Raw genomic sequence first — 137,785 nt, 5'->3', positions numbered from 1 at the left:
AGTCACTGTGTACATACATGACATTACTTATCTTGTACTGATCCTGAGTTACATCCTGTATTATACCCCAGAGCTGCACTCACTATTCTGCTGCTGGTGCAGTCACTGTGTACATACATGACATTACTTATCCTGTACTGATCCTGAGTTACATCCTGTATTATACCCCAGAGCTGTTCTCACTATTCTGCTGCTGGTGCAGTCACTGTGTACATACATGACATTACTTATCCTGTACTAATCCTGAGTTACATCCTGTATTATACTCCAGAGCTGCACTCACTATTCTGCTGCTGGTGCAGTCACTGTGTACATACATGACATTACTTATCCTGTACTGATCCTGAGTTACATCCTGTATTATACCCCAGAGCTGTTCTCACTATTCTGCTGCTGGTGCAGTCACTGTGTACATACATGACATTACTTATCCTGTACTGATCCTGAGTTACATCCTGTATTATACCCCAGAGCTGCACTCACTATTCTGCTACTGGTGCAGTCACTGTGTACATACATGACATTACTTATCCTGTACTGATCCTGAGTTACATCCTGTATTATACCCCAGAGCTGCACTCACTATTCTGCTGCTGGTGCAGTCACTGTGTACATACATGACATTACTTATCCTGTACTGATCCTGAGTTACATCCTGTATTATACCCAGAGCTGCACTCACTATTCTGCTGCTGGTGCAGTCACTGTGTACATACATGACATTACTTATCCTGTACTGATCCTGAGTTACATCCTGTATTATACTCCAGAGCTGCACTCACTAATCTGCTGCTGGTGCAGTCACTGTGTACATACATGACATTACTTATCCTGTACTGATCCTGAGTTACATCCTTTATTATACCCCAGAGCTGCACTCACTATTCTGCTGCTGGTGCAGTCACTGTGTACATACATGGCATTACTTATCCTGTACTGATCCTGAGTTACATCCTGTATTATACCCCAGAGCTGCACTCACTATTCCGCTGCTAGTGCAGTCACTGTGTACATACATGACATTACTTATCCTGTACTGATCCTGAGTTACATCCTGTATTATACTCCAGAGCTGCACTCACTAATCTGCTGCTGGTGCAGTCACTGTGTACATACATGACATTACTTATCCTGTACTGATCCTGAGTTACATCCTGTATTATACTCCAGAGCTGCACTCACTATTCTGCTGCTGGTGCAGTCACTGTGTACATACATGACATTACTTATCCTGGACTGATCCTGAGTTACATCCTGTATTACTATGACTGGGCATAGCCTACCTACATTCTGGTCCCTATAATGCAGTTATAAAGGGATGATGGCAGAGGGGCTCTCTTACATACAGCGTATTCTCATGTACACCACTAGCTGCACTGTAAGCGCCGCCGCTGAATTGGAAAATGCTAATTATTTTAAATGAAATGTAAAAACTCTCTGCGGATCAGGACATTTGTGCAAGGTTAATACATTCTTTATTGAGAACAAGAGTCATCCTCATTACATGGGAAGTGATCACTGAGCTGTCAATTCTCAGTCTGGAGGATACACTCCTGCGCTGGCAGAATCTCGCTGATTGTAAAAACGCTGAATTTTACAAGTTTTATTTAATAACACCTGTAATGAACCCAGGTCTGTGAACTGAAGCGCCAGAAATGGAGTCACCACGAGGCGAGCAAAGAAATTAACTGGAAATTTCAGTCTCTGGCTTGTCCAGTGAAAGGACATCTACCACCAGAATGAAGGTTTGTATGCAAATGAGCCTGAGGGGCTCCAGGCTCCATTAACACTTATGAAACCTGGAGCCCCTCAGGCTCGTTTGCATACAGACCTTCATCCTGGTGGTAGATGCCCTTTAAGTATTTGCCCCAGCTTTGTCTCGTTAGGATGATACCTTCATACAATGCCTATTGATTAAACTGCCCAGTAACCATTTACTATGGCCCATTGATACATCTCCCATTGTGTTCAAGGTCCTATGGGGAGGGATACCATATTTCCCCCTTCCACACCATCCTGACTCTTAGCCAGAGATACATAACCCTGGTCGGTCATTGATTAACGGATTGTCTTCAAGGTGGGACTCCAAACATCATTGTGATATATGATGCAAGGCATCCCTTCTTCCCCTCCAGTTCAGCGTTGCTGTTTTGCGGGGAAGAAGGTACTCACTATGAACCAGTATGAGTCCCATCCTCATTCTGTGGTCGGTTTGTTTCATCCAGGCACATTCGGATACAACTTAGTGTTGTATAACAGTAGTTTAGGTCACTGGTAGCAGGTTTGGCTGTAGTATTGGCTTAAAGTCCGGCTACGGCTCTGGTCTGTTTGGCTTTCTCAGGCTGGTGCCTTTAAGGCTCAAAAGATTCTTGACTCTGGGGCTGGAACAATCATCTCCAGCCATGCAGCAACAGTCTACAGGATGGGACTCCTGCTGTAGTCTTCTCTTCACTGCTACATACAAATCTCTCCTCTACACCTCGACAAGAAGTTGATCCCAGAACCTGGTCAGGATCCCTTTTATAAACAATGGGATTCCCCCTCTAGAAAGTTCTGGGTTGCCAGCCAATGACACTGCCTGCTTACTACCGTTGAACATTAAACACACAAAATATAGAAATGAAAAAAAAACAATCATGGGATGGTGGGCAGCTTGAATTGGCCTCAACTTTAGGGCAGGTACAGGAAGAGCTAGGTCACCACCCACTTCACTTCTGGTGGGGAATTATGTTTGTCAAATACTTTCAGAACAGAAATATGACATAACTTTTGAAAGAAAGGGGCAAGGAGCACACTATGGGCATCGTTCTGTTTGTTTTTAAAGGGGGAATCACTTATGGGAATTTGGTAAACTTACACTTTACCCTTTAAAATATGTAAATGCATAGTCAGACACCAAATTACCAATACAGGTCAGTAAGTGGAGATGTACAGTCTCTCTTAAGCAACAATACCGGGGTCGTTTAACATAGCTTTTGTAAGGGTCAGGATCATATAACCATAACAAACCGGTATTATTTGGATCATATTATGGTTACAAATGCAGCTTCACCTCTTTGGTCTTATGAACCGAATTTACTGTGTCATTTATTTCTATGCTGCAGCTGGTTCCATGTATTGGACCTGCAAAAGGGATGGGATTTGCAGCCATATAATACAGTCCCTATGGTATGGACATATTATGGTACTGTGAATCCAGTGTTCAATGGGTAGTCCGCAATTTATTTATTGATCATCTTTCCTTGGGACAGAGAGGCTTCTTACTCCAGCATGTACTCCAGCATGTGCCTTTTCCCTTACAGAAGGTGCCTGACCTGTTTAAAGCTCAGTCCCATGTTGCTAAGTAAAGCTGAGCTGCAATACTAACCACAGCCACTATATATTGTATGGAGCTGTGCTTGGTGCACTGTTCAGAGGTCACATTGCTCTCCTAAGTGCTGCAGTCTATTGGTGGGGGTCAGACCCCTATAGATCTCGTATTGATAATCTATGAGTGATAAATAAATCCTAAAATGCCCCCTTAATGCCAAAAAAACAGAAAACATCCAGCGGCGCGTTCTCAGTGGTGGATTCGGGTCCGGCCGGGATTCACTAAGGTAATTCCTCCGACGTCCACCAGGTGGCGCTGCTGTGTTGAAGTCCGCTGAAATGCACTCAAGTACACTGGCCTATTCCTGGTGAAGGTAAGTGCAAGCTCCGCGACACTTTTTATTTTTTATATGCGGCGGTTTTTCCGAATCCGTCGAGTTTTCGTTCGGCCATGCCCCCCGATTTCCGTCGCATGCATGCCAGCGCCGATGCGCCACAATCCGATCGCGTGCGCCAAAATCCCGGGGCAATTCAGGGGAAATCGGCGCAAATCGGAAATATTCGGGTAACACGTCGGGAAAACGCGAATCGGGCCCTTAGTAAATGACCCCCATAGAGTAGGAGAGTCTTGGTACGTTGCATGGGATGATAAAAATTAGAATTTATATGGAATTTTTTTTTTTTTTTTTGATAATTCAGTGAGCAGGGATTATATTATATCACAAGCCTCTCAGAATATCCCTTTAACATTTGGACTTTTGGACTTTATGGAAGCGATCGCCCATGGTGATTGTCGTCAGTGAAAAGTTTACAGTGTAGATGGAGTTTTATATAAGCAGCTGACACAGAGCAGCTTGACACATATCTTATCTAGAAGCCTCTTCAGCCAAAGAACATAATAGCAGAAGCATGGGAACTTGTCTAAGGCACAAACCCTTGTCCTGATCCTTTCTTCCAAGAAAACAGAGAGAAAGAAGTCATGATTTGTTTTTTTCTGATTGTGAATCCTATCAACTGCATCTTAAAGGGACACACATCATCAAATGAATAACAACACTGACGTCTAGAGATGAGCGAGCATACTTGTCCGAGCTTGATGCCCGTTCGACTATTAGCGTACCTGAAACGACTCGTTGCTCGGACGAGTATTTTGCCCGCTCAAGAACTGTATGAGTCAATGCAGATTGTCTTCTGATAAGTTAGCAGATGTATGGAAACATCTGCAATGTGTTCTTCAGTGAAGAAGAGATTGCAGATGTTTCCATACATCTGCTAACTTTTCAGAAGACAATTTGCATTGACTCGAGCAGTTCTCGAGCGGGCAAAATACTCGTATAAAATGACACATTGAAAAATGCTCGAGTCTCCCATTGACTTCAATGGGGCTCGTTATTCGAAATTCGAGCTTGGGCAAAAGTTTGTCTCGAATAACGAGCACTCGAGCATTTTAGTGCTCGCTCATCTCTACTGACGTCCCATGTCATTCTCTTCTGTTTGCCTATGAGGAGGAAAGGAAAGCTGTGCAATAATCGCAAAAATCTTAACATGGTCATAGGGAAATCTCAGCTCTTTGTGGTACTTCAACCTGTTGTCCCTCCCCTGAGTAGCACAGAGAAAATGAAACAATGTTGCAGTAAATGGCTACAGATCTAGGCATTTAGCTTGGTGGTTACAAAGTCTCTTCAAAACAGAGAGCTTTGCATAGGATACGGCTCGTAATGTCCCCCTAAGCTACACAATGCATAATTATAATTCAGGATCAGCCATCCGGAGGTCCAATAGATGTTTGAAGTGCATTTTTAAAACGCCTCCGTTTTTTACCGTTTTTGTCCATTTTTCCCAATTATTAATTATTAATAGACAAACAGGTTGTAAGCAGCCAAACGCATGGTAAACGGTCAAAAACGGATGTGTTTTCAAAAACAGATGCGTTCTTAAACGGACTGAAAACGCATGCTGAAAAACGGACCAAAAACGCCACGTGTGGCATCACCCTAAGGCTACATTCACACTAACGTATGGGGGACGTATATACGGCCGACGTATATACGGCCGATATACGTCCCCCATAGGCAGCAATGGGCGCACGGCACCCTACGGGAGCGGTACGGTGCCGCACACGTGCGGCACCGTACCGTTCCGTACCCGGAAAAAAGATATGACCTGTCCTATCTTTTCCCGTAATACGGCGCCGTGCGCCATAGGTTGCTATGGAGAGGGGCGGGGGTGAGCTGCGCTCACCTCCTCCTCCTCTCCCCGTGCACTGCCGTTGCCCGGTACGGTACGGGCGGGCAACGGCAGTGTGAATATAGCCTAAGAGTCTCAGCTTTCCCCTAGACTCAAGTCCACAATGTAAATGTTATGCTTACACACTGCTCAAACCAGGGGCGTAACTAGGATAGATAAGGCCCCAATAGCAGACTTTTGAATGGGCCCCCCTTCCTGCTTTAAATGATGCATATTAGACTCACATATATACACACACTTTTTATACCTATATACAAAAACATACAGTTCATACACATACGTTAAACGCTTTTACACACATATACGCATACATATAGAGCATATACACATACATACAGTGCCATATATAGACGTACACTATATATATAGTAGTGCGCATCCTCCATTCTTTGTTGGATGACGGGGGGCCCCTGACACTGTGGGCTGTTATGGCTGCCACCACTGTAGTTACACCCTTGGCTCGAACAATATACCCAACTAAAAACACATACATTTCAATGGTGACTGCAGCAAGTAAAACATTGAGAAAGGATATGGGAAGAAATAGGAGTAGATGGGAAGGTCACAGGCCCTAAGCTTCATTGAAAAACAGAGGACAAAGGAAGGAAGTTTTTGTATTTGCATAATTTATGCAAATGAGAAAGAAGTCCCATAATCAAGTATAAGACAAGGTTGTCTCCGACACCTTTTTAATTTCCAAGGGACCTTCAAAGAAATCAACCAGTAGGATAAATAAATACTGAAAATACTCACCCTCTCTCCTCTTTATTTTGTCCCTGGCGCTTGTCTTCACTAGTCTGGACATGCCGGGATCACCTAGAAAAAAAGCAGTATAAAAAGCAGCCCGTAGCATTGGGACGAGATGTCCGGCACTCTGGGCTGCTAATTATATACCCTTTTGGACCTCCCTCTCCCATGATGGCGTCACGCAGGGGGCGTGCATAATTATCAGCCTGAAAGCGCCAGACATTACGTCCCTACGCTCCGTACTGCAAATCATAAGTCACTTTTCAAGATAAAGAGGAGCAGGGGTGAGTATTTTCAGTGTTTTTTTAAAACTTTTTCCTACTGTTTGATTTCCTTTAAGGATAGATTACAGCATGAATTGCAAATTCCCAGCCTGTATGTAAGGTTGGGGGGACTTGTAGGGGTCCCCATAGTCAGACACTGGGACACATTTACTTACCCGGCCGAGGAGTTCATCCAAGGTGCATTGTTCCGACAGTCATGCACAGTGGCGCAATTCATTAAGATCGTGCGCCCGATATCCTGCATGTGTCGCTTCCCCGCTCAGGTCCACCGGAGTTCACCTTCTTCTTCCTGGTGCATGTAAGTGCATGAGATGCCACACAAATTGAACGTTAAATCCTGCGCTCAGTCCAAATCAGTCGGATCGTCCGACGGCCGCCCCCTGATTTCTGTCGCTGGATCCGTGGACCCTTAGTAAATAAGCCCCCCTGTGGTCAGTAATTTATCCCCTATCCCATTGATAGAGAATGAATGTAGTTACAGTTAACAACCCCTTTAAGGAACAACAGTTTTTATCTTGCACATTGTTTCAATACAGCATAGACAGTAAGACATAACATTTACATAACATTACCCAATAAACCTTTCTGGGGCAGTAACAGCCCAATGCACACTAATAAAGTTTTGTTCACGGGTTGCAGGCAGCTTAGTTCACCCCCCCCCCCCCTTAAATGGGGGATAAAAAAAAAGTTCACAGCTGTTGATTTCTTGGCTGGAGGCTCATGGCAGGTCCTCACATGCCGGTCACATGATGACGGAGCGCCTGATGAAGATGCCTTATTGTAACACTCCAACGTCTATCCATGAACTTCCGAAACTCGAAACATCTTAACAACAGTTTCCATTTGAAGAAAATGCTATAAAATGAGGGGAAAAAAAAGACATTTTAGCCAGAATATTCCCATATTCTCCCCCAAACTTGAAAAAAAAAACTTTACAGCTCAACTTTATCCTGGAGATAATTAAATCCCACGTGGAGAGATCGGCAAATGGCCGGCGTCCAAACACTAATGAAAAACATAAAATTTTTTACAGGACTCCTATTAATCCTTAACAGTTTTCCAGAAAATCATTCATGGAAGCGTGGAGTCGACCATCGTGATCCTAATCTTCTGTGAAGGTAGAAATGATCATCTTTATGACTAGGCCTCATGTCCCCTTAATAGACAATAAAACATACGGACAGGGATTAATATTATTACCTCTACGCTGCGAGAGGGGGAATAAATCTGAATCAGTGTTCAGTCTAATAGTCATGGAAAAACTATTACATTTTATTCGGACTAACAAGCAATATTTCAGGAGAAGCCTTCAAGACTCTTCCTTAGGAGGAAGAAGTAACCACAGCAATCAGTCAAAAAGCCAGATAAAGAAATAGCGCCACCTTCTGGTTAAAAGTATATAAAGTGTTCGCGTCATACATGTTATCATATCATGTTATAAATGTTTAGGTGTGATGATATAATACACAAATACAAAGCTTTATATGAATAAGTCATAAGCCAGGGGGTTATATAGGAGCAGTGTCCTTGCAGCTGTGTTTTACAAGCCATGTACCGCCATATAGTGCTCAGTAATGCTCTGTATATAAGAGAATTTTATCCCTCTATTAATTGCTAACATAAATATATGTATATATGTGCTATACAGTGACATACAGAGCCCTCTCCATTGAAAAAAAAAGTTGTTCAAAATTTTTTTTTTTTCAAATGGGCACCTGTTTTATCGATTACATAAGTGTACCTATTTTTCCGGATAAAAATGCACATACGAACATTTGCGCCATTTTTTTTTCCTTTGCCAAAGGAAGATTTGACAAGGGCAGAGCGACCATCAAAAGTGGCATAAAAGAGGAATAAACAGAGCTGAGCCAACGCATGTAATTTATCATTAATGGTGGTGGCACACGTGGCGTTTTGAACCAGTTTCTGGCCCGTTTTTAAGCATGCGTTTTCAATCCGTTAAAAAATACGAATGCGTTTTGTCTGGTTTTAATTAAGATAATTGGGAAAACCAGACAAAAAATGGATGTGTTTTCAAAAACTCATGTGTTTTTTTTAAGGAATGAAAACGCATGGCTAAAAACGGGTTCAAAACGCCACGTGTGCCACCACCCTTAGAGGGAGACTTTGTGCTTCTATGATATACAGAACTGGAGTTAGGATCCAGATAGATCATTATCTGCAGCTCACATTTCGAACTATGGGGGTCATTTACTAAGGGCCCGATTCGCGTTTTCCCGACGTGTTACCCGAATATTTCCGACTTGCGCCGATTTTTCCTCAATTGCCCCGGGATTTTCGTGCACGCGATCGGATTGTGGCGCATCGGCGCTGGCATGCACGCGACGGAAATCGGGGGGCGTGGCTGAACGAAAACCCGACGGATTCGGAAAAAACGCCGCATTTAAAAAAAAAAAAGGGTCGCGGGACTCGCGCTTACCTTCACTCAGCGCGGCTTGGTGAACTCCAGTGCATTTAGCGCAGCAGCGACACCTGGTGGACGCCGGAGGAACTGGCTTAGTGAATCGCTGGAAGACCCGAATCCTCCACACAGAACGCGCCGCTGGATCGCAAATGCACCGGGTAAGTAAATCTGCCCCTATGTACCTGAGTGTTTGTATCTTTGATTCTGTAGATCACATGGGATCTGAAAGATTCCCATGTTTTAAATTACATGTTCTATAGAACTGATGATAGGGGCGTCTGAAATGAAGCTCCTTCCTACAGCCTCTAAACCTGAAGGGGGCCGCTAGTTTAATGGGGTAAGATCTGGTGACAGCTTCCCTTTAAATGTAATAATTTTTCCTGAACCCAATTTATAGACTGAACATAATTGTAACAAACCCTTAGTTGTGGGGATTGTATCTAAGCTTTTGCACCTGTTTTTCCCCCACTCTTTGCTTCTGTTTTGTTCGGTGCCATAAAAATCAAGTTTTTTCAAACAGCTCACCTTGATGTTTTTTAAGGTCCTTTTCTGGGCGTGGCCTATACTTAACAACATATTTGGGCTCATTTACTAAGGGTCGCGGGCTGCAATTTCGTCAGACTTTGCACCTTTTTCAGGGATTGCACGGCTTTCACAGGTATTTAACAGGTGTCTGCACTGGGATTGTGCCGCAGGCGATCGTCTTTCGGTGCAGCTGCGCTGCTTCCATGCAACACAAATTGGGGGGCTGGGCCGACGGACGATGTAACTGATTCGTAAAGAGCGCCCAAGCACTTACATGCACCAATTAATAGAAGGTGACCTTTCTCGGACCTGAGTGGGGAAGCGTCACATGCGAAAAATTTTAGATTTAGCCCATTCTCAGTCCATTTATACCAGACCGCAGATGGCTAATCTGTTTCAGACACATTCGCCTGACTTTTATTTACACCAAACATTGTAGATTTTAATACAAAAAGCAGATAAAACATATGACAACACAAAGACAACAATGCATCAGACATTATGCATTCCCCCCCATTGAGTCTGATTGTTCCCATTCACTGACAGCAAGCACAGATCATGAACACAATACAGAATGGAAACTCAAGGTCTATTAGAAATCACAGAACTTTCCATTATGCAAAGCCGATACCACGTGTCAAGCTTCATCGTCCTTCGCTACATTGGCAGACACATTATAAAGCTTTTGCACCCGTTTACAATACATTTTATCATTTTTCCCTAACAAGTTTCATAAAGTTTGTGCTTGTTGTATCAGCTCTTTCTGTAACCTTCCTCCTCTTCATGAAAATGACATCAAGCCCTAAGGCTTGTGTTAATGCGCCGGAGCTACACTGCAGCAAAACCAATGTTTGTCCCTGAAACATATAATATACGATTGTCTTCATTGTGCATTTTTTTTTATTCCCCGTTTTTTTTTTTTTTTAAAAAGCAGCAATTTCAGAAAAGTACATTGTATGTGGGTGTGAATGGTACAGACGGGCAAAGCGATTGTGCTGCTGTTATTTGTCCAGCGGATCAAGGTGCAGACAGATGCACAAAGCCCGACAAATTAGATACAAAGCAAATCATTCATTTATCATAATGAAGACCCAACCTCAGGGGCCACATCCAATCATATCTTTTCTATGTTATAGACCTTTGCTATTCAATCCGATCGGAAATGTTGATGTCAAAAAGGTGATGCGGGGAATGAATAAAACCCAGCAGATCTTCCAGACGGATACAACAATGCAGACGGGTGCTGTATATGCGCTGTAGGTATCTGAACTGTCTATGCGGAAGGATTGTTTTTTAATACAATGTATAACTTATTGATTCCGTCTTTGTGGATACGGAATGTGCGGATCAATTTCAATGGACCTATGCTCATGAATCTGTGTGGATGCTGTAGAAAACTAAGAGCAGGTCCTATTCCTGCCCCTATTTGCATCCTGTGCTTTCCCATAGAAGTCTATAGAAAAATGAAAAATACGGATTTCACACAGATGCATTAGTGGATTATAATATAGGAGGTTCGGTAGGCGGTAGTGTGGGGCTCAAGCCTTTTATAGGACCCCACACCCACCAAATTCTATACTGAGAAGGACCTTCACGTATGAAAGCCTTCTACATCTGTTCCTGCTCTCAATACACATAAAGGACCTCTAAAGGTCTTGAGACCACAGATTGAAAGCAGGCAGAAGGGACACATCCTCCAATCTCCAAGAAGCTTAATCTCTTACTATATGTAGGTAGTGATTACAGACTTGTAGGGGCTGTAATATTCATACATCTCAAAGCCCGTTGCTATTTAAACACAGTCATGTGACTTTTCAAGGGGTTTGGAGAGCTTGCAAATCAGTCCCTGTCCCCATGGGGCTCACAATCTAATCAACCTACCAGTATATTTTGGAGTATGGGAGGAAACCGGAGGACCCAGAGGAAACCCACGCAAACACGGAGAGAACATACAAACTCTTTGCAGATGTTGACCTGGATGGGACTTAAACCCAGTCTGTAACCATGGAGATACATATGTTTGCATTGGAGCTGTCTACTCAAGACAGTAATTTATTTTTCATCAAAATATACAAAGTTTCAACGTTTTCCTGTTTCATTGAGACAGTAAACATTGACTACAATCGAATAGATACATTTTAAGAATAACCATAGAGACATGTCATAAGGGTAGGGATCAGAGACAGTGGGCCCTGAGACTAATATCCTTCCCCGCTCCCTACCTAATAATAAATAATTCCTTTACAGGCGGTCCCCGACTTAAGAACACACAAATTTCAGACGACCCCTAGTTACAAAGGGCCCTCTGGCCCTCAAAGCTATCCACAATTAAGCTTTATTGTTAATCCTGGTTCTTATTACAACCCAACATTTTTAAAATCCAATTGTCACAGAGACCAAAATAATTTTGGCTGGGGTTACAATGATAAAATATACAGTTCCGACTTACATACAAATACAACTTAAGAACATTTATATATATTTATATATAAATATATAGCACACACAGATTATGCAGTGCTGCACAGAATTTGCCAAATCACCGATTGCAAAACCTACTCTAGATGGTGGGTACACAACTAGAAGATGTTCTGTACCTGAGAGTGCAAAATATGAAATCAGATTTAGTCACCAGAACTAGGTCACAACAAATAAGGGCAACACAGTACAAAATCACAAGACAATAGAATAGCTTGAGCAGAAGTCAAAAGTCAGGATATCCAGAAGACAAAGACCAGAATCACAGCAATGGTATGGAGAAGAACTTCTGTAGCCAGCACCCTAAGAAGGGTGAGAAGGATTTTTATGTCATCCCAGAGCCCTGGTCCTGATTGGACCAGAACTCAGAGATATGTACAACACAAAGAGCAGGGAAGCAAAGTGATTAGTGCGTGATGTCAATAACAGTGGGTTAACTATCATAGAACCAAAGCTAAACTGCAGGAAAGAGATGGATGTGGTGCTAATAAATCCAAACAGCTTAGCAAATTTGACTCATGTTCACACTTTGATGTTCAAGAACAAGACCGGGACACAGTCAGCACCTCCTTAGCCCCATGCCACGGACAGCGGAAGGCGCCGATGTTACAGATGTTATGTACTGTAGGTGCTATGGAAAATACGTTTTGCAGAGAGTGTTACTACAGGCGGTCCCCAGGTTACGTACAAGATAGTTTCTGTAGGTTTGTTCTTAAGTTGAATTTGTATGTAAGTCGGAATTGTATCTTTTATAATTGTAATCCCAGCCAATTTTTTTTTTTTTGGTCTATGTGATAATTGGATTTTAAAAATGATTGTCATAAGAATCAGGATTAACAATAAAGCTTCATTATAGACGCCTATGATAACTGTTATAGCTGATTATTGTAGCCTAGGACTAAAGTACTGTGAATCACCAACATCCAGAGGTCCGTTTGTAACTAGGGGGCGTCTGTAAGTCGGGTGTTCTTAAGTAGGGGACCGCCTGCACAGTAATATAAAACTTTATTTCATATAAAAAAATATTAAAAAATTCTTTCCTTTTTAATTTGTGGGGGTTCTCAGCTTAGGGACATCCTGACCTACTATAACAACAGAATGTAACCAGAAATCTGATACATCCAAGCTACATGGGCATAAGCAGAACCATCACAAAGTCAATATTAATGACCATCGTTTCAGGTCTAGAATAAGTAATTTTGATGCAAAGGTTAATATTCAGGTTCCAATTTTTGGGCATTTAAATTTTGAATGGCTAAAAATTGTGGTGTAGTTATCTGAATTTCAGTTCTGAAGGGCTGAGCCCACACTCAGTGTATATAGTGTAGCCTTCTGCAATCACGCCGGCTGTGTGCACAAACAAGAGAGCAAGTCACAGCCATAAAATACTGCGCCCTGAAGTACTTCTTCATCTTCTTCTGAAAGGACTCTCTCAAGAAATAAACCCTCTTACCATGAATGTACTTATATCCCGCACAGGTCAAACATCTCTCTCACAAGTATCTGCCTGTGCACCATGCGGCCGCCATAGAATAGGGATATACAGTCAAGACAATAAGTGCAGTGTGTCTCAAAAGTCACTGCCTCAAGACATAAACCAGACAAGTGCGAGTATTCAGAATCCACTTAGCGTATCTCTGCTGCTCCATTGGTAAAAAGGATCAGAGAGGAGCGAGTACTAATATGTGGCTTCTGAAGTTATGCAATAGTTTAGTCCATAAGTCCTCGTTTACAAAGTGCTGGAGTCTTGTTCACTTTTGTACATCTTCTTAGCCCAAATCATCAATGTCGGAGTCTAAAGCAACATATAATCGGGAAAATGGAGAAATTCAAGCTTCTTTTAAAACTACACCTGCTCCTTCTAACACACTGCTTGTGGAGCTACAAGTTCAGAACTCAGTGGGTTCTAACTTCTCTTCTTCCCTCCATTTTTTTACTGATATGACAGTAAAATCTGGAATTTCTGGGAAGAAAATTGATATCAAAGGTTGCTGTTGTATGAAATGACTAATGACTGCTTTCTCTAATGTTATGCTTGTCGAGATGCAAGTTCAGAGCTCAGTAGGGTCTGACTTCTGTAACTACATCTTTTCATCCCTCTCCTTTTCTCACTAATATGACTGTAAAATTTGGAATTCCTGGACAGAAAATTAATCCCAAAGGTTCAAGCTGTGCAAAAAGGCTTCTGACTGCTTTCTCTAGTTTGCTGCTTGTTGAGCTGCAAGTTCAGAGCTCAGTGGGTTTTAACTTCTGTGACTACCTCTCTTCTTCCCTCTCTTTTTTCACTGATATGACAGTAAAATCTTAAATGTATGGGAAGAAAATTGATATCAAAGGTTCCTGTTGTATGAAAAGGCTAAATACTGCTTTCTCTAATGTTATGCTTGTTGAGATGCAAGTTCAGAGCTCAGTAGGTTCTGACTTTTGTAACTATATCTTTTTGTCCCTCTCCTTTTCTCACTGACATGACTGTAAAATCTGGAATTCATTGGCAGAAAATGAATCTCAAAGGTTCATGCTGTGCAAAAAGGCTTCTGACTTCTTTCTCTGCAAGTTCAGAGCTCAGTAGGTTTTGACTTCTGTAACTGCATCTCTTCATCCCTCTCTTTTTCTCATTGATATGACTGTAAAATCCGGAATTTCTGGGAAGAAAATTAATCTCAATGGTTCATGTTGTATGAAAAGACAACAAGAGTATTACTGCTTGATTTTACTACACAGAGATAATATTTGTAGCAATGTAGATATAGATAAAAATATAGATAACTTACCCTGAGGACTGTGCCTTACAATCAGATTGGTGGGGGTCCAACATGCAGCCACCTCACAGATGAGCAGTTCTCACGCTCATCTCAACAGAGAATGAAAAAACATTAAAGGGAACCTGTGAGCAGAAATTTACCTAATAAACAACTACCAGTATGTTGTGAAGCAGCTGAACACCTTCCAGATTGTGTTTCTTTTATGATCCAGTGCGGTGGCATCATTCAGAAAATCAACTTTATAGTGAGATGTAAACTGGTTATGTAAAGTCAAGGAGGCGGAGAGTTTAACATTGAAGTCAAGCTCCCTCTTCCTCAGAAAGCCATTTTCACTGTAATTGATGGTCCTGCATCCAGATACATCACTGACCACATCTACTGACGTTCGATGCTTGATGTCAATCACAGAGGAGGAGGCGTTCAGAGCTCCCCACCTTGACTTCAGTGTTAAACTCTCCGCCTTCTTGACTTTATACAACCAATTTACATCTCATTTCAAAGTTGGTTTTCTGGATGATGTCATCACACTGGGCCATGAAAGAAACAATAACTAGTGGGGCAGCACGGTGCTTGAGTAGGTAGAAGTTCTGCCTTGCAGCGCTGGAGTCCTGGGTTCTAATCCCATCCAGGTCAACATCTGCAATGAGTTTATATGTTCTTTCTGTGTTTGCGTGGGTTTCCTCCGGGTCCTCCGGTTTCCTCCCACGCTTCAAAACATACTGGTAGGATGATTATATTGTGAGCTCCATTGGGGACAGGGACTGATTTGTCGTGCTTTGTGCAGCGCTGCGTAATCTGTGTGCGCTATATAAATAAAGGATTATTATTATATTATATAGAAGGGGTTAAGCTTCCTGACAATACACTAGTAGTGGTTTATTAGAACAATTGCTGATGACAGGTTCCCTTTAAGTAGACTTCTGCATTATCACTATCGAGTAAATGGAGGTCATTTACTAAGGGCCCGATTCGCGTTTTCCCGACGTGTTATCCGAATATTTCCGATTTGCGCCGATTTCCCCTGAATTGCCCCGTTTTTTTGGCGCATGCGATCGGAATTGTGGCGCATCGGCGCTGGCATGCACGCAACGGAAATCGGGGGCGTGGCCGAACGATAACCCGACGGATTCGGAGAAACCGCCGCATTTAAAAAAAAAAAAAAGTGTCGCGGGACACGCGCTTACCTTCACCCAGGATAGCTCGGTGAACTCCTGTGCGTTCCGATGCTCTTCAGCGCAGCAGCGCCACCTGGTGGACGTCGGAGGAACTACCTTAGTGAATTGCCGGATGACCCGAATCCACCGCAGAGAACGCGCCGCTGGATCGCGAATGGACCAGGTAAGTAAATCTGCCCCAATATTTGCATCCAAACAAATGGGAGCTTATATGCAGTAACCTGATATGACCACTACACAGAAATTGGAGCTATATACTTTCTATTCCATTCTGTGGGGGTGTTGGGCTTGAACCCATTAATCCTAAGGATCACAGGATAAAATATTCTGATACAGTAACCAGAGCAGTTCCACCATTGCTCTACTAGAACCAAGCACCAGATTATCAGTCTTTACTAAATTACCAGATGATAAGATTTCAGCGCATATGGAAATCCATCTGTAGGGAGTCCCAAATCAATCATCAAACTTCTGTTATTACACGTATGCTGAAGACCCTCCCTGCTTCTAGCACTTTGTACGGTATTATGTATACTATTTATACTATTCTGACACATAGTTCGATTCTACGAGAGGCTTGATCCGTGATGAGTCCAAACAGGGTCTCCCGCACATCCACCCTGTAAAAGGTCCTTCTGCGCCGCTAAACTTCCCTGCACTGATGTTCCCATAGGAATGTGGCTTTTCTCCAAATATTCTCATGAACATTTCATTAATCTTCCTGGCTCACAGACAATCTCAAAACATTGTTGTGTAGAAGTTTAACTGTTTATGACCCTTTAAAAAAAAAACCCTGCGGAATGTTTGGCTTATTATTTGTATCCATTGCAAAATGATCTTTACTTCCCCTTACAGGATCACAAACTTTCCAACAACTATGCGGAAACCAATAGTAACTTTGTAACTAGTCTTATTAGAGAATACTGCCTCCGTATGGCTCTTTTCATACTGCCTCTTAAAATATGGAACAAAATTTTAAAAAATTACATCTACCTCCCCCCTCAACTCACTGTAGGCTCAAAGTCTATTATGTCATAGTAGTCTATGGAGAGGGGAGGAATTGAATTAGAACAAACCAGAAAGAAAGCAAACAGCTTGTTGGAGAGAATGAGCCAGAAGGGCTCTGGGGTGCATTACTAGAGCACTTCCATGCTCTGTCTTCACAATTGTTACACTGTCTCCGTCTCCTTCCTGCTCCCTCAGCACTTCACTTTAATATCTCTTGAGCAATTTCCTCAGAGATAACATACTGATGCCATGCTGGGCCAGTCGATTTGCCACCAGGATAGATGGAAAAATTACAGACACCCAAACATAAGCCAAGTGGACTGCATTGTAGTCAATGGGATCTTCTGGGCTCTGTTGGTATCCATTATTTAACCTTTTAAGGACTGACACTTCTGTTGATGGCTGACCCAGTGGTCATTGTCAGACCATAGGCTTCCATTGATGGCTGACCTAGAGGTCATTGTCACGTCATAGTCTTCCATCAATGGTTGAAGTCATTGTTAGATCAAAGGTTTCAGTTGATGGCAGAAACAGAGGTCATTGTCAGACCATAGTCTTCGATCGAAGGCAGATCCAGAGGTCATTGTCAGACTATAAATACAGAGAGTATATAGGTTCAGCTCACCTCCCTTGTCACCGGTATATAGTATGGTCGATGTACGGAGAGCTGTGTGGTAACCATTAGACAAATTCCAAAAGAGGAGCTCCAGCATCCAGACCGCACAAAAATTGTTAAAAGTCCACTTTTATTTTAGAAAAAGATTAAAACATTAATACAGAACGTCACATAAGTCTGACGCATTTCGGACCATTATGGTCCTTAGTCATAGCAAAGGACTCTAATGGTCCAAAACAAGTCGGACTTCTGCCATTGATGGCAGAACCAGAGGTCATAGTCAGACCATAGGTTTGTGTTGATGGCAGAGCAAAAGGAACATTGTCAGACCATAGGCTTCCATTGATGGCAGACCCAAAGATCATAGTCAGACCATAGGCTTCCATTGATGGCAGACCCAAAGATCATTGTCAGACCATAGGCTTCCATTGATGGCAGATCCAAAGATTATTGTCATACCATAGGCTTCCGTTGATAGCAGATCCAGAGGCCATTGTGATACCATAGGCTTCCATTGATAGAAGACCCAGAGGTTGTTGGATACCTTAGGCTTCCGTTGATGGCTGATCCAGAGGTCATTGTCAGTCTTTAGGCTTCCGTTGATGGAAGACCTGGAGGTTGTTGGATACCTTAGGCTTCGGTTGATGGCCGATCCAGAGGTCATTGTCAGTCTTTAGGCTTCCGTTGATGGAAGACCCGGAGGTCATTGCATACCTTAGGCTTCCGTTGATGGAAGACCCGGAGGTCATTGCATACCTTAGGCTTCCATTGATGGAAGACCCGGAGGTCATTGCATACCTTAGGCTTCCGTTGATGGAAGACCCAGAGGTCATTGCATACCTTAGGCTTCCGTTGATGGAAGACCCAGAGGTCATTGCATACCTTAGGCTTCCATTGATGGAAGACCCGGAGGTCATTGCATACCTTAGGCTTCCGTTGATGGAAGACCCGGAGGTCATTGCATACCTTAGGCTTCCGTTGATGGAAGACCCAGAGGTCATTGCATACCTTAGGCTTCCGTTGATGGAAGACCCAGAGGTCATTGCATACCTTAGGCTTCCGTTGATGGAAGACCCAGAGGTCATTGCATACCTTAGGCTTCCGTTGATGGAAGACCCAGAGGTCAATGTCAGACCTTCACGGCCATGGCAGCCCACAATCACATTTTGTGGGGCTGTAAGGTTGACAGAGGGAACCTGCCAGCAATTGTGACAGAAGTCTCTACATTTCCCCTTTAAGGGCAGTTTTTTTAAATACAAATTATTCCAGAGTTCTGTCCCATTTTAAATATAAAATCTCCCCCAATGTATCTATTTCTGAGCCCTGTGTCTACCGATTGAACATGTGAGGGGTTTGCAGGGTAATAATCCATAACACATAAGAGTAATACAGACGCACATTCTCCCCAAGTGTAGAAACTCGTACATTTTACTCATATCCTGTGCCGAAAAATCTTGAACGTATTACAGTGGAAATATCACATTTCATGTCATGCAATTAGGACATCACTTTCCAAACGAGTAAAGTTTTCGGGGGCGAGGCGCACCAATCCCCTTTACTCTGGAGAACAATTACAAACAGATATGTTTAAACATAGCAGCATATAAATAGATTTCCTTCTCAATGCTGAGGTGCATTTCATATTCCGCTTGGCCGAGGCCAAGAAACTTTGTATCCCTGATGGAGCTTTATCACTTATGGGGACATAATGCAGGAAGTAAATCAGGAATATTGGCAGGAATTAAATAGAAACCTTGAACATATTGTAAAATCAACTGTTAAAATTATGTTAATAAGCCAGAAGGGCTCTGGGGGTGTTACCCGCATTTTATCTCATTATATTTGTTCATGCACGTGATATTGCTTATATAATAAGAGGAATTCCTCTTCCTGATCCCTACTGTCCTAATTTAAGATCCTGCATTACTACATGAATGGGAAAATTGAAATGTGCTGTATTTTCTTCTGGGTGAAAAATTATAAAATAAAAATCCAAGTTGAAAAAGCAACAACTGGTGAATGGATTCCTAGATGCTGTAAGTCACTACTCCCCGCTGCCAAAAATGTCTATGTCTGATGCCTCAGTGATTTCTGTATATCTTGCTAGCAAGATGGAATTCAGCAGATATCTCAGGAGTGAAAATCAGACAAGAATCAGACAAGAAAAGAAGGAGGATAGTAAGAGCCAAAGTAAGTAGAGAAAGAACCACTTTTTCTCTGGAGGTATATGACAAAATTTATTTTATTTACTTGCGCTATTAATTTATTTAAGTTTGTTGAATATATGACCGTTTAGGCAAATAAAGAATAATAGTTCTGCCGATTCCTATTTACTTTATTTTTCAGTTTGATATTCTCTGTCACCATGTTAAAAAGTATCAGAAAGATTTTATTTGCTTACATGTTTAGCATTGGGTCAAGATAGGTCACCCATAGAGATGCTGAAACCTATGTACAGGCAGTCCCCAGGTTACATACAAGATAGGTTCTGTAGGTTTGTTCTTAAGTTGAGTTTGTATGCAAGTCGGAACCGTATTACTTTATTATTGTAACCCCAGTCAACATTTTTTGGTCTCGGTGACAATTGGATTTTAAAAATGTTGGGTTTTCATAAGAACCAGGATTAACAATAGATCTTAATTACCGACACCTTTGATAATTGTTATAGCTGTTAATTGTAGCCTAGGACTAAAGTACAGCAAATTACCAAAATCCAGAGGTCCGTTTGTAACTAGAGGTCGTATGTAAGTCAGGTGTTCTTAAGTAGGGGACCTCCTGTAATAGCTTATAAAAGTTTGATAGGGAGTGTTTACATTGTATTCATTGAGCGTCACCTAGTGGTGGCGGCAGGTAGCCAGGAATTTTATTATAAAGTTCTGATGTTCTTTGAGATTATATTAATAGAAAAACATCACAAATCGATTGACTAGAGAGTGGCTGTACTTAATGGCTGTACTTAATGAATCTCAGACTTATTGACATTTATCATACACCAGCCCATTATTTAAGCCCTCTGGTGTACAAACCCTGATAAATGTCCCAGATATACTTGAATGTTGCTGAGCTTCAAAGAGTCCATATGATTGATATCTCACCACAGACAGGTGTCAGCCCCCCACTAATGTGTGATATTGACACCTTATGAAAAAAAATGCAATGTATGTCTATAGAGATAATGGGGCAGATTTACTTACCCGGTCCATTCGCGATCCAGCGGTGGGTTCTCTGATGCTGATTTGGGTCTTCCAGCGATTCACTAAGGTAGTGCGCCCGATGTCCACCAGGTGTCGCTGCTGCGCTGAAGTCCGTCGGAGTTCACTGGAGTTCACCAAGCTATGCTGGGTGCAGGTAAGTGCGTTTTGAGCGACACATTTTTTTTTTTAAAACACGACGGTTTTTCCGAATCCCTCGGGTTTTCCGACGACCATGCCCCCCGATTTTCGTCGCATGCATGCCGGCGCCGATGCGCCACAATCCAATCGCGTGCGTCAAAAACCCGGGGCAATTCGTCACAAAGCGGTAATATTCGGGAAACCCGACGGAAAAACATGATTCGGGCCCTTAGTAAATGACCCCCAATGTGGTGCGCCGTTGCCTCCACACCCCTGTCCAGCTACCTGAAGTATATTCATTATTTACACTGCACTAGAAGTATCTGAATAGACACTAACATCAACAAGTGATAACGGCACCCCCTTCCCAGCAAATAGACCCCCAATGTTAAGATTGTTATCCCCTGTCCATGGGAGTGGATCCATGGCAATGAGTCTTGCTACAACTCCTTTAAACAGACTGAATAGACACATAGGGGAAGGTCCGATGGGCTCCGCAGCGCTCGTCAAACTCCGTCAGCTCCATAGAGATGAATGGAGCAGAATGGACATGCACAGCCGTCTGCTCCGCTCATCTCAGGGAGCGCCAAGGGCTCCGACGGAGGCAGTTCAGACCTCACATAGGACCCCCAGTTCTCGTGATCTGTGTAGGACTCATCACTGAGGACCCCCCCCAACTGATCAGGCCTAACTTGTGGATAAGGCCTAACTCGTTCCCTGGGAAAACCTCTTAAAAGGACACAAACATAAATAAGTGATAACGGCCCCCTCTTTCTTGTGATCCCAGCAGTCAGACCCCCAATGTTAAGATTGTTATCCCCTATCCATGGGAATGGATCCATGGCAATCAGTCTTGATACAACTCCTTCAAACAGACTGGACTCCGGGCTGGTACATTGTAACCAAACTCACACATTGTAAGCAACTATGAGGCCAGGAAAAAGATTTACTTCACTAGGAGCTTAGCTTTTGCAAATCTAGTTCAGCCACTAGACAATGGCTTCTTACTACATACAATGGGGCAGACTTACAAACATTATCCAAGTTGAATTTCTATGTAAGTCGGAACTGTATAGCTCCAGATAAAATTTCTTTTTGTCAAAGTGACAATTGGATTTTCAAAATTTTTTGCTGTAATGGGACCAAGGATTATCATTAAAGCTTCATTACAGACACCTTACAGCTGATCATTGCAGCCTGGGACTATAGTAACATCCAGAGAGGTCACCAGAGGTCACAGGGGGCAGAAGGGTCCTTCTGCAACTAGGGGTGGTCTGTAAGTCGTGTGTCCTTGAGTAGGGGGCCGCCTGTATATTGTTTTTTAAATCCCGTCCCATGTTGACCAAGGCACAAAAAGTGTCCAAAATAATAAATGTGTTATTAAGCAGTTTTTGGAACAAAAATTAATAGGGGTCTAAGAGGTTGCACCCCAACTATTAGACACTTATCCTCTATCCACAGAATTTGTAGGACAACCCCTTTAACTTTACAGAGGCATATCAGGCATATGGATATTTCCCGCTCCAAATTGCAGAAGATAACAATCCTTCGTGTGGCTGTAACGTTATTGTTACAGATGTTAGTGATACAAGAAACCGACGGCTCGCCTGCAAAATAGCTGTACAAACAAAGAAAGCCGTCCAAATGTCACAATGACTCCCCGTATTCCTAACAATCTGAGCTCGGATGAATAACAGGATGAGAGTCCCTTGTACTGGATCCAGCTGGTTCCATACATGTAGAGTTTATTGCTTATGGTTTAATTAAACATGAGAAATCTGTGTTTTATTTGTCTAAAAATATTATACCAAATGGTCATCTACTTGGCATAAATCTGCAGAACAAATGACCATATGATACTTTTTAATATATCTTATCAGAAGAAAGTGCCTCCTTCTCCGCTTACATGGGCACATTTCATACTTCCATTTCTTCCATACTTCCATACATTCCATACCTCCTAATCTCTCTTCACTCTCTGCTGAATTCCATCTTGCATATAACAAGGTAGGAGTCACTTTACATAGAAACTCTATGCAGAGGCAAACTGGTAGTGATCACAGCAGTAATGTCTGTGGAGAACTGCAAATTCACAGACAGAGACTGCAAAGAGAGAACCTGCTAGAAAAGGAATGAGTCACATAATGACCAAAAATTGGGATGCTTAAACAGGATTAATGACTAAAGTATTTGGATCTGAAAGTCTCAGATAACCATTATGCCAGACAGGGAAGACATATGTAGGTGCTTATTAAAAGTTGAGATGAAACTTGAGAAGGATTAAGATCATGGGGAATTACTTGAAGTTCATTGTTAAAAACAACAAAGCCATTTAAAGTACCTTTAAATAGTTATGTAAGAAAAAGTTCTGTAAACTGCTACTTGAATGGAGAAATACAGGCGGTCCCCTACTTAAGAACACTCGACTTACATACGACCCCTAGTTACAAACGGACCTCTGGAGATTAGTATTTTATTGTACTTTAGTCCTAGGCTACAATAAACAGCTCTAACAGTTATAAATGATGTCTGTAATGAAGCTTTATCGTTAATATTGATTCTTATGACAACTCAACATTTTTAAAATCCAATTGTCACAGAGACCAAAAAAGTTCTGGCTGGGATTGCAATGATAAAATATACAGTTCCGACTTACATACAAATTCAACTTAAGAACAAACCTACAGACCCTATCTTGTATGTAACCCGGGGACTGCCTGTATGTGCTGCAATGTAACAAAACATGTATTTGCATTAGTTGGACAGAAACAGATGAAAACTAGAATATCTCCATTATGGAGACCCCAAAGATAAAAGTCTAAGGGGGTCAGATCTGGAGACATTGGGGGCCAATCAAGTGGCCCACCACAACCAATTCACTTTTCCAGGAAAACTGTTCATGTAGGAATGCTCGGTCCTTTGTGGTCATCCAAAGGCAATTGTAAATGCTGTGAAGATACAAGATGTGCAGAATCTGAAACAACGGATACTGGAAGCCTGTGCTTGTATTTCTTCTGCGTGTTGCTATCAGTGCATCAAGAATGGGAGAAGAGGGTTGATTGCCAATCCAACACAATGGGCAGCACTTTGAACACGGGAGATGGCACTAGCCGACACCTGGGACCGGAGTCTAAGTGGCACCTGGTCTTCACCAGAGCCCGTCCGCAAAGCGGGATGGTCTTGCTGCAGCGGGGTGCTGATCCGGAAGTGACCAGCGCCAATCACCTGTGCACTGGCCCTTTAAATCTCTGAGTGCCGGGGCACGTGCCCTAGGGAGAGGGGGACGCGCTGGGTCTAGGCCCACCGGGAGCGAGGAGAGGGAAGTTCGAAGAGGGGCCCGGGGCAGCACCACAGAGAGGGACACGGGTGTGCCCACTATCCGTGACATGGATCGCGGGGACACCCGTGACATTCATAAACTAAATAACTTATTTTATGTAGGTGTATCCATATAAATGGCTCACCCTGTATGTAGGTTGGCATTAGGTGGAACAATCTGCACCATTACCCAGGTTCGTATTACCAAAGGTGACCGAATGGAGATGTGGGGTACTTGACATTTGGCTTGAAACCCCAACCAGTTTCAACTTTATCTGGAACCTTGGGTCACATATACAGTAGTAACTATTGCATAGCAGGGAAGTATAGTCTTCTTGCCCTGTCAATCTGTACACACCGGCCACTGCCACGGTAGCTGTATGCCAATCACATAGACACCTCTGTGCCATGTTGGCAGCACAGACTCCCGGCAGCGTGGATTTATGACGCTGCATTTACCTCTACGCCACTCTTCTTACCTTCCCCTAATGATTAATGTAGCACTAATCTGTCTTCCTGCAGCAGTAACCTGTACACAGTCACCAAGTAAGGAATTAAAGTTGTGGATTTTGGCGCAGTTTCAGGTTTCTTCCGCCAGCGTTGGCCTCGAATCAGGGTTCATAAACTCAACATGAAGAAACGGAATTTGTGCACATTTTTCTCTCTCGCTGCTAAGATGCCAACTATCCATTATACCCTTGAGGGGGGCATCAATGTTTTTCTTGGGGAAGTCACAAACTAATATGTCCGGGTAAGTTCAGCCTATAACTATACAAATCGTATTCCATTCAATGGCTGCAAGCAGAGCTGTAGGCGATGAAAGCAGATTTGTGTTGCTGTGTATAGATCTATATAGTGTAACACATCCAAGACTAGGTCTGATGTCCTTCTGTGATTAGCTGAGTGGCATAAGTCCAGCTACACTACTTGGAAGAAGACCATGATCATGTAGTTCCAAAAGTACAATTACTCTTTACCCTTCCTTGTAAAATAACGACCTGTAAAGACTTGAGCCAATCAGAAAAGAATTATTTTATGGCGTCTTTCTGTTCCGACTTTTCCATTAAGTCCCAAGTGGTGAACACCCACTAGGATGTCCATGTGCCCTAATAGGGTATAGACACATACACTGGCAAAACAAGGAGACTTTGGCCCAATACCCCGTCTCACGTTGTCTTACACATGGATGGTATTAATTATATATAGTGTAAGACTTGTTTTTTTGTGGAATATACAAATAAAACAAACATCTCCTATGTTTCCGTAAAGGGAAGGTTTTACCCAACTTAAAGGAAACCTACCATTTAGAATGGCAGGGGTAAGCTGTAAGTACTCAGGGTGAACTGGTGCTGGTACTTACTTTTGTTAGTGTTATAAACCGCGGTATCGCGGTTTTAACACTTTTTAAACTCTAGACCAGAACAGGCTCCGGCGCTGCGTGCGCACGATCGTGCGCGCGCCTACATAGGAAATAGAGGAGATGTTGCGCGCGCACGGTCGCCTCTCCTGCTCTAAAGTTTAAAAAGTGTTAAAACCGCGATACCGCGGTTTATAACACTAACGAAAGTAAGTACCGGCACCAGCTCACCCTGAGCTGGTGCTCGGTACTTACAGCTTACCCCTGCCATTCTAAATGGTAGGTTTCCTTTAACTACCAACCAGTGGCGTAACTAGGAGAGACTTCTGAATGGGGCCCCCTTTCCATAGTAAAAAATATACCTATTTGTATAGTCACACACGAGTTATAATCACACACATTTATATACTGCAAAAAACACACATACATTATATACACACCATTTATACAGACATTCATACATATACACACATACATACAGTACCATATACACACATGCAGCATTTAGAAATTACATATTACACACACATATAGAGCATATTCACATCACCATATGCAGACCTAAAGTATATACACACCACAAACGCACACATCCGGCATGTGCACACCAACTAGCCAAGATGCTGTGGCCCCCTTGACACTGTGGGCCCCATAGCAGCTGCTATGGCTACTACCCCTGTATCTATGCCCCTGCTACCAGCCCCTCTGATACAGCATGAAATGTAATTTCTGTAATGATGTTTCTTATAAAGAAAAAAAAACTGTTTGGAATGTTTTTCAACTAATAAAAATGATCTTATATAAAAAAAACATTACATACATTATACATTTTCCTGTTTTATGTGAAATCCCTCCGTTTACCAGTAAAACCATCTCCCTCTAAGTCTGGAAATGATTTTTACATGAGATGAGTCAAGTTTAGTGGTTGCAGGTTTAGTGTCATTACAGACGCCTCTATCTTCTGTACTTTAGTAGCTAGAAACATGCTACTGGTGTCATATTAAAGATAAGAATCTCATCTTTCAGGTCATGACCTTATGAGCTACAGAACCAGAGATACAGGCAGCTAGATGTAGTTGGAAATGGAAGCTGCAGATAAAGATCCTGGTCCTGCCTATATTTAACTTCCTGTACGTCCAGTTGTGGAGCTTACAGAACAATAATCTTGATTGGGATCTGAAATATGAGATTCTTATCTTTAATATGACACCAGCAACATGTTTCCAGGTGCTATAGAACCAAAGATAGGGGCTGCAACCACAAAACTGGACGCATCCCATGTGGGATGAGAAGAGTTATGTTTGCCGGACTTGGGAGGAATTTTTTTTTTACAGGTAAATGTGTGAGATTTCATATACACTCACCGGCCACTTTATTAGGTACACCTGTCCAACTGCTCGTTAACACTTAATTTCTAATCAGCCAATCACATGGCGGCAACTCAGTGCATTTAGGCATGTAGACATGGTCAAGACAATCTCCTGCAGTTCAAACCGAGCATCAGTATGGGGAAGAAAGGTGATTTGTGGCCTTTGAACGTGGCATGGTTGTTGGTGCCAGAAGGGCTGGTCTGAGTATTTCAGAAACTGCTGATCTACTGGGATTTTCACGCACAACCATCTCTAGGGTTTACAGAGAATGGTCCGAAAAAGAAAAAACATCCAGTGAGCAGCAGTTCTGTGGGCGGAAATGCCTTGTTGATGCCAGAGGTCAGAGGAGAATGGGCAGACTGGTTCGAGCTGATAGAAAGGCAACAGTGACTCAAATCGCCACCTGTTACAACCAAGGTAGGTAGAAGAGCATCTCTGAACGCACAGTACGTCCAACTTTGAGGCAGATGGGCTACAGCAGCAGAAGACCACACCGGGTGCCACTCCTTTCAGCTAAGAACAGGAAACTGAGGCTACAATTTGCACAAGCTCATCGAAATTGGACAGTAGAAGATTGGAAAGACGTTGCCTGCTCTGATGAGTCTCGATTTCTGCTGCGACATTCGGATGGTAGGGTCAGAATTTGGGGTCAACAACATGAAAGCATGGATCCATCCTGCCTTGTATCAGCGGGTCAGGCTGCTGGTGGTGGTGTCATGGTGTCTTTGGGCCCCTTGGTACAACGCCACAGCCTACCTGAGTATTGTTGCTGCCCATGTCCATCCCTTTATGAGCACAATGTACCCTGTAACATCTGATGGCTACTTTCAGCAGGATAATGTGCCATGTCATAAAGCTGGAATCATCTCAGACTGGTTTCTTGAACATGACAATGAGGTCACTGGACACAAATGGCCTCCACAGTCACCAGATCTCAATCCAATAGAGCATCTTTGGGATGTGGTGGAACGGGAGATTCGCATCATGGCTGTGCAGCCGACAAATCTGCGGCAACTGTGTGATGCCATCATGTCAATATGGACCAAAATCTCTGAGGAGCTTCCAGCACCTTGTTGTATCTATGCCACGAAGAATTGAGGCAGTTCTGAAGGCAAAAGGGGGTCCAACCCGTTACTAGCATGGTGTACCTAATAAAGTGGCCGGTGAGTGTATGTTACCAGATGTTGCATGTCCTTCTACAGGAATATAACATACACGTTTGTACCGCACATAGCAGCAAAATAATAACTTGCGCAAATAAAGAAACAACAACATGGAACACATTTTTGGGCAATTTGGGAAGTCATTGGTAACTTGGAACCTTGAACCCCAAGTATCTTCCCAAACCGCCATGTTTATATTTATCTAATTAAGTTGACAACGACTTAAAGGATAGTTTCATACAAAGCATTGGATATGTTATGAATAGATCTCTTTATTTTAAGTGAAAAAAAGCATATTATGTGATACATAAAAGGTACAAATATAATAATTTTCTTCATTTTACGGCAACATAAAAATATAAATTGCAGGGCAGGATACAAAAAAATATAATGTGCACTGAGGCAGCCGTTCAGCACCGTAGACAGGGTAAAAATCAGCCATTTTTGCAGCGAAATCCACTGCAAATATCTTTTCTTCTAATATAATCTATATTCAGATGTGTTCTAAATAATAAAATAGAGGATTTCCAAAATATCCCAATTACATTTTTCTATTGTAATACCATCTTTCACCACACTACCATATAGTCTAGTAGTTTTTCCATAGGCACCAATGCAATAGCGCCCCCATAATATGATCCAATGGGGGTGAAATGTTAGATCTCTTAGTAAAACAAAATTTCCTAGAGGTTCTTCACTCTATCAGAAAATAGAACAGATGGCAACTTGATATAAGACAAAATAGGTGCTACTGCACCTTTAAGGCTACAACCCTCTAATCTTAAAGGGATCATGGCTTTAAAGGACATCTACCACCAGGATGAAGGATTGTAAACCAAGCACACTGACTTACTGGTGTTACCCTCTTTGGCAGGATTCACTGTTCTTTAAGCTTCCCATGACCTTGTTTTAAGTAAAAAGGCTTTAAAAATTATGCAAATTAGCCCGAGGGGCTCCAAGCTCCATTATCACCTATAGAGCCCGAAGCCCCCCAGGCTCATTTGCATAATTAAAAAAACAGGGCATAAGAAGCTAATAAAAAAGCAGATCCTGCCAGAGGGTTGCACATAACAGTATGTAAATGCACTTGGTTTACAGTCCTTCATCCTGGTGGTAGATACCCTTTATCTTCTTTGTCTATGGGCAATGAGTGGACTTTTTATTATTCATTTTAGTAGAATTTTTTATAAATCATAATTTATCCTTCCACATTTCGCATAGTAAGTACAATAAACACATCATGTGATGCGGCATGAAAGTAAAAAGCCACAGAAATACTAATTCCAATAAATCAATCAATAATATTACAAATGTAGTGTTTAGTAAAATGCATCATGTTATTTTTGGGACATCGCGGGCCATCCAGTCCTGCCACAAAATGTGATCGGGAACTAAGTGTTTCTGCAAAAAGCACTACTCAACACACAAGTATTGGTCCGGAATTGGCTGCTATTGTAGCAATAAGGACTATAATAAGGACTATAATAAGAACTATAATAAGGACTACAGAGATGGAAAGAATTTGTAGCAAATTGAACTCATGTGTCAAATTTGCCGCTTTTTCGACACAAAATTGTGTCAAATCCATGATTGCAGGATCCCTGCGGAATGTCTGTAGTAGGTTTTGCCATGAATTCAAGGTGTGTAGTGCAACCACATTAATGCAATGGTTAGAGGAAATTTACCATCAGAATAAACCCGGGACATTACTCCTAGATCCAGGCACCAGGACTGTTGTAATCTTCTTATATTTCTTATCTGCGGCCTCTTTCCTTCAAAATCATGCTAATGAGTCAGGAGGGCTCTGGGGGAGGGTGTTACCAGAGCTCCTCCATGCTATAGCTTCATAGGTTGTTACACTGTGCAGGTGTGTTTGAAATGCCTTGCGCCACATTTATCAAGGCTTTCAGACCTTTTTTTTTTTGGACTTTCTCGGCCTTTGAGGGAGATGGGTGTGGCCTTGTGAGAAAGGGGTTTGCCTTGTGGAAATCATCGGTGCACCCTAAATTTTGGCGCTCAGTTTAAACCAACTAAAAGTAGGTATAAAGTAGGAATCGACAGCCTTATGCTGCACCAGAATTCATCATGACAGGGATAAATCTGCCGCAGCAGTAAGACCAGTGTTTATTAGCTAGAGACTAGCAGAACCTGAGACACATTGAGATTACAGCAGGCGGACTAAGGGTACAGGGGGGACAGTGTAACAGCCTGTGAAGCTACAGCATGGAGGGGCTCGGGTAACGCCCCCCCTAGAGCCCTGCTGGCTCATCAGCATAATTTTAAAAGTAGATTTTAGAAGGAAGGAGGCCATGGATAACAAATATAAGAAGATACCACAGTCCCGCTGCCTGGATCTATGAGTAACTACCCCTGGTTTATCATCTTGTATGTTAATGGTAGATTCCTTTAAGCTCCTTCCCTCCTGCCATATATTTCCTGTAAATCACTGAGGGTTTCCCGCAGCAGAATAGTCTGCAGCCAACCCGCAGTGATTTCTTCCTGTGTGTCCCTGGTCTTAGGATGCATTTACACGTTCAGATTTTGGATGCAGATTAGATACCAATTCCAGGTACGGATCGAAATCTAAGTAAAGGAAAGATTACAAGTGCTGCTCCTTCTCTTTTTTGTAAAGTCACGGTACTTCTGGTTATGGCTTCAAATTACATATAAAAGCCTGAAGGTGTAAATGAACCGTTACGGTGTCTATGGCCGGCTTTTTTTTTTTTTTTAAACAGCGCCACCCCAGCTGTCAGGTCATGTGTGGTATTGCATCTAATTAAATGGAACTGAGCTGCAACATCACACGCAACTCACGTACAGATGTGGACAAGACCCACTTAGTGTTTCATGTTAGGACGACATATAAATATAAGCGGATACAACCTATAAAACTACTCTGAGCCGCCATAGTTAAGACAATTTTTACAAAAGAAAACCCCGGAAAAAAATCTATTAATGTCAATTGGCAAGCGGATAGCGCCCCCAGCCAGGCCGCGGGCAATTATCCCAATAGGTGATATGTTATATTATTATCGAAATGGTATGCGACCGACATTCCTGGCAAATATAGCGCCGCTTCGTACAGGAAACATGACTTACAATTAATCCATTCGTAGATCCTGCGGGAGGGGGCGGGGGGGGGGGGGGAGTGAACGCCATGATATTATAGAGACTCGATATAAGGGAACACCTGACACAATGGCCTGTGTGTTGTGGATCGGTGGCAGATTAGCGGCACGCCGAGCGCGCCTTCTATATAGATTTCAGCCTCTTCATTTTCACAGCAGGTAAATTACAGACCTGCCGCAGTTATTCATTAGCGGAAATTTCTCCATAAATTGTGGAATGAGCCGAGACCGAGATATTTTCATGTAAATTATCACCGTCGGTCGCTGCGTACGTTTTTTTCAATGGTCCATCTATTTTCTATGTAAAACTATTGGTCATTGTTTTGCTGTCATTCCAAAAACAGCGCCACCCCTGACCATGGCTTGTGCTGGTATTGCAGCTCCGCTGTATAGAAGTGCGTGGAGCACGATTGCAATAAAATGCGCTAGCCATGGCCACGCGTGGTGCAGTTTTTGGAAAAAAGCAGCCATGTTATTCAACCTCCATGCAACCCCTGATCAGAAACTGGCTCCAAAAGGTGAGATTGTATAGAATAAGGTGGAGTGGAGAGGACAAGGTAATGTTTCAATACTTTGGCGCTCCCAGCATTCTCAGCTGTCAATGTGCAGAAAATGGTAAAGGAAGCAACAGCGCCATTTTTATGTGTAGTGGTGAGAACTGGTTACTGCACATTAGCTCCCATTTACTAGAATGGGATCTGAGATGCAGTTACTTAGCACGGCCACTATACAGATAACGGCACTATCTGATATCTCTCTGAATAGTTACGGCTGAGGACAGATAATCGGTGGTGGCGCAGGGTATTGGGCTGAAACCAATTTGTAATTGATGAGCCGCCCTAAAGAATGGTCAACAGCGCCATATTTATGTGCAGTGGCGAGACCTGGTTACTGCACATTAGCTCCCATTTACTAGAATGGGATCTGAGATGCAGTTACTTAGCACGGCCACTATACAGGTAACGGCACTATCTGATATCTAATCGGTGGTGGCGCAAGGTGTTGCCAATTTGTAATTGATGAGCCGTCCTACAGAATGGTCATCAGTGCCTTTACCCTGGAAAAACCCTTTAACTTGATAAAAATAATCAGCTTGTTAAAATTTGGCCTCTAAAATGACGTCTTCGTGTGGGAATGTTGTGCGATAATCTATACGTTAAATGTAAAAATAATGTAGAAATATATCAAATCTTCCCTTTGTATAAGCATTAAATAAAAATCGTGACTGGTCGTGAAGCTTTTCGGACATATTTTTACAGTCTTCTTCCTGCGCGTTGCGATCTTATTCCACACTGCGATATTTCGTGAACAGGTTGTACAGGACTCGGAGTGTAGACTTCAAGTCACAGTTCACGATGTCTAAGGGTAAAACAGAAGATCACAGGCTCAGACACTACCAATGCGAAAGAAAGCAATGACTTACATGGATTGTCCAGGATTATATATACATTGCTTAGTTCTATATATATTCTATTTATACCAACTAAGCTTAAAGGGGTTGTCCACTTCCAGCAAATAACTGATATTGTTTGTTAAATGAAAAACTCTACATTTTTAAAATATACTTTAATAATTTCTCGTGGTTTTCCTAATCTCTGCATGTTGTCATTCAACAAGAAGCTTCAGTGTTTACTTCCAGTGGATAAACACCGGTCCTGAGTCATGTGATGTCACACGGGTGCACGGCTCGTTATATCCCTGGGTCATGTGATGTCCCACAGGTGCATGGATCGTTATAGTTCTGGTCATGTGACGTCACACAGGTGCACAGCTCGTTATATCCGTGGTCATGTGATGTCCCACAGGTGCATGGATCGTTATAGTTCTGGTCATGTGACGTCACACAGGTGCACGGCTCGTTATATCCCTGGGTCATGTGATGTCCCACAGGTGCATGGATCGTTATAGTTCTGGTCATGTGACGTCACACAGGTGCACAGCTCGTTATATCCGTGGTCATGTGATGTCACACAGGTGCACAGATCGTTATATCCCTGGTCTTGTGATGTCACACAGGTGCACGGATTGTTATATCCCTGGGTCATGTGATGTCCCACATGTGCACGGCCTGTTATATTTCTGGTCATGTGACGTCACACAGGTGCACTGCTCGTTATATCCCTGGTCATGTGATGTCACACAGGCGATCGGTTTTATCCCTGGTCATTTGATGTCACACAGGTGCATGTCTCGTTATATTTTCCTGGTCATGTGATGTCACATGGGTGAGTAGCTCGTTTTATTCCTAGCCATGTAATGTCATACAGGTGCTTGGCTCGTTATATATACACCTGGTCATTTGATGTCACACAGGTGCACGTCTTGTTCTATCCCTAGTCATGTGATGTCACACAGGTTCATGACTCGTTATATCCTTAGTCATGTGGTGTCACACAGATGCACAGCTCTTTATAACCCTCTTCCAATTCTTCTGCTTTAATTCTAACAAGCCGTGCACCTGTGTGACATCACATGACCATGAACTGGTCTCTATCCACAGGAAGTAAACAATGAAACTTCCCGTTTACTGACAGCAAGCAGAGATCTAGAAAGCTGTCAGGAACGAATACAGAAAGTATATTGGTTAAATCTTTGTAGAACTTTTCAATACACAAACAATATCAATTATTTGCTCAAAATGGACAATAGTTGTAAATGTAATACGAAACAAAACCAATAGACAAGTGTGGTGCTCTTTCTGGAAGAGAGATGGACAACCCCTTTAATACGACAAAGACAATACGTACCTTCAGGCCTTGGTTTTGGCTTCTCCAGGCCGCCATCTTGCATGAGCTCAAATGAAAAAGATACATTTATGACCTAGAAAGTAAAGGGATATCAATATTAGGGGTTCCTAGTTCATACACAGCGCAGAGTATTTAAGGAGAGATGTTTGCTGAAATGATGAGAGTCATATAGTGAAAGGAACAGAAATTGGCCTGCAGCACAGAGTATTTCAGGTCCTAATTTTGTGAGTCTAGCAATAGACTATGAGACTACAGACTATGACTATGATTTACAGATGAACTATTATATGTCCTCAGTATCAGGTTGGTGGAGATCCAACACCCTGCAAACACAAAGAGAGGAGGACTCCAGCAGTTCAAAGTATTTAAAGGGCACTTGTCCCCAGGTTTAAATTAGCACCCCCCTCAGGTAGGGGATGAAATTTCCTTTCTAGAATTCCCTCTTTTAGGTGAAATCTCACCCATTTACCTATAAAAAAAAATCTCCTCCAAAGTCCAGCAAATATGACTCTTCTTTCCCCAAGTTCAGTGGTTGCAGGGGTAGAGACAATGCATAAGCCCCTATCTTCTGTTCTATAGCACCTAGAAACATGTTACTGGTGTCATATTAAAGATTAAAATCTCATCTTTCAGATCAGATCAAGCTTATGGTTCTGTGAGCTACAGAACTTGCAGTTAAAAAAGAATAGACGAGAACTGGATCTTTATCTGCAGCTTGCATCTCTAACTATGTCTTTGGCAGTCGGCATCTCTGGTTCTGTAGATCGTAAAGCCATAAGCCTGATGTGATCTGAAAAATGAGATCTGTATCTTTAATATGACACCAGTAGCATTTCTAGGTGCTATAGAACAGAACACATGGGCTTCTGAAGTGACACTCCTCCAGCAATCACTACTCGACTCACTTCAAGTGAAAATGAGATAAATAGACTCATATTTGCCTGGATTTTGGAGGATTTTTTTTAAGGGTAAACAGGTGAGAAGTCATATGAAAGAGGGAATTCTAGAAAGGGTATTTCACACACAACCGGAGGGGACAAGTCGTTTAGTGGAGTAAATCCTGGTGACGGGTTCTCTTTAAAGGAAACCTACCACCACGGATCTACCTATTAAGGTAGATCAGGTGGTAGGTGCCTCTATTGGACGTGAGGATAGCCCTTTTAAGGTCTAATCCTCACGTCCCCGCAACCTTTTTATAACTTTTGTTTCCCTAATATGCAAATTTTTGAAAGATGCTACTGGGGCGTGGAGTAGCCGGAGCTGAGGCTACACAGTACAGCTACTCCGTGCCACAGTAGCCTCTTTGATCCTACTACCGGCGCACAACTATGAGGAGCTGCACACCCTAGTCCGCAAAGCTGGCGTTCTGCGCATGCGCAGTAGCTCCGGCTACGAAGCAGTGACCGCACAGCTGCAATAGAGGCACCTACCACCCGATCTACCTTAATAGGTAGATCCGTGGTGGTAGGTTTCCTTTAAGGAATTAGTTAATCTTGCTGATCTTGTGGGTTCAATGAGAGTTACAGGCTATTAACTGGAATAAAATTTTAGAGCAGCTAGTACCCAGTCCAGTAGGACTTCATTGTATGTTTTTTTTTACTATTTAGAAAAGGAATGAAAAACATATATACAGAATTCCCCTCCAATAAATTGTCACTGTAATATTTCTAAAAACCATCTCAGCTGATAGACAAAGCCCATTGTCACCAGTAGAATAGTTGGTAACATGTATGAGTTAACACTTTGCTGCATTACCATGATACAATGTGTCAGACTAGCGCCTTGTGTTACTATCAGCCATTGCTGCGGCAGATCCTCTCCAGCTCCTCGCTGCCAACACAAACCCCTCAGACATCCAGACAGCAGATGTTACACCCGACATGTTTGTTACACATTAAATCACGCACCGACACAACAAAAATAGCTGTCAGAATGGATTTGATGAACTTGTTGCCTCCAGAAGATGTGAAGAAGACAAAGAAGATCCTCACAATAACCGGGGATCCGCACTTACTGTACATGGAGGGACTGATCGGAGATGTGACTGTTCTAGTAAAGACATGTTTCTGGGGATTACCTTTTGCTCAAAGCTGTCAGGAGTGAGGAAGAAATTGTGCAGAGGCACAAAATATCCTTCCAAAAGACCCATCAGTAGCACAAGATAGACGCCATCTGCAAACTTCAAAAGTATGAAACATCAAAAAATGAATGTTAAAATAGCTGTTTCTTATTACTTCTGTCTACTGATAGAACATGAGATACTATCTGCTCAGCTCCTCCTGCTCTATAACATGCTGCCTGCAGATAGGACACTATGTGCAATCTGCTCAGCTCCTCCTGCTCTATAACATGCTACCTGCAGCTAGGACACTGTGTACTATCTGCTCAGCTCCTCCTGCTCTATAACATGCTGCCTGCAGATAGGACACTATGTACAATGTGCTCAGCTCCTCCTGCTCTATAACATGCTGCCTGCAGATAGGACACTATGTGCAATCTGCTCAGCTCCTCCTGCTCTAAAACATGCTGCCTGCAGATAGGACACTATGTGCAATCTGCTCAGATCCCCCTGCTCTATAACATGTTGCCTGCAGACAGAACACCATGTACAATCTGCTCAGCTCCTCCTGCTCCAAAACATGCTGCCTGCAGATAGGACACTATGTACAATGTGCTCAGCTCCTCCTGCTCTATAACATGCTGCTTGCAGATAGGGCACTATGTACAATCTGCTCAGCTCCTCCTGCTCTATAACATGCTGCCTGCAGATAGGACACTATGTACAATGTGCTCAGCTCCTCCTGCTCTATAACATGCTGCCTGCAGATAGGACACTATGTGCAATCTGCTCAGCTCCTCCTGCTCTAAAACATGCTGCCTGCAGATAGGACACTATGTGCAATCTGCTCAGCTCCTCCTGCTCTATAACATACTGCCTGCAGATAGGACACTATGTACAATGTGCTCAGCCCCTCCTGCTCTATAACATGCTGCCTGCAGATAGAACACTATGTACAATGTGCTCAGCTCCTCCTGCTCTATAACATGCTGCCTGCAGATAGGGCACTATGTACAATGTGCTCAGCTCCTCCTGCTCTATAACATGCTGCCTGCAGATAGGGCACTATGTACAATGTGCTCAGCTCCTCCTGCTCTATAACATGTTGCCTGCAGATAGGACACTATGTACAATCTGCTCAGCTCCTCCTGCTGTATAACATGCTGCCTGCAGATAGGACACTATGTACAATCTGCTCAGCTACTTCTGCTCTATAACCTGCTGCCTACTGATAGGACACCATGTTTAATCTGCTCAGCTACTCCTGCTGTATAACATGCTGCCTGAACATAGAACGTTATGTAAAATTGGCTCAGCTCCTCCTGCTCTATAAGATGCTGCCTACAGATAGGATGCTTATTTACTAAGGGTCCCGCGGATCGCACTTTCGCAGGCTTTTAGGAAATTTTCGGGATTTGGGCTGCTGGGACAGGTATTTAGAAGGGGATTGTGTTGCACGCGATCAGATTTTGGCGGAATTGCACCGACTTTCATGCGACAGAAATCGGGGGCGGACCGCCGGACGATCCAACGGATTCGGACTGAGCACGGGATTTAACTTTAAACTCGTGTCGCGAGATCAAGCACTCACATACAACGGGAAGAAGAAGGTGAATTATGTCGGACCTGAGCGGGGAAGCAACACTTGCAGGATATCGTGCGCATGATCCTAGTGAATCGCGGCAGAGTGCATTATCGTCAGAAAACGCACAGCGGGGATCGCGACAGGACCGGGTAAGTAAATGTGCCCCACTATGTATAATCTGCTCAGCTCCTCCTGTTCTATAACGTGCTGCCTGCAGATAGGACACTATGTACAATCTGCTCAGCTACTCCTGCTCTATAACATGCTGCCTGCAGATAGGGCACTATGTACAATCTGCTCAGCTACTCCTGCTCTATAACATGCTGCCTGCAGATAGGACACTATGTACAATCTGCTCAGCTACTCCTGCTCTATAACATGCTGCCTGCAGATAGGACACGGTATAATCTGCTAAGCTCCTCCTGCTGTATAACATGCTGCCTGCAGATAGGACACTATGTACTATGTTTTAACTCCACCTGCTCTATAACATGCTGCCTGCAGCTAGGACTTTGCATTTAATTTAAACATTGTATTCTTCACGATTTCAGAAATACATTTCATCACAAACATGTACACACAACAAGTAGTAGTTAATAAGATTATACAATTTCATGATTTCCTACCTGTGTCTCCAACTCTGTCACTTCCAAGTTCAGTTTATTAAGATGTTTATTAACAAAAGTTATCAAAGTCTGAAAATAAGAAAAGACAATGAATGATTCATCATTCGGAGCAGAAAATGGTGAAGCCAAATTACTGCTCAGCCTTCAAAACTGTTGGCACCGCCGCTTGCTCTGGGGTTACCTTGACAGCTTCAACAGACTTATTCTCCAAAGTAAAGATGTCATGTGACCTCCACACTTACAAGAGAGAAGTCACATGACAGGAAGTCCATAAACAAAGGAATGAGTCTATTGGTGCTTCCAAGACAACCCCAGAGCGAGCGTGATACTTACATTACAATACCGTTAAAGGTTCAAAAGTAAAGGAAACCTTAATTATGATGAGTATTATAAAGTTTTTAATATTGTTTTAATGTGATATCTATTAACCTTATTTTTTAGTCCTTAAAATAAATTTTTTTTACATTGTGATAAATTGCTGCTCCCCATAACTAACCTTCTTCACCACATTCAGTTTATCAGGCGCGTGGTCAAAGAGCGTATCAAAAGCATCTCTCTCTACACACAAAACAAAGACACATGAAATCAGTAACACAACAATTACATAGATGTCAAAGGGAAGCTGTCACCAGGGACCTCATTTTCACTAAAGACCGGTTACAGAAGTCCATTACAGCTGCAGTGCAGATATGTCTTTCTGCTTTCTCTAAGTATTTGCATTACAATATAATTGTGTGTTATAACTTACCTTGCACCCTGACAGAATCCTCTGTAGAGTCCCAGGGGTTCGGCTTTGGTTTGGATGCATTTCAAATAACAAATGTGACTTGTCTGTGCTGCAGCCTGCTCAGCTCTCAGTCCCCACCTTTGTGCTCCTGTACGGCTCCTCCCTCCCCCCACTGATGTCAGCTCATCAGGCTTAGGAAAGATGTAGACTCCAGTCACACTGTTTGTGTAGCGAAATTAGATTTTTATTTAATAAACTTCCACACGTGTAAATAAAAATCTAATTTTGCAACACAAACAGTGTGACTGGAGTCTACAACTTTCCTACGCTTTAAGGGATTGGGACCCTCTCCAGAGCACCTATATATATCATCCACATTAGTGTGCAGCAGAAATCCTTTCTCTAACTCGCCAGGCTGTGAGCTCTCTGAAGGAGCAGGAGGGAGGAGCTATACAGGAGCACAAAAGGTGGGGGTTGGAAGCTGAGGAGTCTACAGCACAGACAAGTCACATGTTGTTATTTGAAATGCAACCAAACCAAAGCCCAACCCCTGGGACTACCACAGAGGATTCTGTCAGGGTGCAAGGTAAGTTATAACACACAATTATATTGTAATGCAAAAGCTTTGAGAAAGCAATAAGACATATTTGCAATGTAGATGTAATGGGCTTCTGTAACCTGTCTTTAGTGAAAATGAGATCCCTGGTGACAGGTTCCCTTTAATAAACAAAAGTCATAGGTGGATTAGAATCAGCTTTTTGCCTGGTTCCTTCATCTGCTACTCTGATGCACTTCTTGAATGGAATACAATTTCCAATATCCTTTTAGTTTGGAAAATCCAATCGCCATCACATAAATCCTGGAATTTTTAAATATTATTTTTTATGGGAGTTGTATATGTAACATTTAATACTTTATACACTCACCGTGTCTTCCGGACAAAGCCCTTGGGAGATAAATAAGAAAAGTATATGCATATTAGATATGAAGATGATGGGCAGCACAATAGTACAAGGATGTATTCACAACATCGGAGGCACAGAATTATTCTACCTTCATGCCTTCCCATTTATTTTAATGGCACAGATTTCCTTGGATTGTGAGATATGTTGATGCAATTAAAGGGGATGTCCAGGATCAATTCAATTTTCGATCAATTTCTTATTATGGACTATTATTTAGAACTATGGTAATACCACTGTCCTTAACTAGGTCCAGTGCGACCCGTCCCGTCATCAGAGGCTCAGCTGTGATGTTGCATTGATGCAAGTACCCGCGACAGCCGATGGTGATGATGAGAGGACCAAAGCTGGACTATAGGCTAATAATACCTAATTTATAGATTTTGGACAACCCCTTTAAGAACCAATAGATAGAAATGAAAATCACATACTCGGTGTCACCAGTGATCTCCTCCTGGATGTGGCGAGACTGAAGCATTCCATCCAACTTCTGAAACAGAATAAGGACATAAAACCCATCAGACCCATAACACCCCAATAGTTTAAAGGAAATCTACCATCAAAATTTCCAGGGACACTTACTCACAGATCCAGGCACTGTTACTGTGGTAATCTTCTTATATTTGTTATTCATGGCCTCCTTCCTAAAAACCAACTTTTATAATTATGCCAATGAGCCAGAAAGCCTCTGGGGGGGGGTGTTACCAGAATCCCTCTATGCTGCAGCTTCACAGGTTGTTACACTGTCTCATCCTTCCCCCTTTGGCGCTGAAGGAGAAGGGGGCAGGTGAGACAGTGTAACAGCCTGTGAAGCTACAGCACAGAGGGGCTCTGGTAATGCCGCCCAGAGCCTTTCTGGCTCAGAAGCATAATTATTATACTTGATTTTTTGAATGAAGGTGGTCACGGATAACAAATTGTTGCGGTGCCTGGATCTATGAGTAATGTCCCTGGTTTATCTGGTAAGACTGGGGTCATACATAGTGAAAACAACCATGACATAAAGCAAGCAAGGATGACCATGGGGTGTGGACAGAGTTCAACCTTTGCATTTTAAAGCTAGAATTCCACAATTAGAATCTGCATTAGAGTCTTAATAATTTTTACGCTGCAGGTAGATGGGATTTGTATGCGGCTTATGTATCTAACTGCAAATTCCCTGCAGCTCACCTGCTGTAAATCTGCCTCCTACGTCTCCAGCATAAAAAAAATTTGAGACTATTTAGTATCAGATCAGGGTCATTCCAAGATCTGGACGTGGCAAAGAACATTTTACATTAGATGTCTTATAGGGCGCGTTCACACGTTCAGTTTTTCAGATGCAGTTTTATGGAGCCAAAATGTCTCTTTTTGTACATGACGCTGGAGACTGTAAGCACAACACTCATAACCCCCAAACCCCTCCATTGCAGTTTGTGTTATACTTTGTAGTAAATTGAATTTGTCACATCAATGTGTCCTGTGAGCCATTATCCATATGACAACTATTTATTACGTGGGGTTAAGCCTTACAAATATCCAAATTAGAAGGAATAATCTAATTTCACCCTTATTAGCGCAGTCACATGAGGTCGCCCATTATACTTATCTTATTAATGTCATATGGGACGGCATATATTTCCACCATTTATTACCAACATTGCTTTTTGTAAGCTCAATGTCAGTCTGCAGCAGGTAAAGCTATCAGACATTGCAATGAAGCTCTACCTGTATCCTTACATAGCGTCTGAAATACATTGTAACACTTTTGATTCTGCTGACTAGACAACATGGATCATGTTTTACCTACCTGTACCACTACCACTTGTATTGACACGTGATCAGGAAGCCTGATAGGGGCCCGGAAATACTGAGATAAGGCAACCAAAAGATGGAGAATGGCTACTACAGATTTGGCATGAACAGCTGGAATATAAGATAAGAAATAGGATGTTACATAAGGTTCCTGCATTACCAGACCCAACCCATGGACAAAGGGGGCGCTGTTGTTGCAGAAAAGCAGCCATGTTTTTCTACTTTTGAATAACCCCTTTAATTAAAGGGCTCATCTATACATGAGTGATGCTATCCACTATCAATATGTTGTAGCACTTGGCAAAATGGTTTTCATTGAGCTCAAGTAGTTGTGAGGAGATGTAGCGGGAACTCACAGTCTACATTCCACTTAATGCTTCTTGGAGGAAGTTTCAGCGTCTCATTGATCTTCTCCAAGACGGTTTGCAGTTTCTGCTTCTGGGCAATTTCGGACTGTGTGACTTCGGCTACGTTCAGCTTTTCTCCTTCCAGCTTTTCTGTATTGAAAAGGCGAGAGTATATTAAATGGCCATGGTAGGGAACTCATCGATTACATGAGATGGATACAGCATTGCTTATTGACTATAATCACTTATAGTGCTGTTCATCCAGAGCAGCCTGGTTCATGAATACAATGCCAGACCTACAGGGCCAAACTGACACTTACACAGACAGAGCAAATGTAGAGGAGAAGCTTCAGGGGTGAGGATAGTATATTGGAGTATATTTGACTATACGAATCGGCAGCTAGTGTGAGGTATCGTCCCTGGTGAGATGTGTAATCAGATCTTTGTGTATGTTGTTAGTAGCAGCAGGACTGTGAAAAATGGAAATCTATTCCAGGATTGTCCTTACAGGGGTGTGCTGGAAAACAGGGGTCTCCACCTGCCATGTAATGCCTATACCGGGACACGACTGAATAGTTGGGGAACCCGGATTTAAATCCAAAATAAAAAAAATAACTCACCTAAAGGGGGCGGCAGGAAAAGGGGTCCTATAGGGGGCTTTAGGAAAAAGGCATTATAGGGGGGCTGCACACAATGGGGCATTATAGGGGGGCTGAACGACAGAGGGCATTATAGGAGGGCTGCACAAAAAGGGGAATTATAGGGGGGGGCTGCACAAAAAGGGGCATCATAGATGGCTGAACAAAAGGGGACATTTTAGGGGGGGGGGCTGCTGATAAGGGGCATTGTAGGGGTTTGGGCTGCAGGAAAGGGAAATTATAAAGGTGTTGCAGGAAAGGGAGCATCATAGGGGATGGGGCTGCAAAAAAGGGGAAATATAAAAGGGGGTAGAGAATAGGGGGCCTTATTAAGGTGAAAGACTGCAGACAGAAGGCATTATAAAGAGCATAATAATGGGAGGCTGCAAGAAAGGTCATTAAAAGGGGGGGGGGCTGTAGGATAGAGGGCATTATGAGGGGGGCCGCAGGATAGAGAGAAATGTAATGGGAGGGGTTGCAGGAAGTGGGCATCATACTAATGGGGTACAAAAATGGGGGCATAATATAGCATGGGGGCGGAATCAGGGTGTTATAACTTGTGGGCACACAATCAGTTGAGGTTAGGTATGGGGTAGGGGCAGGATATGGCTTTTTTTTTTTTGCCCGGGCCCATTGGGGGGCACCTCTACCTGTCCCTGGGAATAAAATTGTGTCTATCCAGTCCATTATCACAGTAAGGTTCAGGACCACCGCGGCAACATACCTCCATTGCACTGCTCCACAGGATTTGCCTTCTGTAAAACTACTCAAAACAGTCACTCAGCACAGTAGATGTGTTATGGAGCAATTCCAAACAGAGAGCTAAGAGAACAGCAGTGTGAGGTTGTAACTCCACTTTTCACCACTTTTTTGCTTTGTTAAAATTGCTGTCAGATTCCCTTTAGAGCAAAACCTTGTATAAGGGGGTTCTGTGTAACTTGTAACACCCAGGCAGTATGGATAACAATCTATAGATATGTAACAATCTATAAAATAATTACAATAAGGAAACAAGTTGGATGTAGGAGCCGGGAGCTGCGGCCCGGTGCACACTGAAGAGCCGGCGCGTGTGGCTCGAGGACACAGAGATGAAAAGAGATGAGAGGATGGATCAGGCGCAGGGGGCAGAGACGCTGAAAGCTCAGATGTATCTTTCGGCCCCATCTACCGGCTGAGATATTGCATTGGAAATCAATGAGCCTCATATTAAACGCAGACAGGGTCACTGGGTTCTAACACAAGCTTGAAAGGATCTTACATTTCTCACTGAGGAAATTATAGACCGAGACTGAAGCCGGGTTCTCAGGAGACGCGTTTGTAAAGCGGGTCGGGGGAAGTTTACTGCGGGGATGTATGTCACGATGGGGAAATAATACATCTATGGGTGGTTATAGGGAAAGCAACAAACTGGAGAAAGCAATGCAGAATAGACATACAGTGACAACATATAGAATGTATATAATACAGTGACACAAGATAGAATGTATAGTCTATTTATATTGATAATAGATACAATGTATAACATTCTCATACTGATGTATTATGTACTGGCACCAGAAATATGTAAAATATATTCATATTATCACCAATATGTTCTATACCAGTGGGAGGTAAAGATAGTACGGGGTCCCCTGTGCATGGACAGTATATGGGTCCCCTTGTTGTACCAGATCTTATAATGGAGCACTGTCCTTATGTATTTTTAACATTCTACGTGTAAAAAATGGAAAACAGAGCCGGTCACGCATTGGATCACGCATTGGATCACGCATTGGATGATAAGGGTCCTGTGGTTCGTCTGTTGCAGTCCCGAAACACAAGTAATGGAAGGATATGGGAAGCAGGATTCGGAGTTAGTACGTTTTATTCCCTCTTACCTAAGACATATCCATAATAATGGAAAAGCCCTTTAAGAATGTGATTACAATCTCATAGGAAACTACTGTAAGATGACAGGGGGCCTCCTGTACCTCCTGGATCCTCTGGATGTGCTAATGGTTTGTCTGCCTCCGATATAAAATGTACCAACATCATAAAATATATTTATACTAAACACAGATACATTGTATACTCTGCATCAGACAAATGTAGAATGTATTCATGCTTAAAGGGAACCCGTCAGCAGAAATTGACCTAAAAAAACACTACCAGTATGTCATTAAGCAGCCGAACACCTTCTAGATCATGTCTATTTCATGGTCCAGAGCGGTGGCATTGAGTAGAAAATCAAAGTTGAAGTGAAATGTAATTTGGTTGTATAAAGTCAAGGAGGCGGAGAGTTTAACACTTAAGTCAAGCTTTCCTCACTTCAGAACGCCCTCTTCATTGTAATTGATGGCCCTACATCCAGACACATCACTAACCAGATCTCCTTCATTCTGAGGTGAGGAGGACTTGACTTCCATGCTGAGCTCTCCGCCCCCATGACTTTATACAACCAATTTACATCTCACTTTAAAGTTGATTTTCTGGATGATGCCACCACACTGAGCCATGAAAGAAACATCAACTGGGAGGTGTTAATCTGTTTCACGACATACTGGTAATGGTTAATTAGAAAAAGAAAATATACCATCAAAATCCATCATGATAAACCAGTACCAGACATTACTCATAGATCCAGGCACTGTGACTGTGGTATTCTTCTTATATTTGTTATCCGTCACCTCTTTCCTTCTAAAATCAACATTTACAATTATGCTAATGGATCTGGCAGGCTCCGGTGGGGGGTCGGGTAAACAGTTATGTTCACAGGGGGTCTCCCCATCCTCCCTTTGCTCCCTCAGCACTTCACCCCTTCCTGATGTAATAAAGCACAGTGGGAGTGGGAAGTGCTTCTGCACAGTGTAACAGCCTGTGAAGCTACAGCAAGAAGAGCCACTGGTAACATCCCCAGGAGCCCTTTAGGCTCATTAGCATAATTTGAAAATTAAAGGCCATGGTTAACAAATATAAGAAGATTACCACAGTCACAGTGCCACCTGGTTTACTATTATACTGGTTTAATTGATGGTAGAATTGCTTGAATTCAGGTTAAAAGTGAATGTATGTAATGCATTAATACTGACAACACAGACAATGTAATATCTTCTGACTTCTGGATAATAAACAGACACCAGAGACATATATATCTTTGCTTTCACTCATACACAATGCATAATGAATGTACCGACATCAGACAATGTACTTGTACTGACCCTAGATACAATGTATAATGTACTGATATTAGATACAATGCCTAATGTGTTAACATCACTAAGCAACAATCCAATCCAATGTATACTTTACTGAGAACGGAGTTAATGTAGTTATACAGACATTACACATATTTAAAATGTATTTATGCGGTCACCGTATATTGTGTGTATAATGACATCAGATACAATGTATAATGTGTACTCAGACATTATTTATACAGACTTATTTATACAGTAATAAAGTAATGAAGATACCGACACCACACATTGGGGCACATTTACTAAGGGTCCGCAAACTGCATTTCCGACTATTTCCATTTTGCGCCGCATTTAACAGGGGTTTTTGGCACACGTGATCGGATTTTGGTACAATCACGCCGACTTTCATGCGACACTAATCAGGGGGGGGGGGGTCGCCGTCAGACAACCCGACTGATCCGGACTGAGCCCGGGATTTAAAATTCAAATTGTGTCGCATCCAATGCACTTACATGCACCGGGAAGAAGAAGGTGAACTCCGGGGGACCTCAGCGGGGAAGCGACAGGTGCAGGATATCGGGCGCATGATCTTTGTGAATTGCGCCGGACTTCATCCTCATCGGTCAACGCACCTCGGGGATCGCGACAGGACCGGGTAAGTAAATGTGCCCCATTGTGTGTATAATGACATCAGATACAATGTATAATGTACTGGCTTCACGTTACATATAGAGTCACAATAAATATAACGTGTAATTCACAGATACTAGACATATTCATACTGCATGCAAGATAGTATACAGACACCTGATTTGATGTATAGCTTATTATACTGACAATAGATACAATGTAAAAATGTTTGTGACTCTTCATATTACTACGGTATTTGTCAGAACCAAAAGATTAGCGCAAAAGTCTGATGTCAATCTCCATTTGACAAAATCAACATAAACAAGCAACACACAAAAAAAACTTCTAAAAAATCCTGATGATAAACGTGCCCTAATGTATTTACAACAAAAACCTAGAATTTGATGGAAAGTGACACAGACATCTCGGATCTATTAGCATTACTATGTCTATACTTGGCCCGAAATGTGTGTATAAAACCCATTTCTCTCCTGGAAGTTCTCTCCAGCGCGGTGAGGAAGCTTCTCTCTATTGTTCCAGACTAATGGCGTGATGACTCCCGTATGACAATGCCGCCTCGTATTGTGAATGTGTAATACAGACCCCAGATGTTTTCACTCAGACGTCCCTGAACTCTTCACCGCCCCCATATCTCTACTCAATTCATTTCATTACTTACCAAAAAGTTTCTGCAGAACCTGCCCGTCATAGAGATCCTCGGCAAGGTCCTTCACTATAATCCGCTCTCCCACCAGCACATCATTAATCCAATCAATTAGGACCTGGGGAAGACAGACAACGTCGCAAACATTAGCGGCCTCATATCAAGGAAACGTTTTATCCGTTTCCTTGGGAGAAGGATCCTTTATAGTCACAAAGCAAACAAACACTTTACAAGATAATGCGAAAATTGCTGCAACGTTGTTTATTCCGATGACCCCGGCGCAGCGGGCGCATTGACCAATTTCTATGACACTTTCCAAACACGTTACAAGGATATTATTCAAATCAAGGCCCGGGATCACGGGAAGAAAGAGAGGAACGTGTGCACTTGATTTCTAGGACGTTGTGTAGGACGTGGTTAACGTTCCAGCGATACAATAGCTCGGAAAGAGAATGATGGCGAGAAAATATTCCAATTATTTGTGTAAAAGCACCATTGTCTGCAGCGGCCATTGTATCCGAAAGCAAAGAGCTGTAACCGTCTATTGTCAAGTAATGCAGACACTTCATAGAACACAAATATGTGGATAGTGACAATATTGGGAGTTATTGTTCTGATTTGTCATAGAAGCTGAGATATGGGGGGCTTCATAGTCCAGCTTCAAGAAATTAGGCTTCCATGATGTAACACACTACTACTAAACAAGATTGTGGGGCAAATTTACTTACCCGGTCCTTTCGCGATCCCCGATTTGGACGATCCTACGAAGATGAAGTCCGGCGCTATTCACTAAGGTCGTGCGCCCGAGTTCCTGCATCCGTCACTTCCACGCTGAGGTCCGCCGGAGTTCACCTTCCTCTTCCTGGTGCATGTAAGTGCATGTCTTGCGACACAATTCAAAATGTTAAATCCCGCGCGTAGTCCGAATCCGTTGGTTGTCCGACGGCCTGCCCCCTGATTTGTGTAACGTGCAAGCCGGTGCCGATGTGCCACAATCCGATCGCGTACGCCAAAATCCCGTTAAATGCGGCAGAAAACGGAAATTGACGGGAAACCCGACGAAGATGCGCTCCACTGACCCTTAGTAAATGAGCCCCTATATATGGTGAACATGGCTGCCTCCATGATGAAGGGAATATTGATACAATAGACAAATATTAGGGAATGATGAGATTTCCAAAATCTTGTTTAAATACATCATCATTAAAAATAAAATACTGATACAACTACTCAATGTCAGATAGGTGTGGGTCCGGCATCTAGCACCACCATAGACCAGAAGATATACAGAGAAGTGAACAGTATGCAAAGTGCTCCATTGTCTCTGTAGTGGTCAATTCAGGTTACAGCAGAACATTACATTAATTTTAATGGGAGTTAAAGGAGTTGTCCAGTGATAACTCGTTAACCCCTATGCACAGATAGATCCGCAGAGGCTAACTTGCTGATAGGTGGGGGGTCTCAGCGATAGGACCCCCATTGCACCCCAAAAGAATGGAGTGGTTGTGCGCTGTTCCCTGTCTATGAAACTATCTCCGCCAGTGCCATACAGATGAGTGACTGGCAGCTTTATTTATCTGGGCTACAATGGGTCCCCATTCTCATGATCATTACTAATAATCGGCAACTTTTCTCCTATCCTATGGATAGGGGCTAACTTGTTGTCACTGTACAAGCCCTTTAAGCTGCAGTGACTTGGTTCAGCCACACAAACAGAACGGCACTCTCTTCTTCCTGTTCCATTTGCTGCATATCTGCTGATTTGTGGGAGTTCTCTGTGTTGAACCCCCAATAATCTGATACTGATTATGTATCCTATGGGTAGGTCATTAATATTTTAATCATGGAAAACCCCTTTAATCTTTTACCTACATCAAATTAGAAAAACAGAGTAATCAGATGTTACCTTCATGAGCTCCTGTAGCCGAGCGTCACTTCTGGAATAGGGGTCAATCATGGTCCTTACCTCATTCTCCTCTATAAAAAAATGACATACATTATAAAAGAAACAATCCAACTAATAACAATGGCAGGAATACAACTCACCCAGCATGGTGTCCTCCGGGTCCAACTCATAAGGAATAGGATTAAGGGGCAGGTTGATGGCATTGATGCCTTCCTCCTGGAGATCCGATACTATAAAAATAAAACAGAACAGACATTTTATTTCTATAGGGTTGAGGGATATTATGACACATTTGCAACAAAAACTTCATTGCCGGCATACCCAACAAGTGCCGGGGCCAAGGGCTGATAGAGGGGGCCCACATAAGGCTGTACATAAGGAATCCATAGGGCTGAGGGGGATATATCTAATGAATAAATAGGGGGTGAGGGGGGTTTATATAAAATAACCATAAGGGGGCTGTTTGGTATGATAAACTAAGGAATATTTTAGGGAACAGGAGACTGTTTTAGTTTCTGAATTTGTAATGCCGCCACATGAGTTCACTGCAAAGGGGCCCAGTGATGCTCTATCGTCCAGGGGCCTCCTGATACCTGGAGCCGACCCCGCCTGCACCAATGCCCTCTGGACCCTGTTGTAACTTCCAAATGGGCCGGAAGTGTTATCAGGGGTGGATTAAGACCTCCACAAGCCCCGGGCTGTATGAATATTACAGCCCCTACAAGTACTAGAATCAGCTTCTTGGAGAATGCAGTATGTGTCCCTTTTGCCTGCTTTCAATCTGCAGTTTCAAGGTCCTTCAATGGTCCTGGAATGGCTCTTGTGTACTTGTGTATTGAAAGCAAGAACAGATGTACAAGGATTTTATGGATGAAGGTCCTTCTGTTTAGAACTAAGTGTTTTTTTGGGTGGCCATGGACCCCCTAAAAAGTTGGGGCCCTGGGCTACCACCCAAACCGCCCATATTATAATCCAATAATCCCAGAAATCACAGTTCTACTTCCGGTGACCATTGACTGGCCCAATTGGAGGTGTCAAGGAGGGACCAAAGGCTGGCTGTGCGGGAATGGATAAGCCAACGCTTTTCAGTATAACCGGAAGACTCCTTTAATACATTGGGTAACATTTAGAGCAGGAGCAGACGATACAGGGCTTACTAATATGGTTGGCAAGGGAGCTGTATACCCAATACGGAAGATTGTATTTACAAAATTGCTAATTTAGTATTTTTGATGCAATATAGTAGGAACATTTTTCATACCACAAAAAATTTGCACCAGATACAAATGTAATAGACATAATATCCAGTACTCCCCCCTCCTCCCCAGTTCTTCCCTGGCCGGTATGTGCTCTCCCAGAGGCCGCCACGCACAACACAGACACATTCTCATTTAATTGAAAGTATTTTTCAGGAAATGATTCTGTACAGGAACATCTCTCCTATTCCATTATCTGCTGATTCCCTGCCAAGTAAATATGCAAACTGCTGTACAATTCTCTATTTGCTTTCCCAGCGCACCAGAAAAAGCCGCCATTATGTGGGACCGGGACTCATTTTAACAGATAAACAGACACAAGATGATGTAATTACAGCAAGACACATGCAGGGAGCTTGCAATACACAGGCACAACCCAGCGGCCGGAGTCTTCACATAATACTGACCCCCAGCTTGGCACATTGGCATCAAAACAATCCCGGAGAATTAGCAAACCGCAGGAGTGCATTAGCTGCAGTGGCTTCAGAGCAGCGCTCCACAGAATGCATTATCTGAGATGGCTTCAGAGCAGCGCTCCAAACATGTTAGTCCCTGGCCCGAGGGATATAGACCTCCTTCAGATATACACACTCAGTGCTAGTTCCTACATGGTTATTTATTACCTTATATACTCGAGTATAAGCCTAGTTTTTCAGCAAAAAAAATGTGCTGAAAAACCCAAACTCGGCTTATACTCGAGTCAAAAAAATAAATACCCCTGCATATCTTCTGTGTGATCTGTCCGCCAGCTGCAGCAGGCTATATACACTGGGGCAGGGTCTGGCAGGCTATATACACTGGGGCAGGGTCTGGCAGGCTATATACACTGGGGCAGGGTCTGGCTGGCTATATACACTGGGGCAGGGTCTGGCTGGCTATATACACTGGGGCAGGGGCTGGCTGGCTATATACACTAGGGCAGGGGCTGGCTGGCTATATACACTGTGGCAGGGGCTGGCTGGCTATATACACTGTGGCAGGGGCTGGCTGGCTATATACACTGGGGCAGGGGCTGGCTGGCTATATACTGGGGAGGCTGTGACCAATGCATTTCCCACCCTTGGCTTATACTCGAGTCAATAGGCTTTCCCTGTATTTTGTGTTAAAATTAGGGGCCTCGGCTTATACTCGGGTCGGCTTATACTCGAGTATATATGGTAAGTAAGAATTGCAAATTTCGTACTGAAGATGGTAATAGAAGGCAACATTGTATACAATTATTCAGGGGGGAATCTTGATGCTTCTATGAATTGCTACCCTCCAGCAAAGGATTGTAAAAAGAGGACCTTTCACCACCAGCCACCTCTGACTATTTGTATCCTGTGCCTTTTTTACCCAAATGTTCCCCATCATTAAGTGCCAAAAGGTTAAGCATCAAATATGCTAATTAGACTCTCTATAGTCAAGTAGGTGGCACCCAGCTGTCTGCTTAAGCCCAGGACCGCCCCTTTTGACAGCAGATAGCCGAATTAGCATATTGTTGAAACTTATGGCACTGATTGGGAACGGTCGAGGGCTAGGAAACATCTTCTTTAAACAGCAAAAAAAAAAATGTGTGGCAAAATGTCTCATGTCTTTTAAATCTTCTTTAAAGAGAATCTGTCACCTCCAACCTACTAAATAACCCCCAGTCAGTAGCTTATATACGACTTTTATTCCCCCATTTTTTCCCAATATATAGCCATAAGGTAGCTGTAATGTTAATGCCGCTTTCTACACTATTCTGGGAATGAAATAAGTGGGAAAAAAACTACCATATTACCGTATATACTCGAGTATAAGCCGACCCGAGTATAAGCCGAGACCCCTAATTTTACCTATCAAAACTGGGAAAACCTATTGACTCAAGTATAAGCCGAGGGTGGGAAATGCATTGGTCACAGACCCCACCAGTATATAGCCAGCCAGCCCCCTATAGTATACAGCCTGCCCCCAGTAGTATACAGCCAGTCCCCAGTAGTATACAGCACTGCCCCCAGTAGTATACAGCCAGTCCCCAGTAGTATACAGCTTGCCCCCAGTAGTATACAGCACTGCCCCCAGTAGTATACAGCACTGCCCCCAGTAGTATACAGCACTGCCCAGTCTGCCCCCAGTAATATACAGCCCAGCATTAAAAAAAATAATAAACTTATATACTCACCCTCCGGTGGCCCCGACGTGCAGCGCTGCTCCCCCGATGTCCGTGCGGGTCCTCTTCTGGCTTCCGCGCCCGTCTTCTTTCTTCTCTAACTTCGTGCTGGGCGCGGCCATTGTTCTCCCACCGGACGGCGCCTAGTATGACGCTGACGTCATACTAGGCGCCGCCTGGTAGAAAAACATGAAGAGGACCCGAGCGGACATCGGGGGAGCAGCGCTGCACGTCGGGGCCACCGGAGGGTGAGTATATAAGTTTATTATTTTTTAAATATTTTTTTAGTATATATATATGTGTATTGACTTGTGTATAAGCCGAGGGGACGTTTTTCAGTATACAGGGTATCTATAAATCTGCTATAAAGACCTATGTGTCTTCATGGTGATAATAAACAAACCATATAAAGTGGGATCCTGACATCTTATTTTTCTCGTTCTGCCTCTCGATAATCTAGACTAGAAGACAGAACAGATTAACAGGTGGCTGTGGGATCAGAAGACACAAGGTTTGTAGTCTGTAACCATGGAGTCACATATGTCTGTATCGGAGCTGAACAATAAGATTTTTTTTAAATCCAGAGTTGGCAAAGTTGCTTTTTAATCGGAACAATGAAACAATGTAACAACAATGAAATTCTAATTTAGATAACAGATCCATCAACAGCAGCAGCATGCACAATATAAACCTAAAAAAAAATGAAGATATATACAGTAAAGACCAAAAGGGTGGACACACCTTCTCACTCAAAGAGTTTTCTGTATTTTCATGACCATGAAAATTGTAGATTCACACTGAAGGCATCAAAACTATGAATTAACACATGTGGAATTATATACTTTACAAAAAATATGTGAAACAACTGAAAATCTGTCTTATATTCCAGGTCCTATACGGTTTTGCACACTCTTGGCTTCTCTTGATGAGATACAAGAGGTAGTCACCTGAAATGGTTCTCACATCACAGGTGTCCCCCCCTGTCAGGTGTAATAAGTGGGATGTCTTGCCCTATAAATGGGTTTGGGAGCATCAGTTGTGTTGTGCAGGAGTCCGGTGGATACACGGCTGATAGTCCTACTGAATGGACTGTGAGAATTTGTATTATGGCGAGAAAAAAGCAGCTAAGAAAAACGAGCGACCGTCATTACTTTAAGAAATAAAGTTCAGTCAGTACAACAAAATGGGAAAACTTTGAAAGTGTCCCCAAGTGCTGTTGTGAAGCATGGAGGAAGAGGTGTGACGGTGTTGGGGGGTGGGGGGTTTGCTGGTGACACTGTTGGGGATTATACTGGCCCAGCATGGTTACCACAGCATCTTGCAGCGGCTAGTATTCCATCCGATTCGCTTTTAGTTGTACCATTTATTTTTCAACAGGACAATGACTCCAAACACCTCCAGGCTGTGTAAGGTCTATTTGCCCAAAAGGAGAGTGATGGTTCTACACCAGATAAACTGTCCTCCACAGTCACCAGACCTGAACCCAATCCAGATGGTTTGGGGTGAGCAGGACCGCAGAGTGAAGGCAAAGTAGGGCGGCACGGTGGCTGAGTGAGTAGCACATCTGCCTTGCACCACAAACAAAGAGTTTGTATGTTCTCTCCGTGTTTGCGTGGGTTTCCTCCGGGTACTCCGGTTTCCTCCCACACTTCAAAACATACTGTGAGGTTGTTTAGATAGTGAGCCCCATGGGGACAGGGACCAATTTGACATCCTTGTGCAGCGCTGCGTAATCTGTGTGCGCTATATAAATAAAGAATTATTATTATTAAAGGGGCCAACAAGTGCCAAGAATCTCTGGGAACTCCTACAAGACTGTTAGAAGACCATTTCAGGTGACTACCTCTTGTATCTCATCAAGATAACCCAAGAGTGTGCAAAGCAGTAATCACAGCAAAAGGACCAAGAATATAAGACAGATTCTCAGTTGTTTCAGACATTTTTGTAAAGTATATAATTCCACATGTGTTAATTCATAGTTTTGATGCCTTCAGTGTGAATCTACAATTTTTAGTCACGAAAATACAGAAAACTTTGAATGAGAAGGTGGGTCCAAACTTTTGTACTGTATGTATATATAGAAATCTCAATTTTTTTTTCATATTTCAATTTTTATTAATTTTTATAACAAAACAATACAAAACAAGAGAGAAAAGGGGAAAAGGGAGGACAAGGAAGTTAGCAAAATCAGGCACCGGTATGCACCCGTTTGGGAAAGGGGAGGGGGGGGGGGGGTTTAGAAATCTCAATTTTACTATATGTCAAATGTAACTTCTCAGAAACAATACAATGTTGCATATGTTTTACCATGAATCTCTGAGCTCACAATGCGCTTATTACATAGATGTTTTTATCTTATTTCTGAAACATGTTATATAGTTAAAAAAAAGGTATGTTTGTCTCTTATTTATTTGATCAGCAGGTATTTTTCTAGTGTAATACAGGCAAAAAGTCACCATCAGTGATTTCTTATATAACAGTCTCCTTGTATCTTATAAGACTGCGGCAGCTATGACCCAGGATCCGAGATAATATCCTATACCTGATTATGTAATTCACCTTGGGAAGAAGGACTGCTCCGGACTGATCCCTTACATAACCCATTCATAATTCCCCCTAAAACTGATATTCTGTTATGGGCCTGGGGGTCATTTGTACCCCCCTCAGTTACCAGGTCCTGTGGGCATGTCCTATACTCCCTAAGTCATATAGGTAGGTCCTAGAGTTGTCCTGTTCTAAAACAGCACTCAACACTTCTACAAGGTCATAGGTTGTCTATATCACTGTCCATTGCTATAATAAATCAAAGCTGATGGATTTGCACTATAGAAGGTCTCGGAAGCTACAAGAATGTGTCTTTTTCCTATTTTTTCTATCCTATGCAGGTTACAATTGCACCAATGTAGCAGAGCTGAGTTTGCCATTTGGCATTTACCATAATAGGTCATCTTGGTCTTTCTATATATCTATATCTCATAGAGTGTAAGCTCTTGTGATCAGGGCCCTCACTCCTATTGTTCCATATGAATGTTTGTACTCTGTAACGTAATATTATACTTGTATAGGTCCCCTATGATTTGTAAAGCGCTACGGAATTTGATGGCGCAATATAAAAAAAGATTATTTTTATAATTATTCTATAGAAAAACCTGCGCAAAAAAGAATCCCTATTGATCAAGGTAAGCGGTGCTTGAGCTAAAGGTATCATATCAAGATAAAATATGTCCTTACAATGTTTTACACAACCCTAAAGGGTTGGAAGATGAAGCAGAGCTGAATCTATCACCACAATGTACAACGTCAAGCCTGAATAATGTAGCAGAGGTCAATCGGTCTATATAGTTGTAGCAGGGCTGAATTTGTCGCGTTTATGCTCTGTGCCGATTCACCGTTGGTCTGACGGATAACAATCACACGTCCCGTCATCACTGTGCCAGATGATAAACTCAGATCTGCATTTAGATTTAAAGGGATGGGACTGAATAACCTTACGTTGGATAAACAGGTAGTATTTAAATGGCTGCAATGGAGGGGACCCCCATATTCTCCAGGACCTCCCCCCATGTAGATGGCATCTTACCTTTAGAACATAGAGCACCACAACCCATTGTACATCCGCCCAGGCACCGGCATGTTTTCTATGTACGGCGTGATGCTTACAGGAGGGTCAGGACCGGTGGACAAGGAGGACGAAGCTGCACGACGACGCCAAATCGCATCTTCACTGGCAGCAGAGCAGCGCTGGGAGCTCTGACTGGTCGCCTGTATAATTTAATATGGAGCCACAAGAGAATCACAATATCATTTGCAAAGCGTCGTAACACGGCCTCCCAGCGTCTGCGGGCTACAGCCTAGATATAACGTATCCTGAGCACAGAGCAGCCGCCATGGACCCGCCGCCAGAAGGGAGACTCAGCCTGAATACAGATCAACATTAAGACTCCTACATAGGCAGCCATCCCAATATCAGCTTCCTGCGCACCCAGGCTACTGCGGACATCAGGCAAAGAAAAGTTCTTCGCTATATCTGTTTTCAGGAAAGCTGGGTGACTACCAATGTGGCCACCATTACAACAATAACTGGATTCCCATAATTCTGATTTGGTATATTTTACCCAATATCATTTACATGCTACAGATATTCCATTGACAATTCCAGGACAGCTAAATAAATGCACAGTACCACTTCTCTTATTCTATATATACATATATACAGAGAGTGCACAGTACCACTTCTCCTGTATATATATGGACAGTGCATAGTACCACTTCTCCTGTATATATATGGACAGTGCACAGTACCACTTCTCCTGTATATATATGGACAGTGCACAGTACTACTTCTCCTGTATATATATGGACAGTGCACAGTACCACTTCTCCTGTATATATATGGACAGTGCACAGTACCACTTCTCCTGTATATATATATGGACAGTGCACAGTACCACTTCTCCTGTATATATATGGACAGTGCACAGTATCACTTCTCCTGTATATATATGGACAGTGCACAGTACCACTTCTCCTGTATATATATGGACAGTGCACAGTACCACTTCTCCTGTATATATATATGGACAGTGCACAGTACCACTTCTCCTGTATATATATGGACAGTGCACAGTACCACTTCTCCTGTATATATATGGACAGTGCACAGTACCACTTCTCCTGTATATATATGGACAGTGCACAGTACCACTTCTCCTGTATATATATGGACAGTGCACAGTACCACTTCTCCTGTATATATATGGACAGTGCACAGTACCACTTCTCCTGTATATATATGGACAGGGCACAGTATTACTTCTCCTGTATATATATGGACAGGGCACAGTACTACTTCTCCTGTATATATATGGACAGTGCACAGTACCACTTCTCCTGTATATATATGGACAGTGCATCGTACCACTTCTCCTGTATATATATGGACAGTGCACAGTACCACTTCTCCTGTATATATATGGACAGGGCACAGTACCACTTCTCCTGTATATATATGGACAGTGCACAGTACCACTTCTCCTGTATATATATGGACAGGGCACAGTACTACTTCTCCTGTATATATATGGACAGTGCACAGTACCACTTCTCCTGTATATATATGGACAGGGCACAGTACCACTTCTCCTGTATATATATGGATAGGGCACAGTACCACTTCTCCTGTATATATATGGACAGTGCACAGTACCACTTCTCCTGTATATATGGCCAGTGCACAGTACCACTTCTCCTGTATATATGGACAGTGCACAGTACCACTTCTCCTGTATATATATGGGCAGTGCACAGTACCACTTCTCCTGCATATATATGTACAGGGCACAGTACCACTTCTCCTGTATATATATGGACGGTGCACAGTACCACTTCTCCTGTATATATATGGACAGTACACAGTACCACTTCTCCTGTATATATATGGACAGTGCACAGTACCACTTCTCCTGTATATATGGACAGTGCACAGTACCACTTCTCCTGTATATATGGACAGTGCACAGTATCACTTCTCCTGTATATATGGACAGTGCACAGTACCACTTCTCCTGTATATATATGGACAGTGCACAGTACCACTTCTCCTGTATATATGGACAGTGCACAGTACCACTTCTCCTGTATATATGGACAGTGCACAGTACTACTTCTCCTGTATATATGGACAGTGCACAGTACCACTTCTCCTGTATATATGGACAGTGCACAGTACCACTTCTCCTGTATATATATGGACAGTGCACAGTACCACTTCTCCTGTATATATATGGACAGTGCACAGTACCACTTCTCCTGTCCTGTATATATATGGACAGTGCACAGTACCACTTCTCCTGTCCTGTATATATATGGACAGTGCACAGTACCACTTCTCCTGTATATATATGGACAGTGCACAGTACCACTTCTCCTGTATATATATGGACAGTGCACAGTACCACTTCTCCTGTATATATATGGACAGTGCACAGTACCACTTCTCCTGTATATATATGGACAGTGCACAGTACCACTTCTCCTGTATATATGGACAGTGCACAGTACCACTTCTCCTGTATATATATGGACAGTGCACAGTACCACTTCTCCTGTATATATATATATATGGACAGTGCACAGTACCACTTCTCCTGTATATATATATGGACAGTGCACAGTACCACTTCTCCTGTATATATATATGGACAGTGCACAGTACCACTTCTCCTGTATATATATGGACAGTGCACAGTACCACTTCTCCTGTATATATATGGACAGTGCACAGTACCACTTCTCCTGTATATATATGGACAGTGCACAGTACCACTTCTCCTGTATATATATATGGACAGTGCACAGTACCACTTCTCCTGTATATATATGGACAGTGCACAGTACCACTTCTCCTGTATATATATGGACAGTGCGCAGTACCACTTCTCCTGTATATATATATGGACAGTGCACAGTACCACTTCTCCTGTATATATATGGACAGTGCACAGTACCACTTCTCCTGTATATATATGGACAGTGCACAGTACCACTTCTCCTGTATATATGGACAGTGCACAGTACCACTTCTCCTGTATATATATGGACAGTGCACAGTACCACTTCTCCTGTATATATATGGACAGTGCACAGTACCACTTCTCCTGTATATATATGGACAGTGCACAGTACCACTTCTCCTGTATATATATGGACAGTGCACAGTACCACTTCTCCTGTATATATGGACAGTGCACAGTACTTCTCCTGTATATATATGGACAGTGCACAGTACCACTTCTCCTGTATATATATGGACAGTGCACAGTACTACTTCTCCTGTATATATATACAGTGCACAGTACCACTTCTCCTGTATATATATATATATATATGCACAGTGCACAGTACCACTTCTCCTGTGTATATATGGACAGTGCACAGTACTACTTCTCCTGTATATATATATATGCACAGTGCACAGTACCACTTCTCCTGTATATATATGGACAGTGCACAGTACCACTTCTCCTGTATATATAGACAGTGCACAGTACCACTTCTCCTGTATATATATGGACAGTGCACAGTACCACTTCTCCTGTATATATATATATGCACAGTGCACAGTACCACTTCTCCTGTATATATGGACAGTGCACAGTACCACTTCTCCTGTATATATATGGACAGTGCACAGTACCACTTCTCCTGTATATATATGGACAGTGCACAGTACCACTTCTCCTGTCCTGTATATATATGGACAGTGCACAGTACCACTTCTCCTGTCCTGTATATATATGGACAGTGCACAGTACCACTTCTCCTGTATATATATGGACAGTGCACAGTACCACTTCTCCTGTATATATATGGACAGTGCACAGTACCACTTCTCCTGTATATATATGGACAGTGCACAGTACCACTTCTCCTGTATATATATGGACAGTGCACAGTACCACTTCTCCTGTATATATATATATGCACAGTGCACAGTACCACTTCTCCTGTATATATATGGACAGTGCACAGTACCACTTCTCCTGTATATATATATATGCACAGTGCACAGTACCACTTCTCCTGTATATATATGGACAGTGCACAGTACCACTTCTCCTGTATATATAGACAGTGCACAGTACCACTTCTCCTGTATATATATGGACAGTGCACAGTACCACTTCTCCTGTATATATATGGACAGTGCACAGTACCACTTCTCCTGTATATATGGACAGTGCACAGTACCACTTCTCCTGTATATATATGGACAGTGCACAGTACCACTTCTCCTGTATATATATGGATAGTGCACAGTACCACTTCTCCTGTATATATATGGACAGTGCACAGTACCACTTCTCCTGTATATATATGGACAGTGCACAGTACCACTTCTCCTGTATATATATGGACAGTGCACAGTACCACTTCTCCTGTATATATATGGACAGTGCACAGTACCACTTCTCCTGTATATATATATGGACAGTGCACAGTATCACTTCTCCTGTATATATATGGACAGTGCACAGTATCACTTCTCCTGTCCTGTATATATATGGACAGTGCACAGTACCACTTCTCCTGTATATATATGGACAGTGCATAGTACCACTTCTCCTGTATATATGGACAGTGCACAGTACCACTTCTCCTGTATATATATGGACAGTGCACAGTACCACTTCTCCTGTATATATGGACAGTGCACAGTACTTCTCCTGTATATATATGGACAGTGCACAGTACCACTTCTCCTGTATATATATGGACAGTGCACAGTACTACTTCTCCTGTATATATATACAGTGCACAGTACCACTTCTCCTGTATATATATATATATGCACAGTGCACAGTACCACTTCTCCTGTGTATATATGGACAGTGCACAGTACTACTTCTCCTGTATATATATATATGCACAGTGCACAGTACCACTTCTCCTGTATATATATGGACAGTGCACAGTACCACTTCTCCTGTATATATAGACAGTGCACAGTACCACTTCTCCTGTATATATATGGACAGTGCACAGTGCCACTTCTCCTGTATATATATATATGCACAGTGCACAGTACCACTTCTCCTGTATATATATGGACAGTGCACAGTACCACTTCTCCTGTATATATATATATGCACAGTGCACAGTACCACTTCTCCTGTATATATATGGACAGTGCACAGTACCACTTCTCCTGTATATATGGACAGTGCACAGTACCACTTCTCCTGTATATATATGGACAGTGCACAGTACCACTTCTCCTGTATATATAGACAGTGCACAGTACCACTTCTCCTGTATATATATGGACAGTGCACAGTACCACTTCTCCTGTATATATATGGACAGTGCACAGTACCACTTCTCCTGTATATATGGACAGTGCACAGTACCACTTCTCCTGTATATATATGGACAGTGCACAGTACCACTTCTCCTGTATATATATGGATAGTGCACAGTACCACTTCTCCTGTATATATATATGGACAGTGCACAGTACCACTTCTCCTGTATATATATGGACAGTGCACAGTACCACTTCTCCTGTATATATATGGACAGTGCACAGTACCACTTCTCCTGTATATATATGGACAGTGCACAGTACCACTTCTCCTGTATATATATATGGACAGTGCACAGTATCACTTCTCCTGTATATATATGGACAGTGCACAGTATCACTTCTCCTGTATATATATGGACAGTGCACAGTATCACTTCTCCTGTATATATATGGACAGTGCACAGTACCACTTCTCCTGTATATATATGGACAGTGCATAGTACCACTTCTCCTGTATATATGGACAGTGCACAGTACCACTTCTCCTGTATATATATGGACAGTGCACAGTACCACTTCTCCTGTATATATATGGACAGTGCACAGTACCACTTCTCCTGTATACATATGGACAGTGCACAGTACCACTTCTCCTGTATATATATATGGACAGTGCACAGTATCACTTCTCCTGTATATATATGGACAGTGCACAGTACCACTTCTCCTGTATATATATGGACAGTGCACAGTACCACTTCTCCTGTATATATATGGACAGTGCACAGTACCACTTCTCCTGTATATATGGACAGTGCACAGTACCACTTCTCCTGTATATATATGGACAGTGCACAGTACCACTTCTCCTGTATATATATGGACAGTGCACAGTACCACTTCTCCTGTATATATATGTGGACAGTGCACAGTACCACTTCTCCTGTATATATATGGACAGTGCACAGTACCACTTCTCCTGTATATATATGGACAGTGCACAGTACCACTTCTCCTGTATATATATATGGACAGTACACAGTACCACTTCTCCTGTATATATATATGGACAGTGCACAGTACCACTTCTCCTGTATATATATATGGACAGTGCACAGTACCACTTCTCCTGTATATATATGGACAGTGCACAGTACTACTTCTCCTGTATATATATGGACAGTGCACAGTACCACTTCTCCTGTATATATATATGGACAGTGCACAGTACCACTTCTCCTGTATATATGGACAGTGCACAGTACCACTTCTCCTGTATATATGGACAGTGCACAGTACCACTTCTCCTGTCCTGTATATATATGGACAGTACACAGTACCACTTCTCCTGTATATATATATGGACAGCGCACAGTACCACTTCTCCTGTATATATGGGCAGTGCACAGTACCACTTCTCCTGTATATATATATGGACAGTGCACAGTACCACTTCTCCTGTATATATATGGACAGTGCACAGTACCACTTCTCCTGTATATATATGGACAGTGCACAGTACCACTTCTCCTGTATATATATGGACAGTGCACAGTACCACTTCTCCTGTATATATATGGACAGTGCACAGTACCACTTCTCCTGTATACATATGGACAGTGCACAGTACCACTTCTCCTGTATATATATATGGACAGTGCACAGTATCACTTCTCCTGTATATATATGGACAGTGCACAGTACCACTTCTCCTGTATATATATGGACAGTGCACAGTACCACTTCTCCTGTATATATATGGACAGTGCACAGTACCACTTCTCCTGTATATATGGACAGTGCACAGTACCACTTCTCCTGTATATATATGGACAGTGCACAGTACCACTTCTCCTGTATATATATGGACAGTGCACAGTACCACTTCTCCTGTATATATATGTGGACAGTGCACAGTACCACTTCTCCTGTATATATATGGACAGTGCACAGTACCACTTCTCCTGTATATATATGGACAGTGCACAGTACCACTTCTCCTGTATATATATATGGACAGTACACAGTACCACTTCTCCTGTATATATATATGGACAGTGCACAGTACCACTTCTCCTGTATATATATATGGACAGTGCACAGTACTACTTCTCCTGTATATATATGGACAGTGCACAGTACCACTTCTCCTGTATATATATATGGACAGTGCACAGTACCACTTCTCCTGTATATATGGACAGTGCACAGTACCACTTCTCCTGTATATATGGACAGTGCACAGTACCACTTCTCCTGTCCTGTATATATATGGACAGTACACAGTACCACTTCTCCTGTATATATATATGGACAGCGCACAGTACCACTTCTCCTGTATATATGGGCAGTGCACAGTACCACTTCTCCTGTATATATATATGGACAGTGCACAGTACCACTTCTCCTGTATATATATGGACAGTGCACAGTACCACTTCTCCTGTATACATGGACAGTGCACAGTACCACTTCTCCTGTCCTGTATATATATGGACAGTGCACAGTACCACTTCTCCTGTATATATATATATGGACAGTGCACAGTACCACTTCTCCTGTATATATATGGACAGTGCACAGTACCACTTCTCCTGTATATATGGACAGTGCACAGTACCACTTCTCCTGTATATATATATATGGACAGTGCACAGTACCACTTCTCCTGTATATATATGGACAGTGCACAGTACCACTTCTCCTGTATATATGGACAGTGCACAGTACCACTTCTCCTGTATATATATATATGGACAGTGCACAGTACCACTTCTCCTGTATATATATGGACAGTGCACAGTACCACTTCTCCTGTATATATATATGGACAGTGCACAGTACCACTTCTCCTGTATATATGGACAGTGCACAGTACCACTTCTCCTGTATATATATGGACAGTGCACAGTACCACTTCTCCTGTATATATATGGACAGTGCACAGTACCACTTCTCCTGTATATATATGGATAGTGCACAGTACCACTTCTCCTGTATATATGGACAGTACACAGTACCACTTCTCCTGTATATATATGGACAGTGTACAGTACCACTTCTCCTGTATATATATGGACAGTGCACAGTACCACTTCTCCTGTATATATGGACATCTCTTTTCAGTGATGCACAGTATAACTTCCCTTATTATAAGGCTAGATACATGGAGGGGGTGGTGCTTGATGAATTTGGGAAAGCTGGGTGGGGGCTGTAATGCTCATTTTATGGACTCCTCTATACTTCCTGGACCGCTAGAAACCCATTTTGCAGGGGATTTTTATTAGACATCACCAATATTTCCCCGTAAATAGAGTTTTCCCCAATCATTCGCCACATCAGAGATTTCGGCTTGGACCCACAACATGCACAGAACGTACCATTAGTGACCAAACAGCCCGAAGATAATAAAACTGCTGGCAGGCGCATCCATCATGAGGGCGTAACGTTATACAGTATATCGCATTAGCCTAGGAAACAAATACACTATGTAAAAACATCATCGGTACAACCCCAGCTTAAAAGGTTTGGGTCCACAAAGGAGAAAATGCAATTACTGCCTGTAATCTCCATCAGTGTCATGTGTAATTATATTATCCCGCTCCCGACACAAGCCAGATCCCGCCAGCCACAGATACCCGGCTCTTTCATCTGTGGCATCTGCTCGCAGAGCGGCCGACATTTCTCCTACATGTCAGACATTCTAGAGATTCATCTCATACGGAAATACTGCGTATAATCTGGCATAGGATTATCCAGAACTGCTGTGCAATCTGGCATGGAAAAGAGGGCATTGATCCCTTTATTCCTTACCAAAGACAGCGCCGTATGTCATATAGTGGCAGTGCTGGGTAATGCAGCTCAGCCCCACTCACCTGACACACATTCGTGATAATGATTCCTTTATTTATTTGTATAGCGCACACAGATTACGCAGCGCTGCACAGAGTTTGCCAAATCGTTCCCTTTCCCCAATGGGGCTCATAATCTAATCAGCCTACCAGTATGTTTTGGAGTGTGGGAGGAAACCGGAGGACCCAGAGGAAACCCACGCAAACACGGAGAGAACATACAAACTCTTTGCAGATGTTGACACTGCGACTAATACCGACTTCAGTACCGCAACAGCCGATCGCCAAGGTGCCGGGTGTCACACTCCCACCTATCCCATATCGATCACCCATCCTGCAGATCAATAATAAAAAATATTGAGAGCCCCTTTTAAACGTGATGTTAAAGGGATCATGCAGGCTCTGATATTGGCGACTCCCCTCTTGGGGTCTAATGTAGGTGAAAATCCTTCATTAAAGGGGTTTTTAAGTTTATTGATCCCTTTAACACCTTATTGCCTTTTGCAATAGTGCTACTTTAAAGGGAACCTTCTATTTAAATTAACCCACCCAAAATAAACACTTCATAAAAAACTATGATTAAAAAGCATTGCCCTTATCCCTATATGGCTCCTTTCTAATGCTGCAATATTAAAAAATCAGTTTGTAAACTTATATGCAATTGGAGGCGAGTCCAATTATATTAATGGAGTCCTGCGCATTGCCCCACCTCCTTGTTCCTGATTGACAGGTCTCACTGCTAGGACATGCTGCTCTATGGAACTGGTGGGATGCTGGTTGGTTATATACTGGGGCAGTGGGTGGGATATATACTGGGGCAGGGGCCGGATATATACTGGGGCAGGGGGCTTGATATATACTGGGGTAGGGGTTCGGCTATATACTGGGGCAGGGGTTTGGCTGTATACTGGGGCAGTGGGCTAGATATATACTGGGGCAGTGGGCTTGAGATATACTGGGGCAATGCTGGCTGGCTATATACTCGGGCAATGGGTTTGAATATATATGGGGATAATGCTTATATTGAGTGTCAGACAGGATAAAAGAAACATAAATGCACTTTATATGCAAATAAAAAAGTTTGACTGGGTGGAGGAATATATGCATGTAAATTTGAGTGTTTCACTTCTACTCACCAGGTTCGATGCTGTGATGTTCACGCTGCCTGGCCAGATTGAACTAGCTGTACATACATGGCGTGCACGCCGCTGTGCATGCTGCGCTTCTCTGCAACGCAGCCAATTGCGCAACAGCTTCTCATGTGGGCGCGCACAACACTGCTCCGTGGGAGTGTGGTATCATGGGAAGTGAAGTGTTCATGCGGAGCGCGGCGGCCATCTTTAGTCATTGATTCATGCCACCAGCAATAAAAGGTATTAAAACGTTTTAAAAACGAAATTTAATACACCGAAAATTCAAAGACATGGGTATATTAAAGGCGGAACATTAAGTAAAGAAGATAGGATAATTAAATTTTACATTGAACGCCCGTACAACCCCTTTAAGGACCGTTTGGTAATATTCAACATATGCAACTATGTTTATTTATTAAAAACCTGCGTCAAGTGTTTTATATGGTGCCTTGATGGAATGTTCTGGAACATCATTGAGCACTTCATATCATGTGACCAGGGGGATATCATATTAGGTCCTTCACCCAATAACTTTGGCTTTATCCAGTAACATTAACATCTACCCCATGTATTTATCTGATCACATGAAATCACAGCAGCCTCCATGGAGAATAGGGAGAAATAGAAGTCCATGGAGGCTGCTGTGATTTCATGTGATCAGACACATACATGGGGTACATGTTAACGTTACTGAGTAAAAGATCTTAGATGACATCACCCTTGAAGTGCTGAATGGTAAGGAGGCATGGAGGGGATTAGTAGATGGGTGGATCCGGCGGACAGGACATGTAAGGTAACATTAAGTTGATTGTATGGGGATGTGACGGAAACAATTTTTATCTAAAACACAGTGGTCGGTTAGTTAAAAGGGCCCCATGGGAACCGGTCACTAGCTGTATATGTGAAAAATGTGGTGACAGGTTCCCATAAAAACATGCTCTTATCACAATCTGCCATTTACGAGTGGCGCTTACCATTGACATGAAGCCACAGGGGGCACCGGTAAATATCCACAAGGAAGTTGGGTTTACTGATCCCAATAAGCAGGGAAGCAGGGACTCCTAGCAATGTGTCAGGAGTCCTGGGGCACCGTTCAGACTAGGTCCATATCCCAGGATCTTAAAGAATAACATAGGATGTTATAGAATTCACGGCAGTTTGGAAACAATAGGAAAACCCCAAAGAATAAACTTCCATTCTGTGGATTAGATCAGATTATAGCATTTTGCTGCTACTGTACATAGCGGTGGATTAGTCGCCGTCACATCCCACATGGACTGAATATAATATGAAATATAATATGAAAACTGAATTGTGATCCCAATCCGAGTCTGAACACACATGTAAAACTGGAACACAGCGATGGCGGCTGCCAAGGACACAGCTGGAGAAGTGCTTGTCCGAAAATCTGATCCAGCTACAAAACGCAAGTGTTTCCATTTGTTTCAACCTGCCTCACTCAGCACATTTACTGCAGACTAAACTCACTGACCGCTCCCCAAAAACCAGAACGATATGGAAGATTTCACATGTGAACAATGCCCCAAGCACAAAATATCAGAGGATTTGGGTAGATGCTCTCTTGGGGTCTCAATGGAAAATCCTAATTTAAAGGGGTTTTTTAGGTTTATTGTTTTTGATGACCTAGACATAGGACCAACACTCCATCAGCTCTTGCACTGGAATCAACATAGCCAAACAGCTCCACTATCTATATAGTGGTCAAGCTGTGTAATTGCAGCTCGGCTCCCATCTATTAAAATGAATATCATGAATGTCAACACGTTGGAAAACCCCTTTAATATGAATAGTAGATCTGAGATCACTGCATGGTGTTGATAGCAGCGTGTTTGCTACATTTGTATTCAGCTTAATATCTGCTATATTTATGATACAGGCGATAAATGTATGATTGCAGGGGGTCTGACTGCCATGACCCCTACATTCGGTTGACCTCGAAGTGGTAATCCCTTATCGTCTTTTACATTTAATTAATTCATCTGCCATATTTAAAACATTTCTTGAATTCCATGTAATTAAAATTCAAATAAATCCAAGATAGCTATCCTTTGATACGACCACCCCCACACTCTATTTGCGGTAGCCAGACATGCGCTATTGAGTCCTGTCCGATGTCCTGGATTGAGTGATTATTACACCAGAACGGCTGTGGGACATGCAGTAACTCCCGGACATTTCAAAAGCAAACATGATTTGTTTATTTGTGCAATCACTGCAGAAGCGGTGGTCGTATCCAAGGACAAGAACCTTGTTTCTAAGGGACCATAGGACTTCATTTATGGGGAATTATCTTCACACAGGTACATTTTTTTAGTAAAATTCAATTAAAGAAATGTATGTATATAGCAAACGAGTTAAATTAAAAGTGACTGCCCAGATAAGAAGTCCACTGTCCTGTTGTACGGACTTCTGGCATCGGCTTGTCTTGTGAAATGAACCAGGAGTTCCATGAAAGTCAATGTGGCACAGGATACAGGATACAATGTATTCATTGAAATATCACTCTAATCGATACATTTACCGTATGTGTTACAATGTATTTGCACAGGTTATGACCAGTCCCTACATCAGACTACAGTATATGCTTCCCCTATCACCCCATCACTCTGTGAAGTAGTGAGCAGTAGTGAATTATAGGTGTCCAAGCCTTCGACGGGGCCACGGCCACCTAAACCACCCACCAAATTTTATATTAAGAAGGACCGTCACCTATAAAATCCTCGGACGTCCATTCATGCTCTCGGAACACATGTATACCTTTGAAGGTCCTCCAAAGGTCCTGAAACCGTAGATTGAAAGCAGGAAGGGACATGTCCTCTATACCCCAAAAAGCTGATCCTAGTCCCATATGTGGGAAGTGATTCCAGACTTGTAGGGGCTATAATATTCATACAGCGCAGGGCCCATGGTGGTCTTATCCACCCCTGGCTACTAGTGAGATATGCACTCCTCCAGCCAGCTGCAACCCAGCAGAATTGTGAATGCAGCTCTGGATGTGACCTATATTCATGATTGATGTCATAGTCCTAGCAGAGTCCATCAATATCAGATTGGACATACAGAACCCATAAAAACTAGCTGTTACTGTTTGTAAAACCTGAGGAATTGCACATGTACATGTAAATGGAAACTGATCTGCAGTAACCAGGTCTGGCCACTACACAGCAAACGGCGCTGTCTGCTTCCTGTTCCATTCTCACTCTATCATCTGCTGAGAATCTCTAATATGTTTTAGTGCCAGGTGTCAGAACCCTATAAATTGATGAAAAAGTGTAATGATCCATCATCAATCCTTCGTAGCCTGGAAACCCCCTTTAAGTCCTGAAATGTAACTGTGATGAGTATGACCACAGCTATCAGTGCTGCTTATATTCCATCATGAAGCTGAGGATAATTCACAAATCCGCTGCCCCCTAGAGGTCGGCAGCAGCAAAGAAGCAGAAATGCATCAGTGGGTCCTTGCATATAGTCAGGGGGTCACCCCCCCCCCGCCCCTTTAGGTTCCTCTCACTGTCCCTTTACTAGACTTTTGGGAGGCTGCATTAGTAACAGCACTCAGTTCCCCACCCCCACCATCTAATACTACGTCATGGAAAGGGGTGTCCAAAGTGAATTCTCCCATAACCACAACCCTGATGTATAAACATCCCCATCCGTCCATAGACGACCCCAGCGGTTTGGGGGGGGGGGGGGGGTTTGCGCTTCAGACTGGAGAACAGCGCGAGACGCATTGTCAGGTTTCAATTTTAGAAACAAAAAAAAACCTTGATATTTTGTCTGATGTCCACTAAAGCCCCTGCAGTGCTGAGGGAGACTAAAAACGGCGTCTGGACGGGGAAAATCTAATTATATCTTTGCTGTATCAGCGTAAATTTCCCCTGTAACCCAGAAGATTACATGCGGCCAGAGATTCTGCAAAGAAATGAACATCTGGAAGAGCGGCCATGGAAAGGGGAGACCAGGAACATGGATTGTTCAACAGGCAGGAACCAGACACAGAGCTTAAAAAAAACTCCCCCCCTTAAAGGACATCTTCCACCAGGATGAAGGATTGTAAACCAAGCACACTGACATACTGTGCCCCCTTTGGCAGGATCTGATCTTTTTTTTAGCTTCTTATTCCTGGGTTTTAACAGAAAAAAAGGATTTTAAAATTATGCAAATTAGCCTGGGGGCTCCAGGCTTCATTAAAACCTAAGGAGCTTGGAGCCCCTCCGGCTCATTTGCATAATTTTGAAAAGTCTTTAATTCCTGAAAACAAGGGCATAAGAAGCTCAAAGAGGGGGCACACACCAGTATGTCAGTTTGCTCAATTTACAATCCTTAATCCTGGTGGTAGATTTGCTTTAAAGGGAACTGTCAAAAATATTGGGCATGTTGTACTGCAGCCACTGTTAGGTATTGGAGAGATGTGTATTTTGTAAGTAACAGCAAGACTGTGAAATATGATTATTTCATATGATTATGAATATGACTATAATTTATAGTCCAGAATTGTAACTCCTTGGGCCATTGCCCTTACACAGCTGTGCTCTGTACTCCCTGCAATTAGTATTATGTATTGTCTCTGGAGAGATGTGTAATCATAACTCTGTGTATGTTATTAGTAGCAGCAGGACTGTGAAATATGAATTTATATTCCAGAATTGTAACTCCTTGGGCCATTGCCCTTACACAGCTGTGCTCTGTACTCCCTGCAATTAGTATTATGTATTGTCTCTGGAGAGATGTGAAATCATAACTCTGTGTATGTTATTAGTAGCAGCAGGACTGTGAAATATGGATTTATATTCCAGAATTGTAACTCCTTTGGCCATTGTCCTTACACAGCTGTGCTCTGTACTCCCTGCAATTAGTATTATGTACTGTCTTTGGAGAGATGTGTAATCATAACTCTGTGTATGTTATTAGTAGCAGCAGGACTGTGAAATATGGATTTATACTCTAGGATGATAACTTCTCCAAGTGCACTGGGGGTGTGCCCTCACACTGCTGTGCTCTCTACAGCTAGTGTTAGGTATTGTCCCTAGAGATCTGTGTAATCAGAGCTTTGTGTATATTGTAAGTAGCAGCAGGACTGTGAAACACGGATTTATATTCCAGGATTGTAACTTCCTAGGGGCGTTGTCCTCACACTGCTGTGCTCTGTACTCCCTGCAGTAACTATTATGTATTGTCTCTGGTTGTTAGTAGCAGCAGTTGTCCCGTGTCCCAGAGGTTTGGGTACTGCTCCTAAATGAACATACCCCTGGGACACAGAACTCCAGGAGAGAAACTGATAAAACTTTGATATAACTTTTCTTTATAACTACAAAATCCTGATTATTCTAAAAACAGGGACATGGAGGAGAGTTAAAAAAGGATCCTGTTGACAGGTTCCCTTTAATAGTGTTCTATGGGAACCTGTCAGTAGGTGTGAAAAATCTGTTGATAGGTTCTCTTTAAAGAGCCGGCTGGTTACACCGAAATTAACAGCTATGATCTACAGACTGAACACTGTTTGACGTCCCCGCATCATAGTCATCTATGATGCTAGGAGACTCCCTGCGGGATAACGCCCCCTACTGTAGTCCTGCTTACAGTGCAGGACAGAAGTGCCTGCTGGTATCATAACATGAAAAACGTTAAGGCGACCTAAGACTATAAGCTCATTATTGTTATATTAGAACCTGCTTAGAAGATCATTCCCTACATTCCCATCTGCCTGAAAGCAGTTTTCTGCTCTAAACTTTAGGACCCATCACAATCCACTAATTTAATTTTGGAGAAGAATATTGTCCCAAATTTTCCAGATGGAAAATCCATGCTAAAATGCCTTAGAGCGCGTTCACACGGTGCGTTTTGGTTGCGTTTTCATTGTGTTTCGAAATGCATTAGAACAGCTGAGGTTGTTAACACGGGTTAAACAAAAAAAAAAACAAACAAAAAACATGCATCGTAAATGCGATGTTAACGCAAGTGTTAGCAATGTGTTAACATATGTGTTTTGTTAACACAATGGGGGTCATTTACTAAGGGCCCGATTCGCGTTTTCCCGACGTGTTACCCGAATATTTCCGATTTGCGCCGATTGTAGCTGAATTGCCCCGGAATTTTGGCGCACGCGATTGGATTGTGGCACATCGGCGTTGGCATGCACGCGACGGAAATCGGGGGGCGTGGCTGAACGAAAACCCGACGTATTCGGAAAAACAGCCGCATTTAAGAAGAGCCGGTGAACTCCAGCGCGTTCCGATGCTTTTCAGCACAGCAGCGCCACCTGGTGAACGGCGGAGGAACTACTACCCGAATCCAGCGCAGAGAACGCGCCGCTGGATCGCGAATGGAGCGGGTAAGTAAATCTGCCCCAATGTATGTGTTAACAATGTAGATTGTGTTTACAATGCATTTTGTAAACACAAATGTTAACAATAAATGCGAGATGTTAACGCAAGTGTTACCAATGTGTTAACATATGACGTCCCCACATGTGTTAACAATGCAGATTGTGTTTACGATGCCTTTTGTAAACGCTAATGTTAACAATAATGTAATTAGGCAAATCACCTCTCCTCAGCTGTTCAAAAACGCAGTCAAAACGCACTGTGTGAACGCGCCCTTATTGCTACATGTTATCATTCAGGTAAACACAACGCAGTGCTCCGTGTTATCCATTGATTAAAGGGGTTGTACAAAGGTTTATTAGTGGGGGTCAGACTACTGAGACCTTCCCCGATCACATGATTTAGGATCTCATTTGCAGTATTTTATGAATGCGCATGTGTCCTGCCGCTCCATACAATAATACGGGAGGGACAGAAGTTACAGGGGACAGCGAGTAAGAGTTCCGGAGATACCCCCTAAATCCTTACTACCTAAGGATTTAATGGCGCAGTCTTGGCACTTTATCAATTAGTGACCCCAATTCTTGTGATTGCTGCGATCCTAGAGGTCGGTCAGATTGCTATCCCCCTACAATATAAGTGGGGGGGAGGGGGGCTCAGTACAACCCCTTTAAGAGCTTGTCTGTAGTGTTCTTTACTAATATTAGCACATAACCCCCCCCACCCCCTAATATAGGTCACATATCAGCAATGATCTTCCCCTTTAAGAATAAAACTTCATCCTCGAAAACAATCCAAAAATCCACCCAAAAACTAAACTTGCAGAAAAAGCTAAATTTCTGCCTTAATAGCCTAGAAGTGTGTTATTTCTCCGACATCCTACACCGCCGTATTTATTTTTATCTGTACAATCGTGCATGTAGCGCAGCGCGTTCTGATGGGACGCCAGCCGTCATCCCTTACCGCCTCACATCTGGACTCAATTTTCCACACTTACTACCATAAAAGGTAAATAAGGAACTGGATTTGCACTGGGATAATCTAAACAATATGAGTCGTGTTACTGTAAGACACCATCTGGAAGACAGTGCGCAGCCCCAGACTATTAACCCTACGCTGCCCAGGGACCCCCAAACCTAAGCCTCTCCTACAAGATTCCCCAAATCCGCCATCCAAGGGGAGAAGCACAAAACTATCATAACCAAAAGTTATCCGGCCAAGGTCCCAGGGATCTACGTTTTTAGAATAATTAACCCTTTGGTGACGTTGACATCTAGCAGTGATAGGGTTAATACACCAGGGAGCGGCAGAGGCGCCGGGGGGCTCCCTATTTGGTCACATGGTCCTGCGCAGCAAAAAAAAAAAGTAGAAAAGGATAAAAAAAAAAAGGGAAGGAGGAATATTAATTAGCGGGATTCTCCGCCAATACTTGGAGTCATGTCCCATCCAGCGGCGAAGGAAGAGAAATGCAGACTAAATACCGCGGCTACAAATCTGCATAAAAACGAGACATCTCAACACAACATCAAGATCTCTGCTTGCTGTAGGTGAAGGGAAATATTCATTATCCCCACCGATCGCATACATGCAGTTTGATACAAAGTATCTCTGCTACAGGAAACCAAACACTTAGGGTGATGCCACACGTGGCGTTTTGAACCCGTTTTTTGTCCGTTTTTTAAGCAGTGCGTTAAAACGCATCCGTTTTTGACAGGTTTTACCAATTATCTTAATTAAAACTGGTCAAAAACGGATGCATTTTCAAAAACCGGTTTTTAACGCATGCGTTTTTGGATGGACTGCAAGAAAAACGGAGCAAAAAGGGGTTCAAAACGCCATGTGTGGCATCGCCCTTAGGGGGCATTTACACCTTCAGATTTTTGAGACCAGAACGAAAAAAAAAGACAATAATTCGCCCCTTTTATAATTCGTTCCAAATTTTTATTGCAAACTGCATGCAAAAACCTAGATGTGTAAATGTGCTCTAAATGGGGTACCTTATGCAGAAGCAAGATGCATGACTACAGGATGCTATACCTGCTTACCCGGAGCTGTTATAATGACCAGCCACATGGGGGCGCTGACTAAAAAAAAAAAAAAAAAGACTTATACAGCTTCCACTGAGTGCATTTCTAAAGCCATATGCAGTTAGCTCCCTCTAGTGGCTGCCACTGACAGTGATAAGAAGATGAATATACTTTTCTAATAGATAAGTAAATGTGCCCCATACAGTTCTAAAGCCATATGCATTTAGCTCCCTCTAGTGGCTGCCACTGACAGTGATAATAAAATTAATATACTTTTCCAATAGGTTTTAATAAAGAATGTTCATCTTTGCGGCTGCTATGTATTACACTACACGTTACAGAATGCTGTTCAGAAGAAAGGCTGGGGACTCACTTTTTAGTGACACGTGTAATGGCGCCACCACCGGAATTAAAGCGTTCACCATGCGGTTTATATACTAAAACAGTCCCAAAAATAAGCTACATTCACGACTAAAGACGCTAACATTCCAGATTCTTACAGATCACTCATCCATTGCTTCGCTGTACTGTATGTGCGGCATTGTATCAGATGCAGTCGAGATGCAATGAGGCACTTATGGCAGGAGATTATAATCACCTGGAGATTATAACTGCCTTAGCGTCTGCAGACCAGCCAGCGCCTACCCGCCTCAATGTCTGGGTCCGCTGCAGAGTGTCTGCCATGAAAATACTACGGTGAACACGGTGCATATGTCTCCAGTCTATAGGGATTGTCCCATTTTAATTCCCATACCCTATCTATGATTGTAAGGAGTTTGAACCCTTTGACTACAAATGATCCAAAAAATGGGAATCCCATTTCCCCTTGATTGATTGAGTGGCAGATCTAGCGCTCGGCTACCTCTGGCAGCAAAATGGCAGTGGGTACGTTGTATATCACACTTCATCAATTGGGTGTATAGTGGTTTAGTGTTTGGCTTGGGAACCTGCAGTCATATTATAATAAAGGGCAATTTGGGTGGTAGCCCGGGGGCCAATCCTTCTAGGGGGTCCATGGCCACACCAAATTTTAAGCTGAAAAGGACATTTAACCACAAAATCCCTGTACATATGTTCCTGCTCTTAATACACAGGTACAAAAGAACCATTACAAGACCTTCTAAAGGACCTCTAAAGGTCCTGTAACCTCAGATTGAAAGCAGCAGAAGAGACCCATTCTCTATTCCCCAAGAAGCTGATTCTAGTCCCATATGTAGGAAGTGATCTCAAGACTTGTAGGGTCCATAATATCCATACAGCCCAGGGCCCATGGTGGTCTTAATCCGCCCCTGTCCACCAATCAGGAGTTCTGTAGGGAACTAACAAAATCTTCGGTCACAGAACTGAAATCTCTTCCCCTGCCTACAGTGTAACAACCTCAGCCCAAATCAGTGCAAGAAGTGATCTGAGTGATTGCAGGTAGAATCCATGGCCGGGGGCTATGAACGCTAAGAGGAAACATAATAATAAAATGTAACAATGCGGTAACTTTGTGCAATGAGACAATAGAACAGAAGGAAATTGCTGGGGCTCAGCACATCCTCCGAGTGTCAAGGCAGCGTGTGCGCGGAGCTTATCAAAACTTCTCTCGGGTCCATCGTCCGTGAACTGTTCTTGTGAATCGCAGTTAATGAAGGTATTCTTCCCGCGGCGACAGACAATGCGGCTTTTAAAATATTTATTGTATCCCTTTAATGACACCGAACGTTATGTGGACAGCGAGCTCTGTGCGCAAAACATAAAGGAGGCAGCCCCCCGCTATAATGGACGCGCTCCCCCTCCATTCGCAGACGCTGGGGTTCGCTTTAAATGTATACACGGAGGTGACATCAACCACATTTTCCTGTCTGTGCAAAGATAAAACAGCGTTTTTTTGTCTTCCCCTGGAGGCATAATGGCGCGCGGCGAGCAGACACAGGTGGCGCGTTAAACAATGGAGCCAGATCTACGGGAATGGTAATAATGGGGTTACGTAACGCCGCCATTCACAGCAATCACCTTGGTTTACTGTAATGTAAAATGAGGATGGCACAACTGATAACACAGAGACAAGGCCTCACCCGCCGCGCCACGAAAACTTCTGCAACTTCCTAATAGACTTTGCCTTTCAACTCTTCACATTAACTGCTTACTGTCAGTGAATGGAAACATGTATTGAGTTGTATCAAGATGAAAAAGTCCAGGTCATACGAATGCGACATTGTAGGGCAAGACTATAAGGCGGGCACCAGGAGCATCACCACCTTATTGAGGGGCATCAACCATTTACATGTACATGTTCTCTTTATGATTAAAGGGGTTTTCTATCCGTAATACAGACACCAAGACCCTGCTGGATAAGCAATTCTGTCTGTCCCCATTTTCTGGGTAACCCCCCCATCGGCGACAATTCAACACTCATCAATCGGCTGCTTTTGAAGCAAGACCTCAAGTTTCCTAACCACACTGATCACATATTACATAGGGGTTCCCAGAAAACCCCTTAAATTCTTCCATAGAGCTATATTATTGTTGCAAGATGCTACCCAAGTTACAGCCCCCAAGATGCTGTGAGATCAGGGGTCTCTGCATTATAAGATCAGTAAGCAAGGACAAGACATGGCCAAATGCCAATTCAGAATCGTGATTCTAAGCTTTTTAAGGGGTCACACACTGACTGACAGAACTGTTACCCACTGAAGACCCAAATCTCAAGTTCTTAGTTGCGATTCAAGGTTCTTTAAGGGGTCAGACACTGAATTATAGAACAACTACATATAGGTGCCACTAAAGAGCAAATTGTGAAGTTCTTAATCTCCATTCAAGGCTCTTTAAAGGGTCTGACACTGACTTACAGAACAGTTACCTATAGGTGGCAATATTGAAGTTCTTACTTATGATTCAAGGACCTTTAAAGGGCTATTTCCACGAAGACAAGATTCTTAAATATACTCAGAATAACAAAATAAACTCTAATTCACTGTTATTCACAAAAATACAGTATTTGGTCTCTATTCAGGGGAGGGAGGCACAGCGGTGCTGACATTGTATGTTATGGTTGTGATAGCAGAGCTGAGAATGTCATTGTGCGTTACATGCATCTCAAGGATCTCATCATTTCTCTGATCCGTCTCATCTCTCTTTCTATGTGTCAGATACTAGTAGAATGTTAAGAAGCTAAATAAAAGTGTGTATAAATCCTGTGCCCTTATAATCTAAGTACATTGTCAGCACACAGCATCTCACAGCACTAGAGGGATCATGAAGTGTCTGCTTAGAGTTCTTGAGACACTGATTTACAGAGCAGCTGCCTTTAATTGGCACAATTCAAGGATCTTGAAGGGTTAATCGTTCGCCATAAGTGGCACTAAAGAGCCAAATGTAAAGTACTAAGTCACAATTAAAGGCTCTTTAAAGGGACAGACACTTGGGGTTGAGATCTGGAGACCGGCGAGTTACAGAACAGTTACATATACACTCACCGGCCACTTTATTAGGTACACCTGTCCAACTGCTCGTTAACACTTAATTTCTAATCAGCCAATCACATGGCGGCAACTCAGTGCATTTAGGCATGTAGACATGGTCAAGACAATCTCCTGCAGTTCAAACCGAGCATCAGTATGGGGAAGAAAGGTGATTTGTGGCCTTTGAACGTGGCATGGTTGTTGGTGCCAGAAGGGCTGGTCTGAGTATTTCAGAAACTGCTGATCTACTGGGATTTTCACGCACAACCATCTCTAGGGTTTACAGAGAATGGTCCGAAAAAGAAAAAACATCCAGTGAGCAGCAGTTCTGTGGGCGGAAATGCCTTGTTTATGCCAGAGGTCAGAGGAGAATGGGCAGACTGGTTCGAGCTGATAGAAAGGCAACAGGGACTCAAATCACCACCCGTTACAACCAAGGTAGGCAGAGGAGCATCTCTGAACACACAGTACGTCAAACTTTGAGGCAGATGGGCTACAGCAGCAGAAGACCACACCGGGTGCCACTCCTTTCAGCTAAGAACAGGAAACTGAGGCTACAATTTGCACAAGCTCATCGAAATTGGACAGTAGAAGATTGGAAAAACGTTGCCTGGTCTGAGGAGTCTCGATTTCTGCTGCGACATTCGGATGGTAGGGTCAGAATTTGGCGTCAACAACATGAAAGCATGGATCCATCCTGCCTTGTATCAGCGGCTCAGGCTGGTGGTGGTGGTGTCATGGTGTCTTTGGGCCCCTTGGTACAACGCCACAGCCTACCTGAGTATTGTTGCTGACCATGTCCATCCCTTTATGAGCACAATGTACCCTGTAACATCTGATGGCTACTTTCAGCAGGATAATGCGCCATGTCATAAAGCTGGAAGCATCTCAGACTGGTTTCTTGAACATGACAATGAGGTCACTGGACACAAATGGCCTCCACAGTCACCAGATCTCAATCCAATAGAGCATCTTTGGGATGTGGTGGAACGGGAGATTCGCATCATGGATGTGCAGCCGACAAATCTGCGGCAACTGTGTGATGCCATCATGTCAATATGGAGCAAAATCTCTGAGGAGCTTCCAGCACCTTGTTGTATCTATGCCACGAAGAATTGAGGCAGTTCTGAAGGCAAAAGGGGGTCCAACCCGTTATTAGCATGGTGTACCTAATAAAGTGGCCGGTGAGTGTAGATGCCAGTAATGAGACAAATGTCAAGTTCTAGGTTAGGACTCAAGGCTTCTTAAAGGGTCAGACACTGAGCTAAAGAAAAATTGCCTGTAGGTGACACTAAAGAGGCAGTTTGTTCACTGCTTAACACAGTACTGGTTGTAGTGGTTGTATTTGGTATTGCAACTCAGCATTGGCTGCAATAAGGCCATTGTGACCAATCAGTGGCGTCGTTTGGGTAGGCAATGAATATTTTATTCTCTTCTAATATTACTAGCGGTGAGAAATATAAAAGGTGCAAACTTTACAATGTAAGATGAACCTCCAAGACCCTATAAGAGCCGCAAGGTCGTCCCCTATATAAACCCTTGACTAGGAACAATAGAAGCTGCCATAATTCTTTTGCATCTTACAATGTGTCACGTTTCGAGGACAAAATCAAAAGAATGACGTTTCTTCCCGAGTTTCGCTGCTAGAATTTCAATGCTCCGTTGCTTTGCTAACCTCTCGATCCATTGTATGTCTTCCTTTCACAGGCGCATACTCCAGATTCCAGCAATAGTTTATACAGAACGGCTTCTGGGCCACATTGGCTGCCATTGAAGGAAGTAATGAGGATTTGATAATTCCCCCCCCCCCCCATCTGTCTTTGTATCATCCCCACAATACGTGTGTACATACATGGTGACCTTCACGCACGTCTGTGTGGCATGTGATAAGGAATGCTGAACATCCCTCCAGTAGAACGCCAAATTCAAAGATCGTATTGAGAGGTGGTGGAACGCGTCCTCCATTCACAGCGGCAGCGCAATTTTATGGAGAATATTAAAAAAGGAATCTAGAGGTCTCCAAAACAAGACATTTCCTAAAGGGTTAAGCAATCTGAATTTAACTCAATTTACTGCAGGTGGTGAAAAATGCCACCCGGGTGTGAGGGGTTCTGTGACCACATGAGGTTCTGCGGCAGCTGAGGTGTGTACTATGAGGTTCTGCAGCACTTGGTGTGTGTATCATGAGGTGTATCATCATTTGCCGCACTTGGAATGTTTATCATGATTAATTGCGATAGCTGTGTTCTTAGCAACTGAGGCGTGTATTATGAGGTTCTGCAGCAGCTGAGGCGTGTATTATGAGGTTCTGCAGCAGCTGAAGTGTGTATTAAGAGGTTCTGCAGCAGCTGAAGCGTGTATTAAGAGGTTCTGCAGCAGCTGAAGCGTGTATTAAGAGGTTCTGCAGCAGCTGAAGCGTGTATTAAGAGGTTCTGCAGCAGAAAAGACGTGTGTATTATGAGGTTCTGCAGCAGCTGACGTGTGTATTATGAGGTTCTGTAGCAGCTGAGGCGGGTATTGTAAGGTTCTGCAGCAGCTGAGGTGTGTATTAAGAGGTTCTGCAGCAGCTGAGGTGTGTATTAAGAGGTTCTGCAGCAGCTGAGGTGTGTATTAAGAGGTTCTGCAGCAGCTGAGGTGTGTATTAAGAGGTTCTGCAGCAGCTGAGGTGTGTATTAAGAGGTTCTGCAGCAGCTGAGGTGTGTATTAAGAGGTTCTGCAGCAGCTGAGGTGTGTAATATGAGGTTCTGCAACAGCTGAGGTGTGCATAATGATGTTCTGCAGCAGCTGAGGTGTGTATTTTAAGGTTCTGCAGCAGCTGAGGTGTGTATTATGACATTCTGCAGCAGCTGAGGTGTGTATTGTAAGGTTCTGCAGCAGCTGAGGTGTATATTGTAAGGTTCTGCAGCAGCTGACGTGTGTATTATGAGGTTCTGCAGCAGCTGAGCCGGGTATTGTAAGGTTCTGCAGCAGCTGAGGTGTGTATTAAGAGGTTCTGCAGCAGCTGAGGTGTGTATTATGAGGTTCTGCAACAGCTGAGGTGTGTATTACGAGGTTCTGCAACAGCTGAGGTGTGTATTATGACATTCTGCAGCAGCTGAGGTTTGTATTTTAAGGTTCTGCGGCAGCTGAGGTGTGTATTATGACATTCTGCAGCAGCTGAGGTGTGTATTGTAATGTTCTGCAGCAGCTGAGGTGTGTATTGTAATGTTCTGCAGCAGCTGAGGTGTGTATTGTAATGTTCTGCAGCAGCTGAGGTGTGTATTGTAAGGTTCGGCAGCAGCTGAGCTGTGTATTATGAGGTTCTGCAGGAGCTGAGCAGTGTATTGGATGTTCTGCAGCAGCTGAGGTGTGTATTATGATATTCTGCATATCCAGCATTACAGATACGGGGTGGATTCCTCATCTCAGATACATATGTATTCCACGAATCTGTATATAGCAACCCACAAAAATAATAATAATAATTCCATTATTTATATAGCACCTACAGATTCTGTAGCGCTGCAGAGAACTTGTCAAATCAGCCCCCGTCCCTAATAGGGCTCACAACCTAATCCACCTACCAGTATGTCTTGGAGTGTGGGAGGAAACTGGAGGACCCGGAGGAAACCCACACAAACACGGAGAGAACATACAAACTCTTTGCAGATGTTGACCTGAATGGAACTCGAACCCAGGACCCCAACGCTGCAAGGCAGGAGTGCTACCCCCTCAGTCACCGTGCCGCCCACAAGGATTGTCACCAAGCTTTACCAGCCTTCTGAGTGGCAAATTAAATTCAGTGATAAAGTTAGAGGCATTCATTGCTGCATTTTGTAATTTATACATCTTTCAGGAGTCTGGGAAAGTTAGATATTGATTGATTAAAGGCTATAAGGTAGCAAATGACAAACTCAGCTCTGCTACATCTGTATGTGGTGATCTACATATAAGCACCATCTATACAATGTCCTTCTACTACTGGGGTAAGGACCACACGCCCCAGACCGCACTGTTATCATACAACTCCCTCCTTTTTGTTCTTCTACATAAAAAATTCCAATGATGAAACGTCTGGAATGGAATTTGTTACATGACCTCATTATATGGGGCGACTATAAACTCACCCGCAGCTGGAAACCCGGAATACTACAGAACATTCCTGAAGAGTGATGTGATCCGGAGGAGGAGGGCAAAGCCACCCGGAACAGATGACATCCCAGATGTGGTCACACAGAACACAGAGACAGAACCCAGGGACAGAGAGAGGACTGGGGGTAATAATATCTGTGATACATATGTGATCATGCCAGGAATCCGGGGGCTCAGACAGAACCCAGAGAGAGGACTGGGGGTAATAATATCTGTGATACATATGTGATCACGCCAGGAATCCGGGGGCTCAGACAGAACCCAGAGAGAGGACTGGGGGTAATAATATTTATGATACATATGTGATCACGCCAGGAATCCGGGGGCTCAGACAGAACCCAGAGTGAGGACTGGGGGTAATAATATCTGTGATACATATGTGATCACGCCAGGAATCCGGGGGCTCAGACAGAACCCAGAGAGAGGACTGGGGGTAATAATATTTATGATACATATGTGATCACGCCAGGAATCCGGGGGCTCAGACAGAACCCAGAGTGAGGACTGGGGGTAATAATATTTATGATACATATGTGATCACGCCAGGAATCCGGGGGCTCAGACAGAACCCAGAGAGAGGACTGGGGGTAATAATATTTATGATACATATGTGATCACGCCAGGAATCCGGGGGCTCAGACAGAACCCAGAGAGAGGACTGGGGGTAATAATATCTGTGATACATATGTGATCACGCCAGGAATCCGGGGGCTCAGACAGAACCCAGAGAGAGGACTGGGGGTAATAATATTTATGATACATATGTGATCACGCCAGGAATCCGGGGGCTCAGACAGAACCCAGAGTGAGGACTGGGGGTAATAATATCTATGATACATATGTGATCATGCCAGGAATCCAGCGGCCCAGACAGAACCCAGAGAGAGGACTGGGGGTAATAATATCTGTGATACATATGTGATCACGCCAGGAATCCGGGGGCTCAGACAGAACCCAGAGAGAGGACTGGGGGTAATAATATCTGTGATACATATGTGATCATGCCAGGAATCCGGGGGCTCAGACAGAACCCAGAGAGAGGACTGGGGGTAATAATATCTATGATACATATGTGATCACGCCAGGAATCCAGCGGCCCAGACAGAACCCAGAGAGAGGACTGGGGGTAATAATATCTGTGATACATATGTGATCATGCCAGGAATCCGGGGGCTCAGACAGAACCCAGAGAGAGGACTGGGGGTAATAATATCTGTGATACATATGTGATCACGCCAGGAATCCGGGGGCTCAGACAGAACCCAGAGAGAGGACTGGGGGTAATAATATCTGTGATACATATGTGATCATGCCAGGAATCCGGGGGCTCAGACAGAACCCAGAGAGAGGACTGGGGGTTATCTATGATACATATGTGATAACGAAAGAATCCAGCGGCCCAGACAGAACCCAGAGAGAGGACTGGGGGTAATAATATCTATGATACATATGTGATCATGCCAGGAATCCGGGGGCTCAGACAGAACCCAGAGAGAGGACTGGGGGTAATAATATCTGTGATACATATGTGATCATGCCAGGAATCCGGGGGCTCAGACAGAACCCAGAGAGAGGACTGGGGGTAATAATATCTATGATACATATGTGATCATGCCAGGAATCCGGGGGCTCAGACAGAACCCAGAGAGAGGACTGGGGGTAATAATATCTGTGATACATATGTGATCATGCCAGGAATCCGGGGGCTCAGACAGAACCCAGAGAGAGGACTGGGGGTAATAATATCTGTGATACATATGTGATCACGCCAGGAATCCGGGGGCTCAGACAGAACCCAGAGAGAGGACTGGGGGTAATAATATCTGTGATACATATGTGATCACGCCAGGAATCCGGGGGCTCAGACAGAACCCAGAGAGAGGACTGGGGGTAATAATATCTGTGATACATATGTGATAACGAAAGAATCCAGCGGCCCAGACAGAACCCAGAGAGAGGACTGGGAGTAATAATATCTGTGATACATATGTGATCATGCCAGGAATCCGGGGGCTCAGACAGAACCCAGAGAGAGGACTGGGGGTAATAATATCTGTGATACATATGTGATCATGCCAGGAATCCGGGGGCTCAGACAGAACCCAGAGAGAGGACTGGGGGTAATAATATCTGTGATACATATGTGATCACGCCAGGAATCCGGGGGCTCAGACAGAACCCAGAGAGAGGACTGGGGGTAATAATATCTGTGATACATATGTGATCATGCCAGGAATCCGGGGGCTCAGACAGAACCCAGAGAGAGGACTGGGGGTAATAATATCTGTGATACATATGTGATCATGCCAGGAATCCGGGGGCTCAGACAGAACCCAGAGAGAGGACTGGGGGTAATAATATCTGTGATACATATGTGATCATGCCAGGAATCCGGGGGCTCAGACAGAACCCAGAGAGAGGACTGGGGGTAATAATATCTATGATACATATGTGATCATGCCAGGAATCCGGGGGCTCAGACAGAACCCAGAGAGAGGACTGGGGGTAATAATATCTATGATACATATGTGATCACGCCAGGAATCCGGGGGCTCAGACTATGGCTACACGGATCAGTAGGAGCGATAGTCCAACGCGTTTCGGAACGGTAAAGCCTTCCGCAAGCAGGAGGACACCTGAAGAAGACTCCGGTACTGATCCAAAATGCTTTGGCCCACATATTGAATGCTCTTGGTACTCCGACTACGGCTCCTAGCGTCCGTAGTCGCCCTAATGTAACTGGCGTATGCGAATGGAAGCTGAGACCGCGAACCTTGTGTAGCTACACTTACTGTATACAGCCGGTCCCTGGGTTCTGTAGGTTTGATCTTAAGTTGAATTTGTATGTAAGTCAGAACAAGTGATGGTAAGTCCGGCTCTTCTTAGAGAGCTGGCTCATTAGGCTCCGCTCACTAAGAAGAGCCGGCTAGTCTGGCTCCTGAACGACTCCCTATTAAATATATAATAGGGAGCTGCAGGCCAGTCAGGCGCCCCACACCACTCCACTTTTAACCCAATATTATAGGGATAAAGGGGGCATGGGGAGCCGTATGGGGGCGGGGTTTGTAAGCCATTGGCTCACGGAGGTGAGCCGGCACAGGTCGTTCACGCAAATGAGCCGGCTCGTTCGCCAACGACCCATCAGTAGTCACAAATGTATACTTTATTATTGTAACCCTAGCCAAAATTTTTGCTCTCTGTGACAATTGGATTTTAAAAATGTTGGGTTGTCATAAGAACCAGGAGTAATAATAAATCTTCATTACAGACTCCTCTGATAACTGTTATAGATGTTTATTGTAGTCTAGGGCTAAAGTACAGTAAATTACCAAAATCCAGAGGTCTGTGTGTAACTAGGGGTCGTCTGTAAGTCGAGTGTTCTTAAGTAGGGGACCGTCTGTATATTGTTGCAAATCACAAAGTAAGTGCATGAAATGTATCGCTCTCGTTTCATATAACTCTCACATTGTACTTCACCAGATTTTGCGCCTTTTGTTTTGTTCACCTTTGGTGCAGAGCCTCATACACAACTCAGCTGCTGCAGAACATCATATTAATAACCTCAGCTGCTGCAGAACATCATAATACTAACCTCAGCTGCTGCAGAACATCATAATACTAACCTCAGCTGCTGCAGAACATCATAATACTAACCTCAGCTGCTGCAGAACATCATGATACTAACCTCAGCTGCTGCAGAACATCATGATACTAACCTCAGCTGCTGCAGAACATCATGATACTAACCTCAGCTGCTGCAGAACATCATGATACTAACCTCAGCTGCTGCAGAACATCATAATACTAACCTCAGCTGCTGCAGAACATCATAATACTAACCTCAGCTGCTGCAGAACATCATAATACTAACCTCAGCTGCTGCAGAACATCATAATACTAACCTCAGCTGCTGCAGAACATCATAATACTAACCTCAGCTGCTGCAGAACATCATAATACTAACCTCAGCTGCTGCAGAACATCATAATACTAACCTCAGCTGCTGCAGAACATCATCATACTAACCTCAGCTGCTGCAGAACATCATCATACTAACCTCAGCTGCTGCAGAACATCATCATACTAACCTCAGCTGCTGCAGAACATCATCATACTAACCTCAGCTGCTGCAGTACATCATAATACTAACCTTAGGCACCGCAGAACATCATAATACTAACCTCAGCTGCTGCAGAACATCATAGCTACTGAAGAACTTAATAAGAAAAAAAAGCTTCTGCACCTCATCATAATACACATAATATAAGGACCAGAGTGATATTATAAAACGTATGTAATAATCTCTGGGCCGCTGCTACATTCCGAATACAATAATATTTGGGATGGAGAGACAGGAATAATAATGTGATACATGTAATAATATCAGGACTGGTGTAATGAGAGTATATTAAATCTTATATAATAACATCATAACAAACTACGTAATAGTAGAAATGTGATAGGACAACTATAAAGAAATGTAACTTATTTGATAATATTAGGACTTATTTGTAAGCAGTAGTGGATAATAATATTGGCGGGTTGGGCGGCCAATGAAACAGGATTTAACTCAGGATCAGTACAGGATAAGTAATGTCATGTATGTACACAGTGACTGCACCAGCAGCAGAATAGTGAGTGCAGCTCTGGAGTATAAAACAGGATGTAACTCAGGATCAGTACAGGATAAGTAATGTCATGTATGTACACAGTGACTGCACCAGCAGCAGATTAGTGAGTGCAGCTCTGGAGTATAATACAGGATGTAACTCAGGATCAGTACAGGATAAGTAATGTCATGTATGTACACAGTGACTGCACCAGCAGCAGAATAGCGAGTGCAGCTCTGGGGTATAATACTGGATGTAACTCAGGATCACTACAGGATAAGTAATGTCATGTATGTACACAGTGACTGCACCAGCAGCAGAATAGTGAGTACAGCTCTGTGGTATAATACAGGATGTAACTCAGGATCAGTACAGGATAAGTAATGTCATGTATGTACACAGTGACTGCACCAGCAGCAGAATAGTGAGTGCAGCTCTGGAGTATTTATACAGGATGTAACTCAGGATCAGTACAGGATAAGTCATGTCATGTATGTACACAGTGACTGCAACAGCAGCAGAATAGTGAGTGCAGCTCTGGGGTATAATACAGGATGTAACTCAGGATCAGTACAGGATAAGTAATGTCATGTATGTACACAGTGACTGCACCAGCAGCAGAATAGTGAGTACAGCTCTGTGGTATAATACAGGATGTAACTCAGGATCAGTACAGGATAAGTAATGTCATGTATGTACACAGTGACTGCACCAGCAGCAGAATAGTGAGTACAGCTCTGTGGTATAATACAGGATGTAACTCAGGATCAGTACAGGATAAGTAATGTCATGTATGTACACAGTGACTGCACCAGCAGCAGAATAGTGAGTGCAGCTCTGGAGTATTTATACAGGATGTAACTCAGGATCAGTACAGGATAAGTCATGTCATGTATGTACACAGTGACTGCACCAGCAGCAGAATAGTGAGTGCAGCTCTGGGGTATAATACAGGATGTAACTCAGGATCAGTACAGGATAAGTAATGTCATGTATGTACACAGTGACTGCACCAGCAGCAGAATAGTGAGTGCAGCTCTGGAGTATTTATACAGGATGTAACTCAGGATCAGTACAGGATAAGTCATGTCATGTATGTACACAGTGATTGCACCAGCAGCAGAATAGTGAGTGCAGCTCTAGAGTATAATACAGGATGTAACTCAGGATCAGTACAGGATAAGTAATGTCATGTATGTACACAGTGACTGCACCAGCAGCAGAATAGCGAGTTCAGCTCTGGGGTATAATACTGGATGTAACTCAGGATCAGTACAGGATAAGTAATGTCATGTATGTACACAGTGACTGCACCAGCAGCAGAATAGTGAGTGCAGCTCTGGAGTATAATACAGGATGTAACTCAGGATCAGTACAGGATAAGTAATGTCATGTATGTACACAGTGACTGCACCAGCAGCAGAATAGCGAGTGCAGCTCTGGGGTATAATACTGGATGTAACTCAGGATCACTACAGGATAAGTAATGTCATGTATGTACACAGTGACTGCACCAGCAGCAGAATAGTGAGTACAGCTCTGTGGTATAATACAGGATGTAACTCAGGATCAGTACAGGATAAGTAATGTCATGTATGTACACAGTGACTGCACCAGCAGCAGAATAGTGAGTGCAGCTCTGGAGTATAAAACAGGATGTAACTCAGGATCAGTACAGGATAAGTAATGTCATGTATGTACACAGTGACTGCACCAGCAGCAGATTAGTGAGTGCAGCTCTGGAGTATAATACAGGATGTAACTCAGGATCAGTACAGGATAAGTAATGTCATGTATGTACACAGTGACTGCACCAGCAGCAGAATAGTGAGTACAGCTCTGTGGTATAATACAGGATGTAACTCAGGATCAGTACAGGATAAGTAATGTCATGTATGTACACAGTGACTGCACCAGCAGCAGAATAGTGAGTGCAGCTCTGGAGTATTTATACAGGATGTAACTCAGGATCAGTACAGGATAAGTCATGTCATGTATGTACACAGTGACTGCAACAGCAGCAGAATAGTGAGTGCAGCTCTGGGGTATAATACAGGATGTAACTCAGGATCAGTACAGGATAAGTAATGTCATGTATGTACACAGTGACTGCACCAGCAGCAGAATAGTGAGTACAGCTCTGTGGTATAATACAGGATGTAACTCAGGATCAGTACAGGATAAGTAATGTCATGTATGTACACAGTGACTGCACCAGCAGCAGAATAGTGAGTACAGCTCTGTGGTATAATACAGGATGTAACTCAGGATCAGTACAGGATAAGTAATGTCATGTATGTACACAGTGACTGCACCAGCAGCAGAATAGTGAGTGCAGCTCTGGAGTATTTATACAGGATGTAACTCAGGATCAGTACAGGATAAGTCATGTCATGTATGTACACAGTGACTGCACCAGCAGCAGAATAGTGAGTGCAGCTCTGGGGTATAATACAGGATGTAACTCAGGATCAGTACAGGATAAGTAATGTCATGTATGTACACAGTGACTGCACCAGCAGCAGAATAGTGAGTGCAGCTCTGGAGTATTTATACAGGATGTAACTCAGGATCAGTACAGGATAAGTCATGTCATGTATGTACACAGTGATTGCACCAGCAGCAGAATAGTGAGTGCAGCTCTGGAGTATAATACAGGATGTAACTCAGGATCAGTACAGGATAAGTAATGTCATGTATGTACACAGTGACTGCACCAGCAGCAGAATAGCGAGTTCAGCTCTGGGGTATAATACTGGATGTAACTCAGGATCAGTACAGGATAAGTAATGCCATGTATGTACACAGTGACTGCACCAGCAGCAGAATAGTGAGTGCAGCTCTGGAGTATAATACAGGATGTAACTCAGGATCAGTACAGGATAAGTAATGTCATGTATGTACACAGTGACTGCACCAGCAGCAGAATAGTGAGTGCAGCTCTGGAGTGTAATACAGGATGTAACTCAGGATCTGTACAGATAAGTAATGTCATGTATGTACACAGTGACTGCACCAGCAGCAGAATAGTGAGTGCAGCTCTGGGATATAATGCAGGATGTAACTCAGGATCAGTACAGGATAAGTAATGTCATGTATGTACACAGTGACTGCACCAGCAGCAGAATAGTGAGTGCAGCTCTGGTGTATAATGGATGTAACTCAGGATTGGTACAGGATAAGTAATGTCATGTATGTACACAGTGACTGCACCAGCAGCAGAATAGTGAGTGCAGCTCTGGAGTATAATACAGGATGTAACTCAGGATCAGTACAGGATAAGTAATGTCATGTATGTACACAGTGACTGCACCAGCAGCAGAATAGTGAGTGCAGCTCTGGAGTATAATACAGGATGTAACTCAGGATCAGTACAGGATAAGTAATGTCATGTATGTACACAGTGACTGCACCAGCAGCAGAATAGTGAGTGCAGCTCTGGAGTATAATACAGGATGTAACTCAGGAACAGTACAGGATAAGTAATGTCATGTATGTACACAGTGACTGCACCAGCAGCAGAATAGTGAGTGCAGCTCTGGGGTATAATACAGGATGTAACTCAGGATCAGTACAGGATAAGTAATGTCATGTATGTACACAGTGACTGCACCAGCAGCAGAATAGTGAGTGCAGCTCTGGGGTATAATACAGGATGTAACTCAGGATCAGTACAGGATAAGTAATGTCATGTTTGTACACAGTGACTGCACCAGCAGCAGAATAGTGAGTGCAGCAGGTCTAGAATAGACAGGTTTTATTTAAAGGAGGAAGCCATCTCTTCAGCAGTGTCCGTTGTTGAGGTGGAGTTCTCCGACCACTGTTTAATTTTGTTTTCTCTGAATGTTACAGAGACCCCCCGGATGGGAAGAGGCTACTGGAAGCTCAATTCGTCTCTCCTGGAAGAAGCGGAGATCAGACAATCCTTTGAGGACTTTCTTCAGAGCCAGGTACCATTGCTGGGCCTTTGTAGCAGTAAGTCAGAGTGGTGGGAGATGCTCAAGAAAAGGGTGGCGAGATTCTTCCGCCAGCTCTCGAGCCTCAGGAGCCTGGACAGGTACCGCCTGTATCAGGGCCTGAGGAGGAAACTCGAGCATCTCTTCTCGACTGGAGGTAGTCGTGAGGACATCTCCAGAGTGAAATCCTTGCTGAAGAGGTGTCAGTACGATAGACACGCATCTTTGGTTTTTGAGAGGGATTACGGGAAATACCGCTCGCCCGACCCTTACAGGAACTGCAAGATGTCAGTGAATGGTAAAGTTGTCACGGGACTGGTTGACAGTACGGGATCCCTGAAAAGGTCCAGATCAGGGATCCTGGAGGTCGTCAGATCCTTCTACTCGCACCTCTTGGGCAGGAAGGATCTAGATCGGGATGTGATGTCGGCTTTCCTGGCTGAAACTGTCCCTGAGCCAGGAGTAGACCCCTCTCTTGATGTTTTGACAGAGATGATTAGGGAAGAGGAAGTCAGCCTGGCGATTGAAGGGCTCGCCCTCAAGAAATCGCCAGGTCCGGATGGCTTAACATCTGAGTTTTATAAGACCTTTAAGGACGCCTTGGTTCCCCTCTTGACTGAGGTATATAATGAGTGTCTTTCCTCGGGCGCTCTGCCGAAGTCAATGAGGAGGTCTGCCCTGATCATCCTGTCAAAGGGTAAGGACCGATCTCGTATTGAGAACTGGCGTCCCATAGCGCTTCTCAATACGGACAGAAAGGTTTTGGCAAAGGTGCTGTTTAATCGGCTGGTGCAGTTTGCACCCCGGCTCCTTTCGGGGACCCAGCACTGCTCTGTTCCAGGCCGCAGTACATTTAGTGCTGTGCTTTGTGTCCGGGAGGCAGTGGAGCAGGGCAGGGCTGGTAACTGGAAGGGGTACTTGCTGTCCTTGGATCAGGCAAAAGCGTTTGATCGGGTTAACCACGAGTACCTCTGGTCTGTCCTTCTGAGGTATGGCCTGCCGGGGGAGTTTGTCAATTGGCTAAAGGTTTTGTACGCAGGGGCAGAGAGTTTCCCGCTTGTGAACGGTTGGATTGGCCGCTCTTTTGAGGTCGGGTCTGGTGTTCGCCAGGGTTGTCCTCTGAGCCCACTTTTATACGTGTTCGCGATTGACCCATTCCTTAGGAGGGTTGATCGTGGGCCGTTGGTGGGAGTCGGGATGGACCGGGCAGCACCGGAAGCCACTCTAAGGGTGGTAGCGTATGCCGATGATGTCACCGTTTTCGTGTCCTCGGGAGGGGAGGCGCAATGGGTGATGTCAGAGGTTGACCGCTACTCAGATGCTTCTGGGTCCAAGATCAATCGGGATAAGTGTGAGAGTCTCTGGCTGGGAGAGGGAGGTCCAGGGTTTGATCTCCCGGACACTCTTCCAGGGCCCCGGGACTCTGCCAAAGTTCTCGGCATCGAATTTGGCCAGGGGGATTACCCCATGCAAAACTGGGATGGCAGGCTTAAGATCGCCGCTCAGAAGGTGGACCAGTGGAAGGGTTGGTCTTTGACCCTCAGAGAAAGGGTTAACCTGATTAAAACTTACCTGCTCCCATTGCTGATATATCTGGGCAGTGTGTGCATGTTGCCAGAACCCCTCTGGACTCGGGTCTACAGTCTGTTCTTCCAGCTGTTATGGGGGAATAGGCTGAACCTTATCAAGAGGGAGGTTACTTACCGCACGAGGAGACAAGGAGGGTTCTGTTTGCCCGTTTCCAGAAGCCTCTGGCCCTCAGGGATTGCCCAAGTCGGGATCTGAAGGTGGGTTTGAGTTTATTGAATTTCATCAGGATCCCCTTGAAGTTTTGGGACGTGACTTGGCGCTGCTTCCATGGAAAGCTGTGTGTGAGGGACAATCTGAAGTGTAGGAGCTCTGAGGAAAGGGGTTGTCCCTGGGAGGAGTTCGGTGGCCTGCTGGAGAGCATGGACCACTTCCTGCTTCAGTGCCCCTTTAACACAGAGGTGTACAACTGGGTGGGCGCTTCCATCCATTGGCCCGGGTTGGCCGGTCTCTCCTATGCGGAGTGGGCCTATGGAGCATTCAGAGGCCTGGGTGGCCGGGACCGCTGCACGTTATTTCTAGTCAGTCTAGTGGTCAGGTACCACATGTGGAACGCACGGTGTTTAGTATCGACGCAGTGTAAAATCCTCCCGTTGGATGAGGTGGTTAGGAACATTCTGGGTGACCTGGTGAAGGTGCGCTCTCTGGAGTATGAGAGGCTGGGCACGGGGAGGGCCTCTCTCCTTTGGAGGGGGTTCTCCTTTAGTGTCCCTTAGTCTGTCATCTCCTCTCCTGGTGTTGGGCTGAAGCTGACACTGTAGATTTTTGTTTTGTATCTGAGGTTATAGAGATGTAGGGCTTGCAGGCGCCGAACCTGGGCTTTATGTGGTTTGTATTTATGTTGTTCAGGTTTTATTTGTATTCTGTTTTCTATGTTATGTTGTAAATACTGTATATATTGTATATAGTGGGGTTTGGGACATAGCATTAGGTTGGGAGGGGGGTGATGGTGGTGGGATTTTGGGATTTATGAACTGACCTTGGACACTGGTCTGGACTACTTAACGCAAACTTTGGACGTTAGACCAGTGTCTGGGGGGAAGGGGAGGGTGCGGGCGAGGGATCTAGTTTAGTGTAATGTTATGTGTATTATGTATTATGTGTTTGTTATTATATATTTGTTATTAGAGGGTGTGGGGTGGGTTTATGTATATTTATAGTCATTTATGTTTATTTGTGGGTGTGTCTTGTCTTTGTTTATTGGTTTGGTTTAGGTTGTGATAATCGGTTGGGTGGGGGTTGTGGTATTTGGTGTTTAATCATTTCGGTGTATTTTAAGTTATTGTTTTTTGCTAGGTGTGAATGGGGCTGGACCAGCAGGTAAGATATTGTATATATTGTATATTATGTTTGGTTTGTATTGTTATGTTTTTTACTTTTATATAAAATAAAAGATCTACAGGATGTAACTCAGGATCAGTACAGGATAAGTAATGTCATGTATGTACACAGTGACTGCACCAGCAGCAGAATAGTGAGTGCAGCTCTGGAGTATAATACAGGATGTAACTCAGGATCAGTACAGGATAAGTAATGTCATGTATGTACACAGTGACTGCACCAGCAGCAGAATAGTGAGTGCAGCTCTGGGGTATAATACAGGATGTAACTCAGGATCAGTACAGGATAAGTAATGTCATGTATGTACACAGTGACTGCACCAGCAGCAGAATAGTGAGTGCAGCTCTGGAGTATAATACAGGATGTAACTCAGGATCAGTACAGGATAAGTAATGTCATGTATGTACACAGTGACTGCACCAGCAGCAGAATAGTGCGTGCAATCTCATTCTGCTGTGTGCTACTGAAGGGTGTGGTTGTGTGCTGCTGAGCTCCTGCACCACCTGGTGGAAGACCGATCCACCCAGGCCTGCTCTCTCCTCCCCAGGGAGGGAGTGGGTTCACTGGGATGAATCCTGCAGGAAAGTCCCAGGCTCCTGTCTCCCGGACCAGGCCGGCGGGGGGCAGGAGAAGCCAGATACCGGCCAAAGCGGAGGGGGTAAGAAGATCTGCCCGGAGCCAAGGACGCAGCGATGTGACCTCGGCTGCCACCCCCAAGACCCAGGGAAGCCGCAAGGTCTCCGGAACACAAAAGATCAAGGCAAGTGACATCAGCCTAAGTGCTCCTCCTGGAAAGCTGGGTGTATGTGCGGGAAAGCTGGGTGGTTCAGCTGGAAAGCTGGGTGCTCACGGAGGTGTGGAAAAGGCATGGGGAGATCTAAAAACCCGGGAGTCTGCTACCATCTATGGCTCCCGGATTGCTGAGCACCTCCGTGAGTACGAGGAAGCCGGAAAAGCGCTGAGGAGGCTCCAGGAGGAGATAAGGGAGACCTTGGCCCTAGCGGGGGTGGCCACTAAGAAGAAGAAACCTGATCTTCTTATCACCATCAACAGGCTTAAAGCCGAGGTCACCGCTCTGGAGGAGAAGCGTCGGCTTATCCGTGACAACAGCGGTCCGTTCCGGGAAAAGCTGGAGAACGACATGAGGTTTGAAGAAATGCGCCAGGATAAGCTGAGAAAGCTGAAGGGGCTTGAGATCCAGGCGGATGATGGCGATGATGAGGAGGATGAGGAAGACCTGCCGTGTCCGTCTGGTGGCCTGCGCCAACACCAGCAGGCCTCGCACGACAGGCTGCCTGCGGAGCAAGCGCCATTACCATCAGGCTGCGGCTCTGCCAACCTGGAGGAGGAAAGTGATGACAGCGGTCAGGGAGGGGCGCTAATGGCTCAGATCCGTCAGCTTGAGTCCCCAGTTCACCTCCAGAACTTTTCCTTCGGCGATGATATGCCAGATGACGACCTAAAGAGAAAGAAGAGAGCCAAGAAGATCAAGGCGTCTCAGGAGGTGAATCTGGTGTTTCGTCCCCTCCCTGTTCCCTCCGGGCGGGCAGCAGTGTCAGCCTGTCGTGTAGGCCCCGTTACCCAGCCCAGCACGAATCCTGCAGTGGACTCGGTGCCAGGGTGCGGGGAGAGTGCAAAGCCACGTTCCATCATGGCGCAGAGCACCAGCCTTGTTTGTAGTAGCAAGGATGGTGCAGGGAAGGCATCGGCTGAAAGGCCGGACAGTGAGGGCGATCCAGCAGGTCCTGGTACTGTGCGCTGCCCCCCAGTGGGAGGGGGGGGTGGCCCGGTGCCAGGGACGGTGGCTCCTGTGGCCCCTAGCGCTGTGGCTGCATCTAGCTCCGGTGAGCAGCGGCAGTGTGATGGGGCTGCTGGGGCTTGTGGTGCAGCGCCTCCCAATCGTCCTGTGCAGCCTGTGGGAAAGGGCACAGGAAAAGTGTTATTTTGTATTGGTGCATCTGACCCTGGAGATGACCATAAGAGACTGTCCGGAGTTAATAAAGACAAGAGGCCTCTTGCATCCAGCGAGCAGCGAAAAACTACTGGACAACAAGGGGTTAATGCCAATGAGGCAGAGGGCACAAGTAAGATCGGAGTTGGAGCTGCCTCTTCTCAGGCTGTATCAGCTATGGAGGTGGCTCTACCCCCAGTGTCCAGTGACGCCGAGGCAACCCCAGGTCCTCCTGGCCCAGCTGGTGTGAGTGATGCAAGGAAGCGAGGCAGTGATGCAAGGAAGCGAGGCAGTAATGTACATAGTGTGGTGAATGTGGGGGTGGTGAATGGTGATGGGGGGGATCCTGGTAGGAGTGCTGATCCATCTGCACCCCCAGTGGTGGCCGCTCCCATAAGGAGCTATGCGAGTGTCACCGCTGGGGCAAGTGGGGTTAACTCCTTGTCTCCTGGCTCTGGGAACAGCGTTTTGCAAAGGCGTCTTCTGGAGGCTCTCAGGAGAGGGGAAAAGTCAATCAATGTAGAGGGGAGAGAGGTTGATCTGTCCTTCTGGACAGACAGACATGGCCTGGCAGCCTTCCAAGAGAAAAGGGGGGGAGAGACTGTATGGTCTTTACCCACAACCGGGCCCGGAGCTTCCCGTAGGAATGTGGTTCGTCTTCGCTGGAGGGGCAGTGACGCATGCCCACCCAGGTCAAGGGTGGTGGAGCTCCTCCTGAAGATGAACTTCAGGGCTAGTGACATCTTTGCCCTGATACATCCTTATGGCACTCCGGAGTTCGATGTCAGCTTTGTTCGGCCGGAGGGCTTAGAGCTCTTCTGGTCGAATTATGAGCTGGCAAAGAACGAGCCCGCATGGCGAGACTTTGCTGTGCAAGCAGTGTCTCGCCAAAACACAGTCAAGAAAGTGACCGTTTTGACCCGTAACGAGTCACTTTCTTGCATGGACATCATGACTTGGCTGAGTCGTTATGGCGAAGTAGTTCAGGTACCTCAGAAAAACCGCGATGAATTTGGCATTTGGTCTGGAGCCTGGACCTTCATGATGAAGTTGAAGTGTTCAGGCGGCACAGTCGCCCACATTCCTTCTTCAGCCTTTCTTGGACGGGACAGAATCCTGATTTTCTACCAGGGGCAGCCGAAGGTCTGTCACAGGTGCGGTGACCCCACACACTTTAGCGCCAGCTGCCAAGTGCAGAAGTGCGCTTTGTGTGGTGGGCTAGGTCATCTCGCTGCATCCTGTAAGGACATTAGGTGTAACCTGTGTGGTGAGCTCGGTCACCCTTTCAGCCGTTGTCCTCGCTCCTTTGCCAATGCGGTTGTGACCCCAGTGGAGGAGAGCCATGAGGTTGCTTCTGCTGGGGAAGGTACCAGCAGAGGTGGAGGAGCTGAGGGGCCTGTGAAGAAAAGTAAGAATAAGTCACCTTCTCAGTTGAGGCGGCTTGAAGCCAGACAAAAAGGGAGAGAACTGGGGAAGCCTCAGGTTGCTGGGGTGACCCTTGGTCCTTCCTCAGAGGCTGATCATGCTACTGAGGCCCTGAGGGATGATGAGTTGGATGAGGAGGTCAGGAGGATGGAGCGCGAGAAAGGTGCCATGTCCTCCACGTCCTCCCATTATGAGAGTATGGATGAGGATAACAGGATTTGGCTAGAAAATAAGCGCAAGCAGAAAAAGAAAAAGCGCGGCGTATCTAAGGTACCTAAGGAAGGGAAAACTTCCTCCCCTCTGGTTGAGCTTTCCAACCGGTTCCTCACCCTCGATGAGATCGCCTCCTCGGAAGGAGGGGCTGAGGGTGGGGTTCTGGAGGTGGCGGCGGAGCAGCCTGCAGGGGGCGCCGAGTCTCTATCCTCTGGGGATGCTGGGTCCTCAGAGTGGGAGACTGACTCAGAGTCAGGAGACAAGGACGAAGGAGAGGGTGGTCCGGGTGGGTCCTTGGGGGCCAGTAATAACATGGACACCTCAATTTCGTTAAAAAGAAGTTGCCCCAATTCTGAAGGGAAAAGGGAAAAGGGATCATCCTCAGAGGACAGTAGAGGGAAGGGAGGTAGTAAGAAAAAAGCCGTCTAACTCAATCACTCATGATGGCGGCACCCACTCCGTTGACGCTGGCGTCCATTAATGTCGCCAGCATTAAGTCTGATGCGGCTAGATTTGCGGCCTTTGATTTTCTCGGCCGCGTTGAAGCCGACATTTTATTTTTGCAGGAGACCAGGCTGCCAGATTTGGCGGCCGTGTTTAAAGCTAAGAGGGAATGGAGACACGGGCCTTCCTATTGGTCTCTTGCGGCCGAGCCGTATAGCGGAGTGGCGGTCCTTTTTACCGCACCGGTAGAATGCCGACGAGTTATTGAGTTAGAAATGGGGAGGTGCCTGATCCTGGATGTCCTCATGAAGGGACAAGAACTTCGCCTAATTAACATCTATGGTCCCCAGTCCAAGTGGGACAGGAAGTGTCTCTTTATGAGGATCAAGCCCTACCTTTTTACAAGTCGGCAGGTGGTCTTTGGAGGGGACTTCAATGCTGTCACGAGGTCCCAGGATAGGGGAGGTTCCAGAGACAAGCTGACTTATGATAGCGTCGCTCTTAATAGCATAGCCAGTGAGGCTCGCCTGGTGGATGTCCACATCCGGCACACCCCAGGCCACGCGGGGTTCACCTATTATAGGGGTAGCTGCAGGTCTAGAATAGACAGGTTTTATTTAAAGGAGGAAGCCATTTCTTCAGCAGTGTCCGTTGTTGAGGTGGAGTTCTCCGACCACTGTTTAATTTTGTTTTCTCTGAATGTTACAGAGACCCCCCGGATGGGAAGAGGCTACTGGAAGCTCAATTCGTCTCTCCTGGAAGAAGCAGAGATAAGACAATCCTTTGAGGACTTTCTTCAGAGCCAGGTACCATTGCTGGGCCTTTGTAGCAGTAAGTCAGAGTGGTGGGAGATGCTCAAGAAAAGGGTGGCGAGATTCTTCCGCCAGCTCTCGAGCCTCAGGAGCCTGGACAGGTACCGCCTGTATCAGGGCCTGAGGAGGAAACTCGAGCATCTCGTCTCGACTGGAGGTAGTCGTGAGGACATCTCCAGAGTGAAATCCTTGCTGAAGAGGTGTCAGTACGATAGACACGCATCTTTGGTTTTTGAGAGGGATTACAGGAAATACCGCTCGCCCGACCCTTACAGAAACTGCAAGATGTCAGTGAATGGTAAAGTTGTCACAGGACTGGTTGACAGTACGGGATCCCTGAAGAGGTCCAGATCAGGGATTCTGGAGGTCGTCAGATCCTTCTACTCGCACCTCTTGGGCAGGAAGGATCTAGATCGGGATGTGATGTCGGCTTTCCTGGCTGAAACTGTCCCTGAGCCAGGAGTAGACCCCTCTCTTGATGTTTTGACAGAGATGATCAGGGAAGAGGAAGTCAGCCTGGCGATTGAAGGGCTCGCCCTCAAGAAATCGCCAGGTCCGGATGGCTTAACATCTGAGTTTTATAAAACCTTTAAGGACGCCTTGGTTCCCCTCGACTGAGGTATTCAATGAGTGTCTTTCCTCGGGCGCTCTGCCGAAGTCAATGAGGAGGTCTGCCCTGATCATTCTGTCAAAGGGTAAGGACCGATCTCGTATTGAGAACTGGCGTCCCATAGCGCTTCTCAATACGGACAGAAAGGTTTTGGCAAAGGTGCTGTTTAATCGGCTGGTGCAGTTTGCGCCCCGGCTCCTTTCGGGGACCCAGCACTGCTCTGTTCCAGGCCGCAGTACATTTAGTGCTGTGCTTTGTGTTCGGGAGGCAGTGGAGCAGGGCAGGGCTGGTAACTGGAAGGGGTACTTGCTGTCCTTGGATCAGGCAAAAGCGTTTGATCGGGTTAACCACGAGTATCTCTGGTCTGTCCTTCTGAGGTATGGCCTGCCGGGGGAGTTTGTCAATTGGCTTAAGGTTTTGTACACAGGGGCAGAGAGTTTCCCGCTTGTGAACGGTTGGATTGGCCGCTCTTTTGAGGTTGGGTCTGGTGTTCGCCAGGGTTGTCCTCTGAGCCCACTTTTATACGTGTTCGCGATTGACCCATTCCTTAGGAGGGTTGATCGTGGGCCGTTGGTGGGAGTCGGGATGGACCAGGCGGCACCGGAAGCCACTCTAAGGGTGGTAGCGTATGCCGATGATGTCACCGTTTTTGTGTCCTCGAGAGGGGAGGCGCAATGGGTGATGTCAGAGGTTGACCGCTACTCAGAGGCTTCTGGGTCCAAGATCAACCGGGATAAGTGTGAGAGTCTCTGGCTGGGAGAGGGGGATCCAGGGTTTGATCTCCCGGACACTCTTCCAGGGCCCCAAGATTCTGCCAAAGTTCTCGGCATCGAATTTGGCCAGGGGGATTACCCCATGCAAAACTGGGATGGCAGGCTTAAGATCGCCGCCCAGAAGGTGGACCAGTGGAAGGGTTGGTCTTTGACCCTCAGGGAAAGGGTGAACTTGATTAAAACTTACCTGCTCCCATTGCTGATATATCTGGGCAGTGTGTGCATGTTGCCAGAACCCCTCTGGACTCGGGTCTACAGTCTGTTCTTCCAGCTGTTATGGGGGAATAGGCTGAACCTAATCAAGAGGGAGGTTACTTACCGCACGAGGAGACAAGGAGGGTTGTGTATGGTCAACCCTGTGGTGTTCCTAGTGAATACCTTTCTTAAGATCAATATCGCAAACCTCTGGAAAGAGAGGGCTCCTCCGTGGGTATACTCCTGCAGGGGATGGTTTCGGCCTTTCTTCCAGGAATGGGAGACAGGAGGACAAGTGAAGGATCTCCGTACACCACATGGGCATCTTCCGGCTTATGCTACCCCGGTTCTGAAGGTGATTCGCCGGTGGGGTCTGGGAATGTGGGAGATCAGGACCATGTCAAGGAAAGTCCTTGACAAAAGGGTTCTGTTGACCCATTTCCAGAAGCCTCTGGCCCTCAGGGATTGCCCAAGTCGGGATCTGGGGGTGGGTTTAGGTCTTTTGAATTCCATCAGGATCCCCTTGAAGTTTTGGGACTTGACTTGGCGCTGCTTCCATGGAAAGCTGTGTGTGAGGGACAATCTGAAGTGTAGGAGCTCTGAGGAAAGGGGTTGTCCCCGGGAGGAGTGCGGTGGCCTGCTGGAGAGCATGGACCACTTCCTGCTTCAGTGCCCCTTTAACACAGAGGTGTACAACCGGGTGGGCGCTTCCATCCATTGGCCCGGGTTGGCCGGTCTCTCCTATGCGGAGTGGGCCTATGGAGCATTCAGAGGCCTAGGTGGCCGGGACCGCTGCACGTTATTCCTAGTTAGCCTAGTGGTCAGGTACCACACGTGGAACGCACGGTGTTTAGTATCGACGCAGCGTAAAATCCTCCCGGTGGATGAGGTGGTTAGGAACATTCTGGGTGACCTGGTGAAGGTGCGCTCTCTGGAGTATGAGAGGCTGGGCACGGGGAGGGCCTCTCTCCTTTGGAGGGGGTTCTCCTTTAGTGTCCCTTAGTCTGTCATCTCCACTCCTGGTGTTGGGGCTGATGCTGCACAGTAGATTTTTGTTTTGTATCTGAGCGTGTAGTGATGTGGGGCTTGCAGGCGCCGAACCTGGGCTTTATGTGGTTTGGTTTTGTTATGTTGATTTGTTTAATGTATTTGTATCTTGTGTACAGTGTGTATTTATGTAGTTATAGTTAATGTATTTGTATCTTGTGTACAGTGTGTATTTATTTATAGTTATATGTAGTTATAGTTCTTGTGTATATAGGCTGGTTGGTTTTGGGGTGTTGGTGTTAGGGTGTTAGGTTGGGAGGGGGGTGGACGGGATTTGGACTATACGATCCTGGGCACTGGTCTGGACTATATAGCGCAAACTTTGGACGTTAGACCAGTGTCTGGGGGGAGGGTGATGGGCGTGGGATTTAGTTAGTTATATTTAATGTTTTTATTTCCTGTTTTATGTCTTTTTTTTGTTGTGTATTCTTTAGTTATTTATGGGAAAAAAAAAAATATATATATATAAAAAAAAAAAAAAATTATTAAAAAAAAAAAAAAAAAAAAAAAAAATTAGGTGGTGGGACTGTGTGAGGGTTTTGGTTGTTCTCATGCTGAGTATGTGGTGAGTGTGTGTGGCTGGGCCAGGAGGTTTTGTAAGTTTATTTTCGATTATATTTGTTGTAATTATTTTGCCAGAAGTTATGGCTTCATTTATGTTTATTGTTGTTATGTTTTTCATTTTTATATAAAATAAAAGATTTACAGGATGTAACTCAGGATCAGTACAGGATAAGTAATGTCATGTATGTACACAGTGACTGCACCAGCAGCAGAATAGTGAGTGCAGCTCTGGAGTATAATACAGGATGTAACTCAGGATCAGTACAGGATAAGTAATGTCATGTATGTACACAGTGACTGCACCAGCAGCAGAATAGTGAGTGCAGCTCTGGAGTATAATACAGGATGTAACTCAGGATCAGTACAGGATAAGTAATGTCATGTATGTACACAGTGACTGCACCAGCAGCAGAATAGTGAGTGCAGCTCTGGAGTATAATACAGGATGTAACTCAGGATCAGTACAGGATAAGTAATGTCATGTATGTACACAGTGATTGCACCAGCAGCAGAATAGTGAGTGCAGCTCTGGAGTATAATACAGGATGTAACTCAGGATCAGTACAGGATAAGTAATGTCCTGTATGTACACAGTGACTGCACCAGCAGCAGAATAGTGAGTGCAGCTCTGGGGGATAATACAGGATGTAACTCAGGATCAGTACAGGATAAGTAATGTCCTGTATGTACACAGTGACTGCACCAGCAGCAGATAGTGAGTGCATCTCTGGAGCTCGTTACATCGTTAAGCTCTGTCTGTTGCTGTGAGAGGCTGTGTGCTGCTGCTGCTCTGAGCTCCAGGGAAAGCCACCTCCACCTGGGGCCTGCTCTCTCCCTTCCCAGGGAGGGGGTGGGTTTCCAGGCATGAGCCAGAGCGGCAAGCCCCAGGCTCCTGCTTCCCGGGCCAGGCCGGCGGGGGGCAGGGGTAGCCAGCTACCGGCCAGCGCTATGGAGGACTCAGGGGTGAGACGATCCACCAGGAGTCGTAGTAATACAGCTCCTACTCCCCCTGAGTCTAGTGTTAAGAGGCAAACCCAGAAGCTGGATGTCCATGATGGTGCGGGTGAGAGCGGTCCTTCCGGGGCTGGAGCCATGAAGCGGAGTGCTCACAGAGGTAAGGCTGACCATGCGGGGGGAGGCTGGGCGGTGCAGGGGCCCCGGGAGTCTTTGTCCACCTATGCCTCCCGGGTCCAGAGCCACCTCTGTGAGTACGAAGAGGCGACCAAGACCATCAGGAGGCTCCGGGAGGAGCTGCGATGTGCCCGCGCCAGGGCGAACACAGCGCCAAAGAAGCGCAAGATGGAAATTAATGGAGAAATTAACCACCTGAAGGCAGAGATTGCTAAACTTGATAAAAGAAAAACTTTCATATTAGATAATAGCGGCCCGTTTAAAGAAAAACTTGTTAATGATGACCGATTTGCTCAGATGGCTGATAACAGAGAGCAAAGGCTGAGGGGATTGCAGCCTGCGAGCCAGGTGGAGGAGGAGGATGATGATGATGATAACGAGCAGCAGTTCCCACCTGGCGGCCTGCAGGAAGATCAGCAGGCCTCGTGCAGTGGGCCCCCTGCAGGACAGTCAGCGGTAACACCTCGCTCGGGGGAGGACAGTGACACCGGCAGCCAGGGAGGGGCGCTCATGGCAGAGATCCGGCTGCTCGAGTCCCCAGTGCGCATGGAAAACTTTTCTTTTGGTGATGAACTCCCAGAGGAAGCCGCTGGGGGGAGCAGCCGGAGGAAGAGTAAGAAGACCAGGCCAAAGCAGCAAGAAGAGGTACGTTTCATCTTTACCCCCCTCCCTGTGCACCCCCCCGGGCAAAGCGCAGGGTCAGCTCACTGTGCAAGCCCTGCTACCCAAACCCCCCCGAGTTCTGCTGTGGACCCGGTGCAAAGGTGCAGGGAGATTACAGGTGTGACATCTGATGTGGCGATGGGCTCCGTCTCTGTTTGTGGTAACAGTGGGGGAGCAGGGGAGGCATCGGCCGCAAGGCCGGACAGTCAGGGCGGCTCGGATGTGGCGATACGATCAAAATCCAGTGCTGTGGTGCGTCCCCCAGTGGGAGGGGGGGATAGCCCGGCACTGGTGGCAGCTTCCGGTGCCTCGGCGCCTCTTCATGCTGTTGCTGCTGATCACCCAGTTGAGAGGCGGGGGCAGTGTGGAGGGGTCGCTGAGGCTGAGGGCTCCGGACCTCCCAGACAAAAAGTGTTATTCTGTGTCGGTGTTGGAGATAATGCACATTCTGTGGAGACTGAAAATCAGCGGCGCCTCACACCGGCTAAAGAGCAGCGGCGAATGTTACCAAGTCCCAGAAAAAGCAAAATAACATCTGCTACCGATGATGCGGAGGGCACAAGTGCGACAAGAGTTGTGGTCCCCTTTGGGCGATGCTCTGCGAGGAGACCCCCGTCCCTTGTGCCCGAAGATGCGGAGGTGGTCATGTCCCCTGATGTTGGTGCTGGTCCAGCCAGTGTGAATGGTGTCAGTAATGTTGTGGTGGCTGGTGTGAATGGTGTGAGTGATGCAGAACCGTTACCAGTTATGGGAGTGAGTGATGGAGTGACTGGTGGTGCGGGTGGCATGGAGGTGGGTAGTGTTAATGTGGTGGGTGCAGGGGTTGGTCCGGTTGCTCCCCCAGTGGCGGCCCCTATTAAGAGCTATGCCAGTGTCGCTGCTGGGGGAAGTAGGGTTCCATCATCCTCGTCTCTGGGCTCTGGGGACGGCTTTTTGCAACGGCGCCTCCTGCAGGCCTTACAGAAGGGAGAAAGGACGATCAATGTAGCGGGGCAGGAGGTTGATTTGTCGTTTTGGATAGAGAGGCACGGCCTGTCTGCCTTCCGAGAGCAAAGAGGCAGGGAGACACCATGGTCGCTCCCGACAACCGGGCCGGGTGCTAACCGTAGGAATGTGGTCCGTCTTCGGTGGCGTGGCAGTGATGTGTGTCCCCCTCGGGCACGGGTAGTTGAGCTGCTGCTGAAGATGGACTTCAAGGCGGCTGACATCTTTGCCTTGATCCATCCCTATGGTACATCTGAGTTTGATGTCAGCTTTGTTCGGCCAGAGGGGCTTGAGCTCTTCTGGTCCAACTATGAGCTGAGATACAACGAGCCCGAGTGGCGGGACTTTGCTGTGCAAGCAGTGTCCCGCCAGAGCGAAGTCAAGAAAGTGACCGTTCTTACCCGTAACGAATCACTATCTTGCTTTGACATCATGACCTGGATGAATCGTTATGGAGAGGTGCTAGGATTACCAGAAAAAAATCGTGACGAGTTTGGTATCTGGTCAGGGGCCTGGACCTTCATGGTGAAGTTGAGGCGTTCAGGTAACTCAGTCGCCCACATCCCTTCATCAGCCTTCCTGGGGAGGGATCGGATCCTGATCTTCTACCGGGGGCAGCCTAAGCTGTGTCACAGGTGCGGTGACCCCACACATTTCAGCGCAAACTGCACCGTGCAGAAGTGTGCGTTGTGTGGGGGTGTCGGCCATCTTGCCGCATCCTGTACAGGGCAGATTAGGTGTAACCTGTGTGGTGATCTCGGTCACCCGTACAGTCGTTGTCCTCTTTCCGTCGCTAATGCGGGCTCAGCCTCAGCGGATGAAAGCCATGAGGCTGAATCTGCTGGGGAGGGGACTAGCAGAGGCGGAGGAATGGAGGGGCCAGGGAAGAAAGACAGGAAAAAGACGCCTGCCCAGCTAAGGCGTCTAGAAAAGCGTCAACAGGAGAGAGAGCGGGGGGAGTCTCGGGCTGCTGGGACAACCTCTGGCGCTGTCCTGGAGACCACACCTGTCGCTGAGGCCCCAGGGGATGATGTACTGGATGAGGAGGTCAGGAGGATCGAGAGAGAGGAAGGTGCCACGTCCTCAGACTCCTCCCATTATGAGAGTATGGATGAGGATAATAGGGCGTGGCTAGAGGAAAAGCGTAAGCGTGGCGCCAAAAAGAAGAAAAAGGGTAAAAAGAAGGAAGGTGTAAGATCTTCTCCCTCCCTGACTAAGGTACCCAAGGAAGGTGCAACCGACCCCCCGCTGGTCGAACTTTCAAATCGATTCCTGGCCCTGGATAGAGCCTCTCCTGCCGATGGAGGGGCTGAGGGTGAAGGGCCAGAGGTGGCGGAGCCTGCAGGAGGTGCCGAGTCTCCCCCTGGGGAGTCAGGGTCCTCAGGAGGGGAGACTGGCCCAGAGTCTGGAGACGAGGATGAGGGGGCAGGTCCTGGATCTGCCCCTGAAGCATCAGAGGGGCGGGAGATGGACACCACAATATGTCTAAAAAGGGGGTGTTCATTTCCCGAGGGTGGTGGTAAGATGGGTAAAAAGAAAGCCGTCTAACTCAATCACTCATGATGGCGGCACCCACTCCGTTGACGCTGGTGTCCATTAATGTCGCCAGCATTAAGTCTGATGCGGCTAGATTTGCGGCCTTTGATTTTCTCGGCCGTGTTGAAGCCGACATTTTATTTTTGCAGGAGACCAGGCTGCCAGATTTGGCGGCCGTGTTTAAAGCTAAGAGGGAATGGAGACACGGGCCTTCCTATTGGTCTCTTGCGGCCGAGCCGTATAGCGGAGTGGCGGTCCTTTTTACCGTACCGGTAGAATGCAGACGAGTTATTGAGTTAGAAATGGGGAGGTGCCTGATCCTGGATGTCCTCATGAAGGGACAAGAACTTCGCCTAATTAACATCTATGGTCCCCAGTCCAAGTGGGACAGGAAGTGTCTCTTTATGAGGATCAAGCCCTACCTTTTTACAAGTCGGCAGGTGGTCTTTGGAGGGGACTTCAATGCTGTCACGAGGTCCCAGGATAGGGGAGGTTCCAGAGACAAGCTGACTTATGATAGCGTCGCTCTTAATAGCATAGCCAGTGAGGCTCGCCTGGTGGATGTCCACATCCGGCACACCCCAGGCCACGCGGGGTTCACCTATTATAGGGGTAGCTGCAGGTCTAGAATAGACAGGTTTTATTTAAAGGAGGAAGCCATCTCTTCAGCGGTGTCCGTTGTTGAGGTGGAGTTCTCCGACCACTGTTTAATTTTGTTTTCTCTGAATGTTACAGAGACCCCCCGGATGGGAAGAGGCTACTGGAAGCTCAATTCGTCTCTCCTGGAAGAAGCGGAGATCAGACAATCCTTTGAGGACTTTCTTCAGAGCCAGGTACCATTGCTGGGCCTTTGTAGCAGTAAGTCAGAGTGGTGGGAGATGCTCAAGAAAAGGGTGGCGAGATTCTTCCGCCAGCTCTCGAGCCTCAGGAGCCTGGACAGGTACCGCCTGTATCAGGGCCTGAGGAGGAAACTCGAGCATCTCGTCTCGACTGGAGGTAGTCGTGAGGACATCTCCAGAGTGAAATCCTTGCTGAAGAGGTGTCAGTATGATAGACACGCATCTTTGGTTTTTGAGAGGGATTACGGGAAATACCGCTCGCCCGACCCTTACAGAAACTGCAAGATGTCAGTGAATGGTAAAGTTGTCACGGGACTGGTTGACAGTACGGGATCCCTGAAAAGGTCCAGATCAGGGATTCTGGAGGTCGTCAGATCCTTCTACTCGCACCTCTTGGGCAGGAAGGATCTAGATCGGGATGTGATGTCGGCTTTCCTGGCTGAAACTGTCCCTGAGCCAGGAGTAGACCCCTCTCTTGATGTTTTGACCGAAGTGATCAGGGAAGAGGAAGTCAGCCGGGCGATTGAAGGGCTCGCCCTCAAGAAATCGCCAGGTCCGGATGGCTTAACATCTGAGTTTTATAAGACCTTTAAGGACGCCTTGGTTCCCCTCTTGACTGAGGTATTCAATGAGTGTCTTTCCTCGGGCGCTCTGCCGAAGTCAATGAGGAGGTCTGCTCTGATCATCCTGTCAAAGGGTAAGGACCGATCTCGTGTTGAGAACTGGCGTCCCATAGCGCTTCTCAATACGGACAGAAAGGTTTTGGCAAAGGTGCTGTTTAATCGGCTGGTGCAGTTTGCACCCCGGCTCCTTTCGGGGACCCAGCACTGCTCTGTTCCAGGCCGCAGTACATTTAGTGCTGTGCTTTGTGTCCGGGAGGCAGTGGAGCAGGGCAGGGCTGGTAACTGGAAGGGGTACTTGCTGTCCTTGGATCAGGCAAAAGCGTTTGATCGGGTTAACCACGAGTACCTCTGGTCTGTCCTTCTGAGGTATGGCCTGCCGGGCGGGTTTGTCAATTGGCTAAAGGTTTTGTACGCAGGGGCAGAGAGTTTCCCGCTTGTGAACGGTTGGATTGGCCGCTCTTTTGAGGTCGGGTCTGGTGTTCGCCAGGGTTGTCCTCTGAGCCCACTTTTATACGTGTTCGCGATTGACCCATTCCTTAGGAGGGTTGATCGTGGGCCGTTGGTGGGAGTCGGGATGGATCGGGCAGCACCGGAAGCCACTCTAAGGGTGGTAGCGTATGCCGATGATGTCACCGTTTTCGTGTCCTCGGGAGGGGAGGCGCAGTGGGTGATGTCAGAGGTTGACCACTACTCAGAGGCTTCTGGGTCCAAGATCAACCGGGATAAGTGTGAGAGTCTCTGGCTGGGAGAGGGGGATCCAGGCTTTGATCTCCCGGACACTCTTCCAGGGCCCCAGGACTCTGCCAAAGTTCTCGGCATCGAATTTGGCCAGGGGGATTACCCCATGCAAAACTGGGACGGCAGGCTTAAGATCGCCGCTCAGAGGGTGGACCAGTGGAAGGGTTGGTCTTTGACCCTCAGAGAAAGGGTTCACCTGATTAAAACTTACCTGCTCCCGTTGTTGATTTATCTGGGCAGTGTGTGCATGTTGCCAGAGCCCCTCTGGACTCGGGTCTACAGTCTGTTCTTCCAGCTGTTATGGGGGAATAGGCTGAACCTTATCAAGAGGGAGGTTACTTACCGCACGAGGAGACAAGGAGGGTTGTGTATGGTCAACCCTGTGGTGTTCCTAGTGAATACCTTTCTTAAGATCAATGTTGCAAACCTCTGGAAAGAGAGGGCTCCTCCGTGGGTATACTCCTGCAGGGGATGGTTTCGGCCTTTCTTCCAGGAATGGGAGACAGGAGGACAAGTGAAGGATCTTCGCACACCGCATGGGCATCTTCCGGCTTACGCTACCCCGGTTCTGAAGGTGATTCGCCGGTGGGGTCTGGGAATGTGGGAGATCAGGACCTTGTCGAGGAAAATCCTTGACAAAAGGGTTCTGTTGACCCATTTCCAGAGGCCTCTGGCCCTCAGGGATTGCCCAAGTCGGGATCTTGGGGTGGGTTTGAGTTTATTGAATTCCATCAGGATCCCCTTGAAGTTTTGGGACGTGACTTGGCGCTGCTTCCATGGAAAGCTGTGTGTGAGGGACAATCTGAAGTGTAGGAGCTCTGAGGAAAGGGGTTGTCCCCGGGAGGAGTGCGGTGGCCTGCTGGAGAGCATGGACCACTTCCTGCTTCAGTGCCCCTTTAACACAGAGGTGTACAACCGGGTGGGCGCTTCCATCCATTGGCCCGGGTTGGCCGGTCTCTCCTATGCGGAGTGGGCCTATGGAGCATTCAGAGGCCTGGGTGGCCGGGACCGCTGCACGTTATTCCTAGTCAGTCTAGTGGTCAGGTACCACACGTGGAACGCACGGTGTTTAGTATCGACGCAGCGTAAAATCCTCCCGCTGGATGAGGTGGTTAGGAACATTCTGGGTGACCTGGTGAAGGTGCGCTCTCTGGAGTATGAGAGGCTGGGCACGGGGAGGGCCTCTCTCCTTTGGAGGGGGTTCTCCTTTAGTGTCCCTTAGTCTGTCATCTCCGCTCCTGGTGTTGGGCTGATGCTGCACAGTAGATTTTTGTTTTGTATCTGAGCAAGAAGTGATGTAGGGCTTGCAGGTGCCAAACCTGGGCTTTATGTGGTTTGTATTTATGTTGTTCAGGTTTTATTTGTATTCTGTTTTCTTTATGTTATGTTGTATAAATTGTATATATTGTATATATTGTATATAATGGGGTTTGGGACATAGTGTTAGGTTGGGAGGGGGGTGATGGTGGTGGGACTTATGAACGACCCTGGGCACTGGTCTGGACTACTTAACGCAAACTTTGGACGTTAGACCAGTGTCTGGGGGGAAGGGGAGGGTGCGGGCGAGGGATCTAGTTTAGTGTAGTGTTATGTGTATTATGTGTTTGTTATTATATATTTATATTTATTAAAAAAAAAAAAAAATGGGTGTGGGATGTGATCTGTGTGGGGTGGTTTGTTATTAGAGGGTGTGGGGTGGGTTTATGTATATTTATAGTCATTTATGTTTATTTGTGGGTGTGGCTTGTCTTATTGTTTATTGGTTTGGTTGAGGATGTGACAATCGGTTGGGTGGGGGTTGTGATATTTGGTGTTTATTTATTTTTGGTGTATTTTAAATTATTGTTTTTGCTAGGAGTGAATGTGGCTGGACCAGCAGGTAAGACATTGTATATATTTTGTATATATTATATTTTATGTTTGGTTTGTATTGTTATGTTTTTTATTTTTATATAAAATAAAAGATCTACAGGATGTAACTCAGGATCAGTACAGGATAAGTAATGTCATGTATGTACACAGTCTTGCACACGGATAGGTTGTTATGTGTTGTAGGATGTGGATGAGTTGCTCCTCTGTGTCCAGGCCTCCTTTAGCCTCAGGATACGGTCAGGCATGGTCAGGGCTTGGATACTGCACATTCCTTCACTCTCTGTATTAGAGGATACACAGGACTCTCCCTCTGGTCGGGTGGTACCGGGAGATGGAGAATACCGGGATACAGTATACACAGTACAATGCTTTGCAGCCCCTGCAGTGTGGGGTGAGATGCTCTGCAGCCCCTGCAGTGTGGGGTGAGATGCTCTGCAGCCCCTGCAGTGTGGGGGAGATGCTCTGCAGCCTCAGGCTGTTACATTGTTGCTGGTTCTTACCTTCTTTGGCTTTTTTTCTTCTTGCTAAAGTTCCTCCGAGTTTCCCCAGGAAGGAGTCGTCCTTCTTCCTAGACGGGGGGGACTTGGGGGTCGGGGATTTCGGGGTAGAGGGGGACTTTTGGGGGGACGTAGCCATGTTTGCTGGGTGAGTGCAGGGAGGGGAGGCAGAGCTGTGCCGCCAGCGGAAGCGGAATTATCCCAGCAATGTCAGGAGCAGCTCCCTCCTCCCAGCAATCCCAGTGCCGAGCCCAGTGCACCCAGTGATCCAAGTACACGCAGGGATCCGAGCCCAGTGCTGAGCCCAGCAATCCCAGTACCAGTACACGCGGGGATCCGAGGTCAGCGCTCCCAGTACCAGTACACGCAGGGATCCGAGCCCAGTGCTGAGCCCAGCAATCCCAGTACCAGTACACGCGGGGATCCGAGGTCAGCGCTCCCAGTACCAGTACACGCGGGGATCTAAATCCAGTATAGCCACGCTCACCCCGATATTATAACGTAGCCTTATCCCAGCTCTGTCATCCGTCACTACTAGTGATAGCCCGGAATATAACAATCTAATACAATGTAACAACACAACATATGTCCATTCACCAGTCACCTGTCACTACTAGCCCCCCAACACAGTGCAGCCCCCTGCAATAACTATCTCACCCTGATAAACGTGTAGCTCTATTCATCCCAGCACAGTGATCTGTCAGTACTAGTGATAGCCCCCGAATATAATAAATTTATACAATGTAACCCCCTAAAATAACAATCTAACCTCCCATATGCAACATATGTCCATTTACCAGTCATCTGTCAGTACAAGCCCCACATCACCACTGCAGCCCCTACAATAATCATCTGACCCCTGATAAACATGGAGCTACAATACAGTACAGGCCCCTTATGTAATAATATTATCCCCAATATTTAATGATCTAATCACCCAAAAATAATGTAGCTCTATTCATCCTAGCACAGTTGTCTTTCACTGCCCCCCAATTTATTAATCTCCCCCCTTATTATAATAATAATCAGCCCAATCAATACAATAAAGCCCCATAAAGTGCTAATCTAACCCCTGATACCAGGTATATTCACCCCAGCACAGTCATCTGTCACTGCTAGCCCCCTGATCTAACCCCAAATTATAATTCAGCCCCAATTTAATGCAGCGTATTGTATAATTCCCTCAATACAATGTAGCCCTATTCATCCCAGTGTAGTCATTTGTCATTGATAGCCCCCCTAAAATAATAATCTACCACCCCAATTCATTGCAGCCCACTGCTTAACAAGGGCAATGATCAGCTGCCCCCTCCAAACCCAAATACTTGTGTAATCTGAGGACATCTACAGGGATGACATCCCCAATACTACACCAAAAACTGCCCCCTCTTCTAGTATATTCATCAAATAGTGTCCCCCGCCCCCAGCACAGAGATACAACGCTCCCCCCACTCATGTCATATGATTTCCGCCTCCTAATATACTATATGATAGATACCTCTATAGTGGCAGCTTAGATACAGCCGCTTGGGTATATGAATGTTAGATACCTCTATGAAAGCAGCTTGTATACAGCCCTTTAGTTAAATGAATGATAGATCCCTCTATAATGGCAGGGACTGGAGCAGTGGCGTAAGTAGGAGGGACAGGGCCCCATAGCAGGCTTTTGCATGGGGCCCCCCTTCCCACTTAAAAATGATACATATTTATATACTCACACATGCTAGTTACAGTCACACATGTATACACTTATGCACACACATAGAGCATATACACACACATACAGTGACATATACAAACACACAGCATAAATACACACATACAGTATATGTAGACGCCATACACCATATACACAGATGCAGCATATATACATCACATATATATATTATATACATATTATGATGTACAATTTACAGCATAATATGGATATAATGATGCACATCCTTCACTCTTTAGTGTGTCAGGTGGATGACGGGGCCCCCTGACACTGTGGGCCCCATAGCGGTTGCTATGGCTGCTACCACTGTAGTTATGCCCCTGGACTGGAGCACAGAACCAGTGGATACCAGGAACTGGAGCTCTGAACCACTAGATTTCAGTGACTGGACTATTGAAACCACTGGACACAAGGACTGGAGCATTGTACTACCTGACTGTAGGGACTGGACCGTGTTGGACATCAAGAACAAAGACACATGAAGAAATGAGAATAAGACTCGGACTCCTCAGATTTTTCAGCAGCTCAGTTTTTTTATTGCATAGAGTTAATGACAGTATATAAGTTCCTATATTATCTATATCTATATGTACATCTCTCCTCAGTTACACCCGGTGACTCCTAGAAAGGTCTCACGGCCGACCTCTCCATGGAGTAAAATGATGTCATGTGACAATAAATAATATACACATTGTATCAATAAATAATTTCCCCCGATAAATAGATGAGGAGGTCAGTATAATCACCAGGGCTTCTTTATACAGCAAGTATATAATAGTCCATCAAATCTTAGTGACTGGAGTCTCTCCATACATTATACAGGGAACTCACTGCTGCCCCAAGTGGTGACAATATCGTATTACAACCTAATGCTTAATTGGTAGATAATAGCAACTTATTCAAAGCAAAGTTGAACTTACAAGGGTTAATAGTTCCATAAAATTTCCATAAAAGAATAACTATCCAATGTATAACAGACAGTATGCGTTACTTTATACAATAACCTAAAGGAGTGTATATCAGAAGAAGCTTATTACCTGTGAAAGACGCAGTTTATTAAAAGTAACACTTATGGTAAAAGCATGAGATAAAAGACTAGAATAGGACACCCCCAGACTTAAGTTTTTTTTCCCCATCCAATCATTTTTTCCAATTTTGGTCACCCCTATTCATCCCGAACATGAAGGTTCACTAGTTTCAGCACTGCTAAGTACAGCTCAGTGGGGCTCATTTACTAAGGGCTCCTCGGCCGCACTTTCGCCGGGTTTCCTGACTTTTTCCGTTTTGCGCCAAATTCCGGTGAGATTTTTCCGCACGCAATCGGATTTCGGCGCAATCGCACTGGTTTTCACGCGTCAGAAATCGGGGGACGGGGGCGTGGCCGTCGGAAAACCCGACGGATTCGGAAAAGCAACGAAATTTAAAAAACCAATTGTGTCGCAAAATCAATCACTCACATGCACCAGGAATAGGTTGGTGAACTCCGGCGGACCTCGGCGCAACAGCGACACCTGGTGGACATCGGGCGCACGACCTTAGTGAATCGCCGGAAGACCCGAATCCTCGCCGGAGAACGCGTCGCTGGATCACGACAGGACCGGGTAAGTAAATGTGCTCCAGTGTCATGATCTCTGCTTGCTGTCGCTGAGCAACAATATTGCTGTCTCTTTTGCCATAGCTAGAGAAATTGTGAGACAGGAGCAAAGCAGAATCAAAATGGATTTTCATTCACTGACAAGAAGCACTGATCTTAGAACAGTGTTCAAAGTGTATTTTTCATTCTCAGGATTACGCATTCTCACTCAAGGTCACCGTGTGCTTTGAATTTCTGTAGACTAAAGGCGTCTTAGGGGTCACAAGCACATTGATCGCATACTCCTAGTCTATCCTACGCACAGGACGTCCATGTATCTTGACACCACATTTGCCTTAGTAACATATCAGTTTATTAATTTAGCAGAAAAATAGAAAAACACAGTGTGGCTCATTTACTAAGGGTCCATGGACCGGACAAACGTTGGATATTCCGACGATTACCATTTTGCGCTGCATTTAAAAGTGGTTTGTGGTGCATGCGATTGGCTTTCATGCGGCACAAATCGGGGGGCGGGCCGACGGATGATCCGATGGATTCGGACTGAGCGCGGGATTTAACATTTGAATTTGTGTCACATCCAATGCACTTATGTGCACCAGGAAGAAGAAGGTGAACTCCGGGGACCTGAGCAGGGAAGCGACACATGCAGGATATCGGGCACATGATCTTAGTGAATCGCGCTGGAGTCCATGATCGTCGGACAACGCACAGCGGGGATTGCGCAAGGGACGGGTAAGTTAATGTGCCCCAATGTTTTCCACCAAAGTCAGGAGAAGAGAAGGATACATAATATCATATATAGTGTAAGGTCGATATATCAGTTCTTTATATGGAATGTAACTCTTTATGTGTACAATGATACAGTTCAATCACAATCACATCTCCTACATATCTCCTGTGTCCTCCCTTGTACAAATCATAAACTTGTGTCCACTATCAGCCACCATCTGTATTTCACAAAAAGTACAAGCAGGTTTGGTGTCATTTGTTTTTAGCAGTCTGAGGACATCAAATGACATAGATTTGTGTCATAAAAAATGATCTATTTGTCAGGTCAAAGTAAACCCCGCCCATGCTTCTGAGCCACACCCTTTGTTACTAACCCCACCCCTGCTCAGCTCAAATTTAATGAAAATTTACATGGATGGCTTCCAAATTGCATAATGAGCCTGGATATGCTTCACTGAACGAAAGATATTCACAGCACAAGTAGAAAAAGAACTGAAATACAAAGTGTATTATAAAGTTGCAGGACGTTGCAAAACTACAACTTTCTAATGTTAGAGAGTGGCTGTTTCTGTACCAGAAATCAGCTATTGTGAGACTTCCCTTTATTACTCCCAAATTCTCTACATCGTTCATGGTAGAAATTGTTACAGTGTTACCAAGCCCCAAACTTCATTAAAAAAAAAACCCTTTGGCTCCACAATGCATTGGCTTGTTTTGCAGAAAAACTAGCGTATGGTAGTGTGTTAGCATGGTAGTTGGTATACTCGAGTCCACTCTGTAACACCTTACCCTTTCTGTTTGGCAGCCCCCTCCATCATATATTGAGATCAGCAAATCAAGCAGGTGCGCGATGTGTAGCGTCCTGGGGTGCAGGCACAGTAATTCTTCTTGGCTCTACTGGGCATAGGTTGGGCACATTGAGGACCTTGCATATTGTTAATTTAAAGGGAACCTACGACCATGGATCTGCCTATAAAGGTAGATCGGGTGGTAGGTGGATCTATAGGACGTGAGGATAGACCTTTTAAGGGCTAATCCTCACGTCCCCGCAATATTTTACTACCTACCAGATGTCTTTGGCGTGCATCTCCTCGTAGCCATGCACATGCGCAAACCTGTTGTCTGCGCATGTGCAAAACAGCAGGCCCATGGCGGCGTGGTCACTGCTCCGAAGCCGGAGCTGCGCAGCCACTGGCCTGCTGTTCTGCGCATGCGCAGAAGGCAGGTTTAGCAGATGAGCCCTTAAAAGGGCTATCCTCACGTCCTATAGATGCATCTACCACCCAATCTACCTTTATAGGTAGATCCATGGTGGTAGGTTCCCTTTAAGGGACTCAGAAGTCACGGATGTGGGAGGGTTGAGGATGAAGAAGAGGACATTTAGGACAAAAAGAGGAGGTAAGGGGTTTCCCTAGAAGACAAAACAATGGGGCTTATTTACTTAGGGTCCGTGGTTTTCCAATTTTTTCAGGGATTGCACGGCTGTGACAGGTATTTAACTGGGGATTGTGTCACACGCAAACGGATTGTGACGCAGCTGCGTTGGCCTTCATGCAACAGAAATCGGGGGGCGGGCCGTCAGAAGATCCATCTGATTCGGACTGAGAGCAGGATTTAACTTTCAAATTGTGTCACAAGACAATGCACTTACATGCACCAGGAAGAAAAAGGTGAACTCCTGCGGACCTGAGCGGGGAAGCGACACATGCAGGAACTCGGGGGCACGATCTTAGTGAATCGCGGCACAGGGCGTTATCATCGGACAATGCACTTTCTGTGAACTCCTCCGGACTGGTAAGTAAATGTGCCCCCAATGCCTCGAGTACACCAACTACTGAATTAGCATACTACATGTAACTTGATTTGCTGCAAAACAAGACAACTCTTTTTGGAACTAGAGATATGTTGAGAATGTGGCTTGGGGTTCAGTAACAATGTGGCCCCAGTTATATAACGTTGGGGAGGGGGGTAGACTCCCTTTAATAAATATGCTGCTTCCCGTTACCCTACAGACCAAAATACGGCCCTTCTACTTTCTATATCATCAATTAGGCATCATTCACACATAGTCAGGGAGGAGTTGGGGTAATGGTGCCGGAACCACGTTCCAAAATGCACCAAAAACTGAGACCATAATTTGCGTTGCAAGTTTGCAGTTTCCACACACCAAGTGGAAAATACACTAAGACTATGCGGACAAATGTGAACTGGACTCAATGCACCATAGTGATACAGTGAGCTCCCCATATGGCCGGAGTGGTACCGCTCCAATCCCAGTGGTTTTGTGGTAAAATTCAGATCGATCCGAAATTCTATTCTATGGCCACATAATGCACTTTACAACTATCTCAGTTTCCCATTCACTCACAGCATATCACTGATGTGCTAAAAATTCCCCAAAAATACCCTGTGTGAACACAATCAAAAACATCACTTTCTCAAAATCCATCTGGGCCTAAGGATGCGGGAACACAGCGCAAAATCATGCTCTGCGCTGCAAGAATCAAAGGGAACCTGACACCAGGAACCTCATTTTCACTTAAGACGGGTTACAGAAGCCCATGACTCCTGCAGTGCAAATATGTCTTTCTGATTTCTCTAAGCAGAAAGTTATAACAGTGTGTTATAACTTACCTTGCACTCTGTCAGAATCCTCTGTGTAGTCCCAAGGGTTGGGCTTTGGTTTGGCTGCATTTCAAAAAACAACATGTGACTTATGTGTGTTTCTCACTCCTCTCCCACTGCTATCAGCCCCCACCTTTGTGCTTCTGTACAGGAAGGAGCTATACAGGAGCACAAAGGTGGGGGCTGAGAGCTGAGGAGTTTGCAGCTCACACAAGTCACGTGTTGTTTTTTTAAATGCAGCCAAACTAAAGCCCAACCCCTGGGACTATACAGAGGATTCTGTCACAGTGCAAGGTAAGTTATAACACACAATAATATTGTAATGCAAATGCTTAGAGAACGCAGAGAGGCAGATCTGCAATCCAGGTGCGATGGGCACCTGTAACCTGTCTTTAGTGAAAATGAGGTCCCTGGTGACAGGTTCCCTTTAAGATAAACTTGTCCTGGATCTCTCAACTTCTACCTGACAGGTGGCTACGTCTTGGTCAGAACATAGGTCTTTACACTTGGAAAGATCTCCAGTCTTATGTTTCTGAAGCGTCATCACTGTATTGTGAAAAGTTCTGTGACTTTCTTACATAACATGGTTGAATCCTCATCATTTCCAAGATTTCTGAATGGAAACCGACAGATCAAGTTGGACTTTCACCGCAGTGGAGCGTGTTGCAGAATATAGTTACTTGATACATAATAAGTTAATGTATGGTAAAGGAAAGGATTTGGATGATGGGAGAGAAGATTTGTAGATGTTCAACACTAGATTGGATGTGAGATGTTTCCAAAAACTGAAGACTTTTACTTCTTCCTGCTGCATCTACTTCTGTCTTTTTTTTGGGATATAAGGGATGTGTGTTTTTGGTGAAGTTAATTAAAAATTAATTTTGTTTCATGTATCAAAAGCTCTTGTGTGATGTAAGACGACTTTGCCCATTACTTTCATTACCTATGTGCAGCAGTTTCTTTTCTAACCTCCTCAGTTTAGCCTGTCCCTGCAGTAGCCCAGGTTGTGCTGCTCATCTCTGTGAGACCATATCTCGTTGACACAAGAAATTCTATGGAGTGTTACTGCTGGAGGGGAGGGGCTGCTGCTCAATCTGGAGGGGGGGGGGGGGGGTCATGTGTTGCTCTCTGTGTGTAGCTAGCAGGAGAGCTGTGTCTAGTAGCTGTATGGATCCTGTATGTACACACTATGCAGTAGTCAGTGGATTTCCCATTGGAATTGCTGAGTTGCTTCTCACTGGTCATATTTGGAAGTAAGGGCAGCTTGTAATTGACTCAGCTTTAGGGGAAAGATAAGAAGAGATTAGTCTCCACCTACACTTCTACTGAGGAGGATTTTTGCCAAGTTGCTTTATAAAATCCCATAACTAAGGGGGCGAACAGAATAATATGGGGATCGTTCTGTTTGTTTCGGAAGTGTGAATAATTAAAAAAAATGAATCAGATTTACACATTAAAATGCTATTTTTAGGCAGTTTTTCGTGGGTTTAGAACCTGGAGCTGTTGTTGTGTCTTTGTAGTGCTTGATTTAACCTAAGACATTGGGGCAGATTTATCAAGCTTTCTGAAAGTCAGAATATTTCTAGTTGCCCATGGCAACCAAACACTTCTCCCCTTTAAAATATTCATGAGCACTGGTAAAATGAAAGCGGAACTGTGATTGGTTGCCATGGGCAACTAGAAATATTCTGCCTTTCAGACAGCTTGATAAATCTGCCCCAATGTATCAGTCCAGTGAAGTTCTGCATCGGATCAATTCTATATGTTGCAATAGATATAGCAGCGCTTTGCATATTAACCTATGTAGTGTGTATTGTTATATACTATGAGCATCTACCATATATATTATATATACAAAGTGATGTATTAGAATCACAGGGACTACAGGAAGCCCAAAAATGTAGTCACTTGTCTAATATCCCCCAACAGAATCCAGGAGATGTCACGAGCAAAGATCAAGTTTCTTCCTTGTTCTTTCTCTAAAGACCTTGAAGAATAAATGAATATTCTTAATATTCCCTTGTCTCCTAGTTGCATATCTTGTGCTACATCTCTATGTACAAGGTGAGGAGCTATAGGCAGCACCGCACTAGTCCTATTGCTTCTTTCCTGGTGAGGGAAGGATACAATGTATCAGTAAAGCTTTGTCTGTGGTGCAGACTGTAATCACAGCCCTTTCAGGTGACCCGTCCCTTTAAGAGAAGCTCCTGTTGCTGAAGTTGGGCACTTTCAGATGTCCCTCTATGGGCAGAGGAACGTCCAGCAGGTTCTTCTCCTCTGAGTTTTCCCGGAGTCTTTGTTCTTCGATGCGAGTCACTAGTTGATCCCTCTTTTCAATGACTCTCATCATCTCAGCAAATACCTCCTCTTCCTCTGCAATGTCCTTCTCGTCTTTCAGTGCCGCTGATGGGAAATAAATAACAAGTGTCAACATTATCATGTGCACATAACACCCCTTCCCCAAAACTGTACCCAAGAAGAGAAGGTCTAGGGAGCAAAAATCCCCAAACTAAATCTACACTTATGTATTACAGTTACAGAGCTGAACTCACTATTCTGCTGCTGGTGCAGCCACTGTGTACATACATGACATTACTTATCCTGTACTGATCCTGAGTTACATCCAGTATTATACCCCAGAGCTGCACTCACTATTCTGCTGCTGGTGCAGTCACTGTGTACATACATGACATTACTTATCCTGTACTGATCCTGAGTTACATCCTGTATTATACTCCAGAGCTGTACTCACTATTCTGCTGCTGGTGCAGTCACTGTGTACATACATGACATTACTTATCCTGTACTGATCCTGAGTTACATCCTGTATTATACTCCAGAGCTGCACTCACTATTCTGCTGGTGCAGTCACTGTGTACATACATGACATTACTTATCCTGTACTGATCCTGAGTTACATCCTGTATTATACTCCAGAGCCGCACTCACTATTCTGCTGGTGCAGTCACTGTGTACATACATGACATTACTTATCCTGTACTGATCCTGAGTTACATCCTGTATTACACCCCAGAGCTGCACTCACTATTCTGCTGCTGGTGCAGTCACTGTGCACATACATGACATTACTTATCCTGTACTGATCCTGAGTTACATCCTGTATTACACCCCAGAGCTGCACTGACTATTCTGCTGCTGGTGCAGTCACTGTGTACATACATGCCATTACTTATCCTGTACTGATCCTGAGTTACATCCTGTATTATACCCCAGAGCTGCACTCACTATTCTGCTGCTGGTGCAATCACTGTGTACATACATGACATTACTTATCCTGTACTGATCCTGAGTTACATCCTGTATTATACTCCAGAGCTGCACTCACTATTCTGCTGCTGGTGCAGTCACTGTGTACATACATGACATTACTTATCCTGTACTGATCCTGAGTTACATCCTGTATTATACCCCAGAGCTGCACTCACTATTCTGCTGCTGGTGCAGTCACTGTGTACATACATGACATTACTTATCCTGTACTGATCCTGAGTTACATCCTGTATTATACCCCAGAGCTGCACTCACTATTCTGCTGCTGGTGCAGTCACTGTGTACATACATGACATTACTTATCCTGTACTGATCCTGAGTTACATCCTGTATTATACCCCAGAGCTGCACTCACTATTCTGCTGCTGGTGCAGTCACTGTGTACATACATGCCATTACTTATCCTGTACTGATCCTGAGTTACATCCTGTATTATACCCCAGAGCTGCACTCACTATTCTGCTGCTGGTGCAATCACTGTGTACATACATGACATTACTTATCCTGTACTGATCCTGAGTTACATCCTGTATTATACTCCAGAGCTGCACTCACTATTCTGCTGCTGGTGCAGTCACTGTGTACATACATGACATTACTTATCCTGTACTGATCCTGAGTTACATCCTGTATTATACCCCAGAGCTGCACTCACTATTCTGCTGCTGGTGCAGTCACTGTGTACATACATGACATTACTTATCCTGTACTGATCCTGAGTTACATCCTGTATTATACCCCAGAGCTGCACTCACTATTCTGCTGCTGGTGCAGTCACTGTGTACATACATGACATTACTTATCCTGTACTGATCCTGAGTTACATCCTGTATTATACCCCAGAGCTGCACTCACTATTCTGCTGCTGGTGCAGTCACTGTGTACATACATGACATTACTTATCCTGTACTGATCCTGAGTTACATCCTGTATTATACCCCAGAGCTGCACTCACTATTCTGCTGCTGGTGCAGTCACTGTGTACATACATGACATTACTTATCCTGTACTGATCCTGAGTTACATCCTGTATTATACCCCAGAGCTGCACTCACTATTCTGCTGCTGGTGCAGTCACTGTGTACATACATGACATTACTTATCCTGTACTGATCCTGAGTTCCTCATGTATTATACTCCAGAGCTGCACTCACTATTCTGCTGCTGGTGCAGTCACTGTGTACATACAGGACATTACTTATCCTGTACTGATCCTGAGTTACATCCTGTATTATACTCCAGAGCCGCACTCACTATTCTGCTGCTGGTGCAGTCACTGTGTACATACATGACATTACTTATCCTGTACTGATCCTGAGTTACATCCTGTATTATACCCCAGAGCTGCACTCACTATTCTGCTGCTGGTGCAGTCACTGTGTACATACATGACATTACTTATCCTGTACTGATCCTGAGTTACATCCTGTATTATACACCAGAGCTGCACTCACTATTCTGCTGCTGGTGCAGTCACTGTGTACATACATGACATTACTTATCCTGTACTGTTCCTGAGTTACATCCTGTATTATACCCCAGAGCTGCACTCACTATTCTGCTGCTGGTGCAGTCACTGTGTACATACATGACATTACTTATCCTGTACTGATCCTGAGTTACATCCTGTATTATACTCCAGAGCTGCACTCACTACACAAAGATTGACTAGTGTACGCCACAAAAATCTTGATACATATCACATATAAACTTACGGTCAATCGTCATCATCTCTCGAAGCTTTTGTTCCAGACGTCCTTGTTGATCTTCCAGCTCTAATTCTTTAGCTCTGTGGATAACATGAATTTATTGTTTAATTTTTCACCTTTTCAAAGAACTCTTCTTGCTGTCAGTGAATAGGAATGTTCTAGTTTACACACAAATGCTGAAAATGTATCTCTTCTTGCTCACCTATTGCTAGCGCAGGGGAGATTAATGGGGTCCGTTTGTTGGCCTATCCCAATGTGGCCCTGTACTATGGGGAGTGCGCCTCCATATGGTGCCCAATTGGGCAGCGTATTACTGATATAAAGAAACGCTGTCTATGGATGATGTATTATGGCTTTCTATAGCACGGAGGTTATATATGGGATGTATGGCGGTATAAAATACCATAGTACAGTTTAGAACACAGGTGCTAAGCAAACCAAAATATTGCTACAATGTAGCAAAATCTGATTCTTCCCGTCCCAATTGACATAATAATAGAAATCAGACCCCTAATTAGAACCAATTGATCCTACACAACGCCTGTGCCGCCTAAGCGCGCACATAGTTCTCCGTGTCACATGTTTGCGCACTCCCGGCCTTGTTAATCTCGCTGTGCTACAGATTGGAAAACAGTTTTTTTTTTTGCAGCCCCCATTATCCGAGAAAAATCAAATAAATATTTATTTATTTTTCGGATGCCGCGTGAAGCGGGAAGGAGCGTCTGCAGCTGTTTATGTGGCAGATTATTTCTATTTCCCCCTCTCGCTATGCTAATGAGAACTTTCTATGCGAGGAGTTAAAACCTCAATTTAGCGCGGTAATGAGATCTGCATGCGGTGGGAAGACAATATACACCTGTGCGTATGTCCGAAATTAATAGGTTCCCATATTTGCCGTCCTCCTTGTGTCCCCCCCAAAGGGCTCATTGTGCATACTGATGGCGAGCGGCACCGAACTTACACGGATAAGAGCTCAGACTCGTAACGATTCAATTTACTCTTTTCTAGGGCAAGCTGGAACCAGTCGCGCAGGAGCCGGGCCTCATCCTGTGCAGATGAATCTGTTAGAGGAATAAGACGGGTTACCAGGATCCGCTCTGCATTACGCCATTGTTTTACATTCAGTTTGCATGAGATGTATTTACCGCCGTGATCAGCGCTTTAGTATGCGCTTCGATCAATCCTTTCCCTTTTACCTTGTTCCGACAGATGAGGTGAGAACAGTTTATAGAAAATTCCTTTCATCCGGCATCCGATAATCCGGTAATTCTGCAGAATGGCGGATGGGTGCGGACATCCCATAAATAAGTGGGATTTGCTTAAAGGGATCACATCAAGTTTTCAATGTATTCCCTATACACAGGATACTCAGGGTTTGACTACTGAGACCCCCTCCCCTTCTGGCCAGAAAGGTGGAACCACAAGTCCCCCAACTTGATCCATACCAGGTTTCGGAAGTTCCATAGAAGTCAATGGAGATAGGATGTAGCTCCATCCTGCAAAGCTTTGACTTCAATGGGTCGGGCAAAAACCCAGAAGTCCCTCTGGTATGGAGCGGGTTGTGAGACGTAGGGATCCGCACTTTGCATATAAGAGGGGTCCGATTTTTCAAAACAAGCTTCCCTGAAGACCCCTTCAACTTTTCCCTTGTATGACTGCATTATGTAGAGGGGGCTTAAAGGGGGCATCAGGTTTTACATTTATGCCCTATAGGATAGGAGATATACATATGTCTGCACAGGGTCTGACGCAGGGACCCCTATGTGATCCGCAGAACAGGTCCCCCGACCCGTAACATGCAAGTGGGACTTGCAAAACCTATAGAAGTCAATGGAGCACATGGCACAGCTGCATCCTGAACACCATTGGCTTACAGGTCGGCCAAAACCCACGGTCCCCCATCATGCGAATAACATGTTGGCTGTTGGAACATCCATAATCATACATTTACATCTAGGGGATGAATTGAAAACTTGACCAACCCCTTTAAATCCCATCCACGATGCTGCTCCCGGCCATAGCAATAAGGATTTAGCTGTAAAATTGGGAATAATGCAAAACCTCATCCTCATGTGAAATCTGATTGACACATTGACCTCGTAGACTGTAGCCAGTGTTAGGCTGAATTCACACGGCCGTTCACAACGTATATACGGCTGATATACATCCCCCATAGACAGCAAAGGGCATCCTAGGGAGCGGAACGGAGCAGCAAACATCCGGTACTGAACCGCTCCATACCCGGGAAAAAGATAGGACACCGCAACGGCGGTGTGAATGCGGCCTTAGGTATTGTCCCAATCAGACCTTTGTGTATGTTATTATTAGTAGCAGGACTGTGAAATATGGATTTATGTTCTGAGAATGTAACTTCTGGGGGGTGTCCTCACACTGCTGTGCTCTGAACTGCTCCACAGCACCTCCTATCTACTCTGAGTAAAAGCTTCTAGTTGATTACTACCACAAAGAGAGCAGCTTAATGCAGCAGATCAACAGTGTATGGAAACAAGCCTCACAACAATCCTGGACTGTAAATTTATATTTCACAGTCCTGCTGCTAATAACAACATACACAACATACACACCTCTCCAGGAACAATACCTAACACTTGCTGCAAAGAGCGCAGAGCACAGCAGTGTGAGGACACACTAAAATCATGGAATATAAATCCATATATCACAGTCCTGCCGCTACAAACAACATACACAAAGGTGTGATTACACATCTCTCCAGGGACAATACCAAACACTGGCCGCAGTCTACAGGATCACAGCTGCTGACAGGTTCCTTTTAATGAAATCTTTGTATAGAAACACCTGGATCCTGACAAATATATACATAAAATATATAGATTAAATGATAAAATGTATACAACAGCGGGAGTAAAATAATAATAATAATTAGAATAATAATAAAGAAAATAAAATAGAATAAATGACATAAAAAATAAAGAAAATATAGACATAAAACGTCCCCCATATCCCTCTCCGAAATCGCGTTCTGGAGATGATTCCACGAGTCTCAGTCCATAATTCGGGAGCCATTGTGAGCGGCTCATCTTCTCTTTAGGACTTTATTGCGTTTTGTCTCACCCACGGATGTTCCCGGGTAATTCGCCCGCCCGCTAAATGGATGGCGGCGGCGACAAAAGATCTTTTCATTCCTCTCTCCCGTAATTATTACAGAGCGCAAACGGCATAAATGTCATGGAGAAGTTGTGTGTTCGCTGGCCCCCGGCTCCTCGCTTCGTTATTCTCGGGGGCCGCGATAATTTTCTAATTATCTTAACATTACTTACAGAGCAATTTGAAATGTATCACTACAGATGAAACGAGGCTGATTTAATAAGCAGGGAACAATGACGGAGCCGCCGGCCCTATTATACATGACAGCCAGAAGAAGGACCTTAACCCTTGTCATAGACGAGAGGTAACTGCAGAATAACATCCCGAGCCCTGATACATTGTATCCATTATGTATCTAATTACATTTACTTATACACTGATACAAAGTATCTTTCATGCAATTCCAGAGGGGGGATTTGTCTTATATCCTTTTTCCGCCTGTAGGGGGCAGTATTTCTACAGCTGGCTATGGGTGGGCAGTTATTATAGCCCTAAAAATGGTTGGAAACCATCTCTATCAATGATTGGGGGGGGTGTTTGAAGACCCCCTATACTACTTACGGGGTCTGTAATGAGTACTGGGGGTTCATTGACCCACATTCCCCTAGGTAGGCCAGGTGCTGCATCCAGATGTAGACTGAACGGAGAATAATAATTCTTTATTTATATAGCGCCTACAGATAACATAGTGCTGTACAAAGAATGTAAAATTGGGGCTCACAATCTAAACAACCTAACAGTATGTTTTTTTGGAGTGTGGGAGGAAACCGGAGCACCCGGAGGAAACCCACACACACACACGGAGAGAACATACAAACTCTTTGCAGATGTTGACCTGGGTGGGATTCGAACCCAGGACCCCAGCGCTGCAAGGCAGAAGTGCTACCCACTCAGCCACCGTGCCCCCCCCCCCCCATCCTCCCCCCCTTCCCCCCGGTGGGGGATTGACACCAGAGTCACGAGAATGGGTATCCTGCTGCTCCATTACTGTCTATGAGAGTGGCAGTAAGTGCGCTCGACTGGACGCTCGATCGATTAGTGAGAACAGGACCCTGATCTTGTAATAATAACAATAAAACTTAGCACTTCCCCTTAAATGATAATTGAATTGATAATTTTGGCTAGAAAACCCCCTTTAAGATCAGAGCCCATCACTTTACAATCAATGAGCACAGAGATACAAGATACAGATACCCCGGACGTGTCCGACTCGCGGCCTCCTCTGTCACTGTGACCTCTGAGAAGAACAAATATCTGACATTCCAACTTATTGATATTATTTTAATGCCACCCGGAAATCAGATTTCTAACCTTGGGGGGATAATGAAACCATCCGTTACCGCATCTGAGGACATAGCGTGTCACCGCCATGCCACCACTGAGGACAAATGTCGTCTGTAACGGGTTAATTGGCCGGATAATACATATTACTCTCATTTATCAGCCCCGCTCGGCTCTCGTGTCTGCCCCGAAAGACACATCTCACAATTAGCCAAATGATCCAACGCCTCCCAATCAGCTCCGAGAGCCCTTAATGATGAGAATGACATTACTGCCATATACACAGGGGGAGGGGGTCATCTAACAGTATCCAGGGAGAAAGGAAGACCATTCATCTCATTATCCATCTCATATCTATTTCATAATGTATCAATCTATATATATATATCTATCTATCTCATATATATCTATCTATCTCATATCTATCTCATATCTATCTATCTATCTCATATCTATCTCATATCTATCTATCTATCTCATATCTATCTATCTATCTATCTCATATCTATCTATCTATCTATCTATCTATCTATCTATCTATCTATCTCATATCTATCTATCTATCTATCTATCTATCTATCTCATATCTTTCTATCTATCTATCTATCTCATATCTATCTATCTATCTCATATCTATCTATCTCATATCTATCTATCTATCTCATATCTATCTATCTCATATCTATCTATCTATCTATCTCATATCTATCTATCTATCTATCTATCTATCTATCTCATATCTATCTATCTATCTATCTATCTATCTATCTCATATCTATCTATCTATCTATCTATCTATCTCATATCTATCTATCTATCTATCTCATATCTATCTATCTCATATCTATCTATCTATCTATCTATCTCATATCTATCTCATATCTATCTATCTATCTATCTCATATCTATCTATCTATCTATCTATCTCCTATCTATCTATCTCCTATCTATCTATCTCATATCTATCTATCTATCTCATATCTATCTATCTATCTATCTATCTATCTCATATCTATCTATCTATCTCATATCTATCTATCTATCTCATATCTATCTCATATCTATCTATCTATCTATCTCATATCTATCTATCTATCTCATATCTATCCATCTATCTCATATCTATCTATCTATCTCATATCTATCTATCTATCTCATATCTATCTATCTCATATCTATCTATCTCATATCTATCTATCTATCTATCTCATATCTATCTATCTCATATCTATCTATCTATCTCATATCTATCTATCTATCTATCTATCTATCTCATATCTATCTCATATCTATCTATCTATCTATCTATCTCATATCTATCTATCTTATATCTATCTATCTATCTCATATCTATCTATCTATCTCATATCTATCTTATATCTATCTATCTATCTATCTATCTCATATCTATCTATCTAATATCTCCTATCTATCTATCTATCTATCTATCTATCTATCTCATATCTATTTCATAATTTATCAATCTATATATATATATATCATAAAGATGACAAAACTGCCAAATATACAGGGGAATCATCATATGTCATATCTATCTCCTATCTATCTATCTATCTATCTCATATCTATCTATCTATCTATCTATCTATCTATCTATCCATCTCCTATCTATCTATCTATCTATCTAATATCTATCTATCTCATATCTATCTATCTAATATCTCCTATCTATCTATCTATCTATCTAATATCTATCTATCTCATATCTATCTATCTAATATCTCCTATCTATCTATCTATCTATCTATCTATCTATCTATCTATCTCATATCTATCTATCTATCTATATATCTATCTCAAATCTATATATCAATCTCTATCTATCTTTCTATCATCTATTATCTGTCCCCCATTTTTCCAGTAGAATTAACCAAAAAGTAACACTGACATCCCTGGTTCTGGTGCAGCAGGTCCGGTCACATCACTACATCACCGCTGGTGGCACATGGTGAACAGAGGGGCAGAGGGTTCATGTATCTTTGTTTCAATCCTGTGAACTGATATTGGCACAAAGGGTCAGCACCCAAAATGTGGAAGGGTCCCACTGAATCCGGGACTGTCAATTAAGACAAACAGGGAACCATGGGGTAAAGATTATGGAGGAGATGTGAGCACTTGCTGTGTTTGGGACCGCCCACTCTGCACTTTCATCTTACTTGGACAACTTACCTCTTGGAATAATTAGTTTAGGGACTGCCCAACCCCTTGAACAAGAGATCTCCCATATTTTATGTAGCGAGATATAAAACTTGGCCAAATGAATATAATAACGAATAAAGAGTCAATTGTCTATTATGTAACAATCTAAACCTTGTTGCTCGGTCGTCCAATCAGATGATGATGGATCTATGACCCGGCTCCCTGCAGGTCAGGAGGTCACTGTGAATATATTGTACATAGATAAAACTCTCTAATCAGGGTGACGCCACTAATAATCCTAATCTCATTACTATAAGATTATTCTTAATTACAATATAAAGAATCTCGTCTCAGGGGGCTCCACCGTCAGCACATTACTACTAATCGCCTCCCCCCAAATACATTTTATGGCCAATTTTTGCTCCTTTATTACACTCCTCCACTTTATTACAATCAGAAGAAGGTCATTGTAGTCTCCATTCATTAAAGCCCCAGCAGCTGCTGATCAGTAATGGGGCCGCTCATTGATTTATTGGAAATGTCATAAAGTTCCCTTTAATGTGTCACCTGTTTATCCGACAAATCAATGTCACCTGAGGCTGATGTGCGGCTCATGGGACATAATCCACATCTAAATACATAACTATCCATCAGGACACAACTAGGCTGGACCCCATAGCACTATCTATCTATCTATGTATCTATCTCCTATCTATCTCCTATCGATCTATCTATCTATCTCATATCTATCTCATATCTATCTCATATCTATCTATCTATCTCATATCTATCTATCTATCTATCTCATATCTATCTATCTCATATCTATCTATCTCATATCTATCTATCTCCTATCTATCTATCTATCTCATATCTATCTATCTCCTATCTATCTATCTCATATCTATCTCATATCTATCTCCTATCTATCTATCTATCTATCTATCTATCTATCTATCTATCTATCTATCTACATATCTATCTATCTATCTCCTATCCATCTATCTATCTTGTATCTATCTATCCATCTCCTATCTATCTATCTATCTATCTATCTATCTATCTATCTATCTATCTCATATCTATCTATCTCATATCTATCTCCTATCTATCTATCTATCTATCTATCTCATATCTATCTATCTATCTCATATCTATCTCATATCTATCTCATATCTATCTCATATCTATCTCATATCTATCTCATATCTATCTCATATCTATCTATCTATCTATCTATCTCATATCTATCTATCTCATATCTATCTATCTCATATCTATCTATCTCATATCTATCTCTATCTATCTCATATCCAATACCTATCTATCTATCTCATATCTATCTATCTTATATCTATCTATATCATATCTATGTATCTCATATCTATCTATCTATCTATCTATCTATCTATCTATCTATCTATCTATCTATCTGTCTATCTATCTGTCTATCTATCTCATATCTATCCTCTATCTAATATCCATCCATCTATCTATCTGCGCTAAGTGCACCGGTGTATGCTGCAGCCCCCCACGGGGTGCAGGGGGGTTATAGTAGTCCAATGCTATCTATCTAATTATCAGAAGATCCAGAGCATCACAGCAAAGATTGTGGGTACAAAATCTGTACGACTATTGGTCACTGAAATGTTGCCACTTGGAATAAAGACACCCTGGGGCAGATTTACTTACCCGGTCCATTCGCGATCCAGCGGCGCGTTCTCTGCGCTGCGCTGGAGTTCACCGGCTCGGGCTGAGTGAAGGTAAGCGCGTCCCGAGCGACACATTTTCCGTTCTTAAATGCAGCGGTTTTTCCGAATACGTCGGGTTTTCGTTCGGCCATGCCCCCGTTTTCCGTCGCGCGCATGCCGGCGCCGATGCGCCACAATCCGATCGCGTGCGCCAAAATCCCGGGGCAATTCAGGTACAATCGGCGCAAATCGGAAATATTCGGGTAACACGTCGGGAAAACGTGAATCGGGCCCTTAGTAAATTACCCCCCCTGAGTTCACTTTGGAGCGCTGCCTATTCTTTGGGTTATCTATCTGTCCATGGAAGACTATGGGGGACGTGTATCACTCACACAACAGAACATGCTGGATCCAGACTTACTTTTGGTAAACTACTATTTGGGACTAAAAAGTCCCACACTACAAAAAGTCTCAAAAGTGACACTAAACCGGCAACTCATCACATGTATCACACAGAGGAAAAACGTAAGATACATTGCAATGATTAAGTAGCCGACATCAGGAAACTTGAAAAAGTCGCTGCCAAAAAACTATGATACATGTGACCCTGCAGGGTCGGCTCCAAGTTTCAGTAGGCCCCATGGCGACAGAGTCTCAGTTGGCCCCTTTGCAGTAAACTCACGTGGCAGCATTAGAAATTCTGAAACTAAAACAGTCTCTGGTTCCTTAAATATTCTCCAGTGTATCAACCCAATCAGCCCATCAGGATTATTTTATATAAAACCCAACTCACCCCCATTAATTCCTTATGTACAGCATTATATGCCCCCCCCCCCCCAGCAGCTCTGGGCCCCGGCACTTGCCAGGTGTGCCCAGTGCTGGCGCCGGCCCTGCCCCTATGACACCCATGGGTGTATAAAAGTTTTCATATAAAATGTAAGACTAGAAGATGTTGGTGCTGCTTAAAGTCATTCCATTGAAACACATACACATACATACTAACAACATACATAAAGGGACAATACCTAACACTGGCTGCAGAGAGTAGAGAGCACAGCAGTGTCAGGACACACCCAAAGTTGCAGAAGCTACCATCCCAGAATATAAATCCATATTTCACAGTCCTGCTGCTACTATTAACACACACATAGATGTGATGACAGATTATGTTAGGACATTATGTAGCACTAGGTGCAGTCTATATATGACAGATTCCCTATGATGGTTTACATCCTCTTTCCCCTCCTCCTGACTTGACATGTTGATAAGGATTTACCTGTTTCTCCTCGGAGAGCCTTCTCCAGCTTGATACCTTGTACGTCAAGCGCTCGCTGCTTCTCTTCAGTCTCCTGGAGCTGGCGCTGTATTGTCTATGGGAAGAATGGGTTGTTACAATGTTGCACTTGTGCGGGTGTTAGAGGTCGATTCTACAGAACCTGCTGTTACATTGTAACCAATACAATGATGGAAACCCAAAGAGACGTCTATTTATCTGACATCTAAACAACTAAAGATCCATTGTACCAAGAAACGGAGGCCCCGGAATAATACACCAATATTGTCCCCGGGATCAGGGGGTGTCCTATCAGTAACATCAATACACTGTGGTATTGTCAGTAAACATGGCGGCTAATATCCTATATACACAAGACAAACAAAAACTACATTGTATTAAAACATCTAAAACAATATATTTAAAATTCATACAAAAAACTGAAAAATAAAAAAAATCTGCCCGATATATATACACAAAGAACCAGTTATCCAAAAATACAAAAACCTCTTTCTTACTGTTACCCAATATATAGAGCCAGTGGCGTAACTAGGAATAGCAGGGCCCCATAGCAGGCTTCGGCATAGGGCCCCCCTTCTCACTTAAAAATTATGCATATTTGTATACTCACACATGCGAGTTACAATCACACATTTATACACTCATGCACACTTATATAGAGCATATACACACATTCAGTATATGCAGACACCATAAACACATATAGAATATACACATCACAGATGCAGCATATATACATGACATATATGTTATATACATATTATGATATTTTGGATATAATGATGCACATCCTCCACTCTTTAGCGTGTCAGGTCGGATGGCGGGGCCCCCTGACAATGTGGGCCCCATAGCGGTTGCTATGGCTGCTACCACTGTAGTTACGCCCCTGTATAGAGCAACTGTAAAGTTTTTTTTTTTAGCTCTTGGGATTTTCTGAACAACTTTTGCCTATTATCTTTGTTACCTATATCCAGCAGTTTCTTTGCTATATGTCTCAGTGCTGAAGTAGCTCCTCCCTCTGCCGGTGCTGACAACTCCTGGGAATCCGTCTTATTAACAAATCTACAGTCTCATAAGAGGGGAGGGACTGCTGCTCATAGAGGAGGAGGTCATGTGACCGAGCTCTCTCTGTGTATGTAGCAGAGCTGGATGCGTTCAGGTCAGTGGATACATGATATCTCCTATACAGAATAGTGAGGTACAAGATCTCCCCTGTTCCCTATGAGTCTGCCATATACATCATGTATGTGCACTGTGCAGTGGATTTACTTGTAGGAATCTAAATAGATTTAATGCTAAATTACTTTGAGAGAGAACACAAGGCATCATGGGATCTGTGGGCAAAGTCAATTGGACTCATCTTCAGGGCCTCTGACTTTTTTGTGTAACCAATATATCAATTTTAGATATATTGGGGCAGATTTATCAAGCTGTCCTTGGCAACCAATCACAGCTCCCCTTTAAAATATTCATGAGCACTTTTAAAAAGAAAGCTGAGCTGTAATTGGTTGCCATGGGTAACCAAGAATATTCTGACTTTCAGACAGCTTGATATATCTGTCCCATTGTTTTAGATCATGATTTAATAAATTTTTGTTTTTGTGGCAGAATTAGAGTGGTTTGTATTGTTTATATTTTGTTTGGTTTTTATGGGAATCTGAGCGAGTCTTATCACTGCAAAGCATTCTGGTCCCAAAAATCCCATCTATAGGTGAGTCATGGTAATGGGATTTGTCTTCTCTTGATCTCCGGAATATCCTAAATTTGTCTCTTGTCTGTGGTTGCATTGAGTCTACATTCTTCATACTGTTCACAGCTGAGGGTTTGCAACAACTGCATTCAGCTTAGATGCGTTACAATGTTTCAGTGCAGGTAAAACACAGTACCATGGAATAGAGACTCCCAGAGGGCTGCATAAGCAGGATGCAACTGTAACAAACCCTCAGCTGGGAGACGTAAAAAAACGAATGGGCTATTGCAGCTCCCAGATGTGGCAGATTGATCCTTAAAGGGGTTTTCCCATGAAACAAGTCAGGCCCTATACACAGGATAGGGCTTAATTTGCTAATAGGTGGGGGTCTCAGTGATGATGGGTGATGTACCCCAGTTGGACCCCTCATTCTAGTGATCTGTGGGGGTCCCATCAATGAGACCCCCACGATCAGCAAGTTAGTCCCTGTTAGTCCAGTGGATAGTGCTTAACTTGTTTTGTGGAAAACCCCTTTAAGGGAACCGGTTTCTAGATTTTACCCCATTAAACTCCCAGTTCCCCCAAGTAGGGTATGAAATATCCTTTCTAGAATTCCCTCTTTTATGTGACAACACATCCATTTACCTACGAAAAATCTCCTCCAGAGTCCTGTGCAGAGAAGAGTCATATTTGCCTGAAATGAATCAAGTTTACAAGCAGCAGCTGGAGTGTCACTTGAGATGCTTGTTACTTTTGTTCTGTAGCACCTAGAAGGTTGCTTCTGGTGTCATATTAAAGATACAAATCTTACCTTTCAGGTCATTTCAGGCCTAAGGTTCTAAGAGCTACCGAACCGGAGATACCGGAATGGTGCTGGTAGTTTATCAGAGTCTGTTTCTGTATCCTCCGGTGGGATGGCAACCTTGGCACCTACTGTATCTATACCTAATCCCCCCCCCCCCGTCCCTAGGATTATTTGTCATTTTGGCTGCTGCTCCCTGTATCTGGGTTTAGATGCAGGTGGCTTACAAGGAAGCAGAGCCGGGGCTGGCAGGAGAGATCCTGTGTTCCTGTAATTACTTAAAATGAATGGTTCGGTGTCCATGACTGCGTTGTACATTGTGCGGCTGCTGTGCCAGCTCTGCCTGTGCTACAGAAGGACTGCCGGTACCCCCTCCCCTCCCCCACCAGGGCCAGTGAGCGGTCCCCCTCCTGTGTAGCTTTTCCTCCAAGTGACAATGATTTGTGAGCTCCTGTAATCTGGTGTATAGGATGCGGGCGCCGCAGAGACCTTGGAGAACAATGTGATGCCACAGAGCGCCATTCCTGACAAACAAGCGCATTATTACAGTTAAAAAGTTAAGTGTTATCTTTTCATGGAAGTGACTGACTGCCGCTGCTGTTATTCAAACTCACAAATTCTTCCAATATGAAAAACTTGTAAAAATTCCATTAAAAAAGGGGAGAAAAAAACAAGTGCGGACATCTACAGATAAAGCGTCACCGGGAGAAATCATCTGTTATTATCATCCGTGATCTGCTGATATATACAGTGTGTATGAGGATTCTGTATATGTGCCAAACCTATATCTGCTCCACTTTGTGCGGCCTCCGATAATATTTATTTGTATAAAACAATATAGAAGAGACGTTTCAGACTCAAACATAGACCTTCATCAGTTCATGTTCATAACCCTTATATATATATGGACAGTGCACAGTACAACTTCTCCTGTATATATATGGACAGTGCACAGTACCACTTCTCCTGTATATATATGGACAGTGCACAGTACCACTTCTCCTGTATATATATGGACAGTGCACAGTACCACTTCTCCTGTATATATATGGAAAGTGCACAGTACCACTTCTCCTGTATATATATGGACAGTGCACAGTACCACTTCTCCTGTATATATGTACAGGGCACAGTACCACTTCTCCTGTATATATATGGACAGTGCACAGTACAACTCCTCCTGTATATATATATGGACAGTGCACAGTACCACTTCTCCTGTATATATATGGACAGTGCACAGTACCACTTCTCCTGTATATATATGGACAGTGCACAGTACCACTTCTCCTGTATATATATGGACAGTGCACAGTACCACTTCTCCTGTATATATATATATGGGCAGTGCACAGTACCACTTCTCCTGTATATATATATGGACAGTGCACAGTACCACTTCTCCTGTATATATACGGACAGTGCACAGTACCACTTCTCCTGTATATATATATGGGCAGTGCACAGTACCACTTCTCCTGTATATATGGACAGTGCACAGTACCACTTCTCCTGTATATATGGACAGTGCACAGTACCACTTCTCCTGTATATATGGACAGTGCACAGTACCACTTCTCCTGTATATATGGACAGTGCACAGTACCACTTCTCCTGTATATATACGGACAGTGCACAGTACCACTTCTCCTGTATATATATATGGGCAGTGCACAGTACCACTTCTCCTGTATATATGGACAGTGCACAGTACCACTTCTCCTGTATATATATGGACAGTGCACAGTACCACTTCTCCTGTATATATGGACAGTGCACAGTACCACTTCTCCTGTATATATATGGACAGTGCACAGTACCACTTCTCCTGTATATATATGGACAATGCACAGTACCACTTCTCCTGTATATATATGGGCAGTGCACAGTACCACTTCTCCTGTATATATATATATGGACAGTGCACAGTACCACTTCTCCTGTATATATATGGACAGTGCACAGTACCACTTCTCCTGTATATATATGGACAGTGCACAGTATCACTTCTCCTGTATATATATGGACAGTGCACAGTACCACTTCTCCTGTATATATATGGACAGTGCACAGTACCACTTCTCCTGTATATATATGGACAGTGCACAGTACCACTTCTCCTGTATATATATGGATAGTACACAGTAACACTTCTCCTGTATATATATGGGCAGTGCACAGTACCACTTCTCCTGTATATATATGGACAGTGCACAGTACCACTTCTCCTGTATATATATGGACAGTGCACAGTACCACTTCTCCTGTATATATATGGACAGGGCACAGTACCACTTCTCCTGTATATATATGGACAGTGCACAGTACCACTTCTCCGGTATATATATGGACAGTGCACAGTACCACTTCTCCTGTATATATATGGACAGTGCACAGTACCACTTCTCCTGTATATATATATGGACAGTGCACAGTACCACTTCTCCTGTATATATATATGGACAGTGCACAGTACCACTTCTCCTGTATATATATGGACAGTGCACAGTACCACTTCTCCTGTATATATATGGACAGTGCACAGTACCACTTCTCCTGTATATATATGGACAGTGCATAGTACCACTTCTCCTGTATATATGGACAGTGCACAGTACCACTTCTCCTGTATATATATGGACAGGGCACAGTACCACTTCTCCTGTATATATATGGACAGTGCACAGTACCACTTCTCCGGTATATATATGGACAGTGCACAGTACCACTTCTCCTGTATATATATGGACAGTGCACAGTACCACTTCTCCTGTATATATATGGACAGTGCACAGTACCACTTCTCCTGTATATATATGGACAGTGCACAGTACCACTTCTCCTGTATATATATGGACAGTGCACAGTACCACTTCTCCGGTATATATATGGACAGTGCACAGTACCACTTCTCCTGTATATATATGGACAGTGCACAGTACCACTTCTCCTGTATATATATGGACAGTGCACAGTACCACTTCTCCTGTATATATATGGACAGTGCACAGTACCACTTCTCCTGTATATATATATATGGGCAGTGCACAGTACCACTTCTCCTGTATATATATATGGACAGTGCACAGTACCACTTCTCCTGTATATATACGGACAGTGCACAGTACCACTTCTCCTGTATATATATATGGGCAGTGCACAGTACCACTTCTCCTGTATATATGGACAGTGCACAGTACCACTTCTCCTGTATATATATGGACAGTGCACAGTACCACTTCTCCTGTATATATATGGACAGTGCACAGTATCACTTCTCCTGTATATATATGGACAGTGCACAGTACCACTTCTCCTGTATATATATGGACAGTACACAGTACCACTTCTCCTGTATATATATGGACAGTGCACAGTACCACTTCTCCTGTATATATATGGATAGTACACAGTAACACTTCTCCTGTATAT

At 44.3% G+C, this 137,785-nt stretch overlaps 2 protein-coding genes across 12 annotated transcripts in view; both read right to left on the bottom strand.

The window, feature by feature from the left end:
• Window positions 1-28,369: 28,369 nt before the first annotated feature.
• On the bottom strand, window positions 28,370-110,909 carry PARVA (parvin alpha). 2 transcript variants are annotated; one of them, XM_072118880.1, is made up of 13 exons: window positions 110,645-110,909; window positions 49,246-49,335; window positions 49,106-49,176; window positions 47,215-47,317; window positions 42,101-42,241; window positions 41,740-41,855; window positions 40,382-40,440; window positions 39,915-39,934; window positions 38,758-38,819; window positions 38,262-38,330; window positions 36,069-36,170; window positions 33,992-34,064; window positions 28,370-32,603 (listed from the first exon to the last, which is right to left on the bottom strand). In XM_072118880.1, the coding sequence occupies exons 1-13, from the start codon at window positions 110,778-110,780 to the stop codon at window positions 32,527-32,529; spliced, it is 1,119 nt and encodes a 372-aa protein (XP_071974981.1). In that variant the 5' UTR covers window positions 110,781-110,909; the 3' UTR covers window positions 28,370-32,526. The 2 variants fall into 2 exon arrangements, with proteins under 2 accessions (XP_071974981.1, XP_071974982.1); XM_072118881.1 differs by lacking the exon at window positions 110,645-110,909 and adding an exon at window positions 56,073-56,410.
• A 6,805-nt stretch (window positions 110,910-117,714) lies between these two features.
• The window catches only part of MICAL2 (microtubule associated monooxygenase, calponin and LIM domain containing 2), a 238,432-nt gene continuing 218,361 nt past the window's right edge, over window positions 117,715-137,785 (bottom strand). For 6 of the 10 annotated variants that reach the window (XM_072118862.1, XM_072118861.1, XM_072118864.1 and 3 more), the window contains 4 exons: window positions 131,844-131,937; window positions 123,271-123,370; window positions 122,316-122,389; window positions 117,716-119,712 (listed from right to left, as the gene is read on the bottom strand). In XM_072118862.1, the coding sequence (XP_071974963.1) occupies window positions 119,504-119,712; window positions 122,316-122,389; window positions 123,271-123,370; window positions 131,844-131,937 (477 nt within the window). In that variant the 3' untranslated portion in view covers window positions 117,716-119,503. Of the gene's footprint in view, window positions 119,713-122,315; window positions 122,390-123,270; window positions 123,371-131,843; window positions 131,938-137,785 lie in introns of all 10 variants that reach the window. The other 4 variants (XM_072118866.1, XM_072118868.1, XM_072118870.1 and 1 more) reach the window with 2 other exon arrangements.

Source organism: Engystomops pustulosus, chromosome 7, assembly GCF_040894005.1.
Source record: "Engystomops pustulosus chromosome 7, aEngPut4.maternal, whole genome shotgun sequence".
Taxonomy (NCBI): Eukaryota; Metazoa; Chordata; class Amphibia; order Anura; family Leptodactylidae; genus Engystomops; species Engystomops pustulosus.
The sequence above is the reverse complement of the archived record's forward strand: the minus strand, read 5'-3'. Positions and strand labels throughout refer to the sequence as shown.

What these genes read in the sequence shown, in the direction of transcription:
- PARVA (XM_072118880.1), bottom strand. Translation starts at nt 110,780, where the DNA reads ATGGCTACGTCCCCCCAAAAGTCCCCCTCTACCCCGAAATCCCCGACC. An exon ending in GGTTCTGCAGAAACTTTTTG is followed by an intron (nt 42,242 to 47,214) that starts GTAAGTAATGAA and finishes TTTTCAATACAG; the next exon opens with AAAAGCTGGAAGGAGAAAAG. An exon ending in GCCAAAACCAAGGCCTGAAG is followed by an intron (nt 32,604 to 33,991) that starts GTACGTATTGTC and finishes TTTTACCCTTAG; the next exon opens with ACATCGTGAACTGTGACTTG.